Source organism: Trachurus trachurus (genome assembly GCF_905171665.1).
Source record: "Trachurus trachurus genome assembly, chromosome: 18".
Taxonomy (NCBI): Eukaryota; Metazoa; Chordata; class Actinopteri; order Carangiformes; family Carangidae; genus Trachurus; species Trachurus trachurus.
Window position 1 is genome coordinate 1,090,216 of NC_139909.1, and position 144,179 is coordinate 1,234,394.

The following is a 144,179-nucleotide window of genomic DNA, read 5'->3' on the forward strand; positions in this document are numbered from 1 at the left end:
ATGCATGTCTTCTTAAATTTGAATATATTAGAATTAAATTTCCAATTTATTATTATATTGATTGCTTCATCCATTCATTTTTACATTGTGCCAACCAACCCCATGAAGTGTGCCAACCAACCCCGTGTCGGGGCTGGTTGGCACAAGTGCACAGTATGATTTTATTCATAAATTAATTAATTTTAGAATATAACTGTGGACATTGAAATGTGTTTAGTTAAAGCTGACACCTTAACCTTTCATTTAATGCTGGTTTGAATATTCTCACATAAATGATGCCTGAGTGCTATGGCAAAGAGTGAAAAGTGTTACCAACCAACCCCGGTCTCCCCTACATGTATGTGCTGATGTAGCCTGTTCCTGTTGTGTGTGATTACTGGTATGTTGCATGTGCTGCTCTTGTATGTTTCTATGTGCTGTCTCTGCATGATTGTACTGATGCCTACCTGTTCTATCCAATAAAACAATAAAGTAAAGTAAAGGTTCGTTACCTTTAATTGTCGGTGCAAGCTGTTTTTAGAACGGCGGAGCAGAGCCGCGAGCTGCTCAGAGCTACACTACGGAGGAACTATTGCGTTACTGTTGTATAAAACTCTCAAATATGTCACATTACTTGGACTTCCCTCTCTAACCCCGTTTATCTGGTACTAGTCCAGATCCAGGTCCAATCAGGTCCAGTCAGGTTTCAGTTTCAGTTTAATTTATATGTCAAGGGACAATGTACATTAATAAAACATTGTGTAAAAAAAACAAAAAAAAAAACATATGTAAATGTACCCGAGTTAGCTAAAAAGCTAGTTTTCATTGCCAGTCCCTCTGCCTGATGTTAAAGAGCAATTCCAGGCGAATTCAACTCAGGGGTGTATTTTCATATCATTTTAGGTCTAAAAGAAGGAATCTGAAGATTTCCAGTTTAATATCTCCTGTTTTGCGGTAGTTATGGTCTGTCCCCGCGTCGCCACGGCAACGATGAATGGGAGTGGATGTAAGTTCTGCTGCTTAGGCTGTTTCCATCCCTCAAAGCCACAGACAGCGTCAGATGGAGACTCAAACATGCACCCAGAAGTTTATTCACTTCAACAAGCCGACATGTTTGTAAAACTAGATCTAATTCAAAGTCTGGCGGAGTCGAGACCCAGTTGCCGTGCGCAGTGTGTTCAGGTGCAGTGGGAAAAGCTACCGCTTGTGTCATAAACACAGGAATATCAACTCTTTACTTGCTTCAAGTAAAAAAAACTTAAACATACTCGGCGCATGTTTGAGTAGCCACCTGACGCTGTCTGTGGAAAAAAATGTACACTTGAAGCAAGTCAAGAGTTGATATTCCTGTGTTTATGACACAAACGGGAGCTTCCCACTGCACCTGAACACACCGAGCGTCAACTTGGGGCTCGCGCGAGACTCTGGGAGACTTTGAATTAGATCTAGTTTTACAAACATGTCGGCTTGTTGAAGTAAATAAACTTCTGGGTGCATGTTTGAGTCTCCATCTGACGCTGTCTGTGGCTTTGAGGGATGGAAACAGCCTAAGCAGCAAAACTTACATCCACTCCCATTCATCGCTGCCGTGGCGATTCGGGGACAGACCATAACTACCGCAAAACAGGAGACATTAAACTGAAAACCTTCAGATTCCTTCTGTTAGACCTAAAATGTTAGGAACATACAGCCTGAGGTGAATTTACCTGGAATTGTCCTTTAAAGGACAACCTTAAGAAAGAGCAACAATGAGGTAAAGTACCAAGACACGTTCGGTACACATTAAAAATTATACATTTGTAAAATAACACACATTTGCGATGGCACCAAAATACCAAGGACACATTTGGTACACATTAATAAATATTTGTAAGATCATAACACATTTGCGATGGCACAAGGTAGTTAGTGCTCATAATATAATAAGTTCTTAGTGCTGCCATCATAGGGCATCAGCAATACATAGTATTAGGGAATGGGATTCATTAAACGAATCACTATAACTGTCTGGTTATTATGTAATAACTATCTAGTTACTACATATAGGAAGATACATGACAGAATACTCAACGCCTATACTACATATGCAGTAACTATCTGGTCACTACACATAGGTAAATACATGACAGAACACTCTATGCCTATGCTCCATATAGGAAAATACATGACAGAATACACAGTGCCTATACTACATATCTATGTGGTTACCACATGTGGGAAAAGCAAGAAAAGGAGACCGCACACATCAGCTCCCTTATGTGCAGATTTATTAGTACATCAATAGTAACGTTTCGAGCTCATAGCTCTTCATCAGACTAACTCATACACATTAGACGCCCCGTTTTTAAACCTGCCCCTGAGGGTCACATGGTGAGTCACATGGTAAAGGGAATGTATAAATCAGAACCCATCTTGTGCAAAACCAAAACATACAAAAATCAGTCAAAAACTCCATCATAATTAAATAGACCAACACCCATCAGGCCGACTGGCCGTCATACAGATCTAATGAATTAGAGGCGCCTCTAATTCATTAGATCTGTATGACGGCCAGTCGGCCTGATGGGTGTTGGTCTATTTAACTATGATGGAGTTTTTGACTGATTTTTGTATGTTTTGGTTTTGCACAAGATGGGTTCTGATTTATACATTCCCTTTACCATGTGACTCACCATGTGACCCTCAGGGGCAGGTTTAAAAACGGGGCGTCTGATGTGTATGAGTTAGTCTGATGAAGAGCTATGAGCTCGAAACGTTACTACTACTGATGTGCTAATAAATTTGCACATAAGGGAGCTGATGTGTGCGGTCTCCTTTTCTTGCTTTTCCTGTCTATAATTTTGAGGCCAGCACCTTTTGAACTGGATGTGCGCGACCGTGTCTACTCTTTGTTACCACATGTGGGAAAATACATGACAGGATACTCAATGCCTAAACTACATATGGGGAAATACATGACAAATACTCAATGCACAACATAGTTAGTGCTCACATTTTTGGTTGTCAACAAGCCAGTTCTTTACGTTAACTGTAAATGAGTGAAATGAGGTGATTCTCTGATAGATTGTGGCTGAGTTCCACTGGTGTGACGCTCTGAAGGAGAAAACAGCCTGGCTGAACGAGGTTTTCCTGAGTGGGATTATGCAGAGTCTTTTTTGGACGCACCTCGTGTGGATCTAACAGCAGATGATTTAAACTTTATGAAACTCCAAGGTCCAAGCAGGTCTACGCAGGTCCAAGCAGGTCTAAGCAGGTCTAAGCAGGTCTAAGCAGGTCCAATCAGGTACAGGTACAGGTCTAGGTGAGGAGGAAATAATGAGACAGAAGTACAGACTGTGTTAAGAGTCATTAGTCTCTCTCTCACACACACAGACACACACACGTTATCTGATCTGCTGTCTTCTAGTTTCACTGTAACACACTTAGACACACAGTTGACAGATGTGTGTTTTGAAAGAGGAGACCGGCAGCCTGTCGCCATGGTAATGATCATACCTGTCAATCAACAGGTAATCTGTCAGCTGATAGGAAGACACCTCATCACCACCTCCTGACCCAGCAATGACCACACACACACACACACACACACACACACACACACACATACACACACACACACACACACACACACACACACACACACACACACACACACACACACTGGTTTGGACTCTGAACCAATAGAAAACACTCTCTACTCTACTCTACTCTGCACAGTTATGCACATGTCTTCATAACTGTGTATCATCCCTGTTGTTTTCTGCAGTGATAAAAAGACGCTGTAGCTCAAGCCGAGTAAACACACGAGCCTCCTACAATGGCGACTGCATTGTTCCCAAGTGTAGCTACAACATCATCTGGACAGTCTGCCTTCTCAGTAAAAGGAGTTAGTTAACCTATGGAACACTTTACCCACTCACCTGAAACTGGACACTGATACAAACTCGTTTAACAGAGGATTACAGTTTTTCTCGATTGCTAAGGTCACATTTCTTGAAAGCTGCTGTCTCTCCTTTTCTCTAAACTGTGAACACAAACCCCAATTATCAAGCTACATTCACAAAACCTCAGACTCTTCTTGCAAAACCAAACTTTCACCTCAAAACAGTTCAATCTGAGATTTTTCATAACTCCTAAATTAACAGCACTACGAACAGGCACACAGAGCCAAGGCTTTTGTTGGAGACAATGTGGAACCCCTATGGCTAACCATTTTCATGTTTTTTGGGCCTGTCCGAAAATCCAGTTATTTTGGAAGGAGGTGTCAACCGAGATAAATAAAATAATAGGGGTGGATTTAGATTTTTCTTTTGTTATTTTATATCTTGGTAAAATTCCAAAAACAGTCTTGCATAAGGACAGGTACTTGTTGAAGATTCTTCTGGCAAGTGGTAGGAAAGCCATAACCAGAAAGTGGTTGCAACCAGATCCTCCAATACTGATCCAGTGGCACGGGATTATTCACGAAATTTACTGTATGGAGAGACTTACTTTTGTTTTAAGACTTCAGTTGGAGAAGTGTATGGAACGCTGGGAAAAATGGATTGAATATGCACCTTGAATAGTGTGACATTTGACTATGATGTATGTGTATGTATGTATGTGTAATAGAATATTTTGTTTTTAACTGTACCACCCATGATGATCTCATGTTCTTTGTTCATGTATGTAGATAAATAAAAAGTTAAAAAAAAAAAAAAAACAGTTCAATCTGGTGCCCAAAACTGAACTATGTTGTCAAATCGTGCCCCGAGTCAATCAAAATTAAAAACACTACTGAGCAGCCACTAAACACTACATAGACAAATAGAAAACACAACTCAGCACATGAATCTGTAGAAATACATGTTTCTCTGTACTGGGTCAGACCACAGAACTTCATCCTGAACTAGCTACAGTATATGTTCCCTCACATCATTGGACACAAGTGTGATCAATTTTGAGTTGTTGTGTTCAACCGGTGAAACTTGTGCTTTACTTGTGTTTGACTTTTGCCACCTGTGCTCAGCATTATGCAACACAGGTGCATCACAATGAAAATGTGTTGGTAAGATGTGTCTAAACAGGTGAAAAGTGCTGATGGTTTTGCCAAAAGAGAGTGATTCAATCAGTGGGTGAGAATTTGGTTCAGACAACAGGGTTTAGTGTTTTAGTAATTGAGAAAAACTGTAAAAGCAAAACAACAACGCTCACATGTATGAATATGGACTTTTTCATTGTTACTATTTTTACTGTTAGGATCATGATTTCTGTTTGCTCAATCTCCTCTCGTTGATCTTGTGCTCTGTATTTTTAGATTAGTCTGCTACTGTCATGATGTCGTGTCATGCACTTGGTTTCATCTCATACTGTTGATCATATGTTCTGTATTTTTAGATTAGCCGCCTATGGACTGGTGTTGAAAATTAGCACATGTGCTAAACACACTCAAGCAAAGCATCTGTTCTGTCCACTGGAACAGTCTCAACGTATTTGTGATGTCCATATCAAACTTTTATCCAACCATTTTAAACTTGGATGTTTTTATACTGAAATGCCTACTTGCTGCTGTTGTTGTTATATTATCGAATGTTATTTATATTTACAATTTCCTTTAATATGTTTTTATATGAGGGGCAGCACAGTCTGGGGGATGTAGTCAGGACTTAATTTCACTGCTTGTTGTAAGTGTACACTTTAACTTTGCATGTGACAAATAAAGAATCTTGAATCTTGAATCTTGAATGAAAGTAAATAAATACACCTTTTCATAGCCGTTTGTCTTGGTCGCTGTCTGTCAGGATGTAACGCTACGACTGCTTCCCTCACAACTCATCAAATACACAATCCAACAACTCCAAGTGAACAAGTGTAACCTGTCGTTATGCATACGATTATTTTACACTAAATGTATATTTTTTGTTTCCATACCTGATGTCTGTGAGCTGCTCCTCCTCCTCCTCCTCCTCCTCCTCCTCCTCAGGTGGAACCTTCATCAGCCTGTGTTTCCCCCCGGTCCTCTTCCGGTGTAACTCCATGTTTCTATAAAGACCTTTGTCCCGCCAAAACTCTCCCTCTGGCCTCGGTGCTCTGTGGGAGAGGTGAGCAGTGTTCCTGTCAGGGATCTGTTACAACACATCCATGCTTCCTGTCCATCCTCTTGTCTTTCATCAAAGATACTCTATTTATTTAATAGACCGAATCTCCTCGTTATTTACAACTACTTCTGGGTAGAAAACCAGCACGTAATTTGAAAGAGAACAGTAGTAACGAACCAGAGTTTAGCTATATAATATAATATATCATATTTTTCACATCCTATCACCTTTTAGACAAATCTGAAATGATTAAAGAAACATTAATATTTATCTGTGTGTGTTTTGTGTTGCTATGTGTTGTATTTATTCAGTTTGAGGGAATCACAGTGTCTAGAAAGCATCAGTGGCTCAGCTGACAGGGACAGCTGACGGTAGCTAAGCTAACGGTAGCTAAGCTAATGGCGGTAGCAAAGTTAAGGGCGGTTGCTAAGGTAACGGCAGAGCTAACGACGGTAGCTAATTAAGCTAACGGCGGCAGCTAAGCTAACGTCGGTCACTACGCTAACGGCGGTCGCTAAGCTAATGGCGGCTGCTAAGCTAACGGCGGTTGCTAAGCTAACGGCTTCAGCTAAGCTAACAGCAGGACGTCAGCTGTTAAAACCCTCCCGTTGTGGGACACGACATGAAACTACTCCAGTTAGCTCAGTCATGTTGGAACTCAGATATCCGCTGGAGAAAATATTTGTTCATGGACCGTTTATTGAGTCACTGAGTTATTAAAGTTAAACAGGTAGCTAACCGTTAGCCCAGCTAATCTATGATAACCATGACTAAATAATTAGTTACAAAAACATGCACACATAAATAGTAATGTTTGTCCAATCACTGGTTTTTATAAACTTTACAAACATCATATTAGTCTAAACGGTGATATAGTAACATGAAAAATGAAGTAGTTGTAAACAACAAGGCGATTCGTTCATAAATATAAATATAATATACATTTGTTTTAAATTGACTATTATCCCTTGTGTTGTTTTTTTGTTTTGTTTGTTGCAGCCTAGTGTTTATGATTAACTATATTGTGCTTTTTTGCAATTGTACAGCACTTTGAGCACAAATGTGCTCTAAATAAATTGTGACTTGACTTGATAAATAGAGGCTGTTATGTCCACATTGTAGGGGCTGGCTGGCTGCTCATTTATTGTTTGGTTTAATCTTCGTCAGATAGCTAATAAAGACGCTTGAAATAGCCTGATATGATCTTCTCCCTCCTTCCTAAAAAAAAAAAAAAAACAGGACGCAGAAGAATGACAGCGGTTGAATTACCGACCAGCAGCATCTGATCACCCGGGCTGCAGCTCCTGATCCCCGGCTCTCCTCCTCCGTGTTTGAACTCGGCTTCCTCCACGCTCGGCTCTGGCTGCAGCATCAGGTGTGTCGATCCGAGGAATTAAAGGGACGGTACGTGATGTTTGAGGTTAATAGATGGAAGCTGCTAAAGGAAGAATGCAGTCAAACATGTTACAGTTATTTCAAAACTCTTCACACAGTTACCACAACATAATCTCTCCCCATGCAATAAAATGACTGACTCAGCTCGTCCAATAGGAAAAAAACCCCTGTAATAATCTGAGTTAGACTTAAAGTAGAAACTTCAACTTCAATTTCAAACAACTTTATTAATCCCACCAGGGGCAATTGATCAGCAGCTTGCACAGTCCAAAAACACAGTACACACAATAAATACATATAAGAAACAAGGTAAATAAATAGAATAGAATGCCAAGGAATACAGTGTTGTCAAAGATCAGTTGAATAAAGTGAATAAATACATACGTTGCACATGTTTGACCAATAAAATGTGCATGGTAAGAGGAATAAAATCATTATCAAGAATTAAAGAGGCGAATAGCAGAGGGGATGAAAGTCTTGCAGACAGGTGAAACATTGCAATGACCTGAGGGCAACAGAGAGAATTCGCTTGCCAGCACGTAACCAGGAGAAGACAAAATATTGTTTACAGAGCAGCTCACGGCTCTGCTCCGCCGTTCTAAAAATAAAAATAGCTTGCATCGACAATTAAAGGTAACAAACCTACTGCTATGACTGTAGGGATTATGGCAATGGGCCAATTTGACAAAATGTTGAACTATCCCTTTAATACAGACAGAAGCGCCTGCTATCCCGTTTGCATTTCGATGCTGGTAGAATTACAACTGCAACAACACAGACGCGCAAAGCGATTTTACAACCCGCGCGTAGTTTTCGAGCTGTGTCGGACGGAGAGTCAGCCCACTCATCTGGTCTGGATTCTGACTTCCGACTTGAAGCCGACTTCATCCAGGGAAAAGATTTATGCCATGTAAGTACATTGTTTGTTTTTGAGTTAGAGAAAACTGAAAATGATTCTGTCGTTTAACTGAAAGAATTTCATGCCAAGTTTTCAAATAAATCACATTTTTAAACATTATTTTCATTGTTGAAGTTTAAAAGTCTGGGTGTGCGACAAGGGGAAAGCAGTGATTTTGACAATTGTAAGAATGTTGAAAAGTATGAAAAAATTATAATAGAAAGGTGGTACATTTTTTCTAAGGTGGTTTTATTGTTAGTTTGACAAAGAAGTGGAATTTTGTACAATATGATGTGTATTTTTTTTTAAATATGACCAAAGAACATAAAAGTGCCCGTAGTCTAAGAATCACCCATACACGTTATTATCATATCATTCATCTAACACACCGACACGTGTAGATGAATGGAAACACTTTTGCACACCGGTAGGCAGAAAGGTGCAGCGGAGGAGGAGAAACACGTGGACTAGGCGAAGAAAATCCCGCACGCTCGGCTCTGGCTGCAGCATCAGGTGTGTTGATCGGAGGAATTAAAGGGACGCTACGTGATGTTTGAGGTTAATCGGATGGTTAAGCTACTAAAGGAAGAATGCAATCAAGCATGTTACAGTTTTTCAAAACTCTTCACACAGTTACCACAACATAATCTCTCCCCATGCAATAAAATGACTGACTCAGCTCGTCTAATAGGAAACCGGGACGAGTTGTAAAAAACTGTACAATTTGCCTTAGATTTCGGGTAGATGCAGCAATAATAAAGAGTGGGTTGGATTTTGTTTTATCCCATATAAGTTTTCTCCTCGGCTTACAGCAGAGCAGAGTGACTGACCCGTGTTTCAGACCAAACACTCTATAGAATGGTAATTGGTAAATGGACTTGCACTTATATAGCGCTTTTCTAGTCTCTTGGACCACTCAAAGCGCTTTACACTGTAGGTCACATTCACCCTTTCACACACATTCATACAGCGCTGTAGCGCAGGAATCTAACCATTCACACACATTCATGCCCCGATGGACACATCGGGGGGCAAGTGTGGGTTCAGTGTCTTGCCCAAGGACACTTCGACATGTTGCCAGGAGGAGCCTGGAATCGAACCACCGACCTTCCGGTTAGTGGACGACCCGCTCTACCTCCTGAGCCACAGCCGCCTGTATAGAAGTGATTGCTGTCGGAAGATACAACTATTTAAGACTTATATTAACACAAACATTCCGCTTACTTCTGCTCTAAGGTAGAAACAGCAGTAATAAAGAGAGGGTTGGATTTTGTTTGATCCCAGTTGGTCAAAGGTGTGAAATAAAAAAAAGCGCCTGCTATCCCGTTTGCATTTCGATGCTGGTAGAATTGCAACTGCAACAACCCAGATGCGCGAAACGATTTTACAACCTGCGCGTAGTTTTCGAGCTGCGTCGCCAGTGGAGATGAAGCCGACTTCATCGAGGGAACAGATCCTCGCCTTGCCTGTAAGTACATTCTTTGTTGAAAATCATTCTGTCGTTCAACTGAAAGAATTTCACGGTCTTTTCGGTCTTTTACAAAGATGTACTGTATATCAGGCATGTCCAAAGTCTGGCCCGGGGGCCAATCGCGGCCCGTGTTCAAATTCCCACCAGCCCGTAGCCTCTGTCGTAAAATCAATAATATGCGGACACCAGCACGTACAAAAAACAAAACAAAAGCTATTTTATATTTCACCAGACCTGTGGCCGCACTCTAGCTGCGCGACCCTTGACCCTTGCCAGCCCATTTCTAAAATATGATATAATATAATATATAATATACGTTTCAAATGAACCTAGATATGTTTAAGCTTCCTGACAGACTTTTTCTTCATTTTATGTGGTCTTCAAATGTGAAAAGCAGAGTGATTTTGGTAAAACCTTGTTTAGATTTGTTAATATTCTATGTGAAGAAATGAAAAGAATGCCATTTGCAATAAAAACATGTATTAAATAGTTCATTTGCATAGTGTTAAAGGTTCAAAGGATCCGACCCACAGGTTTTCACCTCACCAAATCTGGCCCTCTTTGCAAAACTAATGTAAATGCTCGTAAATATCTATCTGTCACACTTCGAGACTGTATTGTACTATTGTAAATGATTTATTTTGATGTTCATGCTGTCTTTTTGCAAATTGTGAACAGTGTGGATTTTATTTTAGTTTCTGTTATAGCGTATAATCTCAAAAAAGATGTTATGTAGACACTAAAAATACATTTTCTGTTGTTTGAAAGAATTTTGTGCAACTTTTTGACATTTACAAGTTGAGGGATACAGCTGTGACATTTCTGTATTTTGAAAAATGTGCAAATTTGAGTTTTATTTGAGTTTTTAGCAATAATACAATATTCAGTATGGACATGAGCTGCAGCTCTGAAACTGTGTGTGTGTGTGTGTTGATGTGTCCATGTCCAGAGTGGAAGTGGTCCAGCCCGTCGCCACCACCTCTGCCTCTGTGGCGTCGTCATGGTGACGTGCTGAAAGGTGAGGTGCGTGACCTCTGACAGCAGCACTTCCTCTCTCTTCCTGTTGGCTCCGCCCCCCCACTCGCCGCCACATTCCAGCTGCTGACCAGACAGGAAGTGATGTCACTCACTGCTGTCTGTCTGTCCTGTCTTGTCTCTACGTTTCCCATGATGCCGTTCACTCACACACACACACACACACACACACACACACACACACACACACACACACACACACACACACACACACACACACACACACACACACACACACACACACACAGAGTGATGTAAGATGGCCGCTGTCTACACATGTCACATCCACCTCCATTTCATGTCTGATCCTCCAACATCTGGGACGAGTTAGAGCAGGAATGAAGGAGGAGGGAGGGGGGGGAGGGGGGGGGGTAGCTGAAGGTCTGACTCTGAGACCAGCAGCAGTAAAGTGTGTCGTTGTTATAGAAACCAGATTGACACACACACACACACGCACAGACACACACCTGGAACGTTTCCAGATGTTTCTTCTGTTCAAGTCGATCAGAGGAGTTCCTACAGTCACACACACACACACACACACACACACACACACACACACACACACACACACACACACACACACACACACACACACACACACACACACACACACACACACACACACAGCCCTGGTGAGACTCCGCCCTCTGCTGGACAAACGCCACACTACAACCAGAGGAGAACAGACACACTCTTGACAACAACTGTCCCATGATGCATTGCATCTCTTTCAGTGACTGACTGATGATGATGTCACTGCAGAGTCATGACATCATCACGTAAACTGAAGGTTACAGTAGGTGCGTTTCCATCAGCTGTTTAGATGCATCGAGATGTATCGCATCGGAAAATGATGATGGAAACGCCGTGATTCGAATTAAAATCCCCTGATTCACACAAACTGAAATACGCTGCTATGGCCGGTGTTGGTTGATGATTCGAATTAAGTGACGTAGCCACTTTAACCCCGTCTGCTCCTGTGTTGCAGTTCACTCACAAGACAACATCAGGGTTTCACTACATCTAATTAATTGTGGTGCACCGCCACGGCAAAATAAAAGCCCACACACACCTTCATAATGATGTTACTGCACAGTTCTTCATAGTTCCTCCCAGTGGCGTAAATATCGACGGTGCAACCGGTGCAGCTGCACCGGGGCCCAGGCGCCGTCAGGGGCCCATGAAGGAAGAGAGAGAGAGAGAAAAAAAAAAAACAGCTGTCCAGTATTGCGACAGGCCCCTGTTTTTGTGAATGGCATAGCTCGACGCGGGTCGGTATAAGGTAATGCTGAGTGGCTAGTGTGGGAGGAGGAAATTATAATTTATCCAATCACCTTGATACCTGTCAGTCAAGATGAGTTGCGGTTTGAGCCGAGCTCAGGGCAGGCTGGTGTTGATATGGAGCCGCTGTCCGTGGTGCTTAAGCGCTGGTTTGCAGGGTGAGTTTGTGGCTAGTCATCTGTAACTGGGGTTGCCACGAGAACTGATACCTCTACATGCTGACATGCAAAAAATACGTCAGTACCTGCATTTTTTCTCGGCAGACTGTGTCGATCCCTTTCGGGACTGACGCGGACAGAATACGCACGTGAGTCTGAGCAGCGCGAGGTCTCGGTGCGGCTACAGTCGAGCTCGCGGTCCGTGTATGTGAATGCAGCCGGACCTCGAGCCTTCTGCTCAGTGTGTGCCACAAGTTTGAGCTCATGTAAACATGACAACGTGCCACACGTCTTTCTCCCGTCAGTTGTCATGATGGAAACATGACGCTCTGACAGTGGTGCGGCGTTTGGATCATAACACATCCATGGTTTGGACCAGAGAAAAAACAAACGTGTGTAAATGTAATACATATGGGCTGCAAAATGAAACAATGTGTCATTTTTGCACCAGTTTGTGTGAAAACCCTATGGTGACAATAGCAGTTCTCTCAAGTGGCTGTGTGCGTGTGTGTGTGTGTGTGGGCAGCAGCAGGTATAGGGCAAAAAATATTTGCACCGGGGCCCATCACCATGATGTTACGCCACTGGTTCCTCCTCAGTAAAAACCAAACTTATCAACCAGCGCATCCAGTGTTTACCATTAATAAAGTCTCTCTCTCTCTCACTCACACACACACGGACAGGTCGCGTTATGAAGGTAATAAACATATGCGCTAAATCGCTCTAATGTGTTCAAATCAGACCGTCAGTCCGTCCGGGGGAATTTCTTTTAATGCGCATTTCCCAGTAATTCGAATCACTTTGGATGGAAACATGGCTAGTGTTGGAGTTGTGAGGAGACAGATGTGAACATCTGGGTGGAGTCATCACTGGGTTGTGTTGTTACACTGTGTGTGTGTTCACACTATACGCACACTTTATACAGGTAAGGTGGTCAACCTGCAGGTGTGTTTTCTTTCCTCTCCTATACCCTTCCTCTCCCCTCCTTTCCTCTGGGTTGTGTTGTTACTCTGTGACTGCTGGTGGAGTGAAATGCATTGTGGGACACTGTCCACATGTAACCAGCAGCTTCCAGAAGCCTTCACCACTGTAGCAGTAGCACTATGGTGGCTGACCTCTGACCTCTCAGCTGACGGTGTGGTTGTGGGCGTGGCCCTGGATCAGAGAGGGACCAATCACAGTCAGAGTGTCTTTCATTTGGTTTTATTAAGAATAACATATGACAGGATATAAAAGTAAAAAAGAAGTAAAAAAAATCAAACAGGACGGGCGGTGTTTAGCCCAGTTGGTAGAGCACCCGCCTCATGTGTTGAGGCAGGCAAGGCAAGGCAAGGCAATTTCATTTGTATAGCCCGTTTTTACAAACAGTTTGTCTCAAAGGGCTTCACATCCCATCATAACAACATTCGCGGATCCTTAAAAAGTCTTAAATTCATGTATCTAAAATAAAGGTCTTAAAAAGTATTAAATCTATTAGAAATTTCTTAAGATGGTCTTAAATACAGTACTTAATGGTCTTAAATTCATGGATTAAATTCAAAGCATCAGCTGTGATGGGACCTGTTGGAAAATCCAACCGGTCTCATCACAGCTGATGCTGCTGGACACAAGGCACTGGCTCTGGTGGACGTGGTCTCTGGGACCAGCCCAGATCAAAGGTCACAGGTCAAAGGTCAAGGCCTGGCTCAAAGCAGCAGGACAGGAAGTGAAGAGGAGAGCCAGAGAGACGTTTCCATGGAGACGTCCTGCTCATCATCTGGACGTCATCAAACACACTGATCACTCTGATTGATGAACTCTGATCATACAGATTCTTGAGCCATCAGTGGAACTTCTTCTCTTCCTGGTGTCGGCGGTTTCTTCTTCTCTGTAGAGACAGAAAACGGTGAGACAGAGACAACAACTAGAGACAGTGCTGAGTGTGATGGTGGAGGAGAGATGGGATGTCTTCATCCAGTTGGACATGTTAAAGGGAGAGGAGGAGATCTTTGTAACATTTTAAATGTATTGTTTGAACTCCTCTTCACACCTTGATTGCAACTAATTAATTAAATACTTTTCCACAAACATGAGAAATGTCAGTCACCTGTGGAACAGACCATCCGGTAAAAACACAATCCAATCCAATGTGTGTGAACGTGTGTGTACAAGGGGTTTTTCTACAACATGTTTTGGCTAGCGTAAATGCTCATCAACATTAGCTGAGCTACCTGGTCAGTCCCGTGGTTAATTCATGTGTGTTGATTAATCTAAAAATTAGGGCTGGGCAAGTTAATGCGTTATTATTTGCGATAACTCATTAAACGTTGCCCAGCCCTACTAAAAATGTACTTGTGTGCCATATGTTGTCTTTGATAATATTTGTGTGTTAAAACAGCTTATTTGATATAAAAATAACATGTTAAAAATCTGAATGTAAGTTAAAAACAATTACATACAGCTTTCTATCAGAGATGGTCAGTGGTTTAAAATGGGTTATAAAAACGTGATTTTCATGATTTCACTTGTGATTGCAAGAGTTAAAGGATATATGATTTGAGTTTGTATAAATTACTAAACGGCTATGATTTGATAAGCGTATTGGTCTTAAAAGAGATACTAATGGTTTATTTTTGTTTATTCTCATTTTTAGCTCTTACATTGAGTTCATGAGTGAACAAGGTTCGCAGAAATAAAAACACTATGAACCATCAGTCAAGGCCTATGACCGTCATTCAGCCGGGGATGCTACAGTCAACTCTCACCTTTGACCTTGAGATACACTCTCGTCCCCCTCAGTAAGACTCCGTCCTTGTTGTAGATTCTGCAGATGTATCCTCCTGTGTCTCCCTCTCTGGGCTTTCTCAGCTTCAGACTGAAGTCTCCAGTCTTCAGGTCGTTCTTCATCTCTGTTCTGTCTCTGAAAACCTGGTCCTGTTCTACAGAACCGTTCTGATACACGTGGACCTTCATGTGTAATTTGTCCATCCACTCCACTATGACGTCTTCAGGTAGTCCAGGTGTGGTCTTGAAGGGCAGGACAGACTCCTCCCCTGCCTCCACCTCCACCGGTTTGCCTGAGAGACAACAAACACATGATGATGTCATCAGACAGCAGCAGCAGATTTTAATCTCCTCAGTAAAGAAACCTGAAGGACAGAATCAGAATCAGAGGAAGAGTGGACAGATGTAGCAGCTGATGCTGCGTCTGGAGTGTTGAGTTGGTTCTGAGCAGAGCTGAACAGAACCTGAACCCGACACCAACCTCTATAAACAGCTGATAGTTACAAGCAGGGTTCAAACTTAACTTTTTTGCTCACTGGCCAACTGGCTAGTGAGCTTTAAAAATCTACTGGCCAGAAAGATTTTTTACTGGCCAAAAATTATGTATAGCTGTTTTGTATATTTTTCATTGTGTTGAACTGTTATAATACACTCATAAGCATTTTTAACACATATCATAGATATTAGCATATTTTTGTGTGGAATAAAGGAGTCAAGTTTGCCTTTTTCCCTAAAAGGTTTATTTTAGGGATGCACATGGTTAACCGTTTAACCATTAACCTATAACAAGAACTTGACCGAATAATACTATCAGTTATTTATATATATTTATTTATTAGCTCCTTATGTCGTCAACTCATGGGGGCGTGTCGACATGTGCAGACTTCCACTGCCTTCAGTCATATTATTTAGTAGCTAAACGTTTCACAGGAGGACTGACACTGTGCACCATGAAGGAAGATCAGACAATAAATGTAGCTACACGGACTAGAGGTGGGAAAAATGATCGATTCTAAGATGCATCGCGATTCGGCCGTGCGCGATTCTGTATCGATTCAGCAACGTGACATAATCGCTTTTTTTTCTCTTTTATTATATTATATTTCTGGCCGCTCTTGGACAGTAAAATTGTGAGGTTTCAACTACTTCCGGTGGCAGAGTTGCAATGACATGCGCACTGTTTTGATTCCAGTCAGTTTCCACTGCCTGCCGATGTCCTGTGTCAGGCTCCAGCTGTCCAAAGCCCGCCACAACATGTACGCAGAGATTATATTGCCGGACGCCAGAGCCACGGCCGGAGCACGGCATATCAATTTATAACAGAGCAGCTCGTGCGGACAGGAAGTCGTGCATAGACACAAAATAAAACATCCGGTTTATTTTCAAAATAAAATACTCCGTCGCCTGGAACAAACTGACCGATCAGAAACTCTTTCAACTTTGTGGACTGTCTGCATGTGAAGACTTACTGGAGTGAAGCTGACCTCATCTGCTTCAGAGAGGGACAAGTTGCAGTGTCGGACTTGGGTCTCTGCTCCGTCTCCGGTCCCGAACGGGCTCCGGACACGGAGCAGAGAGGGGGAGGAGGGGCGGGGGGGTGAAGCGCTACAGCGCAACAGGGACAGAGACCCATGCAGGTCTGACAGCGCAGCGAGTAGAACAGTAGCCTACGTGAGGAAGATGAAGATGAACTAATGAACGATGGGCTTGGTCGCTAATGTGTAAAAATAAACTGAGGGATATAGAAATAAAGGCCGTTGGCCGTAGCGTCACACTGAGCTGTCAGATGCAGCCTGACTCCATACGCCAGATGCCAGGCTGCTGTATGGAGCCAGGCAGGCTCAGGCTGCATATCACATCAAAAGCAGATATCTATGCATTATATGAGATACATGTAAGTCAGACAAATATAGTTTAAATTCAGAGTCTTTTTTTTTTTTTTTTAAGCGTAATGCTGTGGGTACAGGGAGACTGATGGAGTGCGGGAGGGGGGCGGATGGGAGGGGCACCCCAGCACCATAGTTCCAACGTCTCTCTGCTCTACATGAAGTTAAGTATTAGGCTATAAAATTTGAATGCACTAGGCTACAGTGGAAAGACTTGTGTTTTGGTTTTCAGGGATGGACATTTCAAAAATGTTAAGACATAGGCTATATATTAAGAAGAGTGATTTATGTGATTATATCACAGCAGTTTTGAAATGAATAGGAGTCCAAAACAATATGTATCCGACTGCTTGCAGTAAGTGATGAAAAATTTGCCATGTTATGCACAATGTGCAGTAATGAAAAAAAGTGAGAAGAATCGTGATGCATTGCAGAATAAATCGAATCGTTAAGCAGATAATCGGAATCGGATCGAATCGTGAGGCTGGTAGAGATGCACAGCTCTAACACGGACATAGATGTGCATCACCTGTAATAACGGCGCTGCAATAAAAAAAAAAAAAGACGTCGCAGCTCTCCTGCAGCTCCACAGAGGAGCTGTCAGAGGCTGTCTTTACACTGCAGGTCTTGATGCCCAATTCCGATTTGTTGCCTATATCCGATTTTTTTGACGGTCTATTTACATGTTCTATCAGAAGTGACCCAGATCTGATAATCTGCATTTACACCTGCTGTGCCTGCATGAAACGACCCGCTGGAAATAAACTAGTGATTTCAGGAAATTGTCACGTAATAATATAAGAATATTTTTAAACAAAGGTGAGTCTGGTGCTCAGAGTATCCAACACGTCACTTACAAAGTGAACGTTACAAAATAACGTTAGTGAAGTGGCTGCGTGGAGCGGAGCTGCTGTGAGATGAGCAGCTGAGTGACGGTGACAGTTGTGCCACCGTTTGATCCTCCGTCGCTCACGTCGTGAGGACGGGGACAGCCTCACACATTTGTATACAATGTTTGTTTTTCCTCTCTTGATTTCTTATCGGCTCGGTTCAGTTTTTGCCGGTAGGAAAACGTGAATCTCGCGCTCCCTCGCTTGCCCTCGTATCGATCCGCATAGAAATGAATGTTACTGTAGTGGCTATATGAAAACAAGAACTAGTGAGGGGGGAAAAAACAGACGCGCGGACACCACAAAAATTATTTTTTTATTTATTTAAACCTTTATTTTAACTCGTTGGTCACTGAGGTTTCCCTCATTTACAGGGACGACGAGTTTATTAAACACTGTAACGCCTGTGACAGTGATTACAGCTGGCCACAGCTGGCCACGGTAGTCCAGGTCAGCCCCACGTGTCAATCACGGACTACAGAGGTTCAGCGAGACGCGTGAGCACGTGAATTAATATTATCATTGATGACGTATGACACGCATTGCCAGGGAAGATCCGATCTGTCTGTTTAGACTGCAGACGCATTGGCAGAGATCCGATTTGTATCTGATTTATTTCCACATACAACGGGGGCCTGAATCTGATCTGACAATATCCGATTTCATGCGCATTTGTCCCGTTTACACATTCATGTTACAGATCCGATCTGAGCCACTTGAGAGAAAAAAATCGGAATTGGGCCACTTGAACCGTGCAGTGTAAAGACAGCCAGAGGAGCTCTGCTGCTCCTCTCTCTTCAGTCTGGTGTTTGGCTGCACTTTCAATAAGAAAAGTTCCATATGAGTGCGATCAGCAGAGACAGAGCACAATGGATGTGGCATTGATCAGATATCGCAGCGCACATGTTTATTTAATGGCAAAAAAAAAAAAAAAAAATTGGATCGATGTTTTTTTTTTGCCGTTAAATACACATGTGCGCTGCGATATCTGATCAATGCCACATCCATTGTGCTCTGTCTCTGTCTCCCCAGAGAGAGGAATACACACATGCGCCGCGAGCGTTGTAATCGGTCACAAATCATTGCTATACGGCATGTTGTGAGCTTTAAGATCTGCACGACACCGGCTCACAACCCAGGTGTCACAGCCGGGTCGGGAGGAACAGTAACAACAACGAAATAGTTTTTTTTTTTTTACTCGCCAGAGTGGCCAGTCAGCCGGCTTCCTTTACTCGCCAAAGCATCAAAGTTAGTCGCCACTGGCGACCGCTAATTTTGAACCCTGGTTACAAGACAGAAGGAGGAGGACATGTTGTCAATTCTGACCTTTGATCTTTAGCTCCACTCTTCTCTCTCTCAGTAAGTCTCCATCCTTGTTGTAGATTCTACAGGTGTATTCTCCTCTGTCTGTGACCGTGGGGTGTTTCAGCTTCAGACTGTAGTTTCCAGTCCTCATCAGGTCTTCATTCGTCTCTGTTCGGTCTTTGTAAACCTGGTCCTGTTCTACAGAACCGTTCTGATACACATGGACCTTCTTGTTGTCTCTGTCCGTCCACTCCACTCTGACGTCTTCAGGCAGGTCTGCTGTGGTCTTGAAGGACAGCTGGACAGACTCTGCTCCTGACTCCACCTCCACCTTTTGAACTGAGAGAGAACAAACACATGATGATGTCATCAGACAGCAGCAGGTTTTAACCTCCTCAGTGAAGAACCACAAAGCTGTAGAGGAGAGGTCTTCAACAGGGGGTCCGCAGAGGTACTGCTACAACGTTTTGGTTGATTATACTATTTTGTATTTCCACATTTATGCTTAAAATAAAAATGTCAATTTAAATAGCTTGTATGCATGATTATCATGCAATTAACAGACATAGTTGATATAACAAAGTGTGTTTATAAATGACTGAATGAATGGCCACCTTACTCACTGTACCTTTAAAATAATTTAATACATGAATATATGACTACACCAGTATATTATTTGAATAGCTTGGTACTGAATTAAGGCGATACTAGGCCCAGTTTAATATAATAAAAAATTGTATGAATATATTTAGCAGGGGTCCCTGCTCCATCTCTCCAGTAGTTTGGGGGTCCTTAGCCTGAAATCCGTTAAAGACCCCTGCTGTAGAGGAACCTGAACAAGATAACTTCTAGTGTTGGTGAAAATAATTGGGAGCTCACAAAGGTTTTACACTGTCAGTGTCACATATTCAGTGTTAAAGGGATAGTTCAACATTTTGTCAAATTGGCCCATTGCCATAATCCCTTTAGTCATAGCAGTAGGTTCATTACCTTTAATTGTCGGTGCAAGCTGTTTTTAGAACGGCGGAGCAGAGCCGTGAGCTGCTCAGAACTACGCTACGGAGGCTCATTATGGGATTTCTTGGTTTCCCTCATCAAACTCATCAAATACACAATCCAACAACTCCACAACGCTCTGGTGGACAAGTTGTGAGCTGCTCATTCACCACGCTATAAGATAATAACACAACGTTACCACACAGAGTTGTTTTAGAGGGAAATGCAGAGACTGTTGATGAAAAACTGTCCGAGCATCAGCGGTTTTGCATGAATTTCCCTCAAAAACAACATTTTACATCCTGTAGAGAGGGGCCATATGTTCACTGAGGTAGCATTAAAATGAACTCTCTAGTGTTATATTAACTCTATAAGTGTTATATTAAAGCAGAAGTAAGCGATCCGGTGGTTTTGTCTAACTTCCTGTCAGCAGATGGAGTTAACAGTCCCCGCCCTCGTCCCTACGTCACCACATTCACGCGCATCCCTTGGCTGCACACACAGAGAGGACTGCCCCTTTATGCCGTTCTCTCTCCTCATTGGATAAAGGTTGTAGGATACAAGGAAAGTTTTCTCCTCGGCTTACAGCAGAGCAGAGTGACTGACAGACCCGTGTTTCAGACCAAACACTCTATAGAAGTGATTGCTGTCGGAAGATGTAACTATTTAAGACTTATATTAACACAAACATTCACCTTACTTCTGCTTTAACACTGGCGATTTTACTGTGTACGAGTGAGTTGGTACTGAGCAGAGCTGAATAGAACCTGAACCTGACACCAACCTCTATAAACAGCTGATATCTGGACTACAAGACAGAAGGAGGAGGAGGAGGAGATGTTGTCAACTCTCACCTTCGACCCAGAGATGAACTCTTTTCTCTTCCAGTAGGTCTCTGTCCTTCTTGTAGATTCTGCAGTAGTAGACTCCTGTGTCTCTGGTTGTGGGCTCTTTCAGGATCAGACTGTAGTCTCCAGTCTTCATCAGGTCTTCATTCATCTCTGTTCGGCCTCTGTAAACCAGCTCCTGTTCTACAGAACCATTGTCATACACATGGACCTTCCTGTAGAATCTGTCCATCCACTCCACTCTGACGTCTTCAGGCAGGTCAGGTTTGATCTTGACAGGCAGCAGGACAAACTCCTCCCCCCCATCCACCTCATGCACCTCTTTGCCTGAGAGACAACAAAGCACATGATGATGTCATCAGACAGCAGCATCAAAGTCTCTAACAACATCCAGACTATGGTGTAATGTTGAAGCCGTTCCACCAAGAGGGATCAGCTGGCTCCACTATGAGGAATGTACAACAGTAACACTGCTGCTGTTACCACAGTAACGGAGGAGGTCTCTACGATTTCAGCATCACATGAACCCCTGGTACAGGCTGGTCTAATAGCTCACTGGGTAGAGGTGATGCTGCAGAGGTTTCAGTCAGGGTTAACAGACAAACAAATAACCAGACACAAACAGGGTCAGGTATATGCAGTGTTTCCCATACATTCATTGGCGGGCTGCCATGAATGGATTTTTCTGCTTTTGGGTCGACCAACGCAATATCGTTCCGTTCATTCATCTCCGCATAGCGCTCTTTCTCCATTATATACACACAGAGAAGTGATTTTTTCTGGGGGCCCAGCAGCTGCTTCTTTTTCCTGACATGGTGCCTCCTCACTCTAACCCCCAGCTTGCTCACTGGGAGTTTTTCTGATTTTCAGTCGTAACCCATCTTCAGTGTCCCTGTCTTTTCTTTTTAACAAAGAGGTTATTTTTCTCTGCATTATTACTAGTATTTTGTTTTACCCCCCAAAAATATAATGTTTTGTAGTGTTGATGCCTGTCGATGATAACTGACAGATATTTAATTTTTCTTTTTTGATATTTGATATTTTTTAATTTTTTATATTTATTTTTTTCATGTTTAAAGTGTTTCAGCCAACCACAAGAATGCGTGGAATTTCGTTTGTGTAATTTATTGATCGTCCTGACCCAGCACAAGCAGCGTTTCTTGACGCTTATGGACCAGTGCATTACATTAAACGGGCCGACCCCCATAGCAACTGCTGTGTTGGAAGTATACGCGCATGCGCACTCACGTCCTGCTGAGTGAAATCTCCGGTTGTTAGCTGATAAGTTGTTGTTTTTTTCTCAAGCTGTTCTGTATCATTGAAATTGAACAAAATAATATGAAACACAACTGCTTACTCTCCTACTGACTTCAACTGGGACATTTTGCAACAAACGGAAAGACATTAAACGTAGTGGTACAGGTTGGTCGCAGAAGAGACCACCGGGCTCTCTCCGAGGGGAGGGGTAGAGAAGCAGGGCAAGAGCTCCGTCCAGCATGGACCAGAACTAGGGCTGTCCCAAACGATTATTTTTCTCCCAATTAATCTATGGACTATTTTTTCGATTAGTCGATTATCTAACGATTAATTGTTTGACTAATGTAACGATTATTTTTTGGTTGACGATTAGTCATTTACAAAAAAACACTTCTGAACACTTCTCTTATTTAAATTCTTCAGATACTCTTTCTGGTGTGCATTCCTCTTCATAATCTTTTTTTTTTGGAGGGGAAAAACTGTGCCACATCAGTTTGCTTTAACCTGAAAAATAGATAGATGAAGCAGAGTGCACACTGAAATATTAGCACAATGATTTTGAATAGGTACATTTATTTAGTATAGTCATGGAGCAGACCAGTGTTTCCTCTATGTTTTTTAAGATGGGGTGCAGGACATCACCCTCACTTACGATCTGCATGCAAAAAAAAGACAACACGAGGACGTGTTTACATCTATGGATACATAAAGCAGCGGAACCAGTGTTTCCCACAGGTTTGCAAGGAGACTGTGGCGGGTGGTCTGATGTCCGACGAGGGAGGGGGGCGGGGGGTCCGCGTTCGGACTGCATGAGTTTTGCTTTTAACGTGCACCCTTCGCTCTGTGTGTGTGTGAAAGAGAGAGAGAGAGCGTCTATAACAGCGACAGAGCGCTATGCGGAGATAATTTAACGGAACGATATTGCAGCTTCAGGTGCTTGTTCATGGCCGTGGTGCTGCTGTGGTACAGCATGTGTTTTTCTGCTGCACGTGTTACAGTCTATGGTTCACAACCCGACAGTGTGTTGCACGTGTCGACGTATTTACGTCATCAACGTAATCGATTAGGTTGATTAATCGGGACAGCCCTAACCAGAACACAGCACAGACAGTTCAGAAACAGTTCGGAATGAGTTAAAAGTAGCGTGTATTGTATTTTAACTAATACAAGAAAAAGAGATCACATTAGTCCTCAGCTTGCATCATTGCACTGATTGCCTGTTTCTTTTAGGATTGACTTTAAAGTTCTGCTACTCATTTACCAGTCCCTCCAGGAATTCGCGATGTTGCGATCGCAACAATTAACGCAAATTCAGCCAATCCCCGCGAATTTTTGCGATCTTGCAATTTTGTACAATCACCGCAACTTTTCCGCAAATTGGACCAATTGTCGGTGCTTTCCGCGAGTCTGGACGGAGCGCTGGTTGAAAGTGAGTCCACGGAGGAACAGCGTGGCTGGGCTGACGGCAAGAAACTTGATACAACGTGCACAAAGTGATAAGTAAAGGAACACAAGCTGAGTTGAACGTGTTGAGTGTGTGAGTTGTCCTGGTTGACCACCCGAGGCTGTTTCCCCCCCCCCCGCAGCACTCGCCGAGGGGGAATCCAGTGAGTGCGCCACTGCAGGGCCGGAGCGGAGCAGCCGGCGGCCAGGTGCCCCTTCCCCCATCCTGAGGCCCTGGCCCTGGACTTGAGTAGCCACCCTCCCCTTTTTATTCAAAGACTGGACTGTTTTAATAAAACAGTTCTTTTACCACGATTTTTAAACAGACATTTTAATTAAGTAAAACAACTTTCAACTCTATATAATTTTCCTGTGCCTTTCTTAACAAGTGGAAAATTGCTGGTATAACATGACATCACATTAATTTGTGACATTTCAAAATTTTCCTTTGATTTTTAATTATTCAGAACAAAACTGCAACTTTTTTTTGCAACTTTCGCTGTCTCCCGCAATTTAATCACAACAAAAGGGCTTAAAACATCGCAACATGCACCGCAATTTTTTCAAAATGTGGCCGCAAATTCAGGCATTTTAGGCCGCAACAATCACAAAAAAAGCCCGCGAAATCCTGGAGGGACTGATATACAAAGCTTTAAATAACCTAGCACCATTTTATATTAACGACTACCTTTCTTCTTATGCCCCATCAAGAACTACTATTTATTTTACTGTTTCAAACTGTCAAGTATCTGTGCTTCAACATCTTCTTGCACAGAATTTAATAGGGCTTCCCCCAAATAGTCGACCAAGCAAAACACATTTGAAGCCCTGTCTTGTCAAAATTAAGTCAAAATCATGACTGAACTGTAGGCCTATATGAAAGGCTATAGGACTTTTAATTTGAAGGGCCAGATACAGGAAGTCGTGACACTCACTCGCTCGCTGTCAGTTTTTGTTGTTGGTTTTTTTATACGGCACGGCAGGTCTCTTTCTCTCTCTCTCTCTTTTTTTTTGGGGTCAAAAGCGACTTTTTACGATGTTGTTCCAGACATTTCTGGTTTGGAGACTCCAACGTAAAAGCATGTATCTCTGCTGTTTCAACCATCAGCGGGTGCTGCCGTGCCCGGCCCCGTGTCAAAGCATTTGCGGCGGTCAGTCTCACAGTGTCACGGAGCAGAGATATGATAGTCCCCGCTACAGTCAGAGATCTGCACTACTCCACACCGCTGACCCCCCACCCAACCCGTCTTACAGCCTCAGCACCATAGACTGTATCAATCCACCTCATCTAGCTACTGCAGGGCTCTCAAGTCTCACACATTTGGCGTGTGACACACGCATTCCCACCCATTCACACGCTCACATGCCACACATTGTATTTCTCACGCATTTAAATGACCACGGTGACGTCCATCAAGTTGCGCGGCTTTAACAGTGGAACAGATTTGAGGGCGCACTGATCACACGAGAGAGGTGTATGACAACAACACTGTTACCTGTTGTAGCCTACTGGCCTCAGCCTACACTAATCACTGCCTGAAGAGTTTGAAAGCAGCCTCTTAACTTCATGAACGTAGCTCAAACCGACCCGGTGCCTCAGCACGGCGACCAAGCTTTGATAAACACACCGGATCCGCGCTGGTTAACCCGTCGCTACAGGAGCTTAACTCATTGAGTGCCAACCACATAATTTCTCGTTTTTCGTTCCCATGCGTTGAGTGCCAAAAACGAGATTTTTCGTTTTTTGCTTTTTTTTAAATTATGAAAATAGACACTTTAATACACATTATATGTAAATTTGGGGACTCTACGACGAGGAGACTCTCAGCCGACAGTCCGCCCGGTCTTCATCTGGAGCAACACCGTGTCCTCCCCAAAGTCCTCCCGCGGTAAAATCTGATGGTCTCTGGGCCAAAGCAGACCGGCATCACCGACCCGTACCACAGAAGGACCGCGACCACCGGCGGGACCGGTCTTCCCGAGCCGCGGTGGCCGACTGACCCTCACGTTCCGCGGCGAGAAGCTGTGACACGACACGGTGCGTCTGTGTTATTGTTGTTTAGTGGCGCCGCCCCCGATGGTGGTTTTGTGAATAGAACAACAATTGTTGTATATATTTATCTTATACGAGCCCTTTGATCCAGAAATGCGAGTGTCAGAAGAGCGACAGGCACAAACAGAGCACCTTTCATAAAAGACGCTCTATCTCCTTTTCTAGAAAAAAAGGAGGGATTTTGGTGAAACCCAGCCATGTTTAGCTTGACTTTTCTCAGGAATGGAGGCACGTAGAAACAAACGGTTTGTGGCCACTTGAAGCATTAAGTTAAACCTTTCAATTGAGCCACAGTATGTGTTGGTGGCAATAATATAGAATACACTGTGGCTGTACAAAAATCGTCAAAAATGGTCTAAATTGCCGGTACACTTGACTAAAACTTTGGAAAGGAGCGCGGCACTCAATGAGTTAATTAAAAAAAAAAAATTTTTTAAAGCGCTCGTTGGAGCGGAGATCAGCGGAGATTCCTCTGCTGCACAGACCTGTCACCTGTCACAGTCACAGGTGCATCTCATCTCATCTCATATCTCATATTATAGACTTCAACCTCAGAGCTGTCTGTCCCTCTCTGTGAGTTTTATTAATGTTTACATCAGGCTGAGTTGAACAAATCAGTTTAGCTACTGTGATTTAAGTAGCCTGGTTAAATACAGTAATCATAATAGTGTAGTGGCAGGAAAGACCATCAAATATTGTGTTGGTCAAGAACAAGTTCAACTTAAAGTAAAGAGGGAAAATGTTTAGGGTGTTTTTACTGTTCCTAAATGTAAAAATGGGTCACATACCCTCAACATTATTTAAAGGTTAAATAACGTGTTACTTAAACATTTTTCATTGTGCTGTGTTCTAAAAATAAACTAACAAATACTAGTGTAGAGTCCTGTTTAAGTGCCTAAAATAAGTGATTTGAGGGCATCCTCCAAAGAAATTTTGTGCGCGCTGCGCCATAGCACATTCGCATTCACTGTGCCCCCTCCAATTTTTGGGCTGCATGACGCCCGTGGTTAACTTATTCCAGTCATAAATCATAAAGATGTTTGTTTAAATGAATTTATGCGTCATTTAGACATCCATCCCCACTTCAACCAAATCCCCGCTGGCGCTGGCAAAATCTCACTCTGAACTCACTTCAAAACTTGAGAGCCCTGCTACTGTGTTTATTGGTGATAAACGAGCATACTGCCTGTAATAACTGTAAAACCCGACCGGCTTGTTGAATCTCTGACCCAACACGGCTGGACTCACGAGCATTATCAAACCCGACCGCGGGCAAAAAAAAAAAAGTGTGTGTGTGTGACCCCCGTCAGTTCCGCCAAGAACCGACACGGTTCGCTGAGGGAAAAGTTGTATATTCGGTTCTTACGGTAACAAAAAAAAGCAAGTATCGATTTATTTTTTTCGTGTTGGTATCAAATTGGTACCGGTAGTATCGGTTCTTGTGACAACCCTAACCAGGACCGTACCGGCTTACTTTCACCCCTGACGATAGGACGGTAGAGCACAAATCTCTACCGTGGGCCAGATTTATTCTTTTCTACCGTCTACCGCATATACTGTGCAGCCCTAAAACAACCAGGGACAAACAAACAATCAGACTCAAACAAACAGAGACAAACAACTCTGACCTTCGACCCAGAGCTTCACTCTTCTCTCTCTCACTAAGTCTCCATTCTTGTTGTAGACTTTGCAGTAGTATCTTCCTCTGTCTCCAACTCTGGGCTCTCTCAGCTTCAGACTGAAGTCTCCAGTCTTTAGGTCGTTCTTCATCTCTGTTCGGCCAGTGTAAACCTGCTCCTGTTGTTCAGGCTGGTCAGAACCGTTCTGATACACATGGACATTCCTGTTGTTTTCGTCGCACCACTCCACTCTGACGTCTTCAGGCAGGTCAGTTCTGATACAACGCATCCTCATCCTCACCCACCACTTGTCAGTCCACCTGAGGGACAGCTGGACAGACTCCTCCCCCTCCTCCACCTTCACCTTTTGGACTGAGAGACAACAAAGCACATGATGAGAAGCAGCAGTGTCAAACGTGAGATACACACACACGTGCACACTCTCTCTCTCTCACCTCTTCCTCCGTCCGTCTTCATAAACCAAATTAACCCTACAGCAGCTACAACAGCTCCAGCCAGGAAAAAACCCAGGACAGCTCCAACAATCACCCAGGAAGGAGTAGGACGTTCTGTAGTCGACACAAACAACATGACATGGAATTATTACAATCTACAGTGGATCCAGATGACCCAATACTGAAAGAGATATTACGTGTTTATCAGAGTGAGTCAAGAGTACTATATGAGACTACCCTTGTGGGTAGCCTCATCCCTACCGGGCATCCAACACAACCCGGAAATGCAGTACCAGCATCAACACTGGAACTGCATTAGGTTACCTTGGTGGGTACCTCCAGTGATGGGGCTACCCTTGTGGGTAGCTCCATCCCTGTGGAGCTCGACTTTGGTCCTCTCTTCTCCTCCGCAACTTAATTGCACTGATCATAAGCACTTTGTCGACATCCTATGCACTTGAACACTCAGCACTTTATGTAAAACTTTTGTATTTGATTAATTTTTATTGCACTCTAACACTTTATTCCTTTAACCACCTCTTAGCGCATTTCAGGTAGGCTTTTAAAACCGTCATGTTGTTATGTACTATGTAGGCTCACCAATTGCCATGTCTGTCGTAACCGTTTGTTTGTCAATTCGTAATTATTATGTTTGATGTTTGTCGCTACAGGACTACAGATGGAAATTAGCGGCTCCGCTAAATCTGGTGCAGCCATCTTTTTATTGTTTCAATAACTAATGTCACTGCACACTGTCCTTTTTAAATAAATAAATGAATGAAATGAAAAATATCTAGGGGGCTGTGCGTGGCGCAGTGGTTAAGACGGCCGCCCCATGTAGAGTCTACAGTCCTCAACGCAGGCGGCTCCAGTTCGAATCCCGCGTCGGGCAGCCATATCCTGCATGTCATTCCCCCTCTCTCTGCCTCCCCCTTTCCTGTCCATCTCTACTGATCTATCAAATAAAGGCATAAAAGCCAAAAAAATATACTTAAAAAAAAAAAAAAAGTACTATATCTAGACTGTATAAGGGCTAAGGAAGGTACCTACGGCTCTGACCTCTGACCTGTACCTACGGCTCTGACCTGTGACCTTCAGGTGAACTTCCTGACGACTCTTTTCTCTCCCCTTCTCTCTGTAGATGCAGGTGTAGGTGTCACTGTCTCTGGTTGTGGGGTTCCTCAGGGTCAGACTGAGGTCTCCAGTCGTCAGAGAGTCGGTTCTCATTGATGTTCTGTTGACGTAGTCCTGGTTCTGGTCTGTGAGTTTGTCTCCTCTCTGAACACGTAGATGAACAATCTGGTCCAAGAAGCGTTCAAGGCTCCACAACACATTGTTGTCTTGAGGATCAGAGACAGTGACCTGACAGGGCAGCAGCACAGACTCCTCCCCTTCAAACACCTCCACCTCTACACCCAATGCATGCTGGGAAACTGTAAGGACACAAAGAGACAGACAGAGACACAATGAGTGTTGATCCAGATGTCCAGATGTGGACTAGAGCTGACAGAGGTGGACTCCTCCCCTCCATCACTGATAACACTTCTCATGACAACTGACAATTCATGAAGAAAACTAAGGTACATCGGTTGAAACTCAGTCCTTGTAGTCATTGTAGATAACATTATGCAGATATGTATTGCTTTTTTTTATGGACATGATGGGCCAGGGGGTTGTATGTTGCCCATGTGTGCCTGCCCTTTACCTCATAGAATAATAATAATATAGTAATCTACTGAAGGAGATGCACTCCTCTCTATGTGAACAGGTTCTGTTAATGTTTTACTACAACTTTTATTGCTGTGGTTCTTAGTTTTTCTGAATTGCTGAAACAATACACGACTACTTCAGTGTCTAAACTCATTTACTCACTGGAATAATGCGGTTGTGACCGCAGACCACAATCGCTAGTGGGGACCACATGATCATAAAGGTGCAGGTTCAATTCAAGACTGTTTTTTTAAACGCTCTGAGGTTGGTGCACGCGCCGGCACGTTTACACGACGGTCTCCATATGTTTTTGTTTATAATTTGGTCATTTTACACTGTAGAAAAGCGGTTCAACTCTTGTGACTGAGAGAGACAGGCTGTCCTCTTTCAAATACACCCGCCCCTCAACAGCCAGAGTTAGCAGTCATGCAGTCAACTTCTGCCAACCAACTGACACTCTGGGATCACTAAGGTTCTTCCTATCACAATACAATATACATACAACATCTATGTCACTATGTTATGATGGGATGTAAAGCCCTTTGAGACAAACTGGTGGTAAAAACTGGCTATACAAATAAAATTGCCTTGCCTTGCCAATCACTGACAATTGACCCTTCACGTAAGCCCCGCCCCCTTGGTTACTGTTGCTACGGCGGGCAAGCTTTCACTCCCAGCCATGCTCCTGGCAGTATTTGGTATTGATTTCAAAGGAAATATCAGCAGATAAACTGTTCTGAGATAATAGAGAGAAGAAGTCACAAAGATCATTCAGAGTTTTCTAGGGCTGCCCCCGACCAAAGATTTTGTTGGTCGACCAGTGGTCGTCACTTATGGCGATTAGTCGACTAATCGACCCCCCACCTTGAGGGGAAAAAAATAAATAAAAATAAATTTAAAAAAAAAAAAAAAATTTTTTTTTTTTGACCGCGGTCAGGTTGAGAATTAATTAATTAATGCTCGTGACTCCGGCCGTGTTGGGTCCGAGATTCAACAACAAGCCGGTCGGGTTTCACCGTTATTACCGGCAGAATGCCCGTTTATCACCAATAAACACAGTAGATGAGGAGGGTAAAAAGTTACTGAGTTCAGGCTGTGTGACGGGGGTGCGGGGGTGGAGGTCCGCGGCGTGGAGCGGTGCGGGCATAGACATAATATGGGTGCGGATCTCTGACTGCAGCGGGGACCATCATGGATCCGCTCCGTGACACTGACCGCCGGTGAGCGCTGTGGGACAGGACCGGGGCTCAGACAGCACCGCTAATGGTGACAGCGGTGATACGAGAGAGAGAGACTGCCGTGCCCATAGACTGTAAAAAGAATGGACGTAGCGTCCGTGACGTCACCCATTGGTTTGGGGGAGTCTGTTTTGTGCCGCTACTACGGGGGTTTGAGCCGCGCCATGTTGGATTCTATTTGCCATATTTGGAGCGGTGCGGCCGTTGGCCGGCCGAGAGCCCGCCCACTGGCCTCGTAGCAGCGGTCGCCGGACCTGTCACTCAACGGTTCTGCGCCCTAATTGGCCAGAACTTTAAACCTAATAACAGTAAAACGGTAGAGTTTAAAAAAAATTCACCCCCCTCAGAGTGTGTGCGGGAGTAGAAACTATCGGTTGAGACCAAATAAATGAAATGTACCAGGCTGTAAATATGTTTTTTTAAGCTGTAAAATCGGCTATTTTAACATTGGGCTCGATTGGAGTTGCTCCCTTCTGGAGCCAGCCCCCAGCGACAGCCGAGGGGATTGCAGCTTTTTGAACGCGGAAGTGAGCTTCACTTCTCAGACCGACAACTGCCCCCTTGGCCGTGCCTTGTAAAAAAAAAAAAAAAAAAGTGTCACGTCACGACTTCCTGTATCTGGCCCTTCAAAATAAAAGTCCCATAACCTTTCATATACAGTTCAGTCATTGACGTTGGCTTAATTTTGACAAGACACGGCTCCAAATGTTTGTTTTTTTTTCCTGCGACCAATCGACCAATGAAATTTTGGTCGGCTAATGATTTTTTGGTCGACCAGTGCTTGGTCGACTATTTGGGGGCAGCCCTAGAGTTTTCAGTGACGTGACTCGCGCAGGAGGATAAAACATCTGTTCAACGACACGACTGGACAATGTACAGAGCAGCAGTAAGGGCTGGTCATTTTACCGTCTATCAACCCACCAAGACTTAGGTCATCTCACTGGTCATGAAATGTTGTCAAACTGCAAGTTTTTGGGCGATTGTGAACCACAGACAGCTTTCGCAGCTGTTTTCTTTTCTCCCACCGCTGTATCAGTCAGTGAAAGCAGTCCCTGCCTGGAGGATCCCTCGCCTAAAAGCCCAGGTAAAAGCCCTAAAAGCCCTAAAAGCCCAGGTAAAAGCCCTAAAAGCCCAGGTAAAAGCCCTAACAGCCCAGGTAAAAGCCCTAAAAGTACAGCTGTCATTTCGGAGGTGAACATATGGTTATCCCCATATTTACACTTGCTCAAGTCGGAAAAAAAGTCTGCTCGTATCTGAACATCTCTATATTGCTGCTGCCGCCGCCGCCGTAGTAGCAGCAGCAACAACAACATCCTTCTCTACAAACAAATGTTTTTCGTCCTAGTCTCAAAATGTGTCCACAAAAGCAAACGTAATGACTCACTGCGGAAAGCTTGCCAGGCCTATAGTTACGGTTGCTAACGTAGGATTGGACAATAGCCGTTTGTGGGAGGAGTTGGCGAAGGGTCAATTGTAAGCAGGCGCAGCCTTTACGGGTAATGACGTCATGACGTAGGGAGATCCTTTGGTCCTCTGTCGTAATCCACCTTTTTCCGAACGTCAAAAACGTAGCCTGTTTTGCCGGTTTTGGAATGTTATGTTTACGTTTCCATGGTTTCAGTAGCCGCGGTAAATGCATGGATTTTTTTTTCCCCCCCAATGAAAATCTGTAAAACACATGGATCATCACAGCAGCTTTTAACAGTGGATATCACACAAATTGACATCTGTGTTAAAAGTCAGCGTTAATAGATCCATGCGTTTAACGCAACTATGACAACGCCTGAAAACCATGGAAACGTAAACGTAAAATTCCACCAAACCGGTGTTGTGGCCCAACTGGTTTTTAATTTAACTTACCGTACTGAACAGCTGCAGCTGTTTTGCGCTCCCTCAGCAGATTCGTCACAAATTCACAAACATACACAGCATATTACCAGCGAGTTTCAAGCCGCAGTTCACATCTACTGCAGCGAATATGCTGCTGTGAGTGAGCACTAACAGTTACGTACCAGCCACATAAAAAAAAAATAAAGTGGAGAAAAAATAATCTTCACATATTAGCGTGGAGCGGGACTCAATCCCGCATCAGCAAAAACAGTAACACCTCTAATCACCTGTCTACCTCTGTGAGCCACTCAAGCTCACAGGTGACTGCGGTTCCCCTGCATATTTGTCAATTACGTCACTACAGGTAACGTTTTGACTCGAGCTGACCTAAAACAACTGAAATACACGGACATATGCCTCGGTGTTTATTGTTCTTTTTCCTCCAGTCTAATGAACTAGGGCCCGAACGGTATGGATTTTTTGGGGCCGATGCCGATTACGATTATTAGGGGGAAAAAAACCCGATAACCGATTAATCGGCCGATTATTATTATTTTTTTATTAAGTTTTAAAATTGTATTACTATAATAATATATCTATATATATTATATAATATATAAATTAGGGCTGCCTGGTCGACCAAAAAATCATTAGCCGACTAAAATTTCATTGGTCGATTGGTTGCATGAAAAAAAAAAAACATTTGAAGCCCTGTCTTGTCAAAATGAAGTCAAAATCAATATGGGCTTTTATTTTGAAGGGCCAAATACAGGAAGTCATGACACGTGATACTTTTTTGTTGTTGTTTTTTTTACACGGCACGGCGTCTCTCTCTCTCTCTCTTTTCAATCAAAAGCGATCAGCGGTTGCTGCCGTGCCCGGCACCGTGTCAAAGCGCTCACCGGCGGTCAGTCTCACAGCAGTGTCACGGAGCAGAGACATGATAGTCCCCGCTGCAGTCAGAGTCCCGCAATGCTCCACACCGCGGACCCCCCCACCCGTCACAGAGCCTCAGCTCAGTCACTCACCCTCATCTACTGTGTTTATTGGTGATAAATGAGCATACTGCCGTGCCGGTATATAACGGTAAAACCCGACCCCGACCGGCTTGTTGAATCTCGGACCCAACACGGCCGGAGACGAGCATTAATTAATTAATTCACAACCCGACCGCGGTTAAAAAAAAAAAAAAAAAAAAAGGGAAACAGAAAGCCAGTGGCAACACTGGTTTTGAGACAGATCAGTCACTCTGCTGTGTGCTGTGACTGAGGTGGTAGTGGATGGAGTTTGTCATGAGGTCGGCGCCGGTGCGGGGGAATCTTTTCAAAGTAAAACCAAGTTTTATTCCCTGCATTTTATTCCTGAAAATATCGGCGACAATCGGCGAGTTTTGGCCGATTACCGATTAGTTTCAAACGGGCTATAATCGGCCGATTTAATCGGCTCGCCGATAAATCGGTCGGGCCCTATAATGAACATATTCAGCGCTACACTCCACTCCGCACAACACACACTATGACAAAGCCTGTCGTGTTGAGAAAGTGATGAACTAACTCGGAAATACTGTCAAAATACGCTAAACAATATGTAAACAAAAGCGAAACACTTGAGCCACTGCGTGTAGCTACATGGGTGAAAAGTACTACTTGCATTTAATCACATTACTGTATTGCGAATGTTTTGTGTACTTACATTTCTTTACACTTCTCTACAGATCTTATAAAACGCACAACGTATTTATTGGCGTGCATTAGAAGAAATGTTCACTTGAAGTCGCCGTGGTTTGCGGAAGAGGCGATGTTACCTCTGAGTCTACCTGTTTCTGCCTGTGACTATGATGCGTTCAAGGGAACAGGGCAGCGTCGGACGTGAGTCGATTGTTTGAAATTTAGATTTCGTGTGCTGACATATTTTATCATTGCCCTTTGTAAAGGTATACATTTTCATTAAAACTAGTTTGACATTCACAGAAAAAACTGACATATCTATGACAGAAAATCATTCTGGACTAATGTTCAAATAGAGATTGATAATTTTCTTGCCATTTAGATCACCATGGACCCAAAACTGTTTAGTTTGTCAGTTTTTTCTGTGAATGTCAAAGTAGTTTTAATTAAAATGTATACCTTTACAAAGGGCAATGATAAAATATGTCGGCAAACGAAATCTAAAGCATCAGACCATTCTATAAATACATTTCAAACAATCGACTCACGTCCGACGCTGCCCTGTTCCCTTGAACGCATCATAGTCACAGGCAGAAACAGGTAGACTCAGAGGTAACATCGCCTCTTCCGCGAACCACGGCGACTTCAAGTGAACATTTCTTAATGCACGCCAATAAACACGTTGTGCGTTTTATAAGATCTGTAGAGAAGTGTAAAGAAATGTAAGTACACAAAACATTCGCAATACAGTGATGTGAGTAAATGCAAGTCGTACGTTTTTCACCCATGTAGCTACACGCAGTGGCTCAAGTGTTTCGCTTTTGTTTGCATATTGTTTAGCGTATTTTGACAGTATTTCCGAGTTAGTTCATCACTTTCTCAACACGACAGGCTTTGTCATAGTGTGTAGTGTTGTGCGGAGTGGAGTGTAGCGCTGAATATGTTCATTAGACTGGAGGAAAAAGAACAATAAACACCGAGGCATATGTCCGTGTATTTCAGGCAAACCGATGGTAACCAGTTGTTAGGTCAGCTCGAGTCAAAACGTTACCTGTGCTGACGTAATTGACAAATATGCAGGGGAACCGCAGTCACCTGTGAGCTTGAGTGGCTCACAGAGGTAGACAGTTGGTGAGAGGTGTAACTGTTTTTGCTGATGCGGGATCGAGTCCCGCTCCACGCTAATATGTGAAATGATTATTTTTTCTCCACTTTATTTTTTTTTCATGTGGCTGGTAACTGTCAGTGCTCACTCACAGCAGCATATTCGCTGCAGTAGATGTGAACTGCGGCTTGAAACTCGCGGGTAATATGCTGTGTATGTTTGTGAATTTGTGACGAATCTGCTGAGGGAGCGCAAAACAGCTGCAGCTGTTCAGTACGGTAACCAGTTAAATTAAAAACCAGTTGGGCCACAACACCGGCAAACCGGAAGCCAGTTTTGACCATTGATGACGTTCGGAAACTTGTGGATAGCAGTGTGAAAGCGAACTTTACTGGACTAAATGGAAACAATGTAACAACAACAACAACAACAGCAAAAGTCCGGACTATTAGGTGTGAAAGCGCCCTTATTATTATTGAAATGGTTGTGCGTAGTGAACACACACACACACACACAGTTTGAACAAAGTTAAACCACTTTATCTAACGCCGGTACCCGCCCAAACGTGGCGCCCACAGCCACAGCCACAGCTTCCGTGTGTGTGTGTGTGTGTGTGTGTGTGTGTGTGTGTGTGTTCTTACCGTACAACAGTGTCACTAACGCCACTAACAGCTTCATGTTGTCCGAACACACCGAGCTCGCTCCTCTCCGCTCCAGCCGCTCCGTCTCCGCCCTTTGACTGTGGTGTTTAGTTTCGATTTATACAGGAAGTCATGGGGACGCTCCTTCACAATAAGAGCGTCTTACATAAAGTATGTCAAAGGTACAGCTGCCAACTCTCATAGCCTCGAGTCACCAGGCTCTTCATACAGAGAGGAGAAGAGCCTGCTATCTGTTCACTCTGAATTTTGTCTGGATTCTGGTTCAGGTCTGGATAGAGCGGATCTGGAAATCAAAATTCACCAAAGTAAAAGGGTTCACCAAAATAAAACTTATAAAATAGACAATAACTTGTAATACAGTGTTGATTCCTGAACTCGCATGTTTGTTTGATGAAATACGCAGGACAAAATTTTCCAATTTTAGTCTATTTATTACAACTAGTATAAAAATAAGCAAACAAGAATAAAAGGATCGTTTTACAGAGCTACAGGCCAAAATTAGTTTCCCTGACAGCAACACGCATGCTGTGTCAGTTCACAAAGTCTGACAACCTCTCTTTCCCTGATCCGATCTTTTATATTTTACACAAATTAAGCTTATCAAATGTAGGTTGAGTCTTTTTTGATCGGTCCATGATGCTGTCATCCTCCTCGTGTTATCTGACTCCACGGTTGCCTCCGTATCAGCTTTGGTCATTCTACAAACGTCACAGAGAAAAAAGAGACAACATCCTGTTCTGCTTCCCTCGCCACTTTTTCTGCAGCAACCTTAAATGAGTTTTCTTCATAAGAAGTTGTTTATTTCAACAGATATGCTCAAACCTGCTCTTCTCTCTTTCTATCTCTGCACACTGCGTTACAGCACTCAGCACTAAAACATCACATCACACTGTGTGATGTGATGTTTTAGTGAATGAATAGAAGTAGTAATCATGTGTGATTCACAGTAGTAATCATGTGTGATTCACACATGATTACTACTTCTATTCATTCTTTTAATCACCCAAGAAATTAATTATCTAATTATTACATTGTTCCTACAACAAGTTACATAGTTACAGTTACATACAATAAAAGAAAAAGGTTAACTTAAAGGAGCATTATCGCAAATCCAGTGTGTCCACATGATGAGGACATGAAGACGAGCTGCAGAGACACTGATCATCAGAACTCATGCACAGTGGTGATGTCAGCAGTGACATCATCATACTCTTCATCCAATCCCTGAGCTCCTCCAACAGACTGTTTCATCTCCATGGAGACGGCTGCTTTGTCCCCTGTGTCCCTGCTGCAGTAGATGGACAGCATCAGACCAGTGGAGACGATGAACGGACAGAAGACCAGGAGGTGGACGAAGAGTCTGACCAGAGAGAGAGGAGGAGGAGGAGAAGGAGAAGGAGGACATGAGGGAGGAGGAGGAGATGAAGGAGGTGGAGATGTAGGAGGAGGAGGAGGATCTGTGGAGACAGGAGCAGAACCTGGTTCAGTGCAGTGATCAGTTTCTCATATCGTTAAAGTGTCATAGAAACAGGAAGTGATGTCAGCGTCCTGACCTCTGACCCTCAGCCAGCTCTCAGCAGACCTTCCCAACTGATCAGTAGAACAGGAGTAGAGATCTTCATCAGACTGTTGGACTCCACTGAGCTTCAGTTCACTGACAGGTTCAGATCCAAATTTGGTTTCATTCCTGTAGAAATAAGCCTTTTCTGTCTTTGCATCACTGTTTCCACTTTTAACGCTGCAGCTCAGAGTGACATCACTTCCTCTCATCACAGGAAGTGCAGGGATGCCCAGGATCACCTGACCTGAACGACAGAGACCAGAGTCAGAGACAGAGTTACAACTACAGACCAGAGTCATATAGGTGGTTTGCACGTGATGTCTAGCAGTAGTTGGAGAAGTCTCCCCAGACACTTCCTCCAGCTCTTCCGAGAGGATCCCAAGGCATTCCCAGGCCAGCTGAGTGAGACAGTCACTCCAGCGTGTCCTGGGTCTTCCTCGGGGCCTCCTCCTGGTGGGACATCCCACCTCATCCCATCTCCCGAGAGAGGCGTCCAGGGGGCATCCAATACAGATGCCCAAGCCACCTCGGCTGGCTCCTCTCGATGTGGAGGAGCAGTGGCTCTATTCCGAGCTCCTCCCGGGTGACAGAGCTCCTCACCCTATCTCTGAGGGAGCGCCCCGCCACCCTGCGGAGGAAACTCATTTTGGCCCCTTGTATCCGGGATCCCGTTCTTTCGGTCATGACCCAGAGTTCATGACCATAGGTGAGGGTGGGAACGTAGATCGACCGGTAAATCGAGAGCTTTACCTTCTTCACCACGACGGACCGATACAACGACCGCATTACTGCGGCCGCTGCACCGATCCGCCTGTCAATCTTCCCTCACTCGTGACCAAGACCCCAAGATACTTAAACTCCTCCACCTGAGGCAGGAACTCTCCCCCGACCAGGGGCCTCATTTATCATTGTGGATACACCTTTTTTTACACCCTTTTTCCCCCGTTTCGTGCGTACGCACTTTTCTCCGCCAAATTTGGGATTTATCAATCCAAAACCTGACGGGAAAAAGTGCGGACATTTACACCCATTTTGACCCTGGTGTACCGTGATTTACGCCTTTTTTGAGGAACAGGAGGAATTGGTGACACCATTGCTGAGTCAGAGAACTGCAGTGTGAGAGGGAGAGAGGAGCACTGAGTACATTTAGAAGAGCACAGTAGGATTTTTTTTGAAGTAATTGTGGTAGTGGTGGACCGTTGATGCTGGCAATCCAACCCGCTCTATTATAACACTAGGCTATATGTTAATTGATAAACAGAGTGGATTGAGGATTTTGCTTTTTTGCTTTTACACACTATAGTGTGACGTCTGACAAGGATCAAACCCGCCAAGTTTAAAAACACACCGGCAGCAGCGCACACTGATCTGCAGCTACTGTTATTATTCTGTCACCTGAGTTAACGAGGTGCAAGTGTGTTTGAAGCTGACGAGAGGAGAGAATAAAGAGCGAGACAACGTGGCCCTGAGGAGGAACAGTGAAGGATTCAGCTGTAATGGAAAATGACCTAAACCGAGTCCAGTAGAGCTGTAACTGTGTAGTGGAAAGGCCTGCAAAGTGATGGTAACTATCGTGGAAATCCGGCTTGTTTTAACATCTAGGTGTAAAAAAAAAAAAGAAGATTTTCTGGGATAAAGGGGCAGATTACATAAAATTATTCTTCTTTCTGCTCCCTTTTGTTGAGATTTGGGAGGTTTTTGTTTTTATTGTAGCTTATTAAAATGCAAGATAATTTTTCTGACTGATTTATTGCCCGATATCGCCGTGTATGTAGTTCCGCTTCTTTCCCCCGCCCTCCGCCCGTTGTCTCCGTTTTTGTTGTCACTTTGTAGCCGCTCCACAGAGCGCACATGGCTAATTAATATGCACGTGCTGACCATATATGGCATTCCGGGGGTGGAGTAAGAGGTGTGTTCACGTGTGCACCATTCTTGGGTCTGGTGTGATTTATCAAAGGGAAATTGCAGAGAGTTGTGCGTACGCACAGTTTGATTGATCTGAAAAAGGTGTAAATATTTTGGGTGTACGCCATTTTCGTCTTTTCGCCGTACGCAAAAATTTAGTAGCAGTTTGACCCTCTTTGATAAATGAGGCCCCTGGAGGGTGCAAACCACCTTTTTCCATGGCCTCGGACTTAGAGGTGTTGATTCTCATTCCAGCTGTTTCACACTCGGCTACAAACCGCCCCAGTGCATGCTGAAGGTCCTGACTCGAGGGAGCCAACAAGACAACATCATCCGCAAAAAGCAGAGATGAAATCAAGTGGCTCCCGAACCGTACCCCCTCCGGCCCTTGGCTGCACCTAGAAATTCTGTCCATAAAAATAATGAACAGAACCGGTGACAAAGGGCAGCCCTGCCAGAGTCCAACACGCACCGGGAACAGGTCTGACTTATTGCCGGCGATGCGAACCAAGCTCCTGCTCCGATCGTACAGGGACCGTACAGCCCTCAGCAGAGGGCCTCCGACCCCATACTCCAGGAGCACCTCCCACAGGATGCCACGTGGGACACGGTCGAAAGCCTTCTCCAAGTCCACAAAACACATGTGGACTGGTTGGGCAAACTCCCATGCACCCTCGAGCACCCTGCGGAGGGTGTAGAGACGAAAACCGCATTGTTCCTCTTGAATCCGAGGTTCGACTATCGGCCGAATTCTCCTCTCCAGTACCCTGGAATAGACTTTCCCGGGAGGCTGAGGAGTGTGATCCCCCGAAAGTTGGAACACACCCTCCGTCCCCCTTCTTGAAGAGAGGGACCACCATCCTGGTCTGCCAGTCCAGAGGCACTGTCCCCTGACCACGGCAACCAGCTGCCATTCATTTTCAATGTACGCTGGCGACGATGGGCGACCGGAGCGTCCGACGGTGGTGAGCGACATGATGCGAGCGACTTGAGCGACGAAAGTTGAGAGAGGCTCGAATGTATGCAAATGAGCAGCGGGGGGCAACCGTGGCGACAGCCAATTGCGGACTGGGATTCTCACAGCAGGAGAAATTGAGAGAGCCTGAATGGACACATCTGCAGCACAGCTTGAATGTCCCGTCCCTCACAGTGTGACCGCCGCACCGGCAGTGACAGACAGGCTCAAGTAACGACTGTTACTTTCATCCCGACAGTGACTCCCGACACTTAAACTTGAGTTGTTGATGTTTTTAAAGCAGAAGTAAGCGGAATATTTGTGTTAATATAAGTCTTAAATAGTTCTATCTTCCGATGATAGTCACTTACATAGAGTGTTTGGTCCGAAACACGGGTCTGTCAGTCACTCTGCTCTGCTGTAAGCCGAGGAGAAAACGTCTTGTATACTTCCTTGTATCCTACAAGCTTTATCCAATGAGGAGAGAGAACGGCATGAAGGGCTGCGTGTGCAGCCAAGGGATGCGCGTGAATGTGGTGACGTAGGGACGAGGACCAATAGATCCATGACGAGGGCGGGGGCTGCTAACTAACGAAGTTAGCCAAAATGACCAGATCGCTTACTTCTGCTTTAATTGTAACTGGGTCAAAGTAAGACGTATCCTCAAGAATTTTTGCAGTTCTGTTAAGTCATACATGATGTACATGCTGACAAAGTTAGACATGTCAAGAAAACGCTCTCCCCTACTCACTTTCCATCATTTCCAATCACCGTTCTCCACTTCCTGCCCCCCCATCTGAACTTTGCAGAATCACATGGCTGCAAACCACCTAGACAGAGTTACAGCTACAGACCAGAGTCATATACAGACAGTTACAGCTACAGAGTCTGAACCTCTCACCTTTAGTTGCACTCTTGGGGATTTTGACAACACTGATGTCGACCTGGAGACTCCTCTGTCCTGAACTGGTTTCACACCAGTAAACTCCAGAGTCTGACTGGGAGAGAGCTGAGATGGAGCAGGAGGAACCACTAGAGACCCCAAATCCCCCTGAACCACACTGATCCACCTGTCCTCCTGTGGTCCTCTTCACTGTCTGTCCTCCTGTCTGGTGATCATCAACACAACTCAAAGACACTGAGTCTAGAGAGAAGAACTGCTGAAGGTTTGGATTGACGTCCAGAGACACTGAGGACAGAGAGAGAGAGAGTCAGATAGAGAGACACAGGCTGTGTCCCAATTCAGCGGCTGCAGCCTTCGGAGGACCCAACCTACGCAGCCCATGGAGGCAATGACTTCAGAGGCTCCTCTGACGGCCGCGTCAACAGTTGGTAAATGTGATGGTCTAGCCTTCGGAGCATTTCCTGATTGCATCCGAATGTAAACAACGTCCTAATGTTAAACATTTGAAAGTGCCACTTGCAACGGCTCCTCACCTGTGATGCCAGGAAAGCCTGGCTCAGCAGGTGACCACACCTCCACGCCGGCCGCAGAGTGGGGCTACCATGGCTACAGCACAGAGCCGCTAATGTTCGATAGCTAGCATGCTAGGTTGCTAATAACAACAACGGCGTGCAAAGAATCTTGGGATACGAGAGGCCACGAAGGATAGTGCAGTGCGTCCTCCTAGAACCGGCAAAGTAAGGCTGCATTCGTCGGCTGCATTTGGAGGAGCCTTTGAACTGGGACAGGCCTAGTCACGACGCTGTGACATAATCGACCTTCAAATGCCGCCTCCGAAGGCTGCAGCCGCTGGATTGGGACACAGCTAATGACAGAGAGAGAGAGAGAGAGAGAGAGAGAGAGAGAGAGAGAGACACGGACAGACAGTAACAGTTTTCTCTCTCACCTTCAGAAACAGTCGGTCCAGATAGCAGCAACACTGTAACAGGAGGTCAGAGGTCAGTGGAGCTCAGAGGTCAAATGTTTACTGATGTGACACTAATCGATTTTTCATACCTGGCCCTGTAACACTCACATTCTCAACAATAGTAATTCATTCATTTAACGGTTTAAAAGCCACAGAGGTAAAGTTTGTGGTCTCTGTGTTTGTGGTGTGATGGAGCAGACTGATCACCATATTTTGTTAGATTAATATTATTACTATTGAATGATGGAATTTCTGATTAGAATTAGAATTTAACTGTTAAACCAACACTAAGGAACTTTTCAACCTTCATATAATATTTTCATAACTTTTGTGATGGTACATCGACTTACAACAGGTTGAATGACACCTCTGTCATGGCCTGAGGAGGTCTGTATCATTATGGTCTGTATCACCTTCACTGGCACTAAGCAGCTTTGAGGAGCATGGCAGGAACCCGGTTCTCACTTAAGTTTCACTTTCACTTTTGCGAGTCATGACGAGGAGGGAGCAGCAATGCGGCACCTTTCCGTCGGATTGTGTATGTGTGTTTACTGTGAAATGATCCGCTGGTAACAGAAACTTAGTGTGTAACTTCTGTTAATTTCCATGATCCAGGATGTTTACGGCGCTACGTGCTAGTGCTCATGGGAAATGGAGTGTTCCTTCAGGCAAAACACTACCGCTTTGGGCCACTGGCGTCGCCAAACTCAACCAAAACTGAAAGTTCTTTAGTACTGCTTTAATTTTAAATGTTTTTGTTGGTTGATGAACTCGGAACTCGGAGCGGTGAAATGTAACAATAACTTGCAGAGTTGTGAACTCTGAGGGCCCTAGTTTGGTGGCGCAGCGCAGGTGGCGCAAGGTAACGCAGCCGGTCTAATGCAAGTTTCGACCAGCGCAGCCTAGCGCAAAGTCAGATTGGGAGATTGGTAGATCGCGCTGCGCTGAGATAGGCGTGGCCGCGCAGCAGGGGGAGGTGTCACAGATTCAGCTTGGTGCAGTGGAAGTTTCGTGCGAAAATGTCCCGCCGAGGTTGCGCTGAAAGCTCGCCACCTCCAACCAGGTCTACTCTCAGCACAGGGCGGAGCGCAGCAGGTGCAGTGGAAGTTTGGCTGACTGACCTGCAGTGCACACACGTCACCAAGACCTCACAGGCAGATTTACACAGTTCCAGGCACATTTCAATGCAATAAATATCCACAATAACCACTATTTAATGCAACTAATGGAATCAACACGTGAATTTATATCTATATAGATTGTCCCGTCACATCTGACGTCAGATCAAAGCAGAGATCAAAGGCTGTCGGCACGAGTAATGGAAACTCCACCTGAATTAACACAGCAGGGACGAACTGGCACTGAAAAGCAGCTGTGGATGTCCCAAGCAGGGCTGAGGGTGGATGACTGCATGTCGCTGCCGTGTTGAGATAGGCACTGTGCCCTTGTTATGATTTATTTATTTATTTATTTATTTACTTATTAATTCATTAGCGCGAGCGACCACGTCGTCACGCGGCCGTAATGAAAAACAAAACACAAATCATCATCTCTCTTAGCCCACCACAACAGCCTCTGTGTCAGATAGTCAGTATATAGCCTACTACAGTATACTCAGCATCTCTCATCACAGAGAAAAAAGAGAGGAGGACAGAGAGAGAGAGAGAGAGAGAGCTCCTTTACGCTGATTTCATCCCGCATGGTGTTTGTTTATGTTGTGATTAGTGTAGGCTACACCTCTCATCTTTCTCACACAGGGTTTGAATAAATGTGAGTTTCTTTATTAGTTTATTAGTTGTTGTTTCTTACATTGGGCAGCCGTTCTCAGTATATCAGATCAAACCTGATTAAGGATATTAGTATTATTATTAGTAAACTCATTATTCGGCCACTCTGAGCTCGGACCTCCGGACCAAAACAGCTGTTTCCTCCTGGGAGAGGTTCGGCCTCTGGCGTCGCTGTCTCCTCCGTCCATGTCAAAGTATAAAATGACAAACTTGCAGTGCGCATCGCCCCTGGCGCAGTTAAAGGTGAGGAGAGGAGCTCATTTGATTGGTGAAGATCCGAATCGGCTGTGTTAATCCCACTTCTCCTCCTCCTGTCTCCCTCCCGCCCTCTCTCCTCCCCCTTTGCCGTTTGCGCCGGTAGGAGGGATGAGGGGTGGGCTTGCGCTGGCCTAAGTCGGACTGCGCTGCGCAACAAACTTGGGAAATGGACCTGGACACGCCTAGTTGGCGTGGCGAAGCTGCGCTGAACTTAGACTTTGCCCGGTCTAGGAAACTAGGGCCCTGAGTCAGAGCAATAAAACAGTGAGGATGTTGATGAATATTTAGCTTTTTACTCTACGGAAACATGAAAACATAGGACATGGTAGGCAGATATAGATGTACTGCTGCTTCCCTTTGAATGCAGGTAGTACCAACTAATGCAGTCTAACACGTTTTAGAGAGGTATGACAATCTTTACTTTGAGACTGACTGTGTGAGTGAGCAGCGTAGAGGTTAGCACGTCGCTATCTGGCAACCTCCGGTCTGGGGGGTAGGGGAGGGGAAACAACGCGCTGCTGTGTTTTGAATTTGACTGCAACAGATTTGGCCACATTCTTACATACTGCTCCTTTAACAATTGTAACAATTAACAGCTAAAATAACTGTTAACAATCACAGCAAACACAACTGCACCATCTTACTTTTCACATCATGATCTTTGTTTTCAAGCCTGTGTGAGTCCTGTAAAAGTCTTATCACTCATTCATTAAACCCACTAAGAAAGCTAACGAGGAAGTAATCAGGAAGACAGAAACTTTTTGAGTGAATGTGCCAGGAGAGAAACTCTAATAGAAATGAATGTACACCATTTTCAATCCAGTATCCTGTTCATATAAAACATCCATGGTCAGAGGTCAGTGAAGGTCAGAGGTCAGTATAATGTGTATGTGTTGACTCACCCAACAGCAGAGAGAGAGATGCAGTCTTCATGTTGTCGTGGTAACGACTGACTGTTGGTCTGAGCTGCAAAGTAACAACTTAAGTTTAACCACTTCCTGTTTCTGGTCTCACCTACTGTTAAAGTCACTGATGTCACTGGTGTCTCTGTGTCCATAGTCGTCTCTGTTCCTCTGTTTGTCTTTGTGTCTGTCAATAAGCGTCAATGCAAATTATGAAGCTCATCACTGTTTTTTGTAAAACTTATTCAACAATTTAAGCTCAATTGACACCAAATTTACTACACTGCATCTTCCGACCGTCCCCCACAAAGTTAACACCTGGATATTTAAAGAATACTTATTTTTACAATTAGAAGTGTAACTCAAAAAACTGCATTTTTACACCTATTTTGAATTTTATTTGAATACAAATACAAACAGTACTTTTTCTCCCTCAACAAATACAAATACAAATACTGGATGCTTTGCACACCCCTCACAGTGAGACAGACAGAATACAGACCTGTATCTTCACACATTGATACGAACAGCAGCTTCTGAGAACAGAGGAAGTGAGCTGCAGGTGGGTGTTGGTGTTGCTCTGTCCTCTGTTCTGTTTTACCTCAGGACTGTGGTCAGAGCTGCATGCCATCGTCAGCAGAACAGAGCTGTGGTTTCACTAAAGTTAATCAGTTCTAGAGACTGAACATCCTGTGGCCTGAGTGACAGCAGCAGCTGCTGCGTCACTGTTTCAGTAGCTGTGTTTTCCATTTACCCTGGAAATGCACCAAACCTAAATATCGCAATAAAAACTGGAGATGGAAACTTCTCAAACATCACTAAAACATTTCTATGCTCTCATGAGGAGGTTTTTCAGACTTATTGATATAAAAGTGTATCGCAAAAGTGCTATGGAAACACAACTCACGTGACCAGTTCATTTGAAGCAAGATGGCCGCTACGTGTGGACGGAGGAGGAGACCCAAGTGTTGTTGACCATGATACGCTGCCTTCGTCTCCTGTTGAAAACAATAAGCAGCAGGCAAGGCAAGGCAAGGCAATTTTATTTGTATAGCCCGTTTTTACCACCAGTTTGTCTCAAAGGGCTTCACATCCCATCACAACAACATCCTCTGCCCTTAGACCCTCACATCCACTGAGGAAAAACTCCATGGAAAACCCTTTTAACAGGGAAAACCAGGAGAAAGCTCAGGGTGAGTAACAGAGGAGGGATCCCTCACCCAGGACGGACAGACGTTAGATTAGACTTTATGGCTCATTTGCAAAACACCTTTCAATGGAAACACCTGCAAATAGCAACTGTCCTTTTTCCAGATTTCATAAATATCTCTTTTATTTTGTGAAAACCTACCGTCACCATGTGCATCTTCCGTTTCCAGTGAGTGAAGGTCACCTGCTGCTGGAGCTCCGCCCACCTGAAGAGCTGCTCTGTTGTCCTGGAGACGAGCAGCAGGCCTCAGACAGGGACAGTCTGGAGAACCGGACCAGAACCAGCCTGAAGAACTGGACCAGAACCAGTCTGGAGACCTGGACCAGAACCAGTCTGGAGAACTGGAACAGAACCAGTCTGGAGAACTGGACCAGAACCAGTCTGGACTCTGTAGAACATTGTCTGACACAAACACTGAGCTGAGACTCTGTTGTTGTTCACTCAGTCAACCAGCAGGTGGCAGCACAAGAGCTCACTCTGGAGTCTGACAGGTGGATGCGTGTGCTCAGTTTGAGCTGATTGATGATCAGTTATAGATTATTGATCGTCTAAACGAGGCCTCACATTGATACAAACAGCTCAGACAGGCCTCTTCTCCGTCTGTTTCTAAACCTCTTCTTAAAACCCACCTCTTAAAATAAAATCATTAATAGGGAACAAAGGCCCCTCGGCCTTTGTTCCCTATTAATGATTTTATTTTATTTTTATCTTATTTTATTGTATGTCTATTATTTTTACCCATGTTGTATGCCTTTTTGCCTATTTGTTGTTATATGTAACTTTACACCTTATGTAAGGTGTTATGTCTTTATTTCTGTGCAGCACTTTGGTCCACTGTGGATGCTCAAGTTGGATTGGATTGGAAACAGAGGGGGGTGCAGAGGAAGTGAGCTACAGGTGGTGGCGTCTCTGTCCTCTGCTCTGTTGTGGGCGTGACCCTGGCTCAGTGACGGACCAATCAGAGGACAGCGTCTTTCACTTGGTTTTATTTAGCACAGCATGTGACAGGATATAAAAAGTCAAGAAGAAGCAGGAAATCAAACAGGTCCCATCACAGAGTCCTTCAGAGGACAAACGGTTCTGGTGGACGTGGTCTCTGGGACCAGCACAGACCCTGGTCCTCCTCAGAGCTCACAGGTCAAAGGTCAAGGCCTGTTTCAGACTGGTGAATGATTGATCATCCATCAGTACAGCTGCTTCTGTTCCTGGTGTCTGTCTCCTGAAACCACAAGGTGATGATGTCATCAGACAACAGCAGAACATGTGACATGTGACACTAGAAAGAGCTTCCTGCTTCCTGTTTCCTCTTTAAAACACACACAAACACACACACACTGGAACTGGTTGTTATTAATATCTGAACGTGTCAACACATGAATCCTGAATCTACATGTGTGTGTGTTCTTACCGTACAGCAGTGTCACTAACGCCATGTTGTCCGACCACACCACCACCAACACACTCTGGACTCTGAGTGACGCAGCAGATAGCTACTGAGTTTAGTTTCTACAGGAAGTGACACACCCACACAGGAACACAACTTTACAACGAATATCACCATGACAACAATGAACTCATCAATAAGAGGTTAAAATAATCAGTCAGTCAGGAACTGGGAGGGGCAGGACCCAGATGCAGATGTGGTATATTGATGTGTTGATGAAGAGAAGGGAACCGCCGACACATCTTTTCTTGCATTCAAAAAGAGTTTATTACAAGAAAAAGAACAGTGTACAAAAATGCCTAATCGTGGAGCATCTCTGGTGCCAAGAATTGAGAATACTCTCCCTTGGCCTGAAATCTTAAACCTTATATACGTTTTCTAAAACTCCACCTTCTCCCACAGAAGGATATAACTGACCAGGATGGTCAGACAAAGACAGGATCTAAAAACAGAATTTATCCTTAGCTTTCTGACATTTAACCTCTTGACCAAGCTAACTTAAGAATAGATAGTGTCCAGTATCCCCAGAAACTATGACCCACCAAAGATGGGTAACAGACAAGAAACACATGTCTCAGGATACCTGACAAGACAGATTCTTCCTGGGCTAAATATAGAACCTGTGAAACAGGGCATTAGTCTATACATTTCTTTACTCTAGAAAATACACAAAGAAGAACATAAGATAATACAAGACAATAAAGAAAATAGTTTAGGTGGATAATATACTACACAGACACACAAAAACAGGTGTGGTGGAATAAAAGGATTTATTCGACTCAGGTCCGTTGAGAACCCTTCTGTGCAGGGGTTTTCCTTTAGGTTAGGTTTAGGGATAACCAGAGAATCCTGGTTTCATTGGTTTTGTGTGAGTTTTGTGAATTCAGCTCTCTGAGAGGAGTCCAACAGTTTATGTGAACACGGCTCCTGGTGTCAGAGTTCACTTCCCCCTAACTGTCCAATCAGAGGCTGACTTCAGCTGCGTGGTACATAGGCTGCGTTTAGACCAGACAATCATGGGTCGACCACATGTCGTAGGTGTAGCGCTGTACTGCCTCTTATAATAAGAAATACCTGCAGACAGTGACGGACCGGCCATAGGACCAGAACGGGTGCCGCAAAAACATGTGACCGCGTTGATGAGGCCACAAAAACAAAAAAAGAAAGAAAGAAACACGAGACTGGCCGGTTAATTGTTAAAATTCAATAATATGTTCTCTATAATACTTGTTCTCTCTCTCTCTGTCACTGATGATGAGCTCTGCCTCCTCATCAGACCAATCCTGATTAAAATGCCTTACTAAACTACACATTAACACAGGCACAGCAACTATATGAATATGAAACGTCAGATTAAAAAGGCTCTTTAGACACAAGTTTTCTTTTTCTTTTGGGACATATAAGTTATTATATATTATATATATATACACTTTAGAAAGTGTTTGCTCTGACATGTTGTCACTGCTAAACTAGTCGAACTGAACCCACTCTTTGGTGGGTTAGGGTTGGATGGATGTATTTTTCGTACACCACTGCAGTGCATTGTGGGATTGTGCATTGTGGAGCAGCCCTTATGATGGCGGCGGAAATTCCCCCAAGGGCGAGTCAACCGGCTTTTGGAACGCAGCCCTGGTTTACAGAAGGAGGAAGTACTGCACTCAGTCAGACTGAAGAGCAGCAGAGGGCGCTCTAGCTCCCACTCAGCGCTCCCAGCCCCTCCCTAAACACCTCCCCTCCCCCCCGCGCCACAACCCTGCCAGGAAGTCGAGCGTTAAACCCGGCAGTGACACTGAGTGTAGAGAAAACAGTCGCTGAAGAAAGACGGACATGAAGAGGAAATGTGAAAAACTCTTCGTTACATGAAAACGTATCCAAATAAAATACTGTGTTTTCAGTGTCAACACAACTTTTATTTTCAACGGCAAACGTTTATATCAGTGTTGTTCAAGATATTACTATTGCAGAGAGACAGAGACTCAGGGCCTGTGTCACCATGTACACTCAATCACACTTACACACTGGGCCACTTGGCATGTGCGCTCATGTTCTTAGTGTCAGTTCAGTGTGTCCCGTTTCTCCAACGACCCAAACAGCAACGTGTTGATTTGCACTTTTACCCACTGACGGTCAGACGCATCAGAGCGGTGTTTGGCCAAGTAGAAATCCCTCTGGTGAAGTCTGATGTCACCGGGAGCAACAAGCCTCGTTTGGGAAACTTTTATCTCATATTTTTTAGTTTCGGTTTTGTCTTTAGGCTTAGTTTACTTTTACATCTGATCATTTTTGACCTGTTATCACATAATTATGAATTTTCTCTATTGATTATAACTTATGTGAGTATTTTTCATCATGCTCTATTTAATCCTATGTGTTTCTCTTTTCTCTTTTTCTTCTTATAGAGTTGGGCTTTCACATTTATGATGTGAATCTTGTGCACAGAGACACTTGTGGAGTAGATGAGACTGTGATCCAGCAGCACTGTTTATTAAAACTGTTGCTGTGTGTTTTTTTTGCCTTTATTTAACCAGGTCGGTCCCGTTGAGACACAATGGCCTCTTTTTCAAGGGAAGCCTGGCCTGTGTGTGTGTCGGAGTTGCGTTAGTGTGCACAATGGCACTCAGATGACAGGCTGCACTTGTCAAGTTTGTCCCAATTGCTTTTAAATATCCACTTAATACAAGTTGCACACTACTATTATGCAAATATACCTTCCACCAGCAAAACTTGACCAAAGTGTGGAGACATGGGGACAGGGCCTCAGTCAGTGGTTCTGTGGTTTTTGTCACTGTGTCGTTTATTAACTGCTGTGTCCTCCTCTGACCCTACAGCTGACAGGGGGCGGGCCTTAGAGATTCCAGAGAGACAATTGGTTAGCAACAAGTGATGGAAAAAGACTTCAACCAATAACGCACAGTGAGAGGTGACGCCAGACGCTCTGTGATTGGCCCTTTGTGACCCTCATGTAGAGCGAGAGAGAGGACAGAGTAAACATGAATCATGAAAACATGAACGTTGTCCTCAGAGGGCGGTCAGTTTGTGTGTGTTGTCCTTGTAACTAGATGAAGTGTGTAGTTGTGTGCACTAACTTGTTGGAGCAGCAGTGTTGTTGGCAGAGGAGGAAGTGAAGCTGAACGACAGTGAGGCAGGAAACAGCCCCTCCCAACCAGAAAATACCACAGAGCTGAGAACGACCGCACCCACTCACTGTGGAGATAACACTTCCCCTCCCCTCCCTCCCCCTCCCCCACCACCACCACCAGCCAAATACATTACAGCTGCACTGAGACTGAGGAGATAACACCCCCACCCCTCAGTGCATTAGATCTGGACTGTGAGAGGCTCAGAGCTGCTGGGTGTGTCAGAGTAAAACAACTAGAAACATGGAGAGAAGAGGAAGAGGAAGAAAGAGGCTGTATTCTAAACCTCATACTCTCCTGCTAGTACGTACTGATTTGGACAAAATACAGTATGTAGCAATGTTCCCTCGAATTTTCAAAACTCCTGAGCAGAAATTCAACTCCCCTGATGAGCTGCTTGAGCAACTGTGAGTGGAAGCTCAAGCGTAGGCTACACAGTCCGTCCACATGCTGATGCTCTGGCCTCACCTCTCCAACTCCAAATATCAATACAATTGGCTATTACTATTATGATTAAAGCAGAAGTAAGTGATATATTTGTGTTAATCTAAGTCTTAAATAGTTGTATCTTCCGACAGCAATCACTTCTATAGAGTGTTTGGTCTGAAACACGGGTCTGTCAGTCACTCTGCTCTGCTCTGAGCCCAGGAGAAAACATTTATCGTATCCTACAGTTTTTATCCAATGAGGAGAGAGAACGGCATGCAGGGCTGTGTGTGCAGCCAAGGAACGCCGTGAATGTGGTGACGTAGCGACGAGGACTGTTATGGTGCGTTCAAGGAAACTCGTAACTCGTGTTTTTCCGTCCTGTGAAGTCGTACCAGTTCGATCTGGTACGAGTTCACGGGTCAGAAGTTACGAGTGGCCGTTATAGTGACTTTCACCGGTAAAACAGGTCGGAGAAACACGAGTGGGTTGCCTGGAACGCTACAAAGTCGTAAGTTGTGACTTGAAGCTGTAATTTACGGTTTCAAAAGCCTGCCTGGAACGCAGCATTAGCCAAAACCACCGGATCGCTTACTTCTGCTTTAATAACAGATTATTTTGACAACATTACCTAGGCTACTCCATATCTAGGTCAGTTACAGTTAATGATAACAAAATACAATATTGTTTTGGCAAAATTGATTTTGCATGTATTGCCATATGAACAATATGAAAAAAAATAACTAACATCAAGTTGGTGTCATCAACTCTTGGCACAGAAGCATCTTGATATGAACAGTAATAATAATTCCCATGCAAAAACTTAATTTGTAGTTGCACTACAGACCACGGTTTAGGTCAGACATTTCACAATTCCAAGCGCACATTAGGGAGAAATAAACAGTAAACTAGTCGGGGATGTTTGAGTGTGTAACTTTTTTTGTCTTCTGGGCAAAGAGGTGGAGCAGTAAAACACCTGAGAGGGAACAGTGGTATGTAGTAATCAGTATGTAAACAAAAGCTAAATCTGCGGTATTTGAACATTCCTGGATGTCGTACTGATTCGGGAAATATGTCCAGTTTGCATCTGAACAGTCTACATTGTGTACTGTATCCCACAATGCAATGCGCCCCTTAAGTCGCTCTCTGCTGTCTGTCTTCCAAGGGATCAGCTGAGTACCACATATCACAATCATGACTATACAGCACTTGTAAAGTATAATATGGGTTAATATCAACATTTTCCATCACAAGAGGTTTACCACCAGCTGGTTGAATTCTGTTTAGGAGATAAATGTTGGCCTCAGTGATTAGTTGCTGTATGTTTTGTTTAGTTGTTGATTAGTTTGTTTGAATTTAAATGAAGCTTCAGGTGTGAACTGGACAGAGGAGCAGTTTACACTAATAAATTCATTGATTAATTACAGAAAATTGTGCGATTAAGTTATTTTTATCAATCCATCGACAGCCCTAATATATATGTCAGTGTTCTGATAGTTCTTATATGACAGAAAGGTTTGGCAGTAGCTTGACATGGTTCGATGGAGTTCCTCCGTCTTCTTCTTCAGTGTCACCTGACGTTGATGTGACGTGTCTCATCAGCTGATGGTATCAAGGTACTGCTAAACCTTTCTATGTTTTGTATAGAAGAACTAGTGTGTAACACAAGCTCACATATAACAGGTCCGACCACCATGTTCTGACAAACAGCTGCTGTTACACTGTTAAAGTGTCTGCTGTAGGAAACTTTACAAGATGACAGACAGATGTGAACATGTGGGCGGAGTCGTCAGTGGTTGTGTTGTTACTCTGTGACTGCTGGCGGAGTGAAATGCATTGTGGGATACTGTCCACGTGTAACCAGCAGCTCCACCTGGTCCAGTCCTGAAGCCTTCACCACTGTTTGCTTTAAAGCAGAAGTGAGTGATATATTTGTGTTAATATAAGTCTTAAATAGTTATATCTTCTGACAGCAATCACTTACATAGAGTGTTTGGTCTGAAACACGGGTCTCTCAGTCCCTCTGCTCTGCTCTGAGCCGAAGAGAAAACATTTATCGTATCCTACAGTTTTTATCCAATGAGGAGAGAGAACGGCATGCAGGGCTGTGTGTGCAGCCAAGGAACGCTGTGAATGTGGTGACGTAGCGACGAGGACTGTTATGGTGCGTTCAAGGAAACTCGTATTTTTCCGACCGTGAAGTGGTACCAGTTCGATCTGGTACGAGTTCACCGGTCGGAAGTTACAAGTGGCCGTTATAGTGACTTTCACCGGTAAAACAGGTCGGAAAAACACGAGTGGGTTGCCTGGAACGCTACAAAGTCGTAAGTTGTGACTTGAAGCTGTAATTGACGATTTCAAAAGCCTGCCTGGAACGCAGCATTAGCGAAAACGACCGGATCACTCACTTCTGCTTTAAGAATAAGAATTTGTATTATTATTATTATTATCTCCCTTTTTAAATGATAATAATATATTCTTGTGTGTTTTTATAATGTCCTACATGTTTTTTATATGTGTAATATTTCTTATCCTATATGCTATTTTATGTTATACATTGTATCTTTGTTTTAACTTTTTGAAGTACATTGAGTTTACGCTTGCCGTATGAAATGTGCTATATAAATAAATTTGACTTGACTTGACTTGTAGCAGCAGCACTATGGTGGCTGACCTCTGACCTCTCAGCTGACGGCGTGGTTGTGGGCGTGGCCCTGGCTCAGTGAGGGACCAATCAGAGTCAGTCAGTGTCTTTCACTTGGTTTAATTGAGCACAGCATGTGACAGGATATAAAAAGTAATATAAAAAGTCAAGAAGAAGCAAAAAATCGAACAAGACACTCGTGCCCCCCCAACCCCCCCGACCCCCCCTCCCCATCTTGGACACGGTTCTACCACAGTTTCACACATCACACAGCTTATGAACTTGATTAATATTTAACTGTCTCAAGACATCGCAGGGACCTGACGTGTAAAAAATACACAACAAAACAAAACTGACTATCACGACTTCCTGTATCTGGCCCTTCAAATTAAAAGCCCTCTAGTCTTTCATACACAGTTAAGTCATATAGATATTGACTTCGTTTTGACTATTTGAGGGCAGTACAGCCATACAAGTCCCATCACAGAGTCCTTCAGAGGACAAACAAGGCACTGGTTCTGGTGGACGTGGTCTCTGGGACCAGCACAGACCCTGGTCCTCCTCAGGTCAAAGGTCAAAGGTCAAGGCCTGTCTCAGACTGGTGAATAAACATGGAGGATAAATAATTCTGTCAACATCACAAAGCAAAGCAGCGGGACAGGAAGAGAAGAGGAGAGCCAGAGAGACGTTTCCATCCTCATCATCTGGACGTCATCAAACACACTGATCACTCTGATTGATCAACTGACCAATCAGACTATGTCTTCAGCCATCAGTGGAGTTAATTCTGTTCCTGGTGGAGACGGTTTCTTCTTCCCTGTAGAGACAGAAGATGGTGAGACCGAGACAGACAACTAGAGATGAACAACTAGAGACAGACAACTAGAGACAGACAACTAGAGACAGAACTAGAGACAGACAACTAGAGACAAACTAACAACTCTGACCTTTGACCTTGAGACCCATTTCTGCATCACTCAACAAGACTCCGCTCTTGTTGTAGACTCTGCAGGTGTATCTTCCGCTGTCTGTCTCTCTGGGGTGTTTCAGGATCAGACTGAATTCTTTCTTCATCTCTGTTCGTCCTCTGTAAACCTCCTCCTGTTCTACAGAACCGTTCTGATACACATGGACCTTCCTGTTGTCTTTGTCTGTACACTCCACTCTGACGTCTTCAGACAGGTCAGTTGTGGTCTTGAAGGACAGCTGGACAGACTCCTCCCCCTCCTCCACCCGTTTGTCTGAGAGACAACAAACACATGATGAGGGTTGAAGAAGGGAGGAGGAAGGACAAACAAACAAACAACCAGAGACAAAGAACAACTCTCACCATGTAAATGGAACGTCTTGTCTATCCCTCCACGAGGCAGGTCAGCTGTGGTCTTCAAGGGCGGCTGGACAGACACTGCCCCCTCCTTGCCTGAGAGACAACAAACCACATGATGATGAGATCAAATAGCAGCAGCAAGTTTTAATCTCCTCAGTGAAGAACCAGAAAGTTGTAGAGGAACCTGAAGGACAGAACCAGAACCAGAGGAAGAGTGGACCCATTCCTGCAGTGTTGAGGCTACGAGTGAGTTGGTTCTGAGCAGAGCTGAACAGAACCTGAACCTGACACCAACCTCTAGAAACAGCTGGAGGGGGGAGGAGGAGGAGGAGGAGGAGGAAGAAGGAAGAGGAGGAGGGAAGGAAGGAGGAGGAGGAGGAAGGAAGAGGAGGAGGGAAGGAAGGAGAAGGGAGGAAGGAGGAGGAGAGAGGAGGAGGAAGGAAGAGGAGGAGGGAGGAAGGAAGAGTGAGGAGGAGGAGGAGGAGGAGGAGGGAAGGAAGGAGAAGGGAGGAAGGAGGAGGAGGAGGGAAGGAAGGAGGAGTGAGGAGGAGGAGGAGGAGGAAGAAGGAAGAGGAGGAGGGAAGGAAGGAGGAGGAGGAGGAAGGAAGAGGAGGAGGGAGGAAGGAAGAGTGAGGAGGAGGAGGAGGAGGGAAGGAAGGAGGAGTGAGGAGGAGGAGGGAGGAAGGAAGGAAGGGAGGAGAAGGGAAGGAAGGAGAAGGGAGGAGGAAGGAAGAGGAGGAGGGAGGAAGGAAGAGTGAGGAGGAGGAGGAGGAGGAGGAGGGAAGGAAGGAGAAGGGAGGAAGGAGGAGGAGGAGGGAAGGAAGGAGGAGTGAGGAGGAGGAGGAGGAAGAAGGAAGAGGAGGAGGGAAGGAAGGAGGAGGAGGAGGAGGAAGGAAGAGGAGGAGGGAAGGAAGGAGAAGGGAGGAAGGAGGAGGAGAGAGGAGGAGGAAGGAAGAGGAGGAGGGAGGAAGGAAGAGTGAGGAGGAGGAGGAGGAGGAGGGAAGGAAGGAGAAGGGAGGAAGGAGGAGGAGGAGAAAAGGAAGGAGGAGTGAGGAGGAGGAGGAGGAAGAAGGAAGAGGAGGAGGGAAGGAAGGAGGAGGAGGAGGAGGAAGGAAGAGGAGGAGGGAAGGAAGGAGAAGGGAGGAAGGAGGAGGAGAGAGGAGGAGGAAGGAAGAGGAGGAGGGAGGAAGGAAGAGTGAGGAGGAGGAGGAGGAGGAGGGAAGGAAGGAGGAGTGAGGAGGAGGAGGGAGGAAGGAAGGAAGGAGAAGGAGGAGTGAGCAGGAGGAGGAGGAGGAAGGAAGGAAGGAAGGAAGGAAGGGAGGAGAAGGGAAGGAAGGAGAAGGGAGGAGGAAGGAAGAGGAGGAAGGAGGAGGAGAAGGAGGAGTGAGGAGGAGGAGGAGGGAGGAAGGAGGAGTGAGGAGGAGTGAGGAGGAGGGAGGAGGAGGAGTGAAGAGGAGGAGGAGGGAGGAAGGAGGAGGAGGAGGAGGAGGAGGGAGGAGGAGGAAGAGGGAGGAAGGAGGAGGAGGAGGAGGAGGAGGAGGAGGGAGGAAGGAGGAGGAGGAGGGAGGAGTGAAGAGGAGGAGGAGGGAGGAAGGAGGAGGAGGAGAAAGGAAGGAAGGAGGAGGAGGAGGAGGAGGGAGGAAGGAGGAGGAGGAGGGAGGAGGGAGGAGTGAAGAGGAGGAGGAGGGAGGAAGGAGGAGGAGGAGGAGAAGGAGGAGTGAGCAGGAGGAGGAGGAGGAAGGAAGGAAGGAGGAGGAGGAGGAGGAAGAAGGAAGAGGAGGAGGGAAGGAAGGAGGAGGAGGAGGAAGGAAGAGTGAGGAGGAGGAGGAGGAGGAGGGAAGGAAGGAGAAGGGAGGAGGAAGGAAGAGTGAGGAGGAGGAGGAGGAGGAGGAGGAGGGAAGGAAGGAGAAGGGAGGAGGAAGGACAAACAAACAAACAACCAGAGACAAAGAACAACTCTCACCATGTAAATGGAACGTCTTGTCTATCCCTCCAGGCAGGTCAGCTGTGGTCTTCAAGGGCGGCTGGACAGACACTGCCCCCTCCTTGCCTGAGAGACAACAAACCACATGATGATGAGATCAAATAGCAGCAGCAAGTTTTAATCTCCTCAGTGAAGAACCAGAAAGTTGTAGAGGAACCTGAAGGACAGAACCAGAACCAGAGGAAGAGTGGACCCATTCCTGCAGTGTTGAGGCTACGAGTGAGTTGGTTCTGAGCAGAGCTGAACAGAACCTGAACCTGACACCAACCTCTAGAAACAGCTGGAGGGGGGAGGAGGAGGAGGAGGAGGAGGAAGAAGGAAGAGGAGGAGGGAAGGAAGGAGGAGGAGGAGGAAGGAAGAGGAGGAGGGAAGGAAGGAGAAGGGAGGAAGGAGGAGGAGAGAGGAGGAGGAAGGAAGAGGAGGAGGGAGGAAGGAAGAGTGAGGAGGAGGAGGAGGAGGAGGAGGAGGGAAGGAAGGAGAAGGGAGGAAGGAGGAGGAGGAGGGAAGGAAGGAGGAGTGAGGAGGAGGAGGAGGAGGAAGAAGGAAGAGGAGGAGGGAAGGAAGGAGGAGGAGGAGGAGGAAGGAAGAGGAGGAGGGAGGAAGGAAGAGTGAGGAGGAGGAGGAGGAGGGAAGGAAGGAGGAGTGAGGAGGAGGAGGGAGGAAGGAAGGAAGGGAGGAGAAGGGAAGGAAGGAGGAGGAGGAGGAAGGAAGAGGAGGAGGGAAGGAAGGAGAAGGGAGGAAGGAGGAGGAGAGAGGAGGAGGAAGGAAGAGGAGGAGGGAGGAAGGAAGAGTGAGGAGGAGGAGGAGGAGGAGGGAAGGAAGGAGGAGTGAGGAGGAGGAGGGAGGAAGGAAGGAAGGAGAAGGAGGAGTGAGCAGGAGGAGGAGGAGGAAGGAAGGAAGGAAGGAAGGAAGGAAGGAAGGGAGGAGAAGGGAAGGAAGGAGAAGGGAGGAGGAAGGAAGAGGAGGAAGGAGGAGGAGAAGGAGGAGTGAGGAGGAGGAGGAGGGAGGAAGGAGGAGTGAGGAGGAGTGAGGAGGAGGGAGGAGGAGGAGTGAAGAGGAGGAGGAGGGAGGAAGGAGGAGGAGGAGGAGGAGGAGGAGGGAGGAGGAGGAAGAGGGAGGAAGGAGGAGGAGGAGGAGGAGGAGGGAGGAAGGAGGAGGAGGAGGGAGGAGTGAAGAGGAGGAGGAGGGAGGAAGGAGGAGGAGGAGAAAGGAAGGAAGGAGGAGGAGGAGGAGGAGGGAGGAAGGAGGAGGAGGAGGGAGGAGTGAAGAGGAGGAGGAGGGAGGAAGGAGGAGGAGGAGGAGAAGGAGGAGTGAGCAGGAGGAGGAGGAGGAAGGAAGGAAGGAGGAGGAGGAGGAGGAAGAAGGAAGAGGAGGAGGGAAGGAAGGAGGAGGAGGAGGAAGGAAGAGTGAGGAGGAGGAGGAGGAGGAGGAGGAGGGAAGGAAGGAGAAGGGAGGAGGAAGGACAAACAAACAAACAACCAGAGACAAAGAACAACTCTCACCATGTAAATGGAACGTCTTGTCTATCCCTCCAGGCAGGTCAGCTGTGGTCTTCAAGGGCGGCTGGACAGACACTGCCCCCTCCTTGCCTGAGAGACAACAAACCACATGATGATGAGATCAAATAGCAGCAGCAAGTTTTAATCTCCTCAGTGAAGAACCAGAAAGTTGTAGAGGAACCTGAAGGACAGAACCAGAACCAGAGGAAGAGTGGACCCATTCCTGCAGTGTTGAGGCTACGAGTGAGTTGGTTCTGAGCAGAGCTGAACAGAACCTGAACCTGACACCAACCTCTAGAAACAGCTGGAGGGGGGAGGAGGAGGAGGAGGAGGAGGAAGAAGGAAGAGGAGGAGGGAAGGAAGGAGGAGGAGGAGGAAGGAAGAGGAGGAGGGAAGGAAGGAGAAGGGAGGAAGGAGGAGGAGAGAGGAGGAGGAAGGAAGAGGAGGAGGGAGGAAGGAAGAGTGAGGAGGAGGAGGAGGAGGAGGAGGGAAGGAAGGAGAAGGGAGGAAGGAGGAGGAGGAGGGAAGGAAGGAGGAGTGAGGAGGAGGAGGAGGAGGAAGAAGGAAGAGGAGGAGGGAAGGAAGGAGGAGGAGGAGGAGGAAGGAAGAGGAGGAGGGAGGAAGGAAGAGTGAGGAGGAGGAGGAGGAGGGAAGGAAGGAGGAGTGAGGAGGAGGAGGGAGGAAGGAAGGAAGGGAGGAGAAGGGAAGGAAGGAGAAGGGAGGAGGAAGGAAGAGGAGGAGGGAGGAAGGAAGAGTGAGGAGGAGGAGGAGGAGGAGGAGGGAAGGAAGGAGAAGGGAGGAAGGAGGAGGAGGAGGGAAGGAAGGAGGAGTGAGGAGGAGGAGGAGGAAGAAGGAAGAGGAGGAGGGAAGGAAGGAGGAGGAGGAGGAGGAAGGAAGAGGAGGAGGGAAGGAAGGAGAAGGGAGGAAGGAGGAGGAGAGAGGAGGAGGAAGGAAGAGGAGGAGGGAGGAAGGAAGAGTGAGGAGGAGGAGGAGGAGGAGGAGGGAAGGAAGGAGAAGGGAGGAAGGAGGAGGAGGAGGGAAGGAAGGAGGAGTGAGGAGGAGGAGGAGGAAGAAGGAAGAGGAGGAGGGAAGGAAGGAGGAGGAGGAAGGAAGAGGAGGAGGGAAGGAAGGAGAAGGGAGGAAGGAGGAGGAGAGAGGAGGAGGAAGGAAGAGGAGGAGGGAGGAAGGAAGAGTGAGGAGGAGGAGGAGGAGGAGGGAAGGAAGGAGGAGTGAGGAGGAGGAGGGAGGAAGGAAGGAAGGAGAAGGAGGAGTGAGCAGGAGGAGGAGGAGGAAGGAAGGAAGGAAGGGAGGAGAAGGGAAGGAAGGAGAAGGGAGGAGGAAGGAAGAGGAGGAAGGAGGAGGAGAAGGAGGAGTGAGGAGGAGGAGGAGGGAGGAAGGAGGAGTGAGGAGGAGTGAGGAGGAGGGAGGAGGAGGAGTGAAGAGGAGGAGGAGGGAGGAAGGAGGAGGAGGAGGAGGAGGAGGAGGGAGGAGGAGGAAGAGGGAGGAAGGAGGAGGAGGAGGAGGAGGAGGAGGAGGGAGGAAGGAGGAGGAGGAGGGAGGAGTGAAGAGGAGGAGGAGGGAGGAAGGAGGAGGAGGAGAAAGGAAGGAAGGAGGAGGAGGAGGAGGAGGGAGGAAGGAGGAGGAGGAGGGAGGAGGGAGGAGTGAAGAGGAGGAGGAGGGAGGAAGGAGGAGGAGGAGGAGAAGGAGGAGTGAGCAGGAGGAGGAGGAGGAAGGAAGGAAGGAGGAGGAGGAGGAGGAAGAAGGAAGAGGAGGAGGGAAGGAAGGAGGAGGAGGAGGAAGGAAGAGTGAGGAGGAGGAGGAGGAGGAGGGAAGGAAGGAGAAGGGAGGAGGAAGGAAGAGTGAGGAGGAGGAGGAGGAGGAGGAGGAGGGAAGGAAGGAGAAGGGAGGAGGAAGGACAAACAAACAAACAACCAGAGACAAAGAACAACTCTCACCATGTAAATGGAACGTCTTGTCTATCCCTCCAGGCAGGTCAGCTGTGGTCTTCAAGGGCGGCTGGACAGACACTGCCCCCTCCTTGCCTGAGAGACAACAAACCACATGATGATGAGATCAAATAGCAGCAGCAAGTTTTAATCTCCTCAGTGAAGAACCAGAAAGTTGTAGAGGAACCTGAAGGACAGAACCAGAACCAGAGGAAGAGTGGACCCATTCCTGCAGTGTTGAGGCTACGAGTGAGTTGGTTCTGAGCAGAGCTGAACAGAACCTGAACCTGACACCAACCTCTAGAAACAGCTGGAGGGGGGAGGAGGAGGAGGAGGAGGAGGAAGAAGGAAGAGGAGGAGGGAAGGAAGGAGGAGGAGGAGGAAGGAAGAGGAGGAGGGAAGGAAGGAGAAGGGAGGAAGGAGGAGGAGAGAGGAGGAGGAAGGAAGAGGAGGAGGGAGGAAGGAAGAGTGAGGAGGAGGAGGAGGAGGAGGAGGGAAGGAAGGAGAAGGGAGGAAGGAGGAGGAGGAGGGAAGGAAGGAGGAGTGAGGAGGAGGAGGAGGAGGAAGAAGGAAGAGGAGGAGGGAAGGAAGGAGGAGGAGGAGGAGGAAGGAAGAGGAGGAGGGAGGAAGGAAGAGTGAGGAGGAGGAGGAGGAGGGAAGGAAGGAGGAGTGAGGAGGAGGAGGGAGGAAGGAAGGAAGGGAGGAGAAGGGAAGGAAGGAGGAGGAGGAGGAAGGAAGAGGAGGAGGGAAGGAAGGAGAAGGGAGGAAGGAGGAGAGAGAGGAGGAGGAAGGAAGAGGAGGAGGGAGGAAGGAAGAGTGAGGAGGAGGAGGAGGAGGAGGGAAGGAAGGAGGAGTGAGGAGGAGGAGGGAGGAAGGAAGGAAGGAGAAGGAGGAGTGAGCAGGAGGAGGAGGAGGAAGGAAGGAAGGAAGGAAGGAAGGAAGGAAGGAAGGGAGGAGAAGGGAAGGAAGGAGAAGGGAGGAGGAAGGAAGAGGAGGAAGGAGGAGGAGAAGGAGGAGTGAGGAGGAGGAGGAGGGAGGAAGGAGGAGTGAGGAGGAGTGAGGAGGAGGGAGGAGGAGGAGTGAAGAGGAGGAGGAGGGAGGAAGGAGGAGGAGGAGGAGGAGGAGGAGGGAGGAGGAGGAAGAGGGAGGAAGGAGGAGGAGGAGGAGGAGGAGGGAGGAAGGAGGAGGAGGAGGGAGGAGTGAAGAGGAGGAGGAGGGAGGAAGGAGGAGGAGGAGAAAGGAAGGAAGGAGGAGGAGGAGGAGGAGGGACGAAGGAGGAGGAGGAGGGAGGAGGGAGGAGTGAAGAGGAGGAGGAGGGAGGAAGGAGGAGGAGGAGGAGAAGGAGGAGTGAGCAGGAGGAGGAGGAGGAAGGAAGGAAGGAGGAGGAGGAGGAGGAAGAAGGAAGAGGAGGAGGGAAGGAAGGAGGAGGAGGAGGAAGGAAGAGTGAGGAGGAGGAGGAGGAGGAGGGAAGGAAGGAGAAGGGAGGAGGAAGGAAGAGTGAGGAGGAGGAGGAGGAGGAGGAGGAGGAGGGAAGGAAGGAGAAGGGAGGAGGAAGGACAAACAAACAAACAACCAGAGACAAAGAACAACTCTCACCATGTAAATGGAACGTCTTGTCTATCCCTCCAGGCAGGTCAGCTGTGGTCTTCAAGGGCGGCTGGACAGACACTGCCCCCTCCTTGCCTGAGAGACAACAAACCACATGATGATGAGATCAAATAGCAGCAGCAAGTTTTAATCTCCTCAGTGAAGAACCAGAAAGTTGTAGAGGAACCTGAAGGACAGAACCAGAACCAGAGGAAGAGTGGACCCATTCCTGCAGTGTTGAGGCTACGAGTGAGTTGGTTCTGAGCAGAGCTGAACAGAACCTGAACCTGACACCAACCTCTAGAAACAGCTGGAGGGGGGAGGAGGAGGAGGAGGAGGAGGAAGAAGGAAGAGGAGGAGGGAAGGAAGGAGGAGGAGGAGGAAGGAAGAGGAGGAGGGAAGGAAGGAGAAGGGAGGAAGGAGGAGGAGAGAGGAGGAGGAAGGAAGAGGAGGAGGGAGGAAGGAAGAGTGAGGAGGAGGAGGAGGAGGAGGAGGGAAGGAAGGAGAAGGGAGGAAGGAGGAGGAGGAGGGAAGGAAGGAGGAGTGAGGAGGAGGAGGAGGAGGAAGAAGGAAGAGGAGGAGGGAAGGAAGGAGGAGGAGGAGGAGGAAGGAAGAGGAGGAGGGAGGAAGGAAGAGTGAGGAGGAGGAGGAGGAGGGAAGGAAGGAGGAGTGAGGAGGAGGAGGGAGGAAGGAAGGAAGGGAGGAGAAGGGAAGGAAGGAGAAGGGAGGAGGAAGGAAGAGGAGGAGGGAGGAAGGAAGAGTGAGGAGGAGGAGGAGGAGGAGGAGGGAAGGAAGGAGAAGGGAGGAAGGAGGAGGAGGAGGGAAGGAAGGAGGAGTGAGGAGGAGGAGGAGGAAGAAGGAAGAGGAGGAGGGAAGGAAGGAGGAGGAGGAGGAGGAAGGAGGAGGAGGAGGGAAGGAAGGAGGAGTGAGGAGGAGGAGGAGGAGGAAGAAGGAAGAGGAGGAGGGAAGGAAGGAGGAGGAGGAGGAAGGAAGAGGAGGAGGGAGGAAGGAAGAGTGAGGAGGAGGAGGAGGAGGGAAGGAAGGAGGAGTGAGGAGGAGGAGGGAGGAAGGAAGGAAGGGAGGAGAAGGGAAGGAAGGAGGAGGAGGAGGAAGGAAGAGGAGGAGGGAAGGAAGGAGAAGGGAGGAAGGAGGAGGAGAGAGGAGGAGGAAGGAAGAGGAGGAGGGAGGAAGGAAGAGTGAGGAGGAGGAGGAGGAGGAGGAGGAGGGAAGGAAGGAGAAGGGAGGAAGGAGGAGGAGGAGGGAAGGAAGGAGGAGTGAGGAGGAGGAGGAGGAAGAAGGAAGAGGAGGAGGGAAGGAAGGAGGAGGAGGGAGGAAGGAAGAGTGAGGAGGAGGAGGAGGAGGGAAGGAAGGAGGGAGGGAGGGAGGAGGAAGGAGGAGCAGGAAGGAGGGAGGAGGTGGAAGGAGGAGGAGGAAGGAGGAGGAAGGAAGGAGGAGTGAGGAGGAGGAGGGAGGAGGAGGAGGAGAAGGAGGGAGGAAGGAGTGAGGAGGAAGGAAGGAAGGAGAAGGGAGGAAGGAGGAGTGAGGAGGAGGAGGGAGGAGGAGGAAGGAAGGAGGAGTGAGGAGGAGGAGGAGAAGGAGGGAGGAAGGAGTGAGGAGGAAGGAAGGAAGGAAGGAGAAGGGAGGAAGGAGGAGGAGGGAGGAGGAGGAGGAGAAGGAGGGAGGAAGGAGGAGTGAGGAGGAGGAGGAGGGAGGAGGAAGGAGGAGGAAGGAGGGAGGAGGAGGAAGGAGGAGGGAGGGAGGGAGGAGGAGGGAGGAGAGAGGAGAGGAGGAGGAGGAGGAGGAGGAGAGAGGGGGAGGCAGAAGAGGGAGGGAGGAGGAAGGAGGATTGAGGAGGAGGAGGGAGGAGGAGTGAGGAGGAGGCGGAGGGAGGGAGAGAGGAGGAGGAGTGAGGAGGAGGAAGGAAGAGGAGGAGGAGAAGGAGAGAGGAGAAGGAGAGAGGAGGAGGAGGAGGAGTGAGGAGGAGGCGGAGGGAGGGAGAGAGGAGGAGGAGTGAGGAGGAGGAAGGAAGAGGAGGAGGAGAAGGAGAGAGGAGAAGGAGAGAGGAGGAGGAGGAGGAGGGAGGAAGAGGAGGAGGAGAAGGAGAGAGGAGGAGGAGGAGGAAGGAGAGAGGAGCAGGAGGAGGAGGAAGAGAGAGGAGGAGGTGTTGTCAACTCTGACCTTCAACCCAGAGCCTCACTGTTCTCTCTTTCAGTAAGACTCTGTACTTGTTGTAGATGCTACAGATGTATCCTCCTCTGTCTCTGACTCTGGGCTTGTCCAGCTTCAGACTGAAGTCTCCAGTCTTCAGGTCGTTCTTCATCTCTGTTCTGTCTCTGTAACGTTGGTCCTGTTCTACAGAACCGGTCGGATACACATGGACCTTCCTCTTATAAGTGTCCCACCACTCCACTCTGACGTCTTCAGGCAGCTTAGCTGGGATCTTGACAGACAGCTGGACAGACTCCTCCCCCTCATCCACATACACCTGTAGGACTGAGACAACAAACACATGATGATGTCATCAGACAGCATTATTCTCTGCAGTGAGACAAACCCAGTCTGTATTCTAAACCTCAGACTCTCCTGCTAGTACGTACTCATTTGGCTAAAATACAGTATGTAGTACACAGTATGTAAACAAAAGTAAAATCTGCAGTATGTGAAAAATTCCCGGATGTCGTACTGATTCAGGAAATATCTCCAGTATCCGACCAGTCTACATTGTGTACTGTATCCCACAATGCAATGCTCCCCTGACTTCTAACCCTAACCAATGACGGTTTAGAGTAGTGAAGTATTTTTTTTAGATTAAGTAAGGGATAATGCCCGACGAGGTGTCCATTATCAGAAATGAATGGACGACGCGGAGGCGTTGCTGATGTGTTGATTGTAAAACATGTATTTCTTGATGTAAATGTGGTGGTTTGTGTCCGTAGGCTCCAGAGCCCCGAGGCAGCGCTGCTCTTCTGTCCAATACACACAGGAAGCTTCACTTTACATTCAGACTAACTAATGCTACTGATACAGCTGTTAGATTTCATCACTGAGACCAACATTTATCTCCTAGAAATAATTTAACCAGAAATTAAAACAGCTTTTAACTAGGGCGGTCAGGCGATTACAAAAATTAATCTAATTGATTACAGGATTTGTAATTAATTAATCTAATTAATCGCATTTTAATCTTATATCTGCTAAAGGTACCCAAATAAAGACTTTGAATTCTAGGACATTACAAAATTGTATTGTATGACTCATCAATTGAATACACTAAAGAGAAGATTTGAAATCCACATTTTTATTGGTGAAGTGCGTTTCATAAATGAAATTTAAAAGAAAATGGTCTAGCACATCCCAGCAAACCGAAGCGCAGCGCCCTGGAGCGGAGGCAGTTTCAGATCGGCGCCCATGTTAACCAGTCTGCCTGGTCGCACATCCCGTTGCGGCGCTTCAGTTCGGAGTCTGTTCTATTTTTCACACGAGCCGTGAGCGCTGTTGTCAAGCTGGATAGACAGATCGTACCAGACAGGAAGTCGGGCTCAGAAAAGACGAGAGAATCCGGTCAATTTTCAAAATATAATTAAATGATGATTAATGAAGTTGTTGCTTGTCCGTCTATAAATATTTGTCAGTTGCATCTGCACACGAGACACACACACACATCCATACATACAGAGCTAGAGACAGACCTGTGTGTGTGGAAAACCGAGTACAGACGGGTAGAGATGTGAGTGGAGTCGATGTTTGACCCAGCGGGGAGAGAGCAGGAGAATCAGCTCCCTGTGCAGCCAGCCAAGCGCCTGCGAGGACGCACTGCTCCCGCTCCGCTTCCACGTGCAGTGCAGTGCGTCCGGGCTGTGAGTCGCGTCCATGTCTGTTGTCACCCTGGATCTATTGTTGTCACTCTGCTTTGACTAGTGACGCAGGTGGGAAGTGACCATCACTCCTCGGTGCTAGTGCTACCATGACGTGCCACTGCCAAGTAGCCTACGGGTCATTCAATGGGCCACATTTAAAATGCTTACGCATTGAATTGCCACTCAGAATCTCAGAATTAATTGTGTTAATTTTTATAACGCGTTAATTTGCAGTGTAATTGTAACTGACAGCCCTACTTTTAACCTGTTTTACTGCTATCGCTGTTGGTTGTAGTGAAATGCATTCTGTGAGACCTGTATAATGTAAGCTGCATGCTGCAGTGTGAACAGCATCAGTCTGCTGAACGGCTGCAGTGTGCAGTTCATACAGTTCATACTAACACAGTTTCAAATGCAACCAGAGACAAACAAACACTCTCACTTGTGACCTCCAGATACACTCTTCTGACTCTCAGTGGGACTCCGTCCTTGTTGTCTCCGTTCTGGTTGTCTCTGTTCTTGTTGTAGACTCTGCAGTAGTATTCTCCTGTGTCTTTAGGTGTGGGCTTTCTCAGCGTCAGACTGAAGTCTCCAGTCTTCAGGTCTTTCTCCATCTTTGTTCGTCCTCTGTAACGCTCGTCCTGGTCTCCAGGCTGATCCGAACCGTCCTCATACACATGGAGCTTTCTGCTGCACCAATCCACCCACTCCACTCTGACGTCTTTAGACAGGTCACCTCTGATACACCACATCCTCATCTTCACCCAGCAGGTGCCAGTCCACCTGAAGGGCAGCAGGACAGACTCCTCCCCCTCCTCCACCTCCACCTCTTTGCCTGAGAGACAACAAAGCACATGATGATGTCATCAGACAGCAGCAGGTTTTAATCTCCAGCTCTGATTTCAACTAGTTCATCTTTGACATGAACTAGACAAAACCAGAGAGACAGAGACAAACAAACAACCAGAGACAAGCAAACAACTCTGACCTTTGACCTGGAGCCTCACTGTTCTCTCTCTCAGTAAGACTTTGTCCTTGTTGTAGATGCTGCAGTAGTATTCTCCTCTGTCTCTGACTGTGGGCTTTCTCAGGGTCAGTCTGAAGTCTCCTTTCTTCATCAGGTCGTTCTTCATCTCTGTTCGGCCTCTGTAAACCTGGTCCTGTTCTACAGAACCGTTCTGATACACATGGACCTTCCTGTTGACTCTGTCCGTCCACTCCACTCTGACGTCTTCAGACAGGTCACAGATACAACAGATACGACACTTCCTCATCTTCACCCAGCAGGTGTCAGTCCACCTGAGGGGCAGCTGGACAGACTCCTCCCCCTCCTTCACCTCCACCTGTTGGACTGAGAGACAACAAACACATGATGATGAGATCAGACAGCAGCAGAACGTATGGAACGTGACACACACACACACACACACACACACACACACACACACACACACACACACACACACACACACACACACACACACACACACACACACACACACACACACACACACACACACACACACACACACACTCTATACCTTTTAAAATCCACCAAATGAAAACTGCAAGAGTTCCTAACAGGAAAACACCCAGGAAAATATTCCACCATGGAGTAGGACGTACTGTAGTCAACACAAAAAACATGACATGGAATTATTAAAATCAATACAATCACACATTCAGACAACACAACACTGACCTCTGACCTGTATCTACAGCTCTGACCTCTGACCTGTAGAGACAGAAGACGGTGACACAGAGAAAAACAACCAGAAATAAACAACCAACTCTCACCTTTGACCCAGAGATTCACTGTCCTCTCTCTCAGTAACCCTCCATCCTTGTTGTAGATTCTACAGGTGTATCTTCCTCTGTCTCTGACTGTGGGCTCTCTCATGATCAGACTGTAGTCTCCAGTCATCAGGTCGTTCTTCATCTCTGTTCGGCCTCTGTAAACCTGGTCCTGTTCTTTAGGACCGTTCTGATACACATGGACCTTCCTGTTGTCTCTGTCCCTCCACTCCACTCTGGAGTCTCTAGGCAGGTCAGGTGTGGTCTTGAAGGACAGCAGGACAGACTTCTCCCCCTCCACCACCTCCTTCACCTGTTGGTCTGAGAGACAACAAACACATGATGATGTCATCAGACAGCAGCAGCAGGTTCTAATCTCTGACCTGTGACCTTTGACAGGTCAGATGAGAAAGGAGGACATGTTGTAAACTCTGACCTTTGACCTTGAGCTCCACTATTGTCCCTCCCAGTAAGTCTCCATCCTTGTTGACTCTGCAGGTGTAGTCTCCTGAGTCTGTGTCTGTGGGCTCTCTCAGCTTCAGACTGAAGTCTCCAGTCTTCAGGCCGTTCTTCATCTCTGTTCTGCCTCTGTAAACCTGGTGCTGGTCTTCAGGATGGTCAGAACCGTTCTGGTACACATGGACCTTCCTCTTGTCTCTGTCCCACCACTCCACTCTGACGTCTCCAGGCAGCTTAGGTGTGGTCTTGAAGGACAGCTGGACAGACTCTGCTCCTGACTCCACCTCCTTCACCTGTTGGTCTGAGAGACAACAAACCACATGATGATGTCATCAGACAGCAGCAGGTTTTAATATCTGACCTGTACCTACAGCTCTGACCTCTGACCTGTATCTACAGCTCTGACCTCTGACCTGTACCTACAGCTCTGACCTCTGACCTGTACCTACAGCTCTGACCTCTGACCTGTATCTACAGCTCTGACCTGTATCTACAGCTCTGACCTGTGACCTTCAGGTGAACTTCCTGATGACTCTTCTCCAGCCCCGTCTCTCTGTAGATGCAGGTGTAGGTGTCACTGTCTCTGGTTGTGGGGTTCTTCAGGATCAGACTGAGGTCTCCAGTCGTCAGAGAGTCGGTTCTCAACGATGTTCTGCTGGCGTAGTTCTGGTTCTGTCCTTCCAGTTTGTCTCCACTCCGAAGACGTTGATGAACTTTCTTGTCTGAGCGGCGTTCAAGGCTCCATATCACATCGGTGAACTCAGGGTCAGTGACAGTGACCTGACAGGGCAGCAGCACAGACTCCGCCCCCTCATACACCTCCACCTCTACACCCAAGGCATGCTGGGAAACTGAGGACACAAAGAGACAGACAGAGACACAGTGAGTGTGACAGTAGTAGACTCATCCCACTCAGTTTCTACCATGTTCACCATGCTTCATAAAAATGCGTAAAAACGAAACTTATCAACCAGCGTTTCCCATGAATAAAAAAATAAACGAGTCTCTGTCACACACGCACTTACACACACATACACACAGGCACATGGACCAGGTCGCATTGTGATGGTAATAAGCATGCGCTACATCACGCTAATGTGTTCAAATTGCTATCCGCCCCCCATCAGACGGTCCGGGGGGGGGGTTCGTCATAAGACGACGGACCAGCACACTCCAGGGCGGGCGACTGTGGCAGGATCAGGGCTCCAGACTAACTTTTTCACAGCCACCTAGCTTTTCATTTAGTAGCACCAAAACAAATTAGGTAGCACCATATTTTTCTTTGTATAGTGTGTTATTAATACATGACCTAACACACAGAGCGGCATGTTTAAAGAGGCTGCAGTAGAGTGGGGTGTTGATGAGGTAAGAATGCTAAAATTAGTGTTGCACCGATACCGATACTAGTATCGGTAGGGGGCCCGATACGGCACTAAAATGCTGGCATCGGTATCGATGAGTAAAACAAATGAAGCACCGATGCCATTTACTGAATATGAACGCTGCGCCTTGTGTCTTCTCTCGCCCGACACTCACTGCTGTGTGATCACACGTGTTCAGTGCATGCCAAGCCAAGTAAGGATGTAAACAATTCAATTAATTGCAGTTAATCAATCCTTTTCAAGGAGTTTTTTGTGAAATGTAAACAAGCAAAGCCGACAAAGTAGCGGGATCTCTATTTAAATGTGTATAATACCATAACTACTGTTATTGTGTGGATTTTTTCTTATTATTAGTGTGAATGCTGAAAGCATTCACAGTATTGTTATTCTGTTCGGCCATTTTGTTTCTTTAAACTTATTATTAGTGTGAATGCTGAAAGCATTCACAGTATTGTTATTCTGTTCGGCCATTTTGTTTCTTTAAACTTATTATTAGTGTGAATGCTGGAAGCATTAGGGCCACGGGCAATTGCACCGGGCACTACTGTTATTGTGTGGATTTTTTCTTATTATTATTTTTCCACTTCCGGCCAACTTTCGATTCGCTACGTGTACAAATTATATATCAAAAACGTGCGGTTTGATCGGGATCGGTGTGCTATTACTTTTCTCATCAGTTTACGAATTTTTCGTAAACTGAAAAACTGCGCAAAATTTTTGCATTGAAGTCAATGGGACGGGCGAAAAAAAAGAGCGAAAAAGACCAATCATTGGAGTTTAACAAACGTCTACTGCTCAGGCATACTTTCATCTAGAGACTCCATTTAAACTTTAAACAGTAGACACAAGTCTTGTGTATTGTCGTATTACTCCACGTTTTGATAGGTCATATAGTTTTTGATCAATCCCTGATCAATGACCATGATCATTTTTGGAGAAATTCTGAGATTATAATGGGTGTGTATTGCACGGAATGTTCGTGTCAGAGTGCGTGACATCATCGGTTAGAGTGGGAGAGATGCCAGAAAAACTCCAGATTTTTTCTCTTTCTAAACTCCAAACGGCCACAATTTACACTCTACACACATAATTTCCGCCACGTTTGTAGACGAGCTCATCCTCGATCTCATCATCTGCTCAAAATATCAGAGAGACTTACAGAATTTAAACTCTGAGCCTCTAAGTGCGGCCACGTCTGTCTCTGCTCCTCATTGACTCCAATACAAATATTTTCTGAGAGAAGCAGAACGGCCTGATGTTTTAAAACTGCCAGCGTCGCCAAAATATTTACTGTAGAAACACCAAATCGTACCAAAATTTTCAGTAAGTCCTTAGAGCAACGTTGATCTGTGTTTTGTTCTGATAGGAGTTACCGTTTTGTCAGGCTAAGCCTAAATGTGAGACCGGTGCAGAGGCAGAAAATGGCTCTTTTTCTCCACGTTTCTGTCTGTCTCAGCCTGCGGGGGCCCCTATCGCCGTGGTAACCTCTTTGATCCTCAGGCCAGAGCTCGTTAACTTCATAAACAATCCACCTGGCGCTCGTTTAAATGTTTATAAACACAGACACAGCTAAATCAGACTGACACAGGATGCAGCTACTAACTAACTATGTGTCAAGTCAGTCACACACACACACACACAGACTCTAGAGCCAGCTTCATGTGATTACAGTCACACACACACACACACACCTTCATGTGATTAAAACACAGTTAACGTGCAACAGAATTTAAACTTAAACCATGATTTAATCTGGTTTTAAAGTTAAATCTTGTTGGTGTCAAATGCGTCAAATGCCTCTCGTGGGAGCAGCTGATAGAGTCCCCCCCAGCTGAAAGCAGCCCACCCCACCAGCCAGAGGGTCCAGGACCATAGGGACTGCAGTGGAGGAAGGCTGCCTTAACACCCTGCACAATGGCACCCAGTACACAGAAGTTAGACAGGACCAGTCAGCCCATCACCTGGTCCGTTCAACAAATCAGTTTATGCTACTGTGATTTATGTAGCCTAGTTAAATACTACAGTAATCATCATAGTGTATTGGCAGGAAAGACCATTTAAATCTGTATCAAATATCGATTAATGAATTAATCGATAATTTGCATGTTGGTCTTGGTTAAGTACCACCTTGAAAAAAAAAACTATGTTTTGTTGCTTAAGCTATTCAGTCATTCAATGGTATACTAAAATCCATGTGAAAAAAATGCTTCTCACTGTTCTCAGGTCAAATATTTATATGCGATTAAAATGCAATTAATTGCGATTAATTAATTACAAAGCCTCTAATTAATTAGATTAATTGTTTTAATTGAGTCCTGGCCCTATTACACAAGATAAACACACACACACACACACACACACACACACACACACACACACACACACACACACACACACACACACACACACACACACACAGGTAACCTAATGTGATTACAGCTCCTCCATATCAGTGCTTATAGAAAGATGATCATGTGTCTGTCTGATCAGCTCTGTCTTGACCTTAAGATCGTGGGTTTGATTGCCATGTTGACAGAGATGGCACAACCCGCAGTAGCCCCATGGGCCTTTCAAAATTTCCCAAGAGGAAATTTTCTAGTTGTTATTATTAGCCATAAGCTTGTGATTAAACTTAGCTTTTTATCATGTTCAGTATTATACCCGATATTATAACCATGACAACTGCAGCGGGGACTAATCATGTCTAGGGCTGCAACTAACGTTTATTTTGATAATCGATTAATCTGTCGATTATTTCTTCGATTAATCAATTAACCGGATTTTAAAAAAGCACAAATTTGATTTACATTGTAGGGAAGAGAAGAACGAGAGGAGGAGTTGTTTCTCAGTTTGATCCAGCATGTCACTGGTATCATTTATTTCTTTCTCCCTAACTTTATTCAAAAACAGAATGTTATTCCAAATGGACAATATTAGTGCAAATAATTGCACAAATAAGTTTTTTTTGAGTTAGTTGAACGGCCCAGAGCTGTTAAACTAATAATAATACATTAAAAAATAATAATAGACAAAATTCATTAGGGCACTGCCTGATTTGCTTACAAGTGGAAGTCTGCAGCATGTTTACATCCAAAGGAAAATTCTGATCAACCCTGAAAGTTCATCATTCACCGGATCAACCGACAACAACCTGACGTTACTCCGACAGTTTTCAGTTTGGCTCACAGCCGCTTCCCCGACCGGCCCACGTAATCACACCGTGATAAACACCAGTCACCGCAGAGTGACAGGCTGGACCCTCCGCTCACACAACGTTACACACACACACACACACACACACACACACACACACACACACACACACACACACACACACACACACACACACACACACACACACACACACACACACACACACACAGCAGCGATCTGATGTAAACATCGGTATTAACTGTAAGCGCCCATCACTAGGGCTGGGCGATATGGCAAAAAAACGTTATCACGATATGTTTTTCCATATTGATCGATTCTCGATATCGGCTCGATATGTATTTTTTGCTGACACTGCCAGTTCAAGCAGCATCCTGACTGAATCCTGAAGAAACCAGAGAATGTGTTCAGTTTGGGAGGATGACATGAGTTCACTTTAATGTTCATTAAGGGTGGAACAGTTCAATAATCCACAGTTTGATTTGATTTACATTGTTGTTGTTTTCTGTTGTCTTTTTTCTACCATACATCAGCTCTAAAATGTGTCAATCACGAGGCTTTAGTCTTTCTAGTTATTTGAACAGGTTGTAGACAAATATTTAGCTATTTAGCTACTCTGACAACAGGCTTTATGCCGAGCCCCGCTACTTCTTGAACTTAAGGCTCTGATGAATCCAGGTGTGTCTGACTCTGACCTCAGTAGTCACAACAATGGTCAGACACACCTGGATTCATCAGTTTGTCCAATGATGTAAGACAGGAAGGAAAGGAGCCTGTTTGAGCTCAGGAAGTAGTGGAGCTGTGCATAAAGCCTATTTATTGATCTGACTCGGTAACCACGAGCGGAGCTCACGTCAACTCAGGTGATCTGCAGGTTGTTTCACTTCACCGCTCCGACGCGACGCTCCGTGTGTGCGTGTGCGTGTGTGCACGCGCGCGCGGCGCTGACAGAGAGAGAGGGAGGGAGGGAGAGAGACTGTCGGCGCATACTGTGAGTGGATTTGACTCCACGCGCACTGTCCGCGGACTTTTGCGGTTTCATAGGCAAGCATACAGTGTCACATTTGAAACAGATTGAATCCGCGCGGTCATAAAAATTGAGCTTTGCGCGGAAGGGACCGGCGGACGCCCGCTTTGGGTCCTCGTCTGCCTCGAGTGCCGGAGTCAAATACGTATGTGGCGGCCTGAGCCTCGCGCATGTTCTTCACACTGTACATGAGCAAACAGATATGTTACCGCAGAATAAACGTCACGAGCAGCTCCGTGTTTCCTCCACTTTGTGGCAGTGGTAGGCTATCATCAGGTTGCTCTGACTCCACACTGACAGGCTTCTTTAGCCGGGACAGACGAACTGACGCTCCACACGTTCACAATCGCTTCAGTTGCCATCGGCTCCACCTCCACTCATTTCCTCCCTCTTTTACAACTTTCACTTTATCACAGCTTGGGATCAATAAAGTATATCTATCTATCCATCTTATCCTTCCTCCCTTTAGCTGCAGCTGCTCAAACAAGCTCTGCATGCTCAGGACAGGAGGCGGAGTATCAGACGGAAGTGTGACCGGCTGCTGTCGCGCATATTTACTTTCATGTGATATCGAGGAATAGGGCCATAGCTTATTATCGAAATCGATCAAAGATTTATCGCGATCCCGTATCGAGATCGTTATATCGCCCAGCCCTACCCTCATATATCAGTGTTTCCCCCAGAAAATGTGTTAGTTAAGGTGGTGCCTGTCCTGTTGGGGGGGGGGTGCGCGCGAGCGGATCGATCGATCGTCCGGGGGGGGGGGGGGTTGAAAAGGCTCATTGTTGTTAAGGCGGCCGCCTTAACAGGAAAGCGCTGCGGGAAACCCTGTATATGCCTGCCTAGAACCGGCCCTGGTTATAACTTGAAGTTACGGGTCTATAGAGCAATTCTGGTTTGAGTATCAAGTGCTCAGATTAAAAATTGACCCCTGGGGATGGGGGGGTGGGGGTTGGTATTGTTTCCCAAAACCCCACCAGCCTTACCAATATTAGGGTAACTGTTTTAACTTTTGATAGGATTGTCTGATCTACAACATCCTCTGTCCTTAGACCCTCACATCCACTGAGGAAAAACTCCATGGAAAACCCTTTTATGAATGTACTATTTTATCTTATTTAATTATATTTATAGAAATGTCTGTTTTTTAGGTGTGCCTGTTTTTAGATTGTGCCCATTTCTTGCTTTTATATTTGTTTGTTTTATCTGGGACCTGGGTACAGATTTCGTTCTGTCATGTTTGACATGTGGAATGACAATAAAATACTTTGACTTTGACTTTAACAGGGAAAACCAGGAGAAAGCTCAGGGTGAGCAACAGAGGAGGGACCCCTCACCCAGGACGAACAGACGGGACAGAGTTGTTACAGACAAGAAAACAGTATGTTCTTTAGACCCTTATCTTCAAATTAAAAGTGAAAACTAAACATCCACATGAAATGACTGAGTGTCCTGGACTGGGATAGTTCCCAAAAACTTAAAACACAAACAGCCCCACCCAGAATATTCCCTAGCAGCCTCCACAATTCACAACAGGACACAGACTGAAAACCAGTCAGTAAACACACAAACGTTACACTGACGGAGTCAGTTTTGCCTTCACAAAGACTTAATGTCTGAGATCATCAGCTGATAAAACCAAAATAGTAACCACACACAGGCACGCACAGAGTCTGAACAGAGTTAAATCGCTTCATAACGGTTCTAACGGCAGGAACCCGCCCAAACATGGCGCGCACAGCCACAGCTTCCGTGTGTGTGTTTGTGTGTGTGTGTGTGTGTGTGTGTGTGTGTGTGTGTGTGTGTGTGTGTGTGTGTGTGTGTGTGTGTGTGTGTGTGTGTGTGTTCTTACCGTGCAGCAGTGTCACTAACGCCACTAACAGCTTCATGTTGTCTGAACACCGAGCTCTCTCCGCTGCAGCTGCTCCGTCCTCTTCCTCCGTCAGACTGACTCTGCCTCTGCACTCGGAGTGACGCAGTTACTCAGTTTACTTTCGGTTTCTACAGAAAGTCACGGGGACACCCCTTCACAATAAGAGCGTCTTTTACTCGCTGAATTACTGACACAAGAGACATGTTGACAAGCCAGCCACATTTTTTGTGTGTATTTTCACAGATAGAATAAATGTTTCACAAATCATAAACTGTGTGTTTTATGGGTTTTTCTTCACTGTAGGATCATCTAGATCAAGTGTACTACCACTGAACAACCAATAGGGGGTTACATAATTTTAATTATTATTTCATCATCATTACAAGGGAAAACCAGGAGAAACCTCAGGGTGAGCAACAGAGGAGGGATCCCTCACCCAGGACGGACAGACGGGACAGAGATGTTGTTACAGACAAGAAAACAGTATGTTCTTTAGACCCTTATCTAGACTAAAAGTGAAAACTAAACATCCACATGAAATGACTGAGTGTCCTGGAACCCCACTAACTGGGATAGTTCCCAAAAACTTAAAACACAAACAGCCCTGTAGCAACCAAAAACGTAATAACGGCCAATAACGTAATAACAGCCAATAATGTAATAATTTTGGCCATTTTAAATGTAATAAAGCCAATAATGTAATAACGTGCCAATAATGTAATAAAACTTTTGAGCCAATAACGTAATAACTTTTTGCCAATAATGTAATAAGTTATTACATTATTGGCTGGTAATAACTGGTGTCGATAATGTAATAATACATAAATATGACTGCAGTTCTTGGAAATAAAAGGGTTTTTTGCAGTTTTTGTACAGTTTGCTAATCAAAAATAGGTAAGTGGATGACATAGTTGTCATATTTATTCATCCAAGATATGTACTATCTTTCACCTCTCTCTCTCTCACTTCTACCATGCTTAATGATATGTTTGCAAACGGAAGAAGTAAGCATTGTAGGCTATCAACAACTTCCAAAACATAACCAAACTTGTGTATTGAATGGTGTCTGCAGCCAGTTTATGTTTCAGTCATGTAGAACTTCCTGCCTCAGACAAACCATGTGAAATGTGATAATCCCAGCATGGCTCGGAGGAGCAATGGAGTTGATTTGGTTTTACCATTCTCTTTCTATTTGAATTTTTTTTTTTTCAACACGTTGAGCTTAAAGGTCCCGTGTTGGATAAAGTGACATTTTGATGTTTTTTGTTGTTGTTGTTTTTTTTTTTTTTTTTACAGTGATAATAAAGCAACATAGGTTCTAAAATACTGTGAAAGTATAAAGGTACTTTTTTCATTCACAAACGTAAAAAAAAAAAAAAAAACTACCTTTATACTGTATGGAGCAATACTGTACAAACATCTACCTTTAGACTTTCACAGTATTAATATAGAACCTAAAGCTGCTTTATCATCACTGTAGAAAAAACAAAAAACATTGAAATGTCACTTTATCCAAATGGGACCTTTAAGCTCAACGTTTTGATGTAGTTTTTAATTTTCAAACATGAAAATCAAAGTTAGACGTATGAAACCTGCAGAGATTTCATTTTTGATCTCCAACAGCTGGTTTCAGTAGTGATCTATTTGTTGATTGGTACTGCAAAAGAAAACATTTATTTGAGAAAGAGATTTCTGAATGTGTACAATTGTGCTGCCACTTCATTTGGAACTTCATTTGGGTGTTCTGGAGATAACGCTAACCATCAAGTTGGACAAATGATCCCAGCAAACACAAACCGTAATTTCAACGTTGATTTCCGGTTGAAACCAGGTTGATAAGGTTTGAACGTTTTTCAATCTCTTTTCAACCGTCTAAAAAGCGGTTACAACATCAACGTGGCGCAAAACACATATTTGTTTAATTTGGGTTGATAATCATTTCCGTTGTAGCTCTCAAAAGAGATTGTATTGATTAGATTGGCGTTTTTTCTCTAAATGAGGGAGGCGAAATTACGTCTAAACAAAACGTAATTTCAACGCATTTAATGTTTCATAAAATATCATAAATATGGTCATATATGAGCTTTGTGTTGTTAATAGAAAGCTTCCAGTACATCGCAATGGTGATATTTTAATGAATTTATGTAAAATTAGAGGACGCCGTGTACTGCTGTAACGCGCATGCGCAAACACTTAGGCTGAGGACTACCTTGACCATAACCGGCTGCTGCACTGAGCGAGCAGGAGTGCGGCGAATGAGTCGGTCCTACTCACGCTGCCTGAGTCGTCAAATACAGCATTTTTGGTAAGTGCATGTACTACTGTACATTATTTCCTATGTTCCAACAAGAAATTATGACACCATTTGTTTCATTTTACGCCGCTAACGATGCGGACGTGGCCGCTCGTTCGGGCATGCTAACTTAGCAGTAAGGTTAGCATGGTAGCTTGTAACGTTTTCATGCTGCGGCCTTGACAAAACTTTCTGCCCGACTACTTTAAGGCGTGTGTTTCTAATGTTGGTTCGCTATTGCATGTAATTCCACAATTGGACTGTCGATGTAGCCTTCTAAATTTAATATTCAGGCCATTTTACATCGAAAATACACAGCTGAAAGTGAGGGGGCTGCAAGCTAGGGAGGGAGTGAATGTCCCCACTCTCCACTCTCCAAACTTAATTCCGCCCCTTCCAATCCTGATGTCACTCAATGTTTCACCAATGCACCCCGAGTCCTCACTCCATCACAAAGCATTAGCAGTGGCATCGGTGATGATGATGATGATGATGATGATAGTGTTAATGATGATAGTAATGGTAATAATAACAATAAAAATAACAAAGATGGTGAGTGTGATAATGTTTATAAAATAAGACTACTATCATTGGCCGCGTTTCCCAGATTCGATCTTTCTTAAGGACTTAAGAAGGCTCTTAAGAAGGGTTCGGCTAAGAAGGAGCGCTAAGATACGGGTGTTTCCCAGATGCGTTCTTAACTGCCTTCTTAAGATCACGCCAAAGAAGCTTCTTAACTCATTGAGTGCCGCGCTCCTTTCCAAAGTTTTAGTCAAGTGTACCGGCAATTTAGACCATTTTTGACTTTTTATGTAGAGCCACAGTGTATTCTATATTATTGCCACCAACACATACAGTGGCTCAATTGAAAGGTTTACCTTAATGCTTCAAGTGGCCACAAACCGTTTGTTTCTACGTGCCTCTGTTCCTGAGAAAAGTCAAGCTAAACATGGCTGGGTTTCACCAAAATCCCTCCTTTTTTTCTAGAAAAGGAGATAGAGCGTCTTTTATGAAAGGTGCGCTGTTTGTGTCTGTCGCTCTTCTCACACTCGCATTTCTGGATCAAAGGGCTCGTATAAGATAAATATATACAACAATGGTTGTTCTATTCACAAAACCACCAGCGGGGGCGGGGGGGGGCGCCACTAAACAACAATAACACAGACGCACCGTGCCGTGTCACAGCTTCTCGCCGCGGAAAGTGAGGGTCTGTCGGCCACCGCGGCTCGGGAACACCGGTCCCGCCGGTGGTCGCGGTCCTTCTGTGGTACGGGTCGGTGATGCCGGTCTGCTTTGGCCCAGAGACCATCAGATTTTACCGCGGGAGGACTTTGGGGAGGACACGGTGTTGCTCCAGATGAAGACCGGGCGGACTGTCGGCTGAGAGCTTCCTGGTTCAGCTCCGAGCAGCTCGAGCAGCTGGAGCAGCAGCGCGGGTGAGAGCAGAGCAGCTGCGCTGCAGCAGCTGCTGCATCTGCATGCAGAACTCGTTTGCAGAAGCCGAGTTATGATAAAAACTTCCAGATCATGAGCTGTCATGTGACTTTGATCGTCATCTATTTCAGTTCTCCTCGTCGTAGAGTCCCCAAATTTACATATAATGTGTATTAAAGTGTCTATTTTCATAATTTAAAAAAAAAGCAAAAAACGTAAAATTACGTTTTCGGCACTCAACGCATGGGAACGAAAAACGAGAAATTACGTGGTTGGCACTCAATGAGTTAAGAAGCTCTTAACGGGAGCTGTCCACCACCACAGTACTGAAACTGAATCAATCGATGCCAGGCAAATCGATTATTATATCACACGCCACCTATTACGCGCATAAATCACACACAGTGACAAGCGCAGCTGCACCGACGGGCGATGACAGCCAGACGGCTGCGTGACCATGTGATTGATGTGTGTGAAAATAAAAATGTGCGCAGGGCCTGGCTGGTTTACAGCCAGACAACTCTGGAAAGGATGAAAACACAAGGTAGCAAATAGCTCACTTCATAGAGTATCCATAGAGCTACATATATATTTAGGCAGTGGAGTGTTAATGCGTGACAGTCTTTTTAGTGCCAGTATAACATGGCACGGGAGGATCGGTGTCACGGCTGCCACACTCCGTGACACTGACCCTTGCTTGCGATGCCCCCACCACACCAAGAAGCTGCCCACTGCATAAAAACACGATGCAACAGCGACACTAGGGGTTGATTTAAGAACGGCTGTGTTTTTGATGTTCATGCAGATATGGGACGTGGATGTGTGCGTAAAAATTATGATAAATGATAGTCATGATGATTAATTTTATTTGTGTGCCTGATGTGCAGAGCACACCTTATTCCTCATATTTAGGTTATTTATTGTTCTTATTTTATTTTTTATCTCTATTTTTTATTTCGGCACATATTTAATATGTTTTAAACACACGATGTGCACTGTTTAAATCTTGCGTAGTGTGATATTGATTTGCCTTGAAAAAGTGCTAAAAAGTCACTAAGAAGACTCGTAAGAGTGGGTCAGCTCGATCTTACATTTCCTTCTTAGTGAAAGATCTTCTTAAGCTAAGAGCGACTCTGGGAAACACGTTCTTCTTTCACAGCGTTCTTAAGAGCGCTCCAAAGAAGATCTTAGCGCTAAGAGCTTCTTAACAAATCTGGGAAACGCGGCCATTATATGTTAATGATAGTAATAAATTATTGCCTTATATTGCAAACGATCCTGACATGTCTGGCTCCCCCTCATGGCCTGATGGCCCCACTGCGCCCCATCCTCCCACTTCTATCCCTGTCCATATTAATAACACTGCTCGTCTTCCTCGCCATACCAACAGACCTAGAGGGGTCTCAAAGGACCATCTATTAGCTATCTCTGCCATCTCCTCTACTCATCCCTCCTCTCTCAAAATGTTTTCCTCTGATCATATGCATATTCATATTGGTTTCATTAACATCAGATCAATCAATAACAAGGCTCTTCTTATCAATGACATGATTATCAAGGTCAAGGTCAAGGTTTCTTTATTAATACCAGCTGGTAAATTTGTTGTGCAGACAGGCACTCAGCAGTCCCAGTACAAAAAACAGCCGCACACACACAAATCACAAATATAAAAGACAACATAATCAAAATACATGGTCAAAGTCATAGGAGTAAAAATAGAAAAGTGCTTCTACATAGAAAAGTGCTTCTACATGTCCCTAGGGTCAGCTAAGTTCAATATGAACAAGATCACCTTGTGGCTTTACTATTCAGCATTACAATTGCTGTGGGTATGAAGCTACTTCTGTACCGTTTTGTCCTGCCCTTAGGGGCCACAAAACGACAGCCAGAGCAAAGGAGCTGGAACTCGCCGTGCAAAGGATGTAAGCAGTCATTACGAATAGCGCTGGCTTTACGCTGCAGCTATGTGTCATAGAGGGCTGCCATGGTAAGTTGAGGCTCACCAATTATCCTACCAGCCCATTTGATAATCTGATTCAGGGAATTTTTGTCCTGCAATGACAGATTACCAAACCAGGACACCAGGGCAAAAGATAACACGGACTCAATAAAAGCTCGATAAAATAGCCTGAGCAAAGTTTTGTCAATGTAAAAACTGGACAATTTCCGAAGATAAAACAGACGCTGGTGTCCCCTCTTACACACTGCTTCACAGTTCTTGTTGAAAGACAGTTTAGAATCGATTACAGTCCCCAGATATTTATAGCTTTCCACACATTCCACAGATTGGCCCTTGATGACTGTGGGATCACAATTTGGAGTCTGTGCCCTAAAATCAATAGTCATGTCCTTTGTCTTGGATGTGTTGAGCACCATAAAAAGAAAGATCACACCAACTAATAAAATCCTGCAAGACTGGGCCATGGCTGGATTCATTGTTATGCAACAAACTCACAATGACTGTGTCGTCTGCAAATTTTAAAATGTGCCTGTTTTCATAAACACTCCTGCACATGTTTGTGTAGAGAATAAAAAGTAAAGGGGAGAGAACACATCCCTGAGGTGAGCCAGTAGAGGAACATAGTGACTCAGATAAAATACCATTCACTTTGACTCTTTGTGTTCTATCTGTTAAAGCAGATATCAGTGGAATGTTTTTGTTAATATAAGTCCTAAATAGTCCTATTTTCCGTCAGCAATCACTTACATGAAGTATTTCAGCCTAAACACGAGTCTCTCCGTCACTCTGCTCTGCTGTAACCCGAGGAGAAAATTTTCCTTGTGGGATACAAGTGTTATCCAATGAGGAGAGAGAACGGCATGAAGGGCTGTGTGTGCAGCCAAGGGATGCGCGTGAATGTGGTGACGTAGCACGAGGACCAATTGATGCCTGACAAGGGCGGGGGCTGCTAACTCATGGTGCGTTCAAAGAAACTCGTACTTTGTGTTTTTCCTTCCTGTGAAGTCATACCAGTTCGATCTGGTACGAGTTCACGGGTCGGAAGTTACGAGTGGCCGTTATAGGGAACTTTCACAGACAACAGGATGGTAAAAACACGAGCTACGGGTTACCTGGAACGCTACCAAGTCGTAGTTGTGACTTGAAGCTGTAACTTACGGTTTCAAAAGCCTGCCTGGAACGCAGCATTAGCCGAAACGGCCGTGAAGCTGATATCTGCTTTAAGAAATCTAAAATCCGGCTTCCGGTTCCGGTCATGGAGCTGTCCAGACGTGAGTGAAGATAGCTCCGCGGACATGTGAGACTTAGATTGATATTTTACAACGAACACCTCATAAATTGTTGGAGTAGTTAATTAGTGTTTATATTTAACTTAGGCTACCCGCTTATCCTCCCTACACTGTGTATATCCGACGTCTGCAACCATGCCTAACACCCGAGCCAAAGGAGGCCCTGATGGCGACCAACCTACACTCGACCAGCATCTAGTTAAGATGGACACCCCACTGAGCGTAGCAACTTTTACCGACCAGCTGAGCCTATTGAAGGACGACCTATTCGGGAAAATCGACTCGGTGGCGGGATCCCTAAGAAGCGAGATATCATCTGTACGAGCTGAGCTAGCTTCCTCTGCTAACGCTCTCCGTGCTACAGCGGACTCCCACGCGACTCGGCTTGCCGACCTCGAAAACAGCGCCACTTTCTGCGGGGATTCTGTCAGAGATTTGCACTCGACTGTTAACGACCTGAGCCAGGAAGTGTCTTCTCTGAAAGCTAAGTGTGAAGATCTGGAAAGCAGGTCCAGACGGAATAATGTGAGAATAATCGGCCTGAGAGAGGACATGGAGGGGAGTCAGGCTGCTACTTCCATGGCTAAGTGGCTACATGAGACTCTGCACCTGGACTCTCTGCCAGTGATTGACCGGGCACACAGATCGCTGCGTCCCAAACCGAAAACCGGAGAGGTTCCACGGCCCATAATCATCCGGCTGCACTACTACCGAGACAGGGTCGCTATCATTCAGAAAGCCAGGGCACTCGGTGACGCTCTGCAACATGAGGGGAAAAGAGTTCACATCTTCCCAGACCTCACGGCCGCCCAGATGAAAAAGCGTGAAGCCTTCGCGGGAGTCAAGCGGCTCCTGCGCGGTAACGCCGCATTTAAAGACTACGGATATTTTCAACCCGGCCATCTGAGGATAACCCTGCTAAACGGGGAGCGGCACCGCTTTGAGGATCCGTCTACAGCTGAACGTTTCGTTCAACATCACTCTGCATCTTCTCCAGATGAATCTGCCGCCCCCGGCAACGGTGCGTCACCGGTAAACTGTGTGGATGCGGAGTCTCCTCCGTAGGTAACATTACACCACTCTATGGCCACTCTATTTCTTAGCCCTTATTTTGAATACTGGCGGTAGACTTACTGTTAAGTCATGAGTGAAAAGGGAGAATATTGGAGGGTTTTGGCCTCTGTTATGCAACATTTCTACTGTATACTACTCTGTTGTGTTTTTTGTTTTTTCAATTTCAAGTCAATTTTATAAACTAATTTGTATTAAGACAAGTGTAAGGGAAGAGGGGATGTTGGCAATATGTTCTCATTAATCTGCTCTCCCCCGATTCCCTTCTGTATTTCATTCTATTCTGTTGTGCAGCCTTTTACTGCACCTTTGCTCAAAATGTATAGTTTGAATGACATTTTCAATTTCAAGTGTTCTTGTGTAGTTAAGTTTATCATTAATATCACATGGTCCTGTTTGAAGCAACTGGAAAAAAAATGCTTCTTTCCGAGGAGTTTCTGGAAGGTACCGTGGTGCTTTTGAACACAGCTCGTTTTTTTTTTGGAGCTGTTTTGTGTTTTTGTTTTGTTTTGTTCTTTTTCTCATTTTTTCTTCTCCCCTCCCTCTCCCCTATGATCTCCATCTATCTACCTATCTGCAGAGCTTATGTCTTCAGGGTTCTTAGGCAGTACCTTATCTCAATCCCTAGTTCATGAATAGGCCAAATAGCAGTATGAGCAGAGCAGGGTCACTCTCTTTTGTGAGCTGGAATGTCAAGGGGTTAAATTCGTCCGTCAAAATTAACAAAGTCCTAAATCACTTGCGTAGCTTAAACACAATGGTAGCTTTTCTGCAAGAAACGCATTTGATACCTTCTGAGCACAACAAATTAAGAAGGAGTTGGGTTGGACAGTTGTATCACTCCACCTTTACATGTAAATCTCGAGGAACGGCCATATTAATTCATAAGGCCATTCCATTTAAAGTATCTCACACTGTAGCGGACCCAAATGGGCGTTATATTTTCATTTCAGGTAAATTATATAATACACCACTAGTTCTTGCTAATATATATGGGCCTAACTGGGATGATCATGGCTTTTTTCGAAAATTGTTTTCAGCAATTCCTGACCTTGAATCCCATTACCTTATACTAGGTGGGGATTTCAACTGCTGCTTAGACCCAGCTCTTGATCGATCTTCCACAAAACTTGCACGTAGTTCAAATTCCTCCAATGTAATTAAGTCTTTTATGGAAGAATATGGCGTTTCCGACCCATGGAGATTCTTATATCCCCAAAGTAAAAATTTTTCTTTCTTTTCCCCAGTTCATCACACCTTTTCACGTATAGATTTTTTCCTGTTAGATGACAAATTACTTCCCCAAGTACGTGCAGTTTCCTACAATGCTATCGTTATCTCTGACCATGCCCCTGTGACTCTTGAGCTCTCCTTCCCAGATAAGCCAAATTCTCGCTGTCCATGGCGTTTCAACCCATTACTACTCTCAGAGGAAGCATTTATCAATTATATATCATCTGAAATAGACCTTTTTGTAAGCACCAATGTTACCCCAGGGGTATCTGCTTCTTTGATTTGGGAGACTTTCAAGGCTTACATTAGGGGTCAAATTATAGCCTTTTCTGGATCTCAGGGTAAGCAACGTAGGGAACGCCAGTCTCAATTACTCACATCAATAACAAAGTTGGAGGATGATTACGCCTCTTCCCCTTCTTCAGATTTATACAAAAAGCTACTTATTCTCAAATCTGAATTTGACACATTGGCAACAGAGCAAGCTGAATCTAAGCTATTACAGCTAAGACACACAATATATGAATCTGGGGAAAGACCCTCTAAATTATTGGCTTACCAGTTAAGACAAGTGGGCACAAACAACCTTATTTCTAAATTAGCCACATCATCTGGCGTGACTACGGATCCCCAGGAGATTAACAGCCACTTTAGAGACTTTTTTAGTTTATTGTATAGCTCTGAACAGAACAATGACCCACAAACTTTTGATTCTTTTTTTAATCAAATTAATATGCCCCAAATTTCTACAAACCAAAAGGAAAATCTGGATAAAGCGCTTACTGCAGATGAGCTCATTAAGGCAATCAGTTCTATGCAGTCTGGGAAAAGCCCAGGTCCTGATGGCCTTCCCATAGAGTTTTTTAAGAAATTCTCTACAAAAATTGCGCCTCTGTTGCTAAATATGTTCAATGAGTCTCTAATATCTGGTATTCTCCCCCCTTCTCTCCGGCAAGCCTCTATTTCTTTAATATTAAAAAAAAATAAGGACCCACTCCAATGCTCATCCTACCGCCCTATTTCACTGTTAAATGCTGATGTTAAGGTGCTTGCCAAAGTTCTTGCACATAGGTTAGAATCTGTCCTTCCATCAGTCATACATTCTGACCAAACTGGGTTTATTAAAAACCGACATTCTTTTTTCAATGTCAGGCGTCTTTTCAACATAATATATGATAATAAGGTATCTCGGTGTCCAGAGGTGGTAGTCTCCCTGGACGCCGAGAAAGCTTTTGATAGAGTCGAATGGGAATTCCTTTTCACCACCCTCTCTAAATTCGGATTTGGCCAAGGCTTTTTATCTTGGACACGGCTTCTCTATTCATCACCCTTATCCTCAGTTCGCACTAACAATGACATTTCTGCCTACTTCCCTCTTCATAGAGGGACCAGACAGGGATGTCCTCTTTCTCCTCTTCTCTTCGCTGCAGCTATTGAACCGTTGGCCATTGCTCTACGTAGTCTTCCAGGGTTTAAAGGAATTACTAGATATGGAAATGTTCAGAAGGTATCTCTCTACACAGATGATCTTCTTTTATTCATTTCCAAGCCATCTGAGTCTGTTCCACATATACTAAAAACTTTAGAATGTTTCGGAAAGATTTCTGGTTACAAACTTAAAGGGACAACGAGGAGTTTCTATTCGGTTATAAAAAAGTCTCACGTTAATGTGGATGAATCTCCGCTACCCACACTTGTTAATGGCTCCATTTTCGATAGATATATCGTTCTGTCTCTATCGTTATTTTGTTATTATTAGTGGTGGCGGAAGTGCTGGTCGAGCCGACCAGCGTTTCCTTCGTTGCGAATCATGAGAATAACGCTGCCGCATCGCCGTTTATGGTCGGAACTACGGTGGTATGTGAACCTCTTTGAACCTCTGACTTTAATTATTGATGAATGAAAACATGAGTCCGTCTTGCGCCCGGTCAAATAAATGTACGGTGCGCGCGGAGGCTCCTAAATATAGTGTGAAAACGCTTCGCTTTTCCAAAACTCCTCGTTGTCCCTTTAACTTTGACAAAAGTGAGGTTTTTCCTGTCAATAAAGCTGCAGCCACAAATCTAAATCTACTTGCAACACTTCCCTTTAAAGTGTCAAAGAAAGGTTTTACCTACCTAGGGGTAGCAGTTGCAGATAAATTTGACAAACTTTTTAAATCTAATTTTGAAACTTTATTCACACGTGTCAAAGATGATCTTCACCGTTGGTCGTCATTGCCTCTTTCTTTAGCGGGTAGAATCAATTCAGTTAAGATGAAAGTACTTCCCAAATTTCTTTATTTTTTCCAGTGTATTCCTTTATTTATTCCAAAGTCATTTTTTCACAAATTAGACACGGCCATTTTGGAGTTTATATGGGACAAAAAGGTTCCCCTACTGCGTAAAAATGTCCTACAGAAACCAAAAAAAGATGGCGGTATGGCACTACCCAACTTTTTATACTACTACTGGGCTGCCAACATGCAACCAATCCTGCACTGGATGCGGGCAGATGATGATTCCCCTGCTTGGTGTCTGATGGAGTCTTCATCCTGCGCTCCAGCCTCTCTCTCTGCACTTATTGCTTCCTTCCCTGTGTCTGGTAGGCTCGAATCTGGCAGCAATATACTTGTAAACTCTACTCTGCGTATATGGAGACAGTTTTGTAAAAATATTGGAGTTCAGATACCACCACTATGCATGCCAATTTGTAAAAACCCTATATTTCCCCCTTCAATGCAAGACAAAGCCTTTGATTTGTGGTTTCAGAATGGCGTACGTACAGTGAGGAACTTGTTTGTTGAAGGTGTCTTTGCTTCATTTCAGCAATTAGCTGAGAGAATTCATCTTCCGAATTCTCATCTGTTTAGATACCTTCAAGTAAGAGACTTTTACAGAAAGAGGTATCAAGATTTTCCACATACTCCAGCAGATACACCTATCGATACAATTCTTAAGGCTCCCACAGCAATGAAGGGATTAATATCTACTCTCTATGATGCAGTTCTCTCTCTTTGCTCTCCATCTGACCAAACACTTGTAACTATTTGGTCCCAGGATCTGAATGTAGATTTGTCAGACTTATGGGAATCTATCCTCTTACGTGTCCATTCATCTTCTGTTTGTGCCAGACATGGGGTTATTCAATGCAAGCTTCTACATCGTGTATATTGGACTAAGTCCAGACTATCCCGTATCTATTGTAACATTGACCCACTGTGTGATAAATGTCGACAACATTGTGGTACTCTTATTCATATGTTTTGGACATGTTCATCCTTGCATACATTCTGGGTTTCTATATTCTCTACTCTCTCTGATATATTTCAAAAAACTTTGGAGCCATGTCCACTCATGGCCCTATTTGGTGTCTTATCAGATTCCACTAAGTTATCAAAACCCCAATCTGATTTTGCTGCTTTTCTCTGTTTGATTGCTAGGCGTCTAATTTTGAGACACTGGAAATCACAACACCCGCCATCACATTCATTGTGGATTAGAGATATATTAATGTTTTCAAAACTCGAAAAGATTCGACACTTAAAGAGAGGTTCTGTATCTAAATTTAATGAAATCTGGCAGCCATTTCTTTTGCATGTAGAGAGCCTTGTTCTACAACCTCCAGATACCGTATAAGTTTACTGTACATCTATTTTGTTACCTGTGACTGTGAACTTTGTCATGTAACTGCCCCGGTACATGTGCTATGATGTAGATATGTGAGACCCCCCCCCCCTGAACCCCCTCCTTTTATTAATCTATTTATTTTATTATCATTAATTTTATTATTATTATTATTATTATTATTATTATTATTATTATTATTATTATTATTATTATTATTATTATTTATTTATTTTTCTTTTATTTTTTATTTTTTTTCTCTTCCTTTTTTTTTTTTTTGTATGTATGTGCTGTCGTCATTCTTGTAAATGGATAATGGATCCCTCATTGTCCGATCTTCTAACTTTTATTTATGTATGTGTAAAAAATAAGAAAAAAACCTTCAATAAACATACCATGAACAAAAAAAGAAATCTAAAATCCAACCCACCAAATTCTGGCTCAGCTGAAAGTGCTCGATAAGCCTTGTGGCTAAAATGTGAGGTTGGATGGTGTTAAAAGCTGACGAAAAATCAATAAAAGTCAGTTTAACATGGGTTTTGTTTCCCTCCAGATGTTTAAATAAAAGATTCAGCAGGGTAAGTATGGCGTCATCAACACCTCTATGGGCCCTGTAAGCAAACTGCATAGGGTCAAGTGCATGTGCTGTTCTCCCTAGCAGTTCTAATTTGACAAGTTTTTCGAATACTTTCATTAAAAGAGAGGTGAGGGCGATCGGTCTAAAATCATTCAGAGTTTTAGGTCTGCTGACTTTAGGAACAGGGATAATCTCTGCTTGTTTCCATAACCTGGGCACCTTTTGCTGACTCAATGACACATTGAAAATGTGATGAACAATAGGACTCAATTGTTTTGCACATGACTTCAGTAAAATACCACTGATTTTATCGGGTCCAGGGCTTTTATTGGTTTTTAGAGAGAGGAGACACTTTTCCACTTCTCGCTGTTCTAGTGCAAAGTGTTGATCATTTTTAAGACTATCTCTCAGACTCCTCCCTTCCTCACTGAAGTCGAACTGGTCAAATCTTAGATAGAATTTATTCAGAGCACTGGCCAAGTCACAGTTTGACCCAAAACCATCAATAGTAATGTGAGTGCTCTTTGTTTGTTTTATGCCTGCCATTGTCTTAATACCAGACCAGGCCGCAGAAAGGTTATTCTCTGCTAGTTTGCTCTCTACTTTGGCTTTGTATCTCTGTTTAGCCCGTAGGATTTCAGTTCTCAGCTCTCTTTTAGCTATTTGTTGTTCAGCAGGTCCCCCGGAGTTGAAGGAGAGCTTCTTCTGCTGTAGGTGAGCCCTGACTTCCTTGGACATCCATGGCTTGTTATTAGGGTACACCTTGATAGTTTTTGTGGGAATGATCATATTCTCACAGAAAGTCACATAAGAACAAACCACATCAGTGAGTTCATCAATGTCTGTACAAGAGTCTTTAAACATATCCCAATCAGTGCAATCAAAGCACCCTTGGAGACAAGAAGTCGATTCCTCCGACCAAATTCTGACCTCTTTAGTCTGAATTTTTTCACTTTTTAGTACAGTTTTATATGCCGGGAGGAGAAGCACACAGTTGTGGTCAGCAGAGCCTAGTGGAGGCAGCCGAAGTGATTTATAGGCTCCCTTAACTGTACCATAACAGAGGTCTAATGTCTTGTCCTTCCTGGTTGTGCACGTAACATACTGATAAAAGTTCTTTAAGGATTTTTTCAGAGATACGTGGTTAAAATCTCCCAGTATGAAATGTGGTGCTTCAGGTGACATGGACTGCAGTTTCTGCACAACATCAAAAATAGTGCTTGTTGCAGTGGATGGGTTTGCTTTGGGGGGGATATACACCGTTGTGATGAATATCTGGGGCAATTCACGGGGCAGGTAAAATGGGCGGAGCGACACTGACAGGAGTTCCACATCAGAGGAACAGAGGCTTTCTCTCACTTTCACTGAGCTGCAGTAGCGCTTGTTGACGTATATGCACACGCCCCCTCCCCGAGATTCCCCGTCACCTCTGCATCCCGGTCCTGGCGGAAAGGGACTCCAAATCCATCAATGGAGAGATCGGTATCCGAGTCCTGCTCTGTAAGCCAGGACTCCGTGAAGGCCATGACGCAACAGTCCTTGTAGTCGCGGAGGAAACGAACATTTCCTTGGAGCTCGTCCAATTTATTCCGCAGCGACTGTGCGTTCCCCAGGATCAGGGAGGGCAGTGGGAGGCGCGTCAGCTGCTGCTTCTTCAGGCGCAGCCTGACCCCTCCCCTTTTACCCCTCTTCCTTCTTTTAATTCCCCTCGCGTAATCGCTGCCGAAGTTAACACCGACATCCCGTCGGATCTCATCTGGTAACCCTGTCAGATGAAAGTCTGCTGTTAACTCAGCGATTCGGCTCTGTGTATTCCACTGCAGCAAGAAATCCCGAGCATATTGTATCCTCGGACCAGGAAGTGCACCCTCGCCGAACCCCACCGGCAGGTTGCTGAAGGTCCACAAAGTCCACAATACAACGAGGATAAGCAGCTCCATCACGGCAAATCAATGGGAAAACGTATAAAAGCACTAGTCCATGGCGATCAGCAACATAAAAACATAAGAACCATTCATAAAATCATTCATAACACAGAACATAGGACGCCGAGAGACCCTCTGCCGGTCGCAGCGTGCGCATGCGCCCAAGCAACGACATGTTGACCATGGAATGGATATACTAGGCTTATGTGAAACCTGGCTAAAACCAAATGAGGTTCTTCCTCTAGTTGAAGCTACCCCACCCAATTATTCTCATTCACATATCGCCAGATCAGGGAAAGCAGGTGGGGGTGTCGGCATGATCTTCAATGCAAGTCTAGGTCTTGTACACAACCATAGACATAAGCTGTCATCCTGTGAGATTCTCTCTATGCGCCCCTCTGCTACAATTGGTCCTGGTTCCTTCTACTCAGTCATGCTATATCGCCCACCAGGACCTTATTCTTCTTTTCTGGATGAGTTCTCTGATTTTCTCTCTGACCTTGTGACCCATATGGATAACATCATCATTTTTGGCGACTTCAATATACGTGTTAACCATAAAACTGATCCACTGACCAAAGCCTTTACTTCTTTAATAGATACTTTTGGTTTTGTTCAGCTGGTCCATGAACAAACGCACTCTAATGGTAACACACTGGACCTTGTACTCACACGTGGTATTAGCATCTCTGACCTGTCAGTTCTGTCATATCCTTCAGCACTTTCGGATCACTGCCTTATTAAATTTAGAGTTGACCTGTTTCATCAGCGATCAAACCATACTGACACCTTTAGTAGCCGCCGAATCGATGATTCCACCATTGACAAGCTTGCTGCTCTGCTCCCCGTCTCTCTTTCCTCTCTGCCAGAACAATCTGCTTCTCTTGATGACCTCACAAATGGTTTTAATTCAATCCTCAGTACCACACTTGACTCTGTTGCGCCCCTCCGCATAAAAACGCGTCGCTCCAGAAAACCTTCTCCCTGGTTCAATGATACCACTCGTGCACAAAAACGCATTTGTAGAAAACTGGAACGCAAATGGCGCTCATCCAAACTTGAGGTCTTCCGATTAGCTTGGAGTGACAGTCTTCAGGACTACAAACGCATGCTCTCCGCTGCCAGAACCTCTTATCTGTCATCTCTTATTAACAATAACAAAAATAATCCGAAATTTTTATTCAACACTGTTGCAAGCCTCACTCGCCAACCACCTCCAGAAAATAGCTCTTCATTTACTGCTGACGATTTCCTTCACTTCTTTAATGGCAAAATCTCCTGTATTAGAGATGAAATTGGCAGCCATCTACTCAGGAAGGGTCCAGAGCCCTCTTCTAGCCCAGTAAGAATCCTAGATGAGACTCTGACACTCTGGAACTTTGAGTCAATTTCTCTAGATGTGTTTTCTAGGATAGTGCTTTCGTCTAAACCAACAACCTGTTTATATGACCCACTACCTACAAAATTAATTAAAGTACTTCTTCCTATTCTAGGCACCCCCATACTCAACATTATAAACAGGTCCCTGTCATCTGGCATTGTCCCTAACACTCTCAAAGCTGCCGTGATCAAACCACTACTCAAAAAACCTTCCCTAGACCCTGAAGTTTTGAATAATTTTAGACCAATCTCACACCTACCTTTCATCTCCAAAGTTCTTGAAAGGATAGTTTCAAGTCAACTAATTGATCACCTTTCACGCAACAGCCTCTGTGACCCTTTTCAATCAGGTTTTAGATCACTTCACAGTACTGAGACTACTCTCACTAAAGTAACCAATGACCTTCTCCTTGCATCAGACTCCAATTCTTCTTCCCTCCTCATTCTCCTGGATCTAAGCGCAGCGTTCGATACTGTTGATCATACCATTTTATTAGACCGTTTATCCAACTACGTAGGCATCCACGGTACTGCACTCTCCTGGTTAAAATCATATCTGAGCGACAGAAGGCATTGTGTCTCATATAACAACACCACATCCGAATCCTCCTCAGTGCAGTTTGATGTTCCACAAGGTTCTGTCTTGGGTCCCTTGCTTTTTGGCATTTACTTACTCCCGCTTGGTGAAGTATTTCGTAGATTTGGCATTAACTACCACTGTTACGCAGATGACACGCAGATTTACATACCAATTACACCCGACGATCACTCTCATCTTGCAAATCTTGAATCCTGCTTAGCTGCTGTCACTGACTGGATGTCACAAAACTTCTTACGTTTGAATGCAAGCAAAACTGAAATATTAGTCGTAGGCCCAACCAACCAACTACCACTCCTCACCGACCTTAGACTAAACATTGATGGCTGTATTATCACTCCACACCATACAGTTAAAAACCTCGGCGTGACCTTTGATTCCACCTTGTCTTTTGACAGACACATCAGGGAAATCACCCAGACAGCATTTTTTCACCTCCGTAACATTTCAAAGATCCGTCCTCTCCTTAGTACCTCAGACGCAGAGATTTTGGTTCATGCTTTTGTTTCATCCAGATTAGACTACTGTAATATTCTCTTTTCCGGCCTACCACACTGTAGCACACACAAATTACAACTTGTCCAAAATACAGCTGCCAGAATACTGTTTCAAATATGTTTATTAACAGGAAACTGATCACATAAAGAAATTGACAGTTAACAATTATGTTTCCACGTTTTTTACATAAGTAAAAAGTAATCCCTAACAAACCAGACTAATGACAAAAACTGTGTAACAAGTAACATCAACAAAGCAGATAAAACAAAACAGACAGGACAAAAAAAAACAAACAAACAAAAAAAAAGGGCAGTACCGTGAGTACCCCCACCCCACCCCACCCCTCTCCCCTCACCCCCACCCCCTAGAAGAGCATCCAACTAAGGACTCAATCAGATTGTCTTTCGAGATGAGAGACCAAAGGTTGCCAGATTTTATCAAAGTCCCTCAACTTGTCTTTCAGAATAAATCGAATTCTCTCCAAATGTAAAGTGTCTGTCAAAACAGTCAACCATTGTTTAAATGAGGGGACCTCTTTCTTCTTCCAGTTGAGTAGGATCAGTTTTTTTGCTGTTATAAGGCCATATGCCAGAAGTTGTTGTTGTGCACTCTTTAGCTTCTTTAGCCCCTCAGATGTTCCCAGAATTATTAAACTAAGATCAGGGTCCAATTGAATCCCCAAAATCAACGAAAAGAAATCAAATATTTCATGCCAATAATTTTGAAGTTTGGGGCAGAGAGCGAAACTATGAGATAGGGTACCCTCCATGGACTCACATTTCTCACACAGGGGAGAGACTTCAGGAAATATTCTATGCAGCTTTGTTTGGGAGTAATGAAGTCTGTGCAATATTTTAAATTGAATCAAACAGTGTCGGGCGTTTATAGAACATTCATGGATGTGCTCCAAACTCTCTTCCCACACATTGGGAGGAATCAGGGCTCCGAACTCTCTTTCCCATTCTTCTTTTATTCTATCCATCTTGGGAAGGCACATGTTTTGTAAAATCCCATATAGTTGTGAAATTATGTAGCGTGGATTAGGGAACAGATTAAATAAACTCTCTATTTTATCTGGGTTTGCCTTCTCGAAATTAGGGAGGTGTGTTCTGACATAGTTCCTAATCTGAAGATATCTGAAAAACTGATTCCTCTGTAAATTAAACCTTTCCTGGAGTTGTTGGAAAGAGGCAAAAGTCCCTTCTATGTATTGGTTACCAACAATACCAATCCCCAGTCGTTTCCAAGAGGAAAAGGCCTCATCCAGAGCTGAGGGAGTGAAAGAGGGGTTTGCAGTTATAGGTAGCAGAAATGAAACTGCCTTAAGTTTGAAATGGTTCCTTAGTTGTTTCCAAATCTTAATTAAAGCAAAAATTACAGGGTTATGTTTAAAACAAGATCTATTGACTGGAACGGGAGATAGTACAACAGCTCTAATAGAATAGGGTAGACAGTCTTCCCGTTCCATCTCTAACCCATCAAAGGGTATTGGGTTATCATCTAACCAATATACCATAGAGCGTATCCCAGTAGCCCAATAATATAAAATAAAATTAGGCAGCGCCAGCCCTCCATTAGTCTTGTGTTTACAAAGATGGTCCTTCTTTATTCTATGAGACTTGTAATTCCATACAAAGGGGAGAATGATTGAGTCCAATTTAGTGAAAAAAGATTTGGCAAGGTAAATAGGTAGATTATGAAAAAGATAAAGTAGCTGGGGGAGAAAAATCATCTTTATAGCATTCACTCTGCCCAGCAGAGAAATGGGGAGTGTTTTCCAAAATTGTATATTGTTTGCTAACTTATTTAACAGGGTGGGGAAATTGGCCTTGTAAAGATCGTTATACTTCTTGGTAACTACTATCCCCAAATAAGTTAAACTGTCTGACGCTATTCTGAGGGGAAACTGTTTGAGCCAATCTTGATCTATAATTTGTACTGGAAGCAACTCGCTTTTACCCCAGTTAATCTTGTACCCCGAGAAACTGCCAAATAGTTGAAATGTTTTCAAAATTGAGGGAATTGTAATCCTAGGCTGCGTGACAAATAACAAAATGTCGTCCGCGTACAATGATATCTTATTCTTGGTGTGTTCTGTATTATAACCATGTACATCTGGATGCAAACGAATAGTCTCGGCCAGCGGTTCTATGGCTAACGCGAACAGTAGAGGGCTAAGTGGGCAGCCCTGCCTCGTGCCCCTACCCAGCCGGAAAGGATCAGAAAGAGTTTTATTAGTAAGTATTCTGGCCCGGGGGCTATTGTATAAAAGCTTAGTCCAGGACACAAATTTATCACCACAATTGAATTTCTGCAAGACCGAGAATAAGTATGCCCATTCGACCCGGTCGAAAGCTTTTTCAGCGTCCAAACTGAGGATAATAAGGTCTTTTTGGGGAAATCTGGGAGAATGCATGATATTTAAAAGACGTCTAAAGTTATGGAAGGAATTTCTTTGTGGAATAAACCCAGTTTGGTCTGGGTGAATCAGCTTGCACATAAATACATTAAGTCTTCTAGCCAATGTCTTGGCTAGAATTTTTTGATCCGAATTTAATAAGGAGATTGGCCTGTAAGAACCCACTTCTTCCAAATCTTTCCCTTTTTTGGGAAGGAGGGTGATAGTGGCTTCGGTCAGCGTCTGGGGCAGTATTCCGTCCTCGTACGACTGGATGTACATTTTACGCAGATAACGAACCAACAATCCCCCAAACCTCTTGTAAATCTCATTGCTGAGTCCATCAGGGCCGGGACTTTTACCGTTTTTTATTGAACCAATCGTCGCTAATAGTTCTTTACATGTAATGTCTGCCCCTAAAGTATCGCAGTCCTCTTGACTCAGTGACGGGAGATCACATTTATCTAGAAATGTCTGCATTGTTTCTCCTACAGAATTAACCTCAGAAGTGTATAGTGTTTCATAAAACTGTCTAAATCTGTCATTAATATCCTTGGGAGATGTAAGGACATTTCCGGAACCGGATTTAATTTTGTGGATAGTCCTGTCGTTCTCAAGTTTTCGTAATTGTCTCGCCAGTAATTTGTGCGGCTTATCACCGAATTCAAAATATCGCTGTTTTGTAAAGATAAAGGCTCTGCAAATCCTATCTGATAATATCTTGTTAAGTTTATATTTAAGAGACGATATTTTAGTATGTTTTTCTAATGAGGGGTGCAGAGCATTCTCCATATCGAGTTGGCGGATTTCCTCCTCGAATTCTAATTGTTTTGCCTTATTACGTTTCTTGAGAGAGGATTGAAAGGAAATAATATGCCCTCTCAAGTAAGCCTTAAAGGTTTCCCATAACAGAGTGGGAGATGTGTTTTCATTGTCGTTAGTTTCAAAAAATAACTTAATGTTTGATTCCAGATATTCACAGAACTTTTTATCTGAGATGAGTTGAGGATTGAATCTCCAATTTCTCTGGGCAGGTGCATTCTCGCCAAGCTGTAATGAAAATGATGTCGGGCTGTGATCGGAAATAATAATATTGTGGTATTTTGCATTGTAGGAAAATGGCATTAGTTTACCATCCACCAAGAAAAAGTCTATCCTGGTATAACTATTGTGTACTCTAGAGTGAAAGGAATATTCTTTACCGGAAGCATTAGAAATCCGCCACACATCAAAGACATTCATATTTTCAATATAAGATTTCAGAAGATTAGAGGCCTTGGAAAGTTCCACCCTCTGTGAAGAAGACCTATCCAAATAAGTGTCCAAAACTAAATTAAAATCCCCACCAATTATTAGATTAGTACTGGAAATATCTGGAATCAAATTTAAAACCTTTTTGAAAAATTCTGGATCGTCATTATTTGGTCCATATATATTTAATAATGTTACAGGTGTAGAGTAAAATTCCCCCACCACCATGACATATCTCCCATCTTTATCTGCTATTGTGGACAGATGTTTAAAGGGCACCCCTCTACGAATTAAGATGGCTGTACCACGAGCCTTAACTGAAAAGTTGGAGTGGTATATATGTTGTATCCACCTACACCTGAGCCTAGCATGCGAGTCGTTCTTCAGGTGGGTTTCTTGTAAGAAAATGACATCAGCCTGCAGGGATTTGAGGTGAGCGAGTACTTTACCTCTTTTAACTGGCTCGTTAACGCCATTAACATTCCACGAGCAGAATGTTATATCATCCCTCCTGTTGTTACTATTATACATTACGTAGGGTGGTTGCAGGCATCCATCCTTAGACTCTCTGTTGAATATGTGTAACTATAAGTTAAATGACACTCCATCCGCCCTCCCACCCATTCCCGCCCCCCTCCCACCCAAGACACAGAAAAACAGAAAAACAAAAACATGAGAAATACGTAGTCTAACCTCTCTAACAGAGAAGAAACTCTCACAACCAACTGTGGTTGAACTCTTAATCCTACAATAGCTAGTAGCTCTACAGTTGTTAAATTTCCAACAAAACCTATTCAGTTACAAAAGGGATTCAAGATCCCCCATTAATAGCATTGAAAAGATATGTAAACTTCCACGTCTTAACAGACCTTATTTAAATAAACACAAAACGTATTCGTAAACCCTTAGGGTTAAAAAAAAATGTCCCCTCGTCCGAGTGACTTAAAGCCATGCTGTCTCTGCAGTGCAATAACGTCCAAGGAAATAATGTAATTGTTCTGAAATTAAATTGTTCAAACTTCCAAATGAAATATGCATTCTAGCAGACATGCAGGCTGAAAACAAATAAATAAGCAAACTAAATAAGAAGAATTTAAATAAAAATATTTCACATTATAATAGGGAGAGTGGGACTGAAATCCAAGCCTATAGCAGTCAGAAATAAAAATATTGATTACAATATCAAGGCATCATTGTGTTCCCTCTCAAATTCAGTGACCATTCTGTCAAGGTAGTATTGTTACCATGGTTGTGGTTATGTTATTATTTGTCCATAAGTGGTTTATAACAATACCTCTGGTCTAGTTGTCATTTACCTCCAGTCTCAATCAGAAGTGAATGGGCCATATTCTTAGATGTGCACCTCAGGTGCCACCCTGACCGAAGTGGCGTTCAGCATACAGACGGGCCTCTTCAGGGTCTGTGAACGTGGTCTCTTTACCATTATGTGACACTCTTAACTTGGCTGGGTATAGGAGCCCAAATTTGACTCCAGGCTGGTCCCGCAGCAACTTCCTGGCCGGGGTGAAGGCGGCTCTGCGTTTCACGACAGTGGGTGGAAAGTCTCTGAAGACTTGGATTCGCTGCCCTCGATATGTGAGATTTTGGGATCTCATGACCTTTTGCAGGATGCTCTCCAGCGCGTGACAATAGTGCACCCTCAGAATCAGGTGCCGAGGTGGCTCGTTGTCCCCGGGACGCTGCCTCAGGGCTCGGTGGGCTCGGTCGATCACTGGTTTTTCATCCAGTTGTAAAACCTCCATAAGCAGCTGGGCCACGAAATCCCTGGCTTTCTGGCCTCTTTCTTCCCCTTCCTTGACTCCCGCGATTCTCAAATTCTGACGCTTAGACCGTCCCTCCAGATCCAAACACTTCTCAGACAGTTGTTCAACTTGGCTGTGTAGCTGCTTTACCGTAGCTTCGAAGTCCACAACAGTGTCAGAAGTAGCATTAGCATTAGCTTCCAAACTTTTCAGCGTCTCACTTTGGGAGTCTAGTCGGCTGTTTACCACAACAAATGCGGCGTCACTTTCTGTTCTCAGAGCGTCGATTTCGGATCTCAAAGCCGTACTCACGACAGCAATCTTCTCGTCGATTTTGTCGCAAATGTCCGACTTAGCTTGGGACAGCTCCGTTTGCAGTGATGCTATGGTGGCCAGTACAGCTTGAATGTCCGTGTTCGGAGTGCTCGGCACCGGGTCCTCTCCCTCACTCTGGACCGGTGCTTCAGTCGGGCCTTCATCTTCATTCGGCATATCCCAGGTCTTTCCCACTCGCGTCGGCATTTTTCGCAGTGCCGTGGGCACTTGAAGAGTTTAGGATGAAAAATACGGTAACCAACAGTCGGAGGTTACACAAGTTTTGTTTTAAATGTAATTTTAACGTGAAATCTGTAGGAGCTACAGCAAGACGCGTCCTATCTCCTCATTGCTCAACAGCGCCCCCCCAGCTGCCAGAATACTCACCAAAACTAGGAAATTTGATCATATAACCCCAGCTCTAATCTCACTCCACTGGCTCCCAATCAAATCCAGATCAGATTTCAAATTACTCCTACTGGCCTACAAATCCCTACATGGACTTGCACCTCCATACCTGTCACACCTACTCATCCCATACACTCCCACACGTGCCCTCCGCTCACAGAATGGTAACTACCTAATGGTCCCCAAAGTCAACAAAAAATCAGCAGGCGGAAGAGCATTTTCCCACCGTGCCCCACTCCTCTGGAACAGGCTCCCGCAATCAGTTAGAGATGCAGATTCCATAACCATTTTCAAATCCAGACTAAAGACCCATCTATTTTCTCAAACATACGGTATACCCTGATAGCACGTTTCATTTCTGTTCTGTTGTTTGTTTTTGCTTGATTTTTGTTCTTTGTTTCGTGCCACAATCGTCACTGTTGTTGTTGTTGTTGTTGTTGTTGTCATGTTGGCCTAATTGTCATCTCTGATTCTCTCTTCTGTGTGTGTTGTCCTGTAAAGTGTTCTGAGACCATGTTTTGGTGATTTTACACTTTAAATAAAGGCGAATTGAATTGAATTGAGGATGAAATGGCCCAAAACTTTGTTGTTTGTCCTACTACAACAACATAGCTATAGAGAAAGTATGACCAGTGGGAAAAGGGCACACCCTACTGAAATGGGCTACTGTATGCAAGTAAAAGTAAAGGGGAAAAACAGGGAAACTGTGGTGTACTCTGTGATTAAAGGTAATTATTGCTAATAATAAAGTTTGTCTATATTACTGAGTGGTTGCACAGTGAAATCCTTGCATCTCTTAATTTCTATACTCTTTCCCTAATATTTTAGATGCTGTCATGAGGTTGAATCCCAGCCCCACGAGCAAATGTCAACAGCGCCATGACAGACCACCTGAAACAGGCTGCAGGGAGGACTAGTGGTGGTGGTGGATTCAGCCCTGCATTCCACAACCTTTGTTCTAAACAATTTTATTTAGAGAAGATATATATTTTTTTATTGTTTGCAGGGTTGGGGAGTAATGGAATATAGGCTAGTGACAAACTGTCAAAAAGGGCTTTAGTTTTTGAGATACCCCTACCGGAGGTAGAACAAAATCTAACAATGTTTTTCCTCATCTCCAAGGTCTCCCATATATGAAATGGATTCTTAGGTTAAAATATTTTACTGCAAACATTGTTAAATTGATACATATTGTCATACACCCCAAACTTAAAGCAGATATCAGCTTCACGGCCGTTTCGGCTAATGCTGCGTTCAAGGCAGGCTTTTGAAACCGTAAGTTACAGCTTCAAGTCACAACTACGACTTGGTAGCGTTCCAGGTAACCCGTTGCTCGTGTTTTTACCATCCTGTTGTCTGTGAAAGTTCCCTATAACGGCCACTCGTAACTTCCGACCCGTGAACTCGTACCAGATCGAACTGGTATGACTTCACAGGAAGGAAAAACACAAAGTACGAGTTTCTTTGAACGCACCATGAGTTAGCAGCCCCCGCCCTTGTCAGGCATCAATTGGTCCTCGTGCTACGTCACCACATTCACGCGCATCCCTTGGCTGCACACACAGCCCTTCATGCCGTTCTCTCTCCTCATTGGATAACACTTGTATCCCACAAGGAAAATTTTCTCCTCGGGTTACAGCAGAGCAGAGTGACGGAGAGACTCGTGTTTAGGCTGAAATACTTCATGTAAGTGATTGCTGACGGAAAATAGGACTATTTAGGACTTATATTAACAAAAACATTCCACTGATATCTGCTTTAAAAAAGAACAAAAATACAGCCTGGCCGTATGGGAGTTAAGGCACATAAACTCATGTAGATTAATAACACAAGCTCTGGCAGCTTTGAAACTTGACATAATTGTGGCCAGGAAGTTCCTTTACCTATTAGAAAAAACTGGATGTGAATATCTTGATGTGTGTAACATATAGAGACCTATAAACACTTGCCTTAAATAAGCGGACATACAAAAAAAGAATATCTATGCAGAATATTCTCATTTACTTTGTAGTTGCTCAGCCAGGGATTGTCATAGAAACGCATATGATGGCTTGTTTGAAAGATGGAGTTGTGCAGAATCCAGTGATACCAAATATGTGACTATAGCATGCATAGTCAGCATAATACATCACCAAATGTATGAGGTGTCCCAAATGAAAGAAAGTGAAACATTAACATAATCAAGTCTCCACAGCCCATTATCAATGGTGACAAGAATGTTGACCAGTTCAATCTTACTACAACCTAAGTAAGTAACTTTGGGTAAGTACTACTCTTTTTTATAATACATTAAATAATAGCATATTTCATGATGACACCTTATACAGTAGTTCATATGGAAATAAATATCCAGTAGAATCAGTTTAAATTGAAATAGAACACCTTAAATATATACTGTATACACCCACTTGAATTTATTTTTGGTCAAGTCATTACTGCATAATGGCAAATAATAGTGTTAGTGTTGTGTATTTCCCTAATAACGCACAGGACGCAGTGACTCTTACTGCACATGGCACCTTTACTCAGCTCGTGCAAAACCGGAACTTCACATACATATCCCAGCATTCCTTGGTACACTGATAACAACGGCACAACGGTCACACAGAATACAAAACTCAAAATCTGATACATCACGCCCCCCCCCCCCCCCCCTTTTTAAATGAAAGTACACTTTTGTTACACCATGACATAAAATATCAGTGCCTTGTATTACCATACAAACTCATACAAATGTCTCTAAGTTAATTTAACAAACTCCCTTGTCTTGCTTTTTTTTTTTTTTTTTTAATTCTGTACCTTTTTAAGACAGGCATAATGTAACAAAGCTATACTGAACTGAAAACAGTAGTTACATTATTATTATATTGACCAACTTAGTCCAAGTGTCAACCTGCTTGTAAAGAACAATTAATCTGCACATTAACGGTCATAGTGCTCAGGCAGCTTCCTTTCTCTGGCTGAGTGGCGCAGCATTGGAGATGCTGCTGGTACCTCTGCACTGTCCATATGCAGAAGATCAGCACCGGCTGACATGTTGTCTTGGAGCACAGTTGGCTGGGTGGACGTGTCAGTATTAGAGGTTGTACAGTCAGTATCCAAAATGAGTCCATCAGTTGTGACACGGGATCTCAACTGATCCCCATGTCTCCTGTATGTCATGTCTGTGTCTGTCTCTTGCACTTTGTAGGACACTGGTCCTGTTTGGTGCTCTATCACTCCAGGAATCCACTTATCTCCCCCCCCTGCCGTATTTTGCAAAGAGAAAGATCTGCTCACTGCCCGCTGGTCATGATAGAACTTCTGCATGTACTGCTTTTTGCGAACTGTGACTGCAGTGTCAGAATGCATCAGGTCCAGGCGAGTTTATGTCTGTTTAGGACCAAGTCCGCAGGCGACTGACCAGTGGTGCAGTTTGGGGTACAGCAATACTGCATCAGAAACACAGAGATCTTGTCTTCAACGTCGAGTGTAGTCTGAGAAAGCTTCTTAATTCCACTCTTAAATGTCTGCACATATCGCTCTGCGAGACCATTAGAAGCAGGATGGCATGGGGTGCTTGTAGAGTGCAGAATTCCATTCTGATGCATGAAGTTCTTGGACTCTGCAGACGTGAACTGCGTTCCGTTGTCAGTTACAACATGCTCCGGATGACCATATGCTGCGAACAGTCTCCTTGGTCTTGTGATGAGGTGCTGGGCATTCTGAATACTTCTAGCCACTTGGAGTAGGCATCTACGACAATCATGAAGGTGTGAACTACAGTAAGAAGGGGCCTGCAAAGTCCACGTGTAATCTTTTCCAGCTCTGGCCTGGAAACTCCCAAGGATGTAAAGGCACCTGCCGAGGCATCCGTTGTTCCATCTGGCAAGATTCACAGGCTTTGCAGACCTGCTCTACATCCGTGTCAATCTTAGGCCACCATACATATTTGCGTGCCAGAGCTTTTCACAACTCCTTGATGACCAGAATGCAACTCTTTCAACACAACTTTTCTGAGCTTCTCAGACAAAACCACCCTGGTGCACCAGAGTACACATCCACGTTCAGCTGACAGTTCATATCTGCGTGTGTGGAAGGGTTTCAGACTATTGTCCACATCATCAGGCCAACCATTCGTAATGTATTTCAGTACCTTGGCTAGCACCCTGTCTGTGCATGTGGCACGTGCAACTTGATCAGCATCCACTGGCACTTGCATCAAATGTTCAGTTCATAGAACATGCATGAATGTTCTGCGCTATGGCTTCAGTCCCTACATTGCTTGTGTCAGGTAAAGGAACCCTTGACAGTCCGTGTGCATTGCTGTGTTTTTCTGAAGCACAGTACTCAATGCAATAGTCATAAGCAGAGAGGATGATTGCCCATCTTTGAATCCAGGCAGCAGCCATGGTGGGCAGGCTTTTGTGTTCTCCAAAAAGAGTCAGCAAAAGCTTATGATCAGTGACAAGCTTGAATTTCCTTCCCCATAAATATTGATGGAACTTTTTGACTCCAAAAATCAATGCCAGTCCTTCTATTTCAATCTGAGAATATTTGTTCTCAGCAGGGGATAGCGTCCGTGACGCCTAAGCAATGGGACGGGTTTCTCCTGTTGGCCTCTCATGCTGAATGACAGCTCCTATACCATAAGCTGAGGAGTCAGAAGCCAGAGTGAGGGGTAGGTTAGAATCATAGTGCAGGAAAATCTTGTCACTTGTTAGCAACTTCTTGCACTCCTCAAAAGCCTGCTCTGGTTTCTTCCACACCCATGCCCCGTCATACTTTAACAGCCTATGGAGTGGAGCTAGTACAGTGCTTCGGTTATTCATAAATCGTCATATTAATTCACTAACCCCAAAAATGCTTTCAGTTCTTTCACACAGGATGGTGCTGGTGCGTCCTTGATTGCTTTTATCTTGTCTGAAGATGGATGAATGCCCTGGCTGTTCAAAACATGTCCTAAGTATTCAATCTGCATTTACCAAACTCGCATTTGGTTTTCTTGACTCTCAAGCCTCTCTCTTGGAGTCTCTGTAGCACCTTTTGCAGCTTTTTCAGATGATCTTGTTCAGTTTTTCCTGTAACTAACAAATCATCCCAATAGACAACAACATCCAGATCTTTCATTAGATTTTCCATAATCCTTTGTGTACAATAGACTGGCTTTTGGTGTTGGTTCAGCACCTTCCATTTTCCAAATAACCCTCTATGTGTATTGATGGCCAGTAGTCTCTTTGTCTCATCCTCTAGAAGGACTAGAAGGCTGATATGGTGAGGCAAGATCGATCTTTGAAAACACAGTCCCGCCATCAGCTCCTCAATTTGGGGCAAGGGATAGGTCTCTGTGGTGGCAGCCTGATTTACTGTTAATTTATAATCGGCACACAGCCGAATTATGTTGTCTCTTTTCACTACAGGCACCACTGGCACAGCCCACTCACCGTACCAGCCTTCTCGAGTCGATCTAATTCAGCATCCACTCTTGACTTCATGGCAATGGGCGGCTCTTACAAAATTTAGGGTCAACATCAGAATTATTTTCCATTATGCAGTAATGACTTGACTAAAAATAAATTCAAGTGGGCCTATTTTTGAGGTGTTCTATTTCAATTTAAACTGATTCTACTGGATATTTCCATATGAACTATATAAGGTGTCATCATGAAATATGATATTATTTAATGTATTATAAAAAAGAGTAGCACTTACCCAAAGTTACTTGCTTAGGTTGCAGTAAGATTGAACTGGTCAACATTCTTGTCACCATTGATAATGGGCTGTGGAGACTTGATTATGTTAATGTTTCACTTTCTTTCATTTGGGACACCTCATACATTTGGTGATGTATTATGCTGACTATGCATGCTATATTCACATATTTGGTATCATTGGATTCTGCACAAATCAATCTTTCAAACAAGCCATCATATGTGTTTCTATGACAATCCCTGGCCGAGCAACTACAAAGTAAATGAGAATATTCTGCATAGATATTCTTTTTTTGCATGTCCGCTTATTTAAGGCAAGTGTTTATAGGTCTCTATATGTTACACACATCAAGATATTCACATCCAGTTTTTTCTAATAGGTAAAGGAACTTCCTGGCCACAATTATGTCAAGTTTCAAAGCTGTCAGAGCTTGTGTTATTAATCTACATGAGTTTATATGTCTTAACTCCCATACGGCCAGGCTGTATTTTTGTTCTTTTTTAAGTTTGGGGTGTATGACAATATGTATCAATTTAACAATGTTTGCAGTAAATTATATTTCAACCTAAGAATCCATTTCATATATGGGAGACCTTGGAGATGAGGAAAAACATTGTTAGGTCTTGTTCTCTCAATTTTTGGGGGGCATTGTCACTGGATTATGTATTACTATCTAATGTTGTAACATGTTATGCCAAAATGTCATAAGAAAAAAAGAAAAGATTATGATGAAGGGGGGGGGGGGGGGGGGGGTTGGCGCGCACCATGGATGTATTATATTATAGAATACAACACCCCCCCCCCCCCCGACCTAAACCGGGCTCTACAAACACCGGTGCGCATATCATGCCACGTAATGGGACTCATCGCTCATTATTAGGGCCACGGGCCATCGCACCGGGCACTGGTCCCAACAGCTATGAAATAGCACTACTATTGTGTGGATTTTTTCCTATTGTTCTTCTGTTCGGCCATTTTCTTCCGCCTTTTTACGGTCTTCTTCTAGTCCTTCATACTTTGTGCTATTTCAACAATTCATACCAAATTGTGCAGCTTTTTCTGGACATTAACGGAATTACTTTTCTCTTTTCAAATATTCATACTTTTTGCAATATTCAACTATTTCTAATTTTTTTTCCCCGATAAAGAATGCATTGGAACAGTCTTCAATCTCTTCAAATCTTTTTACTTCTTTCAGCCACTAAAGCTTCACCATACTTTCTGCTAGAGGCTTCATTCAAATTCTAAGCTGTAGACAAACTTTTTAAGTGTTCCTCTATGACTCAGCTTATTGATATCTTCAACAGTTTTTGATATTTGGCAATTTTAAAATTAATTAATTAAATTAAGTTTTTTGACAAAATCCAGCTTTATAATGGGTGTGTGTTGCATCTAACGAGCAGAGCTAGAGTGGTGACATCGTCAGCCAGAGTGGAGAGAGGCAAAAAAACATTCTCTAATTTTTCTGGCTAAACTGTCAGCACGGCCACAAATTAAACTCTAGACACATGATTTTCTCCAGTTTTGTAGCCACACTTGTCTTCTGGCTAAAATTCTGGTCAAAAATGCAAAGAGACTTAGATAATAATTTAAAATATTTTTTAAATGCAGCCAGGGAGCTCTCTGCTCTCATTCAGCCCAATGCATTTTTTTCACAGCAGCAGGAGAAGGAGCTCAACTTTGTAACTTGCTGTTAAGTGCTTTTTAATTCATTTTAATTCACCAAAAAATAGTCACAGGTCACAAAAAAGTCCTCTTCTTACTTGGTGTGGCTCATTTATACTCATTTCTTTTTATTTTAAGCATCATTGAAAAATCTCACATTCATCAAAGTCTCAACCTCTCTTTCCCACAACTCTACTGTAGTGTGGAGGGTAAGGTGGCAGCTTGCCAACCCAAGGTCACTGGTTCAAATCCAGGCTGAGCAATCGTGTTATGTTATGTTGAATTCTGCTCTCCCTCTGTGGTTGAGAGGTTAGTTTGCTGGGTTGCCAATCATGAGGTCCAGGGTTGTGGACATGTTTCTTGTTTATACTACTGCTCTAAGATTTAAATGCACTGGAGCAGCAGAGAAAAGCAAAGCTCTTGAATGATTTGTATCCATCATTTCTTGTCCTGCGCTGCCCACTATTGGACGTCACTGGCAGAATTAACCTCCCCTCCCCCTCCTTCAATTGGTTACAGGTGTTTGTTATCTCCTTGATTACTCGTACCAGTTTGCACATCATCACATTACAATGAATGACAACAGTCTTGAAAGCAGTGTTAGTCATTTCACGTCATTGCTTGACTTTTGATTCCAATTATTCAACTGTCATTGGACAGTCTTTGATTCCTCATAGTATAAAGCTCATTGTAACTCAGGTCCTCTGTGGCCATATGGTTAGTGTGTTAGGTTACCACTCATGGAGTTGTGGGTTCAAATCCTTCCTTGGACATGTTTCTTGTATGCCATTCCGCATGTCTTTGTCAATTTATTCTGCTAATTCAGCATGGTTCAGCAATGGCTTTCAGCATTCACACGCATGTTCCATTAGGAAATGCTGTTTCCAGTTATTTTCTTTCTTCATCTTCCGGACGATTTTTGATTCGCTACAAATTATATATCAAAACGTGCGGTTTGATCAGGATCGGTGTGCTATTACGTAATAGCGACGTAAGTCGCGAAAAACTGCGCAAAATTTTGCATTGAAGTCAATGGGACGGGCGGAAAAAAAAGAACGAAAAAGACCAATCATTGGAGTTTAACAAACGTCTACTGCTCAGGCATACTTTCACCTAGAGACTCCATTTAAACTTTAAAGAGCATATTGCAGGTTCTACTTGTTTACAAAATAAATATGTAATCTTGTGTGAAAAATACCACATGAAAAGTTGAGTGAGGATTTAAAATGTTTTTCAAGACACAAAGGCACAAATTTAACCCAAAAAGTGACGGTTTTGAGCACAGTGCCTAAAAACTGTCTTTTTTTCAACATCGCGTCATATTACGTCACGTGAGGGAGTCGCATGCTAGCCGCTGCCATAGATTAGTGTGGGAGCAAATGGCTGTCTTATCGTGAGTCAGTGTGTTTACAGCAGGTTTGGATTGCGTTGATTTATCATGGACATGGTAAATTATTGAGTTTGTGGTGGTTTCGCAAGCTCCAGCCTGTCACGACACCGAGTACCAGTTTCCTAACAGAAAAAAGCGGTGTTATCTTCAGTGCCTGCCTGCGTGTTGTACAGCTGAAGAGACGGGGCTTCACCTCTGCGTCAGCTACGGAAAACGTGAGTCTGTCGCTCACTTTACCAGAGGATTATCACTCCAGCGATCTGATGGAGTTCAAAGTGGGATTCCGAAGCAAGAGCTGTGCGCTTCCGTTTCAGAAAGGGAGGTAACTCAAACCAGGGAAAGAGGAGTAACTCCAGCCCGTTTCACAAAGAGAGGTAACTGAAGCTCGGAGTCAGTTACTATGGCAACACACTCCATGAACCTAACCTGGTCGGGAGCAGGTTTTCTCCAACTAACCCTGAGTTTCTCCTTTTTATCTGAAGCCTGCAGACTGAAAGCAGCGGCTGACAGGACGTGGAAACTCCTCAACTGGATGTTTTATTCTCCATGAGGATTTGTTTGATCGTTCCCGTTGTTCTGCACTGTCACTTTATCTGAACAACACTCACATGAAACGACACGGACACGCACGCAGTTCAGAGAAAATTGCACTTCTCTCTTATTTTTTTTCGGTCGATCCACTTGTGGATTATTTCCAGGTGATTGATGACTACATGCACATCCCCGTCACGTTATAATGGAGACAAACTTGAACATATCAAACACACATTTGGAGTTCAGTTGCACCTGCTCAAACCATAGACTGTATATAAAAGAGGCTCAAACACACAATGTTGAATAACTCTCGAGATTTCTTTTTTTAGATTAATACTCATGTATTGTCCCGCGGTAAAAAAAAAAAAATCCGAGCTCACGTCCATTTGCCGCTGCTGCTGAATCTTTTTTTTTTTTTTTTGGGGGGGGGGGGGGGGGGCTACGTGATTCTGCGTCAGCATACATCACTCCACCGTGAGAAGTGGGAGGGGCTGGGCTTTTTTTTTGCTGGTTGCCATGGTGAATCATGTTATCTTTGTTCCATTGATGAGGGCTTTTCATCTCCCCGTAACTCAGGGTCAAGTTTCCTGTCTCAGAGTAGATCAACTCAGAGTTCAGGATTACGCCAGACGGCGCGGCAGTGGAAATCGCGCGTGAGCCGCGTCCCTCCAGTTCACACCAGACACTGATTTCTCCGCGGCGGTCGCGAGCGCCTCTGCTCCTCAGCTGTTGTTTACTCACATTCAGAACTGTTTATTTACGTCATGGATAAGTAAATAACTTCATATAATTATAACACCATGTGCTGTGGGTCAAACAACTCCCTCCACTTCCAAGATTAATTTCACGTCGTCCTTCACTTGACAACAACTCGTCTCTGCCTCTCTCTCTCTCGCTCTTTCCCTGTTTGTTTGTGTGTTTTGACCCCTCCTCCTCCCTGCAGCCAGCCCACTCCGTGTCTCCCTTTCGTGTACGTGTGTTTTCATCTCTCTCGCTCTCTGTTGAGAGTCTGACAAATATAAATAAGATCGCATTTGTCAATCACTGTATTTTATTTTGAAAAGTGTTTTATTTTGAAAATTGACCGGATTCTCTCGTTGTTTCATGTGTGACTTCCTGCCAAGATTGACGCGATTACTCGCGGCTCGCGCACAAAATAGAACAGACGCCGAAACGATAACTGCACGGCGCGAGCAATCGCGGCGCTTTGCGGCGCGTCGCGTCTGGTCTGAACTACACAACCTGTTAACTTGGGCGCCGAAGGGAAGCGGTCTCCGTTCCGCGGCTATTCGCGGCGCTTCGGCGTCCGGTGTGAACCCGGCGTTAGACTCAGAGTTTGTTGAACCTGCTTTGTGAAACGGACCCCAGGTCACCACAGACTCTACGAGAGTGCAGCACTGTCCTGTCCTCCTCTGCTGCTGCTCCCCTTTCCACATCCATCCAGAAGATCAACAAGGAGGAAGCTGTTGGCATCTTCACTGCACAGCATTCATGATTTAATACAGGACGTTGATACCTCCACAGAGGCTTTTCATATGTAGCGCCCTCTCAGGTCTATTTACTGAGGTGCGCTCCCCAAGTTCTTTAAGTTTAAGAAATCTCTTTCTTTTTAGGTTAATTAATAATTATAGGTAAGTATGCTGTAATAATGTATTTATGAACTTGTCTATTTATTCCCCTGTTAACTACTTTTATTTAACCCCAAAATGTGTTATTACTACTGTTTTTAGCTTGTATTTATCACTCCTGTAAATAAATGAACTAAAAATCAAATGTGTTTTTCTTACCTATAGGTACCCTTTAAGTTTTTTAAGTTTTAAGTTTCCCTAAAAAGCACTCTTGAAACCAACAAAAATACTCATAAGATACCAGAAGAAAAATGAATAACAGGTAAGTTTCAGCAATTTACTTTAGTAAATATTAAACACACAAATGTTTTAATATTGAAAATAAAAAAAAACTAAATTATTCAATGCAAGTCTTTGTCTTATTTTATCCTTTTAAATCTGTAAATGGATCAATAAACCCCAATGAACAGTATTTCAGTCAGTTCAATTTCTTACTGTACTTTCTTTTCTTTCTGTGCACACTCAACACAGTTCAGTTTCAAAACCACAACAAATAAAATATTACCTTCTAAAGCCGGCACTTTTTATTCAATAAGCGAATGAAAATAAAATGGGTACCCTTTAATCAGTAAATCGTTGCAGGCCTGAGACGTGGCTTGTGTGCGTTGGAGCCAGAAAACAACAATGGCTGCTTCGCGCCTCGGCGCCAAAGAAAACAAACTCACGGCTGTAATGGCGTCGTCCTCGTCTCTTCCCCGATACAGCGTGTTGCTGCGACGTCGGTCGTTGACGATTCCTCCCGTTCTCCAGCCAGCTTCCCGTTTTCTCCGACAGCGTCCCGTTCTCCCGGCAGCGTCCGTGGCAGACACTCACCGCAGGTCTCTTCATGCAGGTTGGATACACACAGCAGGCTAACAGGCTTCACCCAGGCGAGTGGCTGAGCGAGCGGCTCGGTGCTGAAGTCCGTCAGGTGTGCTAACGTGAGCTAAATTAGCTTTAGCTTTAGCTGCGCTCCTTCGTCGGACACTCTTTTCCAGAATAGTCCTCATACAAACTCAAAACTCGACACTGTGTTGACCGAACAGTCACTGTGAGACTCACTGTCCGTTGGTCTCGACTTACGTTCCTCAAACAGCGTCGTTAGTTCTTAAAGTCTTTGGCTTTGCCGTAACGCTTTCTCCGCCATGCATCTCCTCCTTTTTCTCTGCTCCCTCCACGTTGCTCTGTCGTTTCTCCTTCTCTTCCGGCTGAGTCCTTTGCCGAATCCCGTCGACCTGTAACCTCGATCGCTGATTGGATATTCCCCACGGTAAGTTAACTCAACAAAAAATATATATTTTCTCTTTGAAATATTATTTTTTACATTCTTTACCACAAAAATATATCTTAATTACATGAAATAAGAAAATAATACAAAAATAAGTATTTCTCACCGGATATATATATAAAATAAACAAATATAAATAAATAATAAATGAGTGCTTTTATTAACCCATTATTTATCTCTCTATATTTTTAACTGGGTTACACTCATAACACTATTTTTTTTTTTTTAATGGGTCAGATGGTATATTTTTCTTTTTGATTATTAATAACATTTGGCACATCTGCATAATAGTTGCAATGTTTGGTAAGTTAACACTTAACATGTGTTGTACAGGATGTGCTTAATTGTGTTAACTTTAATTCAAGATCATAATTTATGAAGGACATGTTTGTTAGCAGTCTTAGGCTGCTGCTGCTGCTGCATGCAGGTTTAACCATCAAATGCAGATCTGACTGTTGGTACCCTTGTGTTAAAGAAAGAAACCCCTTTATAGACTCGGCCCAGTGGACAATCTGTCTGCTGTATGCAGTGTAATGGTATTCCTTTATTTTTTATTTTTCTCTTGCACTAATAGTATTTTTAAGATGCTGTTGCAAAATGTTGTTGTGTTACACTTGTGTACTAAATGTCAATAAAAGTCTTGGTCTGTGACCTAAATATATAATTGTGTGTGTGTGTGTGTGTGTGTGTGTGTGTGTGTGTGTGTGTGTGTGTGTGTGTGTGTGTGTGTGTGTGTGTGTGCGCGCGCGCGCGCGTGTGCATGTGCTACTATTCCTAATATTTTGTTCACTCTGTAATCATAGTGTCCCTAATATTTTGCACCCGGCCTATGATTACAGAGTGAACAAAATATTAGGAATAACTTTCAGTATACTGCACCTTCACACCACAATCACGATATCAGTAATAAACATACAGTAGATTTTTTTTTAAGTCATAAAATAGAACTCAGAGTAAAAAACTATGTCTGCCTCAAAAAATCCTCCTGTCTGCTGGTCTGGAGAGGTCCATGCTCCTGTCTGCAGTGCATGTAAGTAATAGGTGTATTCAGGATAGTGTTTATCTCGCCCTTCTCTCTCTCTCACGGACGGTGACGGTAAAGTGCTCCCGTAGTGTGCACGGATATTAACGAGTATGAGACATGACGTACAGTGCTGTAAACAAGCTCTTTAGTTTCTGTCATTGGTAAGTAGTACTCCGACCTGTATCAGATAATAAATACTAGTTTTTTAAACTATCATTTATGATACATGATAGTAGGGGAGAGTGGGGTAAAGTGAGACACTTTTTACATTTGCTCCCCTCTAAGCGAGCTAAAATGATTTATCAGTAAAATTTACACATTTCCCATTAATTCAGGATGTTGCCTAGCAATGGAAATTATCAGAATGTATTTAGGACGAAGGACAGTGAAAATATGATTGTTTTAAAAAAAGTGGTCTTGTGTCTCACTTTACCCCAGCTCAGGGGTAAACTGAGACAGACTAGAGAAATCAATGGGGTAAACTGATCCACTTACTTTTTCCACTCTGAAACTACCATAACAACACATGTTGTAACAGTTAGAATCCTGACAGCTTGACAACCACACTCCCCAAAACTAATGTCGGACTAGTAACATAATCATGGGAATTGGTCAATTAAGCACTTTTGTTTTCTCAATGCAAAGTGACTCAAGAACAAAATCAAATACAACACAAAATGTTTTAATTAACATTCAAATGACAGATAGAACCAGTTAGATAGGCTGGGGGTCAGATTGTAGGCCCCGACAATCATGACCATTTTGATCAAAAGTCCTCTTGTGTGTGTGGGGAGCCGACAAAGTGAAATGTGACTAAAATTGAGTTAATTAACCAATAAAAAAGTGAGCTGACTGAGAGCACATAGCATAACAAAGCAGTGTGGCTACTGATCATTGATCACGCAAGATTTCTGGCTTGGGGGACGAGATTCTAGTGTAAATCTTTGTGTGTGGTGTGCTCACAGTGTCTCACTCTTGGATTTATTATAATACATCCATGGTCTCACTTTACCCCGCAGCATTTGTTTCACTTTACCCCAACACCCCCATTTTAGAAAAAACGACCTCTCTTAGATTAAATTCAGGCTAATTTTCAGCCAGCATCATCACATGGTTTTATGTGTTGGTAGTTCATCATCATGTATCATATACGTTTTTCTACCTGAATCAATTTGCTTTGGCGCAACAGTTGATTAAGTTGACAGCAAGAAAATTTACTTTTACATGCAAAAATCATATTTTTGTGAAAAAAACATGCTTTCCACAGCATCATGAGGTCCTCTCCTTCATGACCATGGGGAAATGGAAGGGGCTTGAAAACATAATGGTCAGATGACCATAAATGTGTTCCGTTTTCTAGATATAGGGGGTGTCTCACATTACCCGGTGTCTCACATTGCCCCACTCTCCCCTACTAATCTTCTGTACAATGTTGTGATGTGAGCGCAGTATTTATATCCATAGCTAATGCTAAGCCACCGGTCTCTGACCAACTCTCCACTGACTGACACCACAGCTCAATTTATCTCTCCTGTGGCCATTAATTCTCCCCCAGGTCTCTCTCTGCTCTCTATTGTGCACAATGGACTCGTAGTTATACGGTTGTGGTCCGTCATATTTGTAATTATACACATTTAAAGTTCCCTCGGGGTCAGAACCAGCACCAGAATCCTGTTTTTCTATTGTTCAAATCGACCGGTCTCCCTCCGCCTACGTCACTTCCGGTCAAGTGTTTTTCGATGGGGAAGTACGTTTTTCTCACAAAAACGGCTCCAAAAGCCTAAATAGTGTATTTAATTTTGATAAAAAACTTGTTCCTACATTATTTTTCAAAGCATTGGTTCAAAGGGGGGTCTAACCTGCAATATGCTCTTTAAACAGTAGACACAAGTCTTGTGTATTGGTGTATTACTCCACGTTTTGATAGGTCATATAGTTTTTGATCAATCCCTGTTCAATGACCATGATCATTTTTGGAGAAATTATGAGATTATAATGGGTGTGTATTGCACGGAATGTTCGTGTCAGAGTGCGTGACATCATCGGTTAGAGTGGGAGAGATGCCAGACAAACTTGTTATCTCTCTCATTATGTGCTCAAAATATCAGGGAGACTTACAGAATTTACAGAATAAGCCTCTGAGTGCGGCCACGTCTGTCTCTGCTCCTCATTGACTCCAATATAAATATTTTCTGAGAGAAGCAGAACGGCCTGATGTTTTAAAACTGCCAGCGTCTCCAAAATATTTACTGTAGAAACACCAAATCGTACCAAGTCCTTAGAGCAACGTTGATCTGTGTTTTGTTCTGATAGGAGTTACCGTTTTGTCATGCTAAGCCTAAATGTGAGACCGGTGCAGAGGCAGAAAATCACTCTTTTTCTCCACGTTTCTGTCTGTCTCAAGGCCCTTTCACACCGCGGACGTAACGAATAAACGACACGAAATTGCGAAATATTCGCGGCCAAATATTTCGCATCAAAACCATTCACACCGGCGGCGACACGAATATGCGACAGATGCGACAATTATATTCCAAAGTTTCGCTTTGCGACGGCTGGTTCTTCGCCTCCACGTCATGTCTTCAATCTGTTAATTATCCCTCACGTATTCTATGCCACTGTTGTTACAACTTTACTCAACACAGCAGCTCACTCAATATCTGATCACTGATTAATATCTGATCACTGCCTGACAGTATGAACACACTCTATTGCTATTTCTCCTCCTCCTCTCCTCTTTCCACTTACCCCCCCCTCTCCTCCTCTTCCTCTCCTCCTCCTCCTCTGACAGGTTATTTATTGTTTACATTAGCGGCCAAGCACGTGCCCATGCGCCCGCGCGCGTACGTGCGTGCGTGTGTATGTGTGTGTGTGTGTGTGTGTGTGTGTGTGCGTCTCTGTGTGAGTCCGTGCCCAGAGAGACGGCAGGTGAAGGGGCTGACTGGCAGAGATGAGAGCAAAGACGGTGAAACTTTTTTCCTGTGAGAGACTCTCGTTTGTTATGGGAAACAGCTGTGTTCTGACGTGGCGGATGTGACGTACCTCCTCTTCATGCCACATGATTGGTTGATGCGTTTATTCGCCGGGCGAAAGCTCGGATAAATCGACCTCACGACGAAAAAAAATGATGTTGCATTTTCGCCGCGACACATTCGCGGTCGGTGTGAACTGACTCGTGATGAAAACCGGGGTTCGAAAAAAAATATTGATGCGCGAATTATTCGCACGAAAAATACGTCTCCGGTGTGAAAGGCCTGGGGGCCCCTATCGCCGTGGTAACCACCTCGAGTTGCCGTGGTAACCATCTCAAGTTGCCGTGGTAATGTCTGATTCTCAGGCCAGAGCTTGTTAACTTCATAAACAATCCACCTGGTGCTCTTTTAAATGTTTATAAACAGAGACACAGCTAAATCAGACTGACACAGGATGCAGCTCATAACATGTGTCAAGTCAGTCACAGAACCAGCTTCATGTGATTACAGTTACAGACACACACACACACACACACATCAAAGGCATGGCATGGCAAGGCAAGGCATCTTTATTTATATAGCGCATTTCATACCAAGGCAACTCAATGTGCTTTACATAAAGACAAAACATTTTAAAAAAGAAGCATAAGACATAATAAAAACAAACAAAACACTGAAAACAGAGTTAAAAGCAAGAGCAAATAAAAGTAAAATAAAAGAAAATAGATAAAGTTTTAAGTTCTCAGCTATAAGCACATGTAAGAGAAATGTTTTTAACCTGGATTTAAAAGTGCTTACAGTTGGGGCTGATCTCAGTTCAGCTGGTAGTTTGTTCCAGTTGTGTGCAGCATCACAGCTAAATGCTGCTTCACCATGTCTGGTCTGAACTCTGAGCTCCACTATCTGACCTGAGTCAGTAGATCTCAGAGCTCTACTGGGTTTATACTCTACTAACATGTTACTCATGTATTCTGGACCTAAACCATTCAGTGATTTGTAAACCAGTAGCAGAACTTTAAAATCTATTCTGTAGCTGACTGGGAGCCAATGTAAGGTCTTAAGAACCGGGGTGATGTGATCTGATCTCTTTGTTCTGGTTAAAACTCGAGCTGCAGCGTTCTGAATGAGCTGCAGCTGTTTGATGCTTTTTTGGGGGAGACCAGTCAGAAGACCGTTACAGTAGTCTAGTGTAGCCCAGGCTTCATAAGCTGTAGAAAAATTAAAAGAAAAAGAGTAAAAGTTTATTTAGTCTGAAAGAGTGTATGAGAGGGATAGCTGGCATTTATAGGGTTAACTGCAGAAACAGAGTGAAATGTAGTGATGGCCGGATGAAGCCTCATGAAGCATTCGAAGCTTTCCATCAAATTGGTTCATCAAGGGCAAAGCTTCTTGGGGCTTCAGTTGCTCTACTAGGCCATCTACTGGCCAAAAAGAATTAAACAGGAAAAAAAATATTACAATGATATAGTGGTCTGTAGTGTAGCTATATATATATTTAGTTATATATTTGAACTTTTTACTTGTTTAAATAGGTGATTTGTGTCCATAAAGAGTCATAAGGGAAAGTGGGAATGAGGGTGAGGACAATAAGCTTGTGTGACTGTCTATAAAAAGAGTTTCAGGCCCTGAGTGGGTCTCGAACACGGATCTCCCGCACCGCAGGCGGCGATGCTAAACGTTTCGCTAACCGAAACACGCTGTTTCTCGTCTTTACTGGTACCTCATGACTCGTGACGGTCGTGACTGTGACTATACCCGCGGATCTCCGTTAAACTTCTGTTAGCGTTGGTTGTGGGGCAGTGAATGTGCTTGTTGAACTTGTGGAATAATTTTTATTCAGAATATAGATAATACTGTTGAAACACATGTTGCAATCGATGCAGAAATACCACAGGATGCAGGGGAACCTCCACTGCGTTTCACTGTGCCTCGAATAGCACACCAAATCGCGAACCGCTTCCTGAACCAGTAGGCGGAGCAACGGGCCGGCGAGGCTTCGGACGTCATCGCATATGTCATCGATACACGCTTCGATACGCGCTTCACAAAATACTTCCTGGATTACTCGATGCGTGCTTCGAAGCCTCGACACGGCAAGACCCATCACTAGTGAAATGGTCAGAATCCACCGCGAGTTGAACCCACAGAGTTCATGGTTGATGATACAAGCTCGGCGGTGAGTTTATTGTGCATTTTGACGGAGTTAGCGTCGAGTAAAAGTGGTGTTAGCCGCCATGCTAATTTAGCTGCTAAACTGCTAATGTAAGGTTACCTGTGTGTGTTAGCCACCAGTGCTAATTTAGCTGCTAAATGCTAATTCGATGCCATGTGCGTTAGCCGCTAGGGTAGCAGCCTATGTGAATTTGCATTGAACTCAGCTAACAACAGAGCTAACGGACGAGCTAACGGCTAATATGGGTGGGTTAATTCAGACAAAATACTAAGCTACCGTGTGAATGTGTGGATGAGTGAATGAGTGTGTGTGGTTCGTGAACACCGCCTCCGCTGCATTCAGGGACGCTCTGCTCCACGCCACAGACATAAAGAGCGCCGCTGGCCGCTGCCGCCGGCACCCCCCCCCCGCTGAGATAATGATGTCATTTAGCGACTTTTAGCGACTTTTACGACAGCCAATAGCGACTTTGCTTACTGAGGAGTTGGCAACACTGCGTGTATCGGCAGTACCGCGTGTGTGCCGTGTGTGTGTAGCGTGTGTGTGTACGTGCGCCAGGTGTGTGTGCATTGTGTGCGTATGAGGGAAAAGAGGGAGAAATTCATTTTATTTCTTTATTTCATCATTTTATCCAAAGAATTGATGCTAAAAAGGTTTAATTTGAGTTATTTGAGAATTTTCATTTGATTTACACTGGATTTACACTGGTAAAAATTGACCTGTAAGCAAAAGTGATAATAATAATATATTTTATTATTATAAATAAATATTTTTGTTTATTTAAATTCACACATAGGTTATATTTATGTTATTATTTATTTTAACTTAGAATTTATGACCTATAGTAAGTTAATTTAACTAAAATGAATGAATGTGACCTGTTCTATAGGTCAGGTTTTTTGAGAGGATGTGATTCGGTGACACTTGATGTTGAAAGAGAGGACATCAGCGACACCAGTAGTCGACGATAGAGAGAGGATACCAGCACTGGATAGCCACCAGGCGGCTTCCAGACCCAGATGGCGAGCCGGAACAGAGGAATGCAGGACAACTGAACTTACCTCCCAAACCTGCGGTGTGGTAGGACAGTGAGATACACAAAGATTAAAGGGCCCCAACGAAATAAAAAACACTGAGCTCATAACAAAGAAAGAAAAGACAATACAGACTGAACACAACACTATTTTTTTATTTTCTTTTATTTCGTGCGCAGTTTGTTATTTTTCATATTGAATTAAAATTGTCATATTGTTCTATTGTTGATGACAATACATTTTGAAAACTAAATCTTGTGTGAGTGAGCGTGTTCAATGTTGGTGTTCCATCCTGGGCTCCATGAGCGTTACCTTAGACTTCTGATAACTAGTCCAAACTCTGAACTGAAGCTGAAACCAAATATTAGCACATGTTATTAACCTTAAATAATTTTACTTGTTTTACTTATTTTATTTATTATCTTACATATTTTTATCTTTTTAAACTGTTTACTCTGTTAACTAATTTTTTTCAATGTTTTTATCCTATCTTATGTTTTTAGTTTTTAGCTTTAACTCCAGTGTTTCCTCAGGGGGGTCTTCCACGCTGGGAGCTGTGTCTAGGCTGCTGCTGGGGGCGCTGTCCCTGGGTCCCTTCGGCTCCGCTGGCTGTGGTCTGTCGGGGTCGGGGGGCCTGGGCGCTGGTGCCCCCTGTGGCACGGCCTGCCACTCCTCCCAGTGTGGACGGCCCCAAAGATAGCGCTTCCTCAATCCTCAGTGTCATGCCATGTCTCCCTAGTGTCAGTAGTGAGAGAGAGTGTGTGTGTGTGTGTGTGTGTGTGTGTGTGTGTGTGTGTGTGTGTGTGTGTGTGTGTGTGTGTGTGTGTGTGTGTGTGTGTGTGTGTGTGTGTGTGTGTGTGCGCGTGCAGTATGGGGTGTGGGAGGGAGGGGTTTTTACTTGTAATTGTTTTTCTGTTTCTATTTTTCTGTGTGTAAAGCACTTTGTGTTGCATTCCCATGTATGAAAGGTGCTCTATAAATAAAGATTGATTGATTGATTGACATGTAACCTCATTAGGCAAACAGGGGTTACACTAGTCTACTGGAGATAAAAGCATGAATCAGCTTCTCCTGATCAGTTTGGGACATAAAACCCTTAATTCTGGATATGTTCTTAAGTTGATAAAAGGCTGATTTGGTGACTGATTTGATATGGCTGTTGAAGGTCAGATCTGAGTCTATCAGCACGCCAAGGTTTCGGACTTGGTCTTTAGTTTCTAAAGACAGTGACTCAAGGTGTTTACTGACAGCAACCCTCTTCTCTTTATTTCCAAAAACAATGACCTCAGTTTTTTCTTGATTTAACTGAAGGAAATTTTGGCTCATCCAATTTTTGACTTGCTCTAAACAGTGACATAATGACTCTGTTGGACTGCAGTCATCTGGAGACAGTGCAAGATATATCTGTGTGTCATGTGCATAACTATGATGGTTGACATTAGAGTTCTGTAGAATTTGACCCAAAGGCAGCATATACAGGTTAAACAGAAGGGGTCCAAGGACTGACCCCTGAGGAACTCCACATGTCATAGCCACTCGATCGGATTGATAACTACCAATGGTCACAAAATAACTCCGTTCCTCTAAGTAGGACCTGAACCATTTTAGGACTGTCCCGCTGAGTCCTGCCCAGGTTTCCAACCTGTCCAGCAGTATACTGTGATCCACAGTGTCAAACGCAGCACTGAGATCCAACAGGACCAGAACTGACACCTTGCCTGAGTCAGTGTTCAACCTTATGTCATTTAACACTCTAATAAGAGCTGTTTCTGTACTGTGGGGAGGTCGGAAGCCTGATTGAAATTTATCAAAGAGTCCACTGGAGTTCAAGAAGTTGCTGAGTTGATTAAAAACCACTTTCTCAACGATCTTGGCTATAAAGGGAAGATTTGAGATGGGTCTGTAATTGGTTAAAATGGTAGTATCCAATGTTCTCTTTTTTAAGAGTGGCTTGATGGCAGCTAATTTCAGGGGTTTAGGAAACGTGCCTGATTGAAGTGAGCAATTTATTATTTGCTGCAGATCTGTTTGGACAGAGCTTATAATAGTTTTAAAAAAGTCAGATGGTATTGTGTCAAGACAACATGTCGATGTTTTAAGATGCTAAACTGTTTCTTCTAAGGTTTTTTGGTCAACTGTATTAAACTCTGACATTACAGTTGATTTATTCCTTGGTGATTTTAGGGATTGCATCATTGTATTATTTTGCTGATTTGTGTTGATATTTAGCCTTATGGATTAGATTTTTTCATTGAAGAAGTAAGCAAATTCATTGCATTTTTCTATGGAAAAGAGAAGCTATCTCTTTTGGGGGGGGTTGTAAGCTTATCAACCATAGCAAACAGAGCACGAGTGTTGTTGATGATCTTATTAATCATTTCATTAAAGTGTTGCTGTCTAGCCTTGAATAACCCATGGTTAAAATTACAAAGACTTTGTTTGTAAAGGTCATTGTGGATTTGAAGTTTAGTTTTTCTCCATTTACGCTCAGCTTTCCTGCATTCTGTTTTCAGAGCCTTTACCATCAAAGTGTTCCTCCATGGTGTTCTCTGCCTGGTCAAGGTCATCTTAGTTTTAATAGGTGCAATGGTATCAATGACATTTGAGATTTTGCAGTTGAAATTATCCAGGAGTTCATCAACTGTCTCTGCACTCACAGTTGGTGACATGACTATAGCCTCCATAAACTTAACACTGGTATTCTCATTTATGAACCTTTTCCTAACAGATACAGAGGGTAACTGCATGTCCGGAGTTATCTGTAAGTCAAAGAACACACAGAAATGATCAGAAAGAGCCAAGTCCTTGATATCAACAGAAGTAATGTCAACACCTCTACAGATAACCAGATCCAGAGTGTGGCCTCGGGTGTGTGTGGGCCCTTTCACATGTTGAGAGAGGCCAAAAGTGTCAAGAAGAGAGCAAAGTTCTTTGGCATTTGTGTCCATGTTATTGTCTATGTGAATGTTAAAATCCCCTGTTATGATAAAAAAGTTGTAGTCAGTGCAGATAACTGACAGCAGTTCGGCAAACTCATCAAAGAATTTTCCTGGGTATCTTGGTGGTCTGTAAATAATTAGGAAGAGAACTTTTGGATCCCCCTTTACTAAAAAACAGAGATATTCAAAAGAGCTAAAATCACCAAATATAGCTTCCTTGCACTGAAATACAGATTTAAAAATGGCAGCAACTCCCCCGCCTTTCTTACCACTTCGACACTTATTCATAAAACTGAAATTTGTTGGTGCAGCCTCATTGAGAATGGTAGCACAGCTACATTCAGTCAGCCATGTTTCACTAAGAAGTAAGAAGTCTAGATTATAGGTCATAATGATGTCATTTACTAACAAGGATGTTGGCTTGTTGTTGGCTAGTGATCTGATATTAAGTAGAGCTAACCTTGTGGAGATAACAGGAGACACTGGTGAGTTTCGAGGTTGACAAGCTATACTCACTAGATTGGTAGATTTAACTGAACCCTTTTTATTTCTCACCAGTTTGATCACTTTTCTGTTACCCGTCACCACAGGGATTGAGAAAGCTGCCTGAACTCCATAGGGCCCTGACTTTTCCTGGGAAAGAGCATTCTTGATATCAGTATTGCAGCCTGGACCCGGCACATATCATTCAGACTCAATGATATGATGATTCAGAGGAGGTGGGGGGGGCTTGGTGACTTTTGGTCGAGGGTTGTTTCTGACGCGGTGGAATGCGAGGGGGTGGGCGATGTGGGGGGTTAATGGGGGAAAATATGAGACCCTGGCGTGGTGTTAGTTGGATTCCAGTAGTGAGAAAGCTCTTCATCCTGTCAGGGAAATCCAGAAATGGGGAGTCAAGACTAGATGAAGAAAGTTGGGGGCTGGATGGGGTCCGGGGGGTTGAATGTTGGGAGTCTCCTGTTGGGGCCGGGGGAGACTCCCCTTTTGGGGCTTTTGGGGCTAAGGGAGACTCCTCGTGTTGTGTTGATGGGGCTGGTGGATAATCCACTTGTTGGGGTGCAGATGATGACGTTGTTGGGGCTGGTGTATAATCCACTTGTTGGGGTGCAGATGATGACGTTGTTGGGGCTGGTGGATAATCCAGTTGCTGGGGTGCAGATGATGACGTTGCAGGTTCTTTCTGAGTCTGCTGTCCTCCGTTGTCAATCCTTAACTCAGCGCCCTCACCAGAGCGCCGTCTTATCTGTTGTTTTGGATTGTCTTGTCTTTTGTCCTTGACAGGGACTGCTGGTGCCTGACGCAAAAAGTAAAAGATGTTGGCACTTAGCAGCTGTACTCCTGACTTGTTAAGGCTAAATCCATCTGCCTTAAAGAGGTGCCTGCGTTCCCAAAAGATGTTGAAGTTGTCAATAAAATTCAGTGATTGAGCAGTACATGTATCTTTAAGCCATCTGTTCAGCATCATCAGCCTGCTGAATCTCTCATCTCCTCGCCGAACTGTTGGCAGAGGTCCACTGAAAAACACCTCAGTATTTAAACACTGAACTTTGTTTATCAGTTCCATGAAGTCTCGTTTTAATAGCTCTGATTGTTGCTTCACAACATCAAGGGCTCCTGTGTGTATGATGAGCGATTTCAATGTCGATTTCAATGTTCAATGTCAATGTTATTGGGAAAACACAGTACCTTGGTGTTGTTCTTCCTGCAAAAGCGTTTTATGTCATACACAGCTCCGTCACCCACTATCAGAGTTTGAGGCCCAGTGGTTAGCTCTCTCTGTAGCCCTTTAGCATCAGATTTAGCCTCATACCTTTCTCTGGTCCTGGGAGATGAGCCTTCTTTTGGGGAGTCTGGGTCCTATGGAAGTGGAGCAAATCTGTTCACAAGTAGAATCCCTGTGTCTTGGGGCAGTTTGCTCGTAGCCTTGGTCCGTGGTTGTTTCCTCCGTGGTTTTGGGGTTGAAGAGACAGTCCTGTGTGATGGCAGTGCAGGCCACTCGGTGTCGTAATCCATCTCCGGGTGCTGAGTTCTGCCTGATAATCGTCTTCCCATGTTTGAGGGAGGTATTTTGTGGTGCTTTGGCTTTGCACCAAGAGAGTTCCAGGGAGGACTGTTTGATTTACTCCCATTTACACCTGGCTCCGGCCGTGCCTTGGTTGTGCCCGTTAGCCTTGTGTTAGCCTGCTCCCTTTCACTGTTTTGGAATATCGGCAGAGTAGTATCATTTCCATATTGTCCATTTATCTCCACGTTCACTTCGAGCCGATGCATTTTTGTTTCCAGTACTGCTATCTTCTGGAGCAGTTTGTGGTAGTCCTCCGTGGAAAAAGGAGGCATCTTGCTGCTAATTAGCTTCTGTTAGCTGAGCTCCTCAATCCCGGTCACGACAGTGCCGGGTTGTGCTGCTGATAAGCCACACTCTCAGGGTAAAACTGTTTAAAAAACAGTCGTAGCCTCCAGTAACTATCATAAATTAGGCTCCCAGTAATATGTAGGTATCCAGGAAAAAATACAAATAAATTTCAAAAGGAAAAGATTGCAATGGGAAAAAAAAAGAGAGAGTGAAGCGGAGAGCAAAGGAGTGAAGCGTCTGCACTCAAGCAAAGCAGGAAGGCAGGAAAGCCAAAACACACAGGTAACATACAAATGCGCGCGGAAGCGCGCACTCCTCTCCCACACTCTAACACACACAGGTAACTTCATGTGATTACACACACACACACACAGGTAACCTAATGTGGTTACAGCTCCTCCATATCAGTGCTTATAGAAAGATGATCATGTGTCTGATCAGCTCTGTCTTGACCTTAAGATCGTGGGCTTGATTCCCATGTTGACAGAGATGGCAAAACCGACAGTAGCCCCGTGGGCCTTTCAAAATTTCCCCAGAGGACATTTTCTAGTTAATAAATAATAGCCTATACTGCACAACTGAAAATATTGTAGCGACCCCATAGTAATGTTGTTGTTATGTTGTTTAAGTTCTGTGATTTCTGACTGACTGTGAATGTGTATGGTACAGTACGGGCAGGTAGGGAGTGGTTGGGTGACAGCTGTGTGTGTGTGTGTGTGTGTGTGTGTGTGTGTGTGTGTGTGTGTGTGTGTGTGTGTGTGTGTGTGTGTGTGTGTGTGTGTGTGTCTGTGTGTAGGTGAGTGAGTGAGGAGGAGCAGAGGAGGAAGTGAGAGCTGTCAGATAAGTTTGTGTTATGTTGTAGTTACGTCGGGTCGGACGCTACAATATCAATAAAAACGTGTGCTCAACATAGATGTCAGACGCGAAATAGCCGCGAAGCGGAGACAGTTTCCTTTCGGTGCTGTTAACGGATTGTATCAGATGCGCCAGAGCGTGCACCTCTGTGCCAGGCTCACGCTTTGCGGCGATTTGTGTTTATTCATCTTGACAGAGCGCGAGGGATTAAAGCAGATATCAGTGGAATGTTTTTGTTAATATAAGTCCTAAATAGTCCTATTTTCCGTCAGCAATCACTTACATGAAGTATTTCAGCCTAAACACGAGTCTCTCCGTCACTCTGCTCTGCTGTAACCCGAGGAGAAAATTTTCCTTGTGGGATACAAGTGTTATCCAATGAGGAGAGAGAACGGCATGAAGGGCTGTGTGTGCAGCCAAGGGATGCGCGTGAATGTGGTGACCTAGCACGAGGACCAATTGATGCCTGACAAGGGCGGGGGCTGCTAACTCATGGTGCGTTCAAAGAAACTCGTACTTTGTGTTTTTCCTTCCTGTGAAGTCATACCAGTTCGATCTGGTACGAGTTCACGGGTCGGAAGTTACGAGTGGCCGTTATAGGGAACTTTCACAGACAACAGGATGGTAAAAACACGAGCTACGGGTTACCTGGAACGCTACCAAGTCGTAGTTGTGACTTGAAGCTGTAACTTACGGTTTCAAAAGCCTGCCTTGAACGCAGCATTAGCCGAAACGGCCGTGAAGCTGATATCTGCTTTAATACACACATTCACACAGGCTACACACACATACGGGCTACACATCATACATGTGACATGCCCGAAATAAACAAATTTAAAAAAAAAGAAGAAACAAAACCTGACCTAATTCCACTAATGGCACACTACTCTCTCTACCTGCAGACACCTTTGGTTCAACCACGCCGCCATCTACAATAAGGACATCGGAGTCGATAAGACTACACCACCCTGTTGCCCCCTGTTTAAAGACTGCTTGACCACCTCTTTTATATTCTTTTAAATACATTGTATACTTTGTTCCTCCACCTGATTGTCGTGACTGACAGAGTGCTCCTCATAAAACTATCCACTTATAAGTAGGGGGTTACTACCTCCATTACAATAACACTGAGTACACTAAATAAAACAATGTCCAGTCTTGTCGTTGAACCGATGTTTTACCCTCCAGCTCTTGGATGTGTTATATTAGATCCATGCTCCACGGACCACGTCTCTGAAAACTATGTATGATCTTTGTGACTGCGTGCAAACTTCCAGGTCACGTAAACCTGGCCAATTAAATATTAAAATCAAATTCAGTCCTGTGGCCCTTTTTTCCATTTCGTATTTTGAACTGGGTTAGGGGGGGTGAATTTGAAAGAAACAGACATTTTTTTCATTTTTTACGTTACAACCATCTCCATGGTGGTTTGAAATAAACATCAATGAAATTACTCATATTTTACCTAAGAACAAGCTCTTTCATCATACAAGTTACCTAATTCACACTTCAACAGTATCAGTACAAATCAAAATTTAGGCATGGTCCAAAATATTCATTTCTGACCTAAAAAAAATTGTTGTTTGGCTGTAAAACCTACACACTTAAACCCACAGCCATGCAAATTCACGTGCAATGTCAGGGAGTGAGTGGGTACACATGATATTGATCACATAATTCTAATGTTATCCCTTATTGGAGAAAGTGATGCTGTAACGACCATCCCTTTTGTGACAGTTGAGGTTCCTGTCACTATGCCTCCAATTGATCATGTGCCCTGGCTACTTGGTCAAGGGGATGTCCCTTTGGGTGACTGGCAAGCGCGCATGACTCTTACCCGGGAGGTGTGGGTTCAATCCCCGCCCCGGCCCTCTTCACCTTGACACACTTTGTTACGAGAATCCCCGGTCTCCCCTAATCTACCTGTAGTTCATAAAAATCTACCTGCAGTTAATGTACATGTAGTTGTAAAATCACAGCCACTTATCAGATCTTTAAACATGTTTTAATTGTTGAACATTTAATCATAACAAGAAGAAAGTAAACTTTAGACAGAGATTGTAATGAGAGATGGGGTCATTCCTATGTTTCCACATTTCTAACATTTTTTTTAACTGAAAATTAGGCCCTACACATAGGGCTGTGGGAACATAAGGCTGTGGGAACATAAGGTTGTGGGAACATAATGATGTGGGAACATAAGGTTGTGGGAACATAAGGTTGTGGGAACATAATGCTGTGGGAACATAGGGCTATGGGAACATAGAGCTATGGGAACATAAGGCTGTGGGAACATAGGGCTGTGGGAACATAAGGCTGTGGGAACATAGGGCTGTGGGAACATAAGGCTTTGGGAACAGAGCTGTGGGAACATAAGGCTATGGGAACATGAGGCTGTAAGAACATAAGGTTGTGGGAACATAAGGCTATGGAAACATAAGGCTGTGGGAACAGAGCTGTGGGAACATAAGGCTGTGGGAACAGAGCTGTGGCAACATAAGGCTGTGGGAACAGAGCTGTGGGAACATAAGGCTGTGGGAACATATGACTATGGGAACATAAGGCTGTGGGAACATAAGGTTGTGGGAACATAATGCTGTGGGAACATAGGGCTATGGGAACATAGAGCTATGGGAACATAAGGCTGTGGGAACATAGGGCTGTGGGAACACAGGGCTGTGGGAACATAAGGCTGTGGGAACATAGGGCTGTGGGAACATAAGGCTGTGGGAACATAGGGCTGTGGGAACATAAGGCTGTGAGAACATAGGGCTGTGAGAACATAGGACTGGGGGAACAGAGCTGTGGGAACATAAGGCTATGGGAACATGATGCTGTAAGAACATGAGGTTGTGGGAACATAATGCTGTGGGAACATAGGGCTGTGGGAACATAGGGCTGGGGGAACAGAGCTGTGGGAACATAGGGCTGTGGGAACATAATGCTGTGGGAACAGAGCTGTGGGAACATAGGGCTGTGGGAACATAATGCTGTGGGAACATAGGGCTGTGGGAACATAAGGCTGTGGGAACATATGACTATGGGAACATAGGGCTGTGGGAACATAGGGCTGTGGGAACATAATGCTGTGGGAACATAGGGCTGTGGGAACATAAGGCTGTGGGAACATAGGGCTGTGGGAACATAGGGCTGTTGGAACATATGACTATGGGAACACATTACTATGGGAACATATGACTATGGGAACATAGGGCTGTGGGAACACAGGCATAGATCCAATGGGACAACAGGTCTGCAGAGACCAGGAGCTCTGAGCTTCAGCAGAACTTCACAGAGACACAGAACGTCACTTCTGAAGGAGTTGATGCTGTCCTCACTGTCCTGTAACACACAGAACAACTGATTAAACACACACACGCACACGCACGCACACGCACACACACACACACACACACACACACACACACACACACACACACACACACACACACACACACACACACACACACACACACACACACACACACACACACACACACACACACACACACATAACTGACTCACCTCTTCTCACTGATGAATACACAACTTCTGGATCAGGCTGAGCTGAAAGATACACACAGTGAAGTTTAATTAGACCAGACAATGGACACAGTGTGTGTTTGTGTGGTTGTCATGGTTACCTGTCCTCCTCCCTCCAGCTGCTCTCTGACCTCTGATGACCACCTGTCCATAGGTGACGTCCTCAGTCCCTGTGAGACACAGTGATCACTTAATTAGGAACTGGACTTGAACCTGTAACACACAGGGCCTGGGCCCCTGTGTGTGTGTGTGTGTGTGTGTGTGTGTGTGTGTGTGTGTGTGTGTGTGTGTGTGTGTGTGTGTGTGTGTGTGTGTGTGTGTGTGTGTGTGTGTGTGTGTGTGTGTGTGTACCTGCAGTGCGTGTCCTCACAGCAGAGTAGACAGTATCTTCACCAGATGAAGGTTTGTCTGGAGATGAACAGATCAACAGATCATCAGTCAGGAGAAAATACGTTTTCCAGTTGACTCCTCCCATGTGACTCTGCTGAATGCAGGTGACCCACTGACTGACTGATGACATCACAGCCTCACCTGTCATCACCTGAACTGTCACAACCAGTTAAGGTACGCCCCTATTTTTTATGTTTTTTGCCATAACGCCATGACCAAGTTGTGAGCAGCACAGATCCCACATAGATTAAGATTCAGAGATGTGCCTGGTATCATTGTAAAGGTAACACTCTCAGGATTACTGTTAAAGTGTTTTTGTGATTCTGTGACTTACTGACAAAAAATGGCAAAGGTTAGAATGATTAAATTGTTTCCCCGCCCATAGGTTTGCCTATAGAATGACATGGGTACAGACATTCAGGGAGCTCTTAGCAGGATATAGACACAATTAGGCCACAGCCACAGGTCTTGGCTTCCTGCAGTCCAAATTTCAAGTCAAAAGACCAAAAGAAACAAAAAAAATACAACCGCTAAACTCCTGGCGCGCAGTAGAGGGCGCACGACTAAAAGCAGTGGATTATAGAACTATACGCCTATCTACATTGTGTATTTCTATGTGGTGGAGCGCACGCCGGATACACGGGTGTTAAGAATTCTTCAAGTTGGAGATGGGTTGGTTTTCATGCTTTTATTTTGAAAGTGGGTGTTTTATTTTGAAGACAGTTTATGCAGTTCCTCTTCCTGCCTCACGTTCGCCGATTGACCTGTTGTTTACAGTGGTACAGCAGTCACTGACGATCAAGTTATGATCATAGTGATGTGAAATGAATGTGCACATGTGACTTACCTTTTCTGATACTGATGTGTAGCTCCTGGTGTTTATTTACGCTCGTTAAAAGGGCCGTTTTCACCCGTTAGCATGATCGCGAGTTAGCATCTATAAGCTAACCGAGTTTAAAAGAGTTTGTATGGCTGTTAGCCTTCATATTTACTTTCGGTTTACATGTGTATGCTACATAATTAATAGTTAAAGCCACATCCATGAATATTAAGTGACTGACACAGAGATAAATGTGTTTTATTTACGGTGAAGTGGCTGTTAAGCCTACTGTATTCAATTGCATATTTAAAGCAGTACACTGTGATAATTCAGTCCTTTATTTCTTTGTATATTTACAGAAACTGCATTGCATTGTACCAGAATTCATCGCTGTACAGTTCTACAGTAAACATCATAGACTCCATTGATGTCTCATGTGCTTTCTGACCGAAGCCCTGCAGTGGTCAATTAGGCTGAAATCAGCATCAGAGGTCAGACTCCTCAACAAAGGTCCTTCAAGCCGGATTATTGACTGCTGCAGAACATGACATCAAAGGAAGATACAACATCTCTCCCACATGTTGATGCACAAGAGCGACGTGAAAGGCAGCGCGGCACACCCAAGCACCTAGAAGACTACATCCTTGCCTACCATCATCGTGGACCTGCCCTTTCCTCCCAACTCAACGACGGAGTCCATGAGGAGCAGAAAGGAGCAGCAGCCGCAGCAGACAGTGGACAAGCAGATGCAAGTATTCGTCTTGGTAACAGCAGAGCCTCACATAGCCCTGGTCTAGGTGATCCACTGAGCACCACATCACTCAAGCAACTTATGGAGTCCATATCCAAGAGTGAGAGGGAGGAAAAGGCTGAAATGGCTCAGGTCGCCAACAAACTCCGCGAATATGAACATCGACAACGTTGTCGCCAAGAGCTGTTGGAGCATATTACGTCATTCCTACGGGAAGAAGAGGAGAATGGTGAGAATCACAATGTGAAAGGTGCCACATCCCCCCTAATGCAATCACATTCACCACTACGCCCCCCTTCATACATCCACTCTTCAAGCCATTCTCCATCAGCAGAGAAGCAGGTGCGCAGCAAAGGGTCCCACACTGAAAGACACACACCAGCTGATGTGATTTCAACATTAGAGAGAGAAGCTGAGCTGAGAGACTATACCCCTGATGTAGTAGCTAAAGGAGCTAAATCTACATTCACACCAATACATCCAGCCTCTCCAAAGCACCCAATCTCCTCTCATCCAAACATCTCATCTGGTAGAGTGACACCAACCTCAGCCCCACAGCAGCTGATAAAGCCAGTCCCCTTGCAACCTCAGGTAACAGGGCTACATCGTGGTGAGGATGAATTTGCCTACAGTCACCTACCTCAGGCACAGCAGCTGTTGACAACTGCAGCTCCGCCCTACAAGCCCACAGCTTCATATCACAGACCACAAGCAGTGCCAAACTATCCTCCACCTCAATCCCCCTCAATCTACAGTCTACCTCAATAAACCCATGTAGTGCCACCTCAGTCACTGCCATCTGCCCCAGTAGTGATTGCTTCCCCAGCTATTCAGTCACAGTTTCCAACAAGCCAGACTACAGCCCCACACAACTTCAGTCTGCAACCACGCTCTGTATATGGTGTGCCCAAACCCAAAATCACAGATTTCACTACGGATAGTAATATAACCTGCTCGAACCCCATCCCGAATTGACTGAAAAATACAAATATCATGTGCTACTCGAACACCTCAAGCTACCAGAAGCACAGATGATTGGCCAGTCCTGCAGACATGATCCATTCCCATACACAGCAACCATGCATGCATTACAGCTTCAGTATGGTCAGCCACATAAGCTAGCGCAGAGTGAAATAGCAGCTATCCTCAACCAACCTGATGTGAGCATGTTGCTGTCCTTGGAAGGGCCGCAGGGGATGGAACTCAACTGCTGCTCCCACGTCGACCGTCTACTCAGTAAACTGTAAAATATCACAGAGATGGGTTCATTGAGTATCTCAAGCTGCAGGGAAAGCTCAACACTACAAGCCTCAACCCCTACAACCTACAAGACCTGAATGGTTGGCTTCAAGGTAAAGTTCAGCAACAACGCCAGTCAAGCAGACTAGTACAGTGCTATCAACTTGAGAAGCCTGCTAGTAATGGGAGAGAGAAAATCCCATTCAAGGGGAAAGGTCAGAGCATAGCAGTGTATCATGGTGCAGAGCCCATCCAACCGAGCACTACAAGCAAGTACACGTCAGCTGGTGGCAAGAAGCCATTTAAAGTGCACTGCCTCTTCTGTGACAGTAAAGAACATTACATCAGCCGCTGCCCTAGCATTAAAGTGACATCAACAACAGAGCTGGACAGGTGGATAACAGATGGCAAACGCTGCTGGAAGTGTGCACGTGCCCACGCACCTGAGTCTTGCAACCTCAAGAAAGCTTGCAGTGACTGTGGCGACATCCATCTACAAGTGCTCCACAACGTTGCACAGTGTCGCTCCACCGACCCACAGTCAAGAACATCAGAGAGCCGAGTATACTTGACTCCCAGCATAACCTCCAGCAAAGTGCTCCTGAAAGTGGTTCCCGTCCTGCTGCACAACGATTCTAATTCAGTAGAAACCTTCGCTGTATTGGATGATGGAGCGCAACGGACCATGTTCTTACCAACAGCCGTCCAGCAGCTCCGGTTGAATGGTGAGTCTGAGACCCTCGCCCTACGCACTGTAAGGACAGATGTCACACACCTCCAAGGGTTAAAGGTTAACTTCGAGATCTCCCCCAGAGGTAACCCACAGAAACGGTTCAATGTGCAGGGAGCATTTACAGCAGCAGGTCTAGATCTAGTGGAGCAAACCTACCCTGTACAGATGCTAGGGTTAGGGTAAGACACTAACCCGTCTTCAATTGTTCTTTTCTGCACCAAAATGTCTCCCTCAACGAACAACTCTTACCTGGGCCGACGCTGGTAGGTGTTCTCATCCGGTTCAGGCAGCACCAGATTGCAGTGAGTGGTGACATTCGTGCTATGTTTCACCAAATCCGCCTGCTACCTAAAGACAGATCACTCCTTCGGTTCATCTGGAGGGACCTACACTGTGAAGAACCACCAGAGGCAGGTGCTACCATTCGGCACAACCAGCAGTCCATGCTGTGCTATCTTCGCCTTACAGCAACATGCTCGTGACTACGAAGACAGCCATCCTGAAGTGCTACAGTCGGTGCAGCAGAGCTTCTATATCGACAACTGTCTTGAAAGATTTCCCACCATCTCTGCAGCCAAGAAAAGAGTCGATCAGCTCCGCACCTTATTGGCAGAAGGAGGATTCGACCTCAGGCAGTGGGCAAGTAATCAGCCAACGGTGGTATCCCATCTTCCCACCGAGGCCAGATCTTCAGCTACAGAGCAGTGGCTGAGCCAGAGCCGTACAGACCCGCTTGAACCCACCTTAGGCCTCAGATGGAACTGCGCTGCTGACACCCTCAGCTATCAGTATCGGATCATTGAGCACTCTACGCTGACGATGAGGACGTCCTACCAAGTGTTAGCCAGTCAGTATGACCCCTTAGGGTTCATGGTGCCATTCACAACCCGTGCCAAAGTGTTGATCCAGCAGCTTTGGTCCAAACAAAGGGGCTGGGATGATCCGGACCTACCTCCTTCCCTCCGAGAAGCCTGGGAAGCCTGGGAGAGCGAGCTGAAACATCTTAACAGTGTATCCATTCCCCGCTGTTACTCGCCACTTCCTGCCACAGGTACAGATGCAAAGTATGATCTCCATATCTTTTGTGATGCTTCGGAGCGAGCATACGGAGCAGTAGCTTACCTTACGGTAGATGCAGGAGACACCATCCACACCTCCTTCATTATGGCTAGGTCCAGGGTTGCTCCTAAACGGCAACAGTCCATCCCCCGCCTAGAACTATGCGCAGCACTAGCCGGAGCTCAACTGTCCAAGCTCATACAGAATGAGATGACGCTTCCCATGCGACAAACTGTGCTGTGGTCTGACTCCACCACAGTATTGGAGTGGCTTCAATCAGACTCCTGTTGATATAAGGTGTTCGTCGGGACCCGCGTGTCGGAGATCCAAGAACTCACTGACCGACAGGCTTGGCGATACATCGACAGTCCAAACAATCCGGCCGACGATATAACCAGGGGAAAATCACTGTTGGAGCTAGCAGGACCTGGTCGCTGGAGTCAAGGACCCCCACTCCTTAGACAGAGTGCAGAGCACTGGCCCAAGAAACCTGAGCAAACGCCAGCAGTGGGCTCATCCGAATTGAAAGGTATCACATTCTGCTGTTTCACAGCCGTGGAGCCCAACGATGACATCCCTGATGCTACCCAGTACAGCTCATGGAAGGAACTGGTGGAAGCAACGCGACAAGCTCATGGGGCGGCAGCAAGAGACCCGGCGCACAACCATCTCATTAGTCACCAAGATGCAGAGCTCTTGCTATTGAGAGGATGTCAAGCACATAGCTTCTCAGGAGACGTCGCCGCCCTTAAAGCACAGAAACCTGTGTCAAATCACAGTCATCTGCTTAGCCTTGCACCAGAGTGGGACGCTGCAACAGGCCTCATCCACGTCAATCTTCAGAATTACAAACAAATAAGACCTTTCCTAACAAACGGTGCTGCTAAAGCCTACCTACATTGTATGATATTTTCCCATATCAGCTATTGTTTCACAAATTGGTCTTTCACAGGAGCCACGACTCTTAGACCAATCGAACAAGTGTACAAAAGAGCCCTTAAGGTACTCAACAAAAGAACATATTCGTATCATCACTGCAACATCCTGGCAAAATATAATTTCTTTAGTTTCAACAATCTTAAGTTCTTTAAACATGTATGTGCGATCTACAAATCTCTAAACGGCCTGTACCCACCGCCCCTAAATGAGTATATAAAAAAACAACCAGAAAGGAATATAGGGACCAGAGCCACCACAAGAGGGGACTGTGAGGTACAATTCAGACGCACAACATTTTCTCAAAACGTGTTATCAGTCCAAGGATGTTTAGAATGGAACAAGTTACCCATCAATATTAGAGAGTGTCCGACTTTCAGGACCTTTAAAGCACAACTTACAGACTGGATATTAGACAAACAAACCTGTGAGCACCTGCAGTTGTATGGCTATGGCCGGTGCGTGTGCAATGGTCTAGCATTGTAAATATTATGTGCGAATGTTTGTGACCGGTATGTCTGAAATAATGGAGGTATAGTTACTATGTGCGAATGTCTATGGCTGGTTCGTGTGCAATAATTAGTCAGGGTGCGGTTGTGTAATACCTGCAGTGCTTGAGTGAGACCGGCAATAGAAACGTCAATATGGATAGAATATTTAGTTGCTATAATATGTGGATAACATACCATGTCATACTTTACTTTTACTTTAATCCGATGCGCTATCTGATGCAATACAGATGTGCAACTGATGTGCACTTTACTGATGTGCAAGGCCTGATTATCTGACCTGTTTTTTTATCTTGTTGTCTGCATTGTCATGTCTCTTATATAACTGTGTTCTCCTGTCACTGTACTGCTTTTATGTTTTGGGACTCTGGATGGAAATTAGCATTGCTGCTATAATCCGGCACATTTACATGTTTTTATATGTACATTGATGTGCACTGTCCCACCCAAATAAACAAATAAAGTAAAGTAAAAGTAAACTTGAATGGTATGTACGCATCATACGTTAGCTTAGCGGCTAGCCGACCTAACTGCTAATCCTGTTAGGGCTGTGAGCAACCAAAAAATTTGATTTTTGAATTGATCGGGGCGATCTAAGCTTTCTAACAATGTATAACATGAATATATATGCTTAAGGGCTGCTGTTAAAAAATGTTCCAATGGCCAACCTGACTCTCAATGTTAAGAAGTGCCATTTACTCCAAAACCAGTTCACCTTCCTTGGGCATGTGGTCTCTGGAAGGGGGATGGAGGTGGATTCGATGAAGGTCAAGGCCTTACTGGCATACCCGGTCCTCCACAGATCTGAAGGGCCTCCAAAGGTTCCTGGGGATGGTGGGCTGGTATCACAAGTTCATACCCAGACTGGCTGACCTCGTCGCCCCGCTTAACAACCTCAGGAAATAGGGGGTTCCCTGGGAGTGGTCGTCTCAATGTCAGTGTGCTTCTGACTAGAGTTGAGCCGGATACTCGGCTGAAACGAGTATCCGGTACGGATAAAGCACTTTTGCCGAGTACGAGTATTAAACGAGTAATACGAGTCAATATCTGTGCTCGGAAAAAAAAAAAAAAAAAAGATTGAATGAAAATCCTCATTGGGTAGCTGACTGTGTCTGCGTTCTGTGATAGGCTACAGCCCCTCCCCTACACACATGCAGGTGTGTTGCTGTGTCCCTCTGATCACTCACACACAGAACAGCTGACAGCTGTCTGTCTCTCCCTCAGTCACTCAGGTTCGCCGGTCTTTTCCCTTAACGTTTAGGCTTTCTTCAGCTTCAGGTTTGTTATTACTTCAGTTACTTACTTATGAACCAGTAGAGTTCTGGTAAAAGTGGGTTCGTTCAGACGTGGTGCCGACTCGCGTTGCGTCTCTGCCTGTCGGAGATTTTTTTTTTTTTTTTTTTTTTCATACACGCTCTCGCTCTCCCTCTCCCCGCCGTTCGTCGGAGTTTTTTTTTTTTTAAACCGTCAGCTGGCTCTTACCAGTTCAGCAGTTCAGTGTCTGACACTTTCTTGCTGAATTTCTTAAAAAAAAAATAGTAGTGGTAGGAGGCCTATTACAAATTAAGCTACACACACACACACTCTCTCTCTCTCTCCCTCCCCTCTCCCTCTCCCCCCTCCTCTCTCTCTCATGATCAGTGATACACAGAGTAGCTGACATTCAGCTGTCTCTGTCTCTCTCTTACTCACACACACACACACACACACACACACCTGGTGTGGAAATAAAATTAAAAAAAAAAAAAAATCACACTGATCATTAAAAAAAAAAATTAAAGTAAAAAAAAAGAAAGTTATGTTGAGTATGAAAACTCTTGTTCATTACATTTTACTTAATAATTGCAACCACATGTGTTGTATTCATTGTTGCAAAACTTGTTGTGTAAATGAATAGTTTGTTTTCTATCGTGATCAAAACCATTGATCTGAAGCTCAATGCTGATGCTGTCCTGTAAACAGTTTTCTAATCAGCAATAAATATAACAATTTCTGATCAATCCATACCAATTGCATGCTTAAAATAACATACCGGTTAAAGCCTCGCCCATTTCAAGACAACCCGACCCACTTCTGGGTTAAACCCCGCCCACTTCCGGTTTAGGCCCCGCCCACTCCGAGTACAGATACAGATACAGATAATTCATATGGTTAACAGATACAGATACAGATACAGATAATGCTGTACTCGCTCATCCCTACTTCTGACCAGCTCAAAGTTGTGCTGCTCTCACCACCTGTGTTAGCTCAGCCGCGACCACACCTGGGCTTTTTTTAAACACACCCCACCTTTTTAAACCAGACGGCCTTCACCCAAACCAGGAGGGGTCAAGGCTTTTATCAGTCAACATTGACCTGACTGTCCGGTCCTGCACCACCACCACCACCTCCTGGCTCACTACACCCACACACAGGCCCTCTGCACTTCACTCACACTCACCTTCACCCACCCTACATCATACACCCACATCACCACCAGGGGCGGGGTGGCCACAGGGAGGTTCGGGAGGATTCCCGAACGGCCGGTCTGTTCTGGGCCGAACTGGCCGGTGGTCAGATTTTTTTTTATTTTTATTTTTTATGTAAAACGGGGCCGCGGCCCGCGATTAAACAGGCAGCCTGCCCTTACAGCCCTTGTAGGTGGCAGATTGGAACGCCAGACTGGGTCACTCTAATATCTTGCATTTTAAGGGGGGATACGAGCGGCCCCCCCTCTCAATTTGAGCTGATCCTTGTTCCTATTGACATGTGATTGGCTCAGCCGCTCAGTCAGAAGAACGGATGGTTTTCCTGTTAAAAAAACAGAAAAGGAAGGAAGGAAGAGGGGCAGGATCGCGATGATGAAAAGAAAGAAGCCAGAGAAAGAGATGGGTGGAGCAGAGAAAGTGAGGATGAAAAAGAAAAGAAAGTTGATAGAAGACGCAGCAAAATGCGCGAAATTAACTGATATGTTCCGTCGTGGTGGGACCAAGGTCGGCCAGGCCGGTGATGACGACACGGGTCCGAGCAGCACGGCCACAGCAGGTTAACAAGCACCGTCTACACCGCGCCATCATCCCAGACCCAGACAATATAGTGTTTGTGTTTCAGGACACAGACAGAGCTATCAGTAAAGTTACACAATAAATAAATCATTAATTTGCTTTGTCAATTAAAAATAAAATCCATAGGCTACCAACTGACCATAAAACACTAAAATTCATTGCAATAATAAATAAATAAATAACATTCTGTTTTAAAGATATAATTTAAAATTATAAATATATATATAATATAATACGGCTATATTTCCTGTTATGTTTCTGCATTAGTGTGTGTGTGTGTGTGCGCGCGCGGCACTTTTCTTAAATTGAATTTTAGATTTTGTTTGTGTTCTAACACTGAATTATTTGCAAAAGTACTATAAATGTTATCATTGTTGCTGTTAATGTTAGACACAGATAATGCCAGTCATGAGAGTGAGGAGAGAGGGACAGATGAGGAGGGACAGGAGAAGGAGGAGGAGGAGAAGGAGGAAGAGAATGAGCAGAAGGAGGAAGAAGGACGAGGAATAGGAATACATTGAGGAAGAAGATGAAGAGGAGGAGAAAGAAGAGGGGGAGGAGGAGAAAGAGGAGGATTAAACAGGGAGAGGAGAAAGAAGAGGAGGAGAAGGAGTAGAAAAAGGAGGATTAAACAGGGAGAGGAGAAAGAAGAGGAGGAGTAGAAAAAGGAGGATTACACAGAGAGAGGAGAAAGAAGAGGAGGAGGAGAAAAAGGAGGATTAAACAGGGAGAGGAGAAAGAAGAGGAGGAGGAGGAGAAAGAAGAGGAGGGGGAGAAAGAGGATGATTTAACAGGGAGAGGAGAAAGAAGAGGGGGAGGAGAAAGAAGAGGAGGAAGAGGAGTAGAAAAAGGAGGATTAAACAGGGAGAGGAGAAAGAAGAGGAGGAGGAGAAAAAGGAGGATTAAACAGGGAGAGGAGAAAGAAGAGGAGGAGGAGGAGAAAGAAGAGGAGGGGGAGAAAGAGGATGATTTAACAGGGAGAGGAGAAAGAAGAGGGGGAGGAGAAAGAAGAGGAGGAAGAGGAGTAGAAAAAGGAGGATTAAACAGGGAGAGGAGAAAGAAGAGGAGGAGAAGAGGGAGGGAGGGAGAGAGAGAGAGAAAGGAGGAGCAGCAGTTTGTACAGTATATTGAACAGGTATTTTTTCACACACACACACACACACAGTAGTTTTGTTGGTTGAAAATAAAGTATTTGTGTTTAAATTAAATTACGGTTCTACTTGTGCCCTTCGTGCGATCGGATAAAAGGCCTCTCCAAACCAAGCTCCCGGGCTGAATTTCAACCCCAGCCCGCCCCTGATCACCACCACCTACCTACATCATACACGTCCCTCCCTTAGTGACCCCAGTGGCACAGGACAATACCTACACAATCAAAACCATAATTTCACACAGACAAACGAGACCCAGGACTGTTTTTAGACCAAACTGTGTTTTTAACATTCCATTGGAAAAACGTGATGAGCGCACGTTCAGCACAGATGTTAAAATGGCTGTGCTGAACGTGCGCTCTCTTTTAAACAAATCTTTTATCATAAATTACATAATTTTAGATAATAACCTGGACAGCATTCTCCTTACAGAGACATGGCTTGGCACTGACGCACCTGTTGTTCTCACCGAGGCTTCTCCACCCAATTTTAACTTTTTATTTTCAACTAGGGGGTGCAGAAGAGGGGGCGGTACTGCTTCAATTACAAAAACCAACATGCACATGAACGAAGTCAATTTTAACAGCTACTCATCATTCGAATACCATGCCTTCGTTTTTAGCAGCCCACCTATCCTCTGTATAACTGTCTACCGACCACCCCAGTATTCTACTTCTTTTATTAGTGAATTTTCAGAGCTTTTATCAATTATTCATATTGTGATTTGTGATATAGTGATTTTAATTTACACGTCGACATCTCCTCGGACTCAATGTCCAGAGAATTTTTAAACCTTTTACACTGCCTTGATTCTAAGCAACATGTCACGGCGCCGACCCACAGCAGGGGGCGCACCTTGGACCTGGTTATATCTTATGGTCTGTCCGTTGGTGCACCCTCTGTTGTGGACCTGGCTGTGTCTGACCACTTTTGTGTGTTTTTTACAATCACCAGTTTTAATCAGCGGGAGGCCCCTGTGAGAACAGTGAGGAAACGCTACCTAACTTCTGAAGTGGCTGCAAATTTTATACAGATCTTACAGAGCACTCCTACCGAAATTTTACCAGCACCCTGCGATTCTTTTACTGACAACTTGAACAATAGAATAAAGTCAACACTGGACTCAGTGGCTCCACTTTTTATCAAAACAATTAAAACAAGACCCACACCTCCATGGAGAACTGAAGAAATTAAAAAACTCAAAAGGGAATGCAGGAGTGCTGAAAGGAGATGGAGGAAATCAAAGTTGACAGTTCACTATGAAATACTACGTCCACACCTCAAAATTTACAATAACACAGTCAAACAAGCAAGAATCTCCCACTTCCAAAACCTAATCCATGACCATAAAAATAACCCCAAATTCTAATTCTCCACAATCGATCTTTTAACAAACAAAAATTTTAAAAGATCCTCCAAGACACCAGATAACGCCCTTTGTGAGGATTTTGCAGACCACTTCAGAAGAAAAATCAATGACATCAGGGGCCGTATTCACAAAGAATCTTAAGGTTAAAAGTAGCTCCTAAGGGCCGAATTTAGGAGCAACTCCTAAAAAAAGTGGGCGTGTCAGTCTTAAATTTAGGACTCCTAGTTTTTTAAAATAACCCAGCAAACATTTTTTGGTTTAAAAGACGTTTAAAAAACGTTTATGCCGACCGTTGAAAAGACGTTCAGAATTGGTTCAAAAGTGAACGTTTTTTCAACGGCTATTTGTGGACGTCTATTCAACGTTCACGTATAAACCATATTTCACCAGGAAATGCTATATTTAAATTGTTCTCCTTATTTAGTGTGCATACATAGTATATTGTTATGGTAGATCATAACTAGTAAATTTTGTCTAAATTTCTCATTTGAAAGCACTATTGCAAAATACATTTAAATGTGGTCTAAATATGAACGTTCATTAAACGTCTACATATAGCCGGTGAAAAAACTTTCACTTTTCAACCAATTTTGAACTAGTTTTGAACATAGACGTTTTTTAAACGTCTTTTTTTTTTTTTTATTTAACCTTTATTTTACCAGGCAAATTGCTTGAGATAAAAAAATCTCTTTTACGAGCAAGGCCTGAAACGTCTATTAAACGTAAAAATGCTCACTGTAATATATAGTTGCTGACTAATAGGATACCAATTCAACCACCAGCCTATCTACTTTGTCAACAGTTTACAGTAAGGACAAAGGCTACAATAAACTTGAATTTATTCAAATATTGAAAATCAACAGTGTTAAATACAGACACATCTATGAAATATGACAATACAGTACAACACTAACAATCAGACATGGGGGATTTTTCTAGAAAAAAGTAGCAATATTTGAGGGGAAAAAGAGTCACAAAATATAGCCTACAGAAAAAGTCTTCTTGAGCAAATAACACATTAAAGTCCTTCAAGTACTCTTACTTGAGACAGAAACAGTGTCAGGAAACACAAATTTAAATTGTTACACAATACAGTTACTCATTTTCTATTTAAAATACTGTATTTTAAATAATTAACTATTCCATTACTCCCCAACCCTGCAAACAATAAAAAAAAAACTTCTTTAAAGGGATAGTTCAACATTTTTGAAAATTGGCCCATCGCCATGATCCCCCTAGTAATAGCAGTAGGTTCGTTACCTTTAATTGTTGGTCCAAGCTGCTTTTAGATCGGGGGAGAAGAATACCGAGCGGCGCAGCTACACTGCGGAGGCTAATGGAATTTCTTGGTTTTGCTCATCAAACTCAGCAAATACACAACCAAAAAACTCAAAAACGCTGTGGTGGACAAGTTGTGACCTGCACATTTACCACGCTATGAGATAATAGCGGAAAGTTAAGAGAAGTGAAGCAAATACTCGGAACTACTTTCTTCAGTGAACCACTGGTCGGAGGGACACAGTGTGCGCACCTCAGCCAGTGCCGTAGTATACGGACGTATCTGCAGTAAACAGGCGCTTTTGAAATCACTCCGCCGAGCAGCCGTCTAGAGTGTAAAGTCCGACTTTGCCTCTAAAACAACTCCATCTCGCAACTTTCCGCTATTATCTCATAGCGTGGTAGATAACCACTTACAGTTTTGGTACTACTGGATCTAACCGCCGCCTTCGATACAGTAGACCATCACATTTTATTAAACAGACTGAGGAACCTGGTCGGCCTCTCTGGTACTGTTTTTAACTGGTTCACGTCCTACCACACTGATCAAAGTTTCTTTGTAAGTATGGATACATGTTCCTCAGGAACCCATAAGATAGTGTGTGGTTCCCCAAGGGTCAATTTTAGGTCTCTTTTACCAAAGTTACAGGATTTTAAACCCTCAAAATCAGTAAAAAATCTGGGCGTGATTTTTGACTCTGAGCTCACTTTTATTCCACACATCAAAAACATAACAAAGATAGGTTTTTAATATCTTAAGAATATAGCCAGAGTCCGCCCGTTTCTCTCTCAGGCCAGCACGGAGGTGCTGATGCATGCTTTTATCTCTTGTCGTTTAGATTATTGTAATGCCCTGCTCTCTGGTCTTCCTAAAAAGAGCATGTACAATTTACAATTATTACAGAACTCAGCCACACGCATGCTGACGAGGACCAGAGGGCGGGAGCATATTACACCTGTTTTAAAATTGCTGCATTGGCTCCCCGTGCGTTTCAGGATTGATTTTAAGGTTCTTTTACTAGTTTGGTCTTGGGCCTTCTTATTTATCTGCATTACTTTTACCCTATCAATCCTCGCGGACCCTGAGGTCCTCCGGCGCTGGCCTTTTAACAATACCACAAGTTAGAACTAGAACACACGGGGAGGCGGCATTCAGTTATTATGGCCCCTGACTGTGGAACAGCCTCCCGGAGAACCTCAGGGCCGCAGAGAATGTTGATGTTTTTAAAAAGAGGCTCAAGACCCATCTTTTTAATCAGGCTTTTCAAGACCCATGTTTTTAATCAGGCTTTTAACTGACTCGTTACACTCTTTATAATTTTTAAGCTCACCCGTATTCTTAAATTTTTTATTATTATTCTATTTTTATATTAATTTTTAGTTTAATTTATCCTGTTTTATTATTTTATTGTTTTATTTCAATGTTTTATTTCAATGTTTTAGTAATTATTTATGGTCTATTTTATACATTCTATTGTTTTATTCCTTCAGTTTGAGCTTCTATACCTTTTATTAGGGCCGCGGGCAATCGCACCGGGCACTGGGACCTACTAACCTACTAACCTAAGCTTTGCCCGGGCACTACTGTTATTGTGTGGATTTTTTCTTATTATACTTTGTGCTATTTCAACAATTCTCACATCAAAATGTTCAGCCTTCAGCCTAACCCTAACCCTTTTTTCCCCATAGAGAATGCATTGGAACAATTTTGAAACTCTTCAAATCTTCTTACTTCTTTCAGCCTTTAAAGCGTCCACATAATTTCAGCTAGAGACTTCATTCAAATTCTGAGCTGTAGACAAAC

The 144,179-nt window shown here is 44.3% G+C and overlaps 2 protein-coding genes across 2 annotated transcripts; both read right to left on the bottom strand.

The window, feature by feature from the left end:
• Positions 1 to 19,151: 19,151 nt before the first annotated feature.
• Positions 19,152 to 55,301, bottom strand: LOC311001443 (butyrophilin-like protein 2; the record flags this gene model as incomplete). The annotated part of the gene is made up of 4 exons (XM_083992529.1): positions 55,220 to 55,301; positions 27,367 to 27,529; positions 20,992 to 21,312; positions 19,152 to 19,480 (listed from the first exon to the last, which is right to left on the bottom strand). The coding sequence occupies exons 2-4, from the start codon at positions 27,506 to 27,508 to the stop codon at positions 19,152 to 19,154; spliced, it is 792 nt and encodes a 263-aa protein (XP_083848655.1). The 5' UTR covers positions 27,509 to 27,529; positions 55,220 to 55,301.
• LOC311001357 (uncharacterized protein) lies at positions 54,577 to 76,107 on the bottom strand. Its single transcript, XM_083992431.1, has 5 exons — positions 76,010 to 76,107; positions 69,081 to 69,428; positions 68,763 to 68,878; positions 68,122 to 68,323; positions 54,577 to 54,941 (listed from the first exon to the last, which is right to left on the bottom strand). The coding sequence occupies exons 1-5, from the start codon at positions 76,044 to 76,046 to the stop codon at positions 54,877 to 54,879; spliced, it is 768 nt and encodes a 255-aa protein (XP_083848557.1). The 5' UTR covers positions 76,047 to 76,107; the 3' UTR covers positions 54,577 to 54,876.
• Between the last annotated feature and the right edge of the window lie 68,072 nt (positions 76,108 to 144,179).

Bases quoted from the DNA above. Each gene is read 5' to 3' on its own strand.
- LOC311001357 (XM_083992431.1), bottom strand. From the start codon at position 76,046: ATGAAGCTGTTAGTGGCGTTAGTGACACTGCTGCACG. The intron at 68,879-69,080 runs GTCAGAGCTGTA...GTTGTCTCTCAG, and splicing joins AGTTCACCTGAAGGTCACAG to ACCAACAGGTGAAGGAGGTG. The intron at 54,942-68,121 runs GTGAGAGTTGGT...CTGTCTCTACAG, and splicing joins AGTGAATCTCTGGGTCAAAG to GGAAGAAGAAACCGTCTCCA.